General features: G+C 43.4%; 1 protein-coding gene and 1 long non-coding RNA gene across 2 annotated transcripts; one reads left to right on the forward strand and one right to left on the reverse strand.

Annotated features, from left to right (window-relative positions):
- Positions 1–2729: 2729 nt before the first annotated feature.
- On the forward strand, positions 2730–97211 carry NTSR1 (neurotensin receptor 1). Its single transcript, XM_039498909.1, has 4 exons — positions 2730–3443; positions 74123–74324; positions 90261–90351; positions 96362–97211. The coding sequence occupies exons 1-4, from the start codon at positions 2769–2771 to the stop codon at positions 96609–96611; spliced, it is 1218 nt and encodes a 405-aa protein (XP_039354843.1). The 5' UTR covers positions 2730–2768; the 3' UTR covers positions 96612–97211.
- LOC120380965 lies at positions 22420–26465 on the reverse strand. The gene is made up of 3 exons (XR_005587894.1): positions 26319–26465; positions 25994–26118; positions 22420–22722 (listed from the first exon to the last, which is right to left on the reverse strand). It is a non-coding gene; the product is annotated as an uncharacterized LOC120380965 (long non-coding RNA).
- Positions 97212–144179: the final 46968 nt, after the last annotated feature.

Consider the following 144179-nt stretch of genomic DNA (forward strand, 5'->3'; position numbering starts at 1 on the left):
ATGCTCCTTGGGAATTTATGGAGGGAATTTATCTATGCTGATCCAGTCAGGTAGTTGAAATGCTACCCTGTGGCCTATGGGACCAGCCGATAATAAATGCAAATCAATGATTTAATATGGGCAACGAGGAGCACCCTCCTGCTGCACTGCAGCGTTCTTCAATAATAACTTCTTGAAATCAGTCGAGAAAATTGTAAGCTGAGACAAACTTTGTTGAAAAAACGACTCGCTGCTCTTACAAAGATCGGTTTTATCATGGATCATACGCAATTTGCAAGGCCTCTGCCTTTTCCAAAATTTCTGATTGGAGAGGGTAAGTCGTCCCATTACAGAGCTATCCAGCTAGACCATTGGTTCTCAAACTTTTTGTATTGGTGACTCCTTTCATACAGCAAGCCTCTGAGTGCAACCCCCTCCCCCACCCTTATAAATTAAAAATGGTGGTGGGGTAATTTAATTTAATTTTAATTTAACAGGGGCTCAGGACTAACATCCCCTCTCTCCCCCCATGCATGGTTGGGCTTGGAGCTGTCAGCCCCTGGCCCTCACGTAACCACCTCAGGGGGTCATGACTCCCCAGTTTGAGAATCACTGAGGTAGAATTTCCTATTGCTGAAAATTGCTATACTAGCCCAAACTGTTGCTGACAAACATGTCTGCTGCACGAGGAAGATCATGAGAGGAGACTTTGCCTCTAGCACTGTATTCAGTCTAGTTTCTCCACAAGCCTGTAGCTGAAATGGAGCTGCTGGAGAGAGGCAGGGACTGTAAATCCTGAAACTTGGAGGATATAGAATAGAGAGAAACACGGGGGGAGTGTTTGTGTGTGTGTGTCTGTCTGTGTAGGTTAGTTATGCTATAGCACTGGTGCTGATACATCATAACCATACACAAGAGAGGGAACCCATTTTCAGATCATATTTTTGTCTCCCTTTCCTCATGGAGTACTTTTGCCAAACACATGGGCAGCCTCAGACAGATTGGTTATTTATGTTCTTTCTGACTGACATATGCACATACGCCAGATAAGTGAACCGTGCTATAGTGTTTATTCCATTAAGACAAGAGCCACTGATTCTGTATCTATCTTCCCCCTTTTTTCCCTTTCACACTACACAGGGAGCAGCAGATGTTTGAGCCTTGTGTGGCAGGGAAAGTGGCCACAAGATCTTTTGCCTGGCCCTGGCTGTTCTGTTAATAATTTCTCTATTGTAACAATTATTTTGGTTGCTGAATGTCCATCACACTGTGTGCTGTGGCCCTAGAGTCCAGGCTTCTCTGTTTCCAAAGGTGATCTACAGCATTGGCAGTTTCTATTCCTTCTCCCCCACAATTCCTTCTCCCGGCTAATTAGCCAGCTAGGCTTTCCAATAGGTCCCAAGCCACAATGCCTTGGGGAAAAGGCTGGCTGCAGGAACTGAACCCACATCTTTTCTCCATGCTGGATTATTCACATGTGGGCGCGTTTACTTGGAAAAATGTAAAAGCTGGATCGACGGGGTCCTGCTGATATTTAATTAATGAATTACATTGTAAAGTGCAGGGCTAGGAGCAGCAACACTTGATCTCTACCCAGTAGAATTAACAGGCTTCTGGGCAAAAAATGTGCTAGATCCAGCAAGATCCAGGTGTATTTATGTCGCTCTTGCACGTGGATGTGTTGGAGTTTGGATTTTTCTGGCCAAGTAGGAACAGCACCAAGTGCCCAGTTTTGGAATCTGGGAGCAAAATAATGATGATGATGATTGATAATAATTTTTTTAAAAGGTAAGATCCTGCAGACCCCACCACAGAGACATGTTTTTGTGGTGCTGTACTGGTTTGCAACAGGAGCTGGTTTTTTTCGCTGCACTAGGAGGCAAGATTTCCCTGTCTGTTTAGACAGTAGAATTTAGCTGGGGGGAAGGGTGGTTAAGATTAAAAATAGGCTCCAGGTACCAACTACCTGGGCCAGGATGCAGGGAGGGAGTCCAGATTTTTACAGTGAAGTAGCTGTGGCTACACTTTTCCTATCTAGATTGTACAAGGTGGGACTTAGGGGCCGAAGATTCCAGTTAGATCCAGGGGCCGGGTCCAGGTTTTTGTGGGCGCTGGTGCACCCGACTCGGGAATGTTTTGGTGCACGAGGCGGGAGGCGTGTTCACGGTTTAGGAACAAGCCTTTAGCAGCGCAGGGTCCAAACGTGGCTGGATCCGGGAGAAATCCACGTGCTGGGTCCGGGTTTTTGCGGCACGTGTGCTCGGGGGGGTACATCAGGGTCTGGGTTAAGATCGGTCTAGCAGGAGGACCCAGCCTTGCTCTCCGTTGGTGCCATTTGAACCGGGGGGGGGGGGGGGATGAGTAGGATCCGCCAGGCTCCATCTCGATCCGGCTTTTCCCTTTTTCCAGTTGGTTCACATCACACACCACTCGCTGCCCAGCTCCGGCGGGCTGTGTGAGAGCGACCCTCGCCCCGCTGCAACCCCCTTAGTGCGGTTCGCATCTGGGGGGCGGGGGCGGGAGCAGCCTTGGGAACCAGACGCGGGCGTGGGGGGGTGGCGGGGAGCCGAGCGCAGCCCCTTGTGCCGCCCGCCGGAGGCTGCTCCTCCCGTGGATTTTGTGAATCGAGCTGGGCGGGCTCTCGCTCCCCCTCCGGGCGCCGCCTTCTCCGGCGCATTTAAACGAGCCAAGTTTCCACTCCGCGTCTTAGTGGCAGCGTTCCACCCTCGCAGCCTGGCGGAGCGCTGGGTACCACGCGGGGCCGCCTCCTTCGCCGAGCATCCCTGGCCATGCACCTGAACGCAACTTCTCCGTGGCAGCACCCGGGCCCGTTTCACCTGCAGCCCGCGGGCGAGGCGGCTGGGAACGTCTCCAACAGCTCGGACCCGTACTCCGAAGGGCCGGACGAGGAAGACCTGGATGTGAACACCGACATCTACTCCAAAGTCATGGTCACGGTCATCTACCTGGCGCTCTTCCTGGTGGGCACCATCGGGAACTCCATCACCGCCTACACCCTGGTGCGCAAGAAGTCCCTGCAGAATCTGCAGAGCACCGTGCACTACCACCTGGCCAGCCTGGCTTTCTCTGACCTGCTCATCTTCCTCCTGTGCATGCCCATCGAGCTGTACAACTTCATCTGGGTGCACCACCCCTGGGCCTTCGGGGATGCCGTCTGCAAAGGCTACTACTTCCTGAGGGACGCCTGCACCTACGCCACGGCCCTCAACATCGCCAGCCTCAGCGTGGAGAGGTACATGGCCATCTGCCACCCCTTCAAAGCCAAGAGCATCATGTCCAGGAGCAGGACCAAGAAGTTCATCAGCTGCATCTGGGTGGCCTCCTTCCTGCTGGCCATCCCCATGATCTTCACCATGGGCGAGATCTATGGCAGGGACCAGCAGCCGGACTCTCTGATCTGTACCACCATTGTGGAAGCCTCTACGGTTAAGACTGTCATTCAGGTGAGTTTCCCTGTGTTCTTTGTGTTCATGCTAGGAGCTGACTGCATGTAGCTACACTGGAGATCAGTGATCAGTAAGGTGCTTTGACTGATTGATTGACTTTTTTTTTTTAACCTAGCAGCTGCTGGCTTTCCTAGAGAACAACAGCTGACAGCAGCTCTGTAGACCCTGGTCACTCACTGACCTGGCTGTGTTGCAAGCCTGTGCTCTGGCTCAGTGGTTCTCAATCTCTCCAGACCACCGTACCCCTTTCAGGAGTCTGATTTGTCTTGCACACCCCCAAGTTTCACCTCACTTAAAAAGCAAAGAATCCGGTGGCACCTTATAGACTAACAGATGTTTTGCAGCATGAGCTTTCGTAGGTGAATACCCACTTCTTCGGATGCAAGCCATGGCATCCTACGATGCCTACGAAATTCACCTATGAAAGCTCATGCTGCAAAACATCTGTTAGTCTATAAGGTGCCACAGGATTCTTTGCTGCTTCTACAGAACCAGACTAACACGGCTACCCCTCTGATACTCACTTAAAAACTACTTGCTGACAAAATCAGACATAAAAATAGAAAAGTGTCAGAGCACACTAGTACTGAATTTCTGACTTTCTCATTTTTACCATATAATTATAAAATAAATCGATTGAAATGTAAGTACAATATTTATATTCCAATGTGATACTTGAGCCTGTTTTTTTCACTTGTGAACCTTGTCTGAAGCATGTAACTTAGCTTCACAGGGCCCCTTGTGGTGTGGGACCCCAGGTAATTGCCATGTTTGACACCTTGTAATGCTGGCTCTGCACTTGTGATCCCCCTAAACCCATCCCATGACTATCTGGGGGTTGCAGTCCTCAGGTTGAGGAACACTGATCTAGATGAGATAAGTACTCCCTGGAAGATCTCTGCATACTCCCAGGGGTACACATACCCTGGGCTGAGAACCACTGTTCTAGCTGACATTGTAAAGTGGCAAAGCTTTGTAGATGTGCTTTGTGTGAGCCTCAGCATTAGTCACCCTTTGCACTTGTACGACTGAGGGTAAGTCCCGTGAAATGGTCTCTGGAGAGTAGAAGGTGGTGGTGGTGTTCCAGGTGAACATGTGCTTACTTTTATTGCAGGCTGCTGCCTGGCCAAAGAGGGGGGCAGGGTGGGAGGAGGAGAAGAATTGACATACTGATCCCTTTCCAGCTTTAACAATGTAATTTATTTAGAAGTCAGATTACTTCTGGGAACAAACGCATCCATCCATCCATCCTGTGCAATTTTTGTGCATAAAAGAAGCAAAGGTCTTTTCTGATCTATCTTGGGGCTTGATTCTGATCTTGCACTGGTGTAAATGAGAAGTAACTCCACTGAAGCCGATGGAATTATACCCAGGCAAATCCAGGTGTTCGTGAGATCAGAATAAGGTCCAACATCTGCTTCAGCCAAACTAGCATCTCTCCACTGCACTTCAGCAAGTAGCAGAAACGGTTTCTAAAGTAGACACTGGTGACTTCGCTCTCTGTAAATTCAGGGGAAAACAAGGCCAGTTCCCCATTTTAATAATGTCTCCAGTGCTCAGTGCTGTTGGGGCCAGACCCTCAGCTGGTGTAAAGTGGCAAAACTCCATTGGATGAGGACATGGGCTCCTGTGACCTGTATGTTACTGTTTTCACTTTACAGCAGCCGTTAACCACTGGAATAAATACAATCCCACCCTTTGACTCTGACTTTTCTGAGTTCTGTATATTTCTCTTGCACCTGCTCTTAACTTGTCATGGTATCAAGGAAACATAGATTTCCTTTCTTCCAATCTTCAAATTACATTTCTCTGCTGATATCACCGCATTTCCTCCCTATGGCAACAGAACATAATTTCCCAAAGTTATGGCTCATGTCACAATACAAACATTAAAAATGAACTAACTTGCAAGGCAAAGAGCTGCTATTTACGCACAAATCGTTACTTGGAATAAATCAGAGTAGCTCCTTCAACTTCAGAGGAGCTATGCTACTTTACACAAACTGAAGATCTAACACTATATAGTGTGCGGAATGGAATGCAGGATAATACAGTTTAGTCAGTGTTCTGTTTTCTTATGCACGTTTTACTTTTACTTTTTGATGGAATTTCTAACTTTTCAAGGATATTTATGTCCTGGAGCAATACGCTTGAAAATGTAAGGAAACTGGACACAAACTAGAAGAAAAGAGAAATCAGCCTATGTAGCTTTTTCTGTTGATGCCAGTCTCAGATCTGAGAACTTTTCAGGGTCTTGTCTTCTAGACATGAGTTTTCAGAGGGGTGGGAGTTAATCTCTAGCCAATTAGAGTTTAAAAGAGTATATAACCGTGTATACACAAAATCTTTTCTTTTTAAATACTCTTCAGACTAGTTCGTAGAGAGGGAATTATATTCAGTTAAATGGGGTTTATCTCCTAATATGCATCTTCAGAGATTACAGATGACGTACATTTCTAAGAAACTTTAATCATCATTGTTTAATATATATCTCCGTGCTTTGGAATATGAGTGTTGTATTATTTCAAACATGAAAGTGCAGGGGCATTAATTTATTACACAACAGGAAATGCATCACTTTGTGTGCTCTAAGGGCAGGTCTACACTAAGGGCGGGGGTCGAACTAGGGTACGCAAGTTCAGCTACGTGAATAGCGTAGCTGAACTCGAAGTACCCTAGTTCGAACTACTTACCCGTCCAGACGCCGTGGGATCGAAGTCCGCGGCTCCAAGGTCGACTCCGCCACCGCCGTTTGCAGTGGTGGAGTACCGGAGTCGACCGGAGCGCACGGGGAGTTCGAACTATTGCGTCTAGATTAGACGCGATAGTTCGAACTCCGAGAAGTCGAACTCACCGCGTCGACCCGGCAGGTAAGTGTAGACTAGCCCTAACTGACCAGTGTAGAAAAACGTATATTTTGTTTCGGGGTTTTCTAATTTCACTTGTGCACTAATTGAAAAAATGAAAAGGACATGATGATAACTTGTAATGTAAAACAGCAGCGGGCTTGGTATTCATTTATGTAGCATGACAGCTTTCCCTATCTGGAGACCTAGATTTAAATGCTGATTTGCTCATGCGAGACGCTGTTTTAATGGCAGTTTAGTTCCTTTTAAACATACAATAAAGCAGCATGCAGTTCTTCGCTCTATGAAGCTAGAGGGGGAAAAAAACAGGACTGAACAAGTAGAGATATTGCAAGTCAGGCTTGAAGTGAATTAATCAAGTTGAGTGGCACAGTGTGTGACAATGCATTCTCTCACAACATACAGGTCTGTGGCCTTGGGCAAGCCAATTAACCGCAAATCAGTTTTCCACACGTAAAATGGAAATAATGATATTGCACTTATCAGAGCTGGGTAAATACTGTTAAATAAATCACTTTTCCTGTTTGCAGGTTGTCTGCAAGCAGGTTATGATTTTCTTGAACTTGTTCATGATTCAATTAATTCTAAAATATTAGTTGTAAATAGTTTTTTGTTTTGTATCTGGCTTGCAAGCAGTTAATTGAAACTATTCCATAGTCAGAAACCAGTTTAAACTGTGGGGAATATCTTCGATTGGACACACAGGTGCACGGTATTGCTTCTGTTGCCCGACTGGATGAACATACCACTTAGAATCAATTTCTGGTGTGAATATTGGTATGTATTTAAAATCTGCTTTCTGCAAATGTTTGTCAATATTTGCTTAAAATTTGCAGTTTTTGGCAAACATTCCCACAATTAAATTAGAGTATTCATGAACATAATGAAATGGCTGGAGACGGGACACTAGATGGGGAGGGCTCTTGAGTTGCTGCAGAGAATTCTTTCCCAAGTATCTGCCTGGTGGGTCTTGCTCACATGCTCAGAGTCTTACTGATCGCCATATTTGGGGCTGGGGAGGAATTTTCTCTGATGTCAGATTGGCAGAGACCCTGGGGCTTTTTTTGCCTTCCTTTGCAGCATGGAGCATGGGTCATTTGCAGGTTTAAACTGGTGTAAATAGTGAATTCTCTGTAACTTGGAGTCTTTAAACCATGATTCAAGGACTTCAGTAACTCAGCCAGAGGTTAGGTGTCTGTTACAGGAATGGATGGGGGATGTTCTGTGGTTTGCAAGGTGCAGGAGATCACACTAGATGATCACGGTGGTCCCTTCAGACCTTAAAGTCTGTGAGTCTATAAATTGAACCAATATTCATAACAGGTCTTTAGCATATGCCCTGTGCTTTAACACTTCTTAGTTAAGAAGGCTTTACTGAACGTTAATTAGTTAATCTTTTGATAGTAATTAAAAATGCTCTTTGCTTTCTAAGGAATAATAAATGCAGTAAAAGTAATACATTAGATAATTCAACCTCCCTGCCCACAATTATACCAGATAGTTTAACAGTAATGCAGGACTTTAAACTCATCATGCCTTGAAGGGGTTAGCCCTGGAGAGCCTTTGATCTTTAATCTTACAGAATAGTGATGTTTCCCAGTTTTGTATGTCGCCATCTTTGCAGCTGCTTATGCTTATACTCTATCGTGTATCTTCATTGACCAGCATTCAGTCTATTTGTCAATCCAGTGCATCTGACTTGCCTTTTGGCCTCAGTCTTGAATTTGGCAGCAGGCATTAAGTACATTGGAACTACATTATTTAAGTCTGTTTAATACTTTAACTGAAAGCCATCCTCTAACTGAAACTGCAGCCAATTGTTCACATAAACTAAAGCACCTCTCAAAACCATTTCCACACAGGCAAATTAATGTTTGGATGCCACGTCAGCTGGAGTAGGTTTTTAAAGCTACTCACCATGGGGGTAACAGGAAGAAGAGTTTTTGAGTGGGATGTTTGGTCTGCTCATTTTGCATGTTAATACCCAGAATGCTTTTGGCTATTTCATGGCACTGCTATTGTCCATGGGTCTGACTTTCAAACAAGGGAGGCATGTAACTGCATAAGGAAAAAGTAAGTGAAACTGTGTGCCAAATGCAGGCCTGGCCAGTGTGACTGCGTGCAAACTTGTAGTCACACTCGATGAGCAATTGCACGATTTATATATTAATCATTAACTCCAAGTGCAAATGAGACAGACAATTGCACAAACATTTTCACACATATACTTGCGCATCTAACTCAGTAATCAGGCCTTGTATTTACCCGTGCTGCAATAGTTTCAAAACCACTTTGCCTTCAGCCTTTATAAAAGAAGGCTCCATTTCTCCTCACAATAGGACAGCTCTCCCATGATACTGTGCAAGCCTATTGAGCTGGCTGTGAGAGCCATTATTTCAGCCAGCAGTGGCACCCCCCCCCCACACACACACACACGCATTCCCCCAGGCCTCCACCACATAGGTACATGCTGCCCAGGATCATCTGTGGTCTTGGAAGGAGGGGACAGCCCGGATCCATCGCTCCAGTTATTGTCAGGGAAATACCTCCCACTTTCAATTCTTCACATTTAGCTGGGCAGCGGTATTATGCTGTTTACACAGTAACAGAAATATGAAGAAACCACACGTGTACAGCTGAATTCCAAGTAACCGCGTTTACTCACTGTACACAACGTGCCAAGCCTGGCTCTGTATAATATATCCTGCTGCTCGGGCTGATTTCTAGCTACTTCTAAAACATAGAATGCGGAGGACATTGCTGTAGGGCTCAGAAACAATGTCAAGGGATACTACAAGCGGGAGACCCCCCAAAAACTACATTGAAAAATCTTTGGCCAAAGGAGGGCATGAGGCCGCAACACCTGTCTCAGTGGTAAAGCCAGCAGTGCACTATCTCAACCCACAGCGCTGCCCCAGAATCCTGCTCCTTCCTAGCTTACAAGGGAGATGGGTGGTGCACATGTGGTAGAGAGAGGACAGATGGCTCTTGCTCTCTCTCTCTCTCTCTGCTACCCTCATACATATCTTGGTCAACTAACACACACGCCGGGGATAGCAGCACTTAGAGCTGCTCTCATGGTACAACCGAAGTTATAATCACTTTGATTTAAAAAAAAAAATCCCCCAATGGTTTCAGTGCAGGAACAGTGTATTGGAGGAATCAATGGCGTTTGTAGGGCAAATATAGCATTGCAGGTCCTGAGTGATGGGAACCTCTTCTCTGCCTCGGTACTGACTTCAGCCTGCTTCTTCCTTTAGGGATGACTGTAATTCACTGTGGCCAGATATACAAGTACCTGACGCATGTGGATGTGCCATTTATTTGCACAGACAGCTGGCGCAAGTCCCCTTGTTACAATACACGGCGATAGACTCTGAGCTGCAGTAAAATGGTGTCGCTCCATCGACTTCAAGGATCTGGCCTATGCTTGGCAGTGTCGAAAGGGCTCAGCGCGTGTGAAAAGGTGTCAGGGAAAGTGACTGTGTTCCAAGTGCACAACTCTGTGCAACAGGGGGCAAAAAGCTGAATTTCTAAATGCTCATCTGCTCTGAGACATAAGTGGTGAGAATCTACCTCTCAGAACACACATGTGTTTCTCACCACCTGTTTCTAATACAGAGAGCTGTTCTGCGACTCCTCAAAGGTTTTGGCGGGCAGTTATAGTAATGCAGCTCCTAGTCCCACGATCCTTGTATGGAAGTCGTTTGCCTATCTCTCCAAATCCCTTGTTTATTATGTCACAGTGTCTGCAGACTGTTAAGGTACTTGGTACAGTACATAATCCTCCGTATGAAAGAATAGGCTTCATAACTAACCATTCTGTTTTATTTCTACCTGCTCTCAATGTCATGCCCATTCCAGAGTGCCTTCAGGGGAACTTAATGAGTGGAACTGGAAAAAGTGAGTCAGGTTTCAGGATAGAAATCATAGGGTTAGAAGAGACCGTGAGGGTCTAACCCCCTGCAAAGATGCAGGATTTGTCGTGTCTAAACCATCCAAGACAGACGGCTGTCCAGCTGCTCTTTGAGGATCTCCAGTGAATGATCTTCCACAACCTCCAGAGGAGTCTGCTCCATTGTCTTACTGGTCTTACAGCTAGGGAGTTTTTCCTGAGATTTAATCTAAATCTGCTGTGCTGTAGTTTGGATGCACTGCCTCTTGTCCTGCCCTCTGTGGCAAAAAAGAACAACTTTTCTCCATCTTTTTATGGCAGCCTTTCAAGGACCTGAAGACCACTATCATATCCCCCCTTAATCTCCTCTTTTCCAAACTAAACATACCCAGTTCCTACAGCCTTTGCTCATATGGCTGGCATTAGCTTTGATCATCTTTGTTGCTCACCTCTGGATCCTTTTTAGTTTCTCTACACCTAGATTGGTGAAGAACTAGAGAATCAGAAATACAAGACTGGGCCAGCAGATCCTCAGCATGGAAGCTTGGTCTCTCAGTATGTTCCTCAAAGTTATGATGTCTGTAGCTCTGCCCACCTGCTGCATCTCTTAGTGCTAATGGAAACTCACTACTTCCCGGAGCCTACTGCCTATCCCAAATGTTACCCCACCTCCATCCTTCAAGTCTCACTTTTATAAATGTATTTTTTCTGTGAAGTCTATAAAGAAACCTCAGTCCTCCCATATTACGAGCACTGCAGTTGACCTCAGTGCAGCCCTTACGTTATATTCTTCCCTAGGAAAGGGTCCTGGCCATGATCTTGAGCTGATACAGGAATGTTCAGCATAGATCAGGAGCGTGTGCATGCAAAATTGGTGATTTTGGCAATTGACGCCCGCTGCCCTCAGCCCAGAGGGGTCATTCCAGCAGCCAGAAATCACTGGGGTGCAAGGGAGTCCCAGTCATTCCTCCTTTTCCCTTGTCATGTCCTCCAGCAGAAGGTGTCTTGAAGACCAGCTGTGGTGACTCTGCACTAGAGCTGGGCAGGAAAGGGTTTTTTCCCATCCCATAAGAATTATTGCAATTTAAATAAATAAACAAATCTTATTCTGCATCAGGATAAAACTGAGACCTTTGGAAATTTTTCAGTGAAAAACTGGAGAGGCAAAGAGACACTCACCCCAAAATAGCCAGTAGCATGTGGCTTGTACACTCTCTGAGATATGGGAGACCCAGGTTTAAGTCCCTGGTAAGAACCAGGCAGGGGTGTATCTCTCCTTCTATCTCCTTCCTGCCACTGCTCCCTGACATTCCATCCTGGACCCGAGAAACCTCATCTGACAAAGTTTCATCACAACTGGTAAATTCCCATGAAAAGTTTCAGTTTTCACGAATTGGCATTTTCCGTCAAAAAACCTTGTTGTTAAATTCCCGACCAACTCCACTCTCCACCACCTGAATAGTTCTTCTAAAAGACAAATCCTCCAGGGGCTGGGTGAGGCAGGTTAGCTCTGGTAGAACTGCAGGAAGCTCCCCTCCCAGAGGGCAAGTTCCTGGCCATTTTCTTCTGTTTGTCGGCAAAGGGGCAGGTATATCTATGGCACGGTGTAAAAAACAATCGGTGACGGAAGCTCTCTGCAGACCACTAAAACAAAACGGTCAGTTTCCACTTGTGTTTGTACCTATGTCAAACCAGAGTGACTCTATAACTTCAGTACAGACATTCTGGATTTACACCAGTGTAACTTAGGTGAATGCGCCTACACTCTTGTCCTTGCATTAGCATAACTTTTAGTTTTAAAACTTTAGTGCTATTAAAGGTAAATTACTCACCACTCTTACATGCAGCAGTGGGAAACTGAACCCATTTTAGAAAAGTTTTCTATCACCAAGGCTTGGTCTATATGCATGTAGCTATCTCGGTTAGAGGTCTGTTTGATTTTTTTTCTTCACATTGAAATAGTTATACCAGTACAAATCCTAGAGTGGATGCAGTTATATTGGTATAAAGCTACCTTTATACTGGTATAGTTTCCCATATGGGAAGAGCTATATAAAGCATCATTATCCTGATATAATTATGTCCAAACTAAAGGGATTGCACACCTGAACTAGTCTGCCACAGTTAGAGTGGCACAACTTTTTTGTAGATAGGCAAGCTAGGGGGCTTGATTCTCTACTGTTTTGCATCTTGTGTGGCCATGTAGACTCCAGCACAGCGATTAAGCACCTGTTTAACTTTAAGCACATGCTTAAGTCTTATGTAAATGCTCAATTGCTGTGCTGAGTAGGGATGGAGCCCTGAACTGGGGTGTTCCACCTGTCTGCCGCGAGTGCAGAAAGGGGGTAAAATGCGATCACTAATGCAAACAAAGAGAATTCTGAGATGTTAGCATTTTGCACTTTCTCTTGCAGGTGAAAGCCATTCTGCAAGGTGCAGGACAGTGAAGAATCAGGCTCAGTGATTTGAATTCTTCCTTTTAATAATGAAACATTTTGTTAAGCAGAGAATTAAACATACGAGATATCAGCTCCTCAAAGCAACCGCATCAACAAAGGCAGCTGATCTTGGTTGCCAAGTGCGGCATTAGCCAAGAATGACTAATCCTAGCCCCTTTGCACTGCAGCCGTCCTTATCGCTGGATCTAAATTAAATAAGCTCATGCTTTCATTGCGTTATGTAACCACTTGGTTTGCCATGTTGTGGCAGTTCTTACACAATATTTTTGTACTGATTTGAATTCATTTGATTTCTCTTTTCTCAGATGTCGGCTGTAGGGAATAAAAGAACCAGGAAATGTTGTGGCAGATCAATTTAGTTCTTAGGTTTTCCTCTTATTGACCGTTTGCAAAAAAGTGGGAAAGATTAAGTTAATCTACTGGCTCCTCTACACAGAGGAAAGAAAACCCTGTAGTTGGCTTTAATCTTCTTCTGGATAATTTAAAACAGCTATTTAATTGTCTTTCCCCCATCCCTCCCTAAAAGGATTTTACTATGGTCTCTATACAGCATCTGCTTAAGCCAAACAGATGGCACCTTCACTTACTGACATTTAGAAATATTTCTCTGTTTCCTCTGCCCTGGGCATGTTCTGATGCCTATCAAAGGGGTAACGTTCCTGACACGCACCAGGTTTGATCTGCGCAGATATGATATGGTGCTAGATTTGCTTCCATCCGGCAGTCGCGATGATGGAGAATGCTGGTGCCATGTCTGGCAGGGAAAAAGCTTTTGGGGATCTTTGATGTTTAATTGCCCTGAACGTAATTTTTACATTTGCATTCCAATACTGCCATCTTTCCACTTCTTCCTGTTAACCATCGTTCTAGCATTGCTTTCAACATCATTGAAATCTTTCATGTTTTGTTTCTTTTCTGGGTCAAGAAGAAGGGGTTGCCCAATTCTCCATGTTCAGCTTGAGACACTTCTAACTTTCATCCATTTCTCCACACAGCAGGGTCTATCCCAGCAGAGAACATAGACATCTTGGGATCTGGGAAAGGGGCCTTTTGAACCTGAAGTGTTCATGGCAGCTTTCATGTAATTTTACTACCTTATAGAAGCCATGGAGTCAGTCACTGCAGGGGTACCCTGGAGCAGTGAGTATTCAGATGATATTGGTGATGGACTACAGTTTCTGCATCTAGTAGGATTTTGCTCAGCCACCTTTCTGAGTGTCTTGAATGCCCAGTGTTTCATGAGCAAGTGTCACACCTAATCCCCTTTCCTGCCCGCTAAAGGAATGCTGCTGCCTGGCAGCTCACCGCTATCCCTCCATATGACGACTTCACAAGAACGTGCTGCCGTCTATGTGTCCTTTGACGCTGCTCCCTTGCCAAGGACATAATCCACCTCCCGTTGAACTCCATGGGTGACTTTCCATTGATTTCAGCAGGAAGCGGACCAGATGATGGCTCCCCATGCCTCTGTTTTCGTTGATATTTCTCACATCTTCCTAGTTGTCTGGTAGTGCTCACAATGTGCTAGGCCCCATTCAAATACAAAAGAAGACACAGTCCCTGCCCCAAGGAGCTTTCACTACTTGCTCTGGCCAAACTCTCGTTGAGTTTTTCTTGTACTTAGGCACCTTTAAAGATGTTCAGCTGGGGGCAAAATTTAAACACTACATTCTAGGACATTAAACATCAAAGATTCCATATGCTTTCAGGGGTCTTTGATATCTTTATTGTGTGGAATGTAATTTTTACATTTGCATCCCCGTACCCTTTCAGAGCCATCAGGCAACTTGCTGAAGTCAATGTTTACAGTGTGGGATTAGGCTCAGTCTGCATTAGTAGCCTAAAAAGTTATCCGTTTTCTAGGCTTTAAATAATAGTATGAGAATATGGGTAGTGGAAGAGAGACATTTTTCCAAAGGGCCCCCTCCTTTTGTGTGGCCACATCTGCATGTGGCATCCCTTTGTGTGCATAAAACTTCTTCCTATGGCCTGTTTGCATGCACAACTGCAGGCTTATTGCATGGGAAGTGCACATCTTACAGCTGCATTTTCAGAGGATACGTTGACTGTTGAATCCGGATTGTAAGGTTTTCATGGATTCAAACATGATTTTTTTAAAAAAGTCAAATAAAATCAGGGTTTTAAATAGAAATCTAACCCATTTGTAATTTTTATGAGACCCTCTGGGCTTGACTCTCCTCTGCCCTGCTCTTTGTATCATCATTTATGCCCCTCCAAAGTGGGTGCAAAACTTTGTCTGATCTGGTACCATTTTTCTGTCCACTTTGCACAGGTGTAAATGGCAACAGAAAGTGCAAGGCAGTGGAGAATCCATCCCCATTTGGGCAGCTGCACACGCATAATTTGCACATACAAATAGCCAGTTGGGCATGTAACTGATCATTTACATATGCAATTATGCATGCAATTTTACATAAGCATGTGAAAAATCCAGCCCATGTGTGAACTTCAGACTGAAAAGGAACCCTTCTCGGTCCATTTTTTCTGTGTGTGGCTCTCTTCTCTTCAGGTTCCCATATCACCCTCACCACCTTAAAACTAATGGAGAGAGACAGGCACATAAAAAGGTGGATGTATTGGAACTCTTCACACATGCTCTGCTGAACCTCATAAAATTGGCCAGAGGCAAAAGAAGCTCCCCTGTAGCCCCTTTATTTCAACACACCATTTCCAACTGATTGGGTTAATATTTTTGAAGGCATGTGTAGAAACTAAATTCAGACTTACCTTGCAGGGAGGAAAGAGTTAACAGCTCACTTCCCTACACTGTCTTAAGCCACTTCTGCGGCATTGTGTTCAGTACATAAGAGTCTTGCAAATAAAGTCCATTGATTTTCATTCATTCAATAGAGCACAAGTCAACACGAGTTTATTTTTTCACAGCTGATGGCCACTTAGTGAGGTAAGTGGATTACATGCCACTTTCCCTTCACTCACAGAATACTCCATGTGTACTTCAAGAAGCTAATCTATTATGTTCTGTGCTGGCTGGTTCCTAGCTGCAGTTCTCCTTTGCCATGCTTGCAATCCACTTTTCTCGGAGTCTGAAATAGATTTTGTCCAAGGACACTTTTCCATTGCCTTCATTGTTTGACAGAACAAGACGTAAGGTTCTGGCTTGCAGTTTGCTGAAAGCTCTCTGCAGCTCAACAAATCCAACAGCAATCCAAACTATTTACTCACATAGCTTTAAGAGTAGCATGAAAATCACAGTGATGGTGAAGGCCGTTCATATTTGATCATTAGTGTAATAGTCTCCATATATAGCAGATGCATTTGGTAAGTTTTGTGTGGCCAGAATTTTAACAAGGTGGTATCCTCACAACATTTTCCATCTCCGTGGTGGGTGGTGTGACATCTGCTGTCCAAAATACTCTGCTCCCTTCCAACCAAAATATTCTTCAGTTAGATACTCATCCTTTTAACACTTCATTCTTAACCTGTTTCTGCCCACACCACTGTGCATGGAGCCATCCTAAAGGGCTTGGGAAAATTAGAGAGATGATTCTTTGGGATATATAGTGATGAGACAGGTATAAAAGGTAGGGATTACTGCTCTATTTTGTAGCACTCTGACAGGGAGATGTTTGGTGGTTGAGTGCACTAAGATTGAATTGCTCATACAATAATCCTCTGCAAGTTGCATAAATACGCTAGGCCTGCTTCTTTTCTCCTGCTGATACTACACCATGTAATTCCATTAATTTCAGTTCTGCATACAGTGAGCAAAGCTGGTTGGGGAGGAGAAGTTTTCCCTGAGGGGGATTTTTTTTTTTTTAAGATTGTCAAGTTTTCTTTGTATTTTTTTTCCAGTTTTCTGCAACTGAAATTTTTTTTGTTTCACTGAAAAATGTCAGGTTTGGGGTTTTCCAGTGAAAACTGGAATTTTTCACAAGATTTCTCATTTCCTAGACAGGCTATTTTCTGTCAAGTGTTTGGATGGAAATGTTTCAAGCTGATCTTGGTGTAAAACATAGTGCTGAACATAAAACCAATGGGACACATCCTCAGCTGGTGTAAATCAAAGCTCTGTGGGAGTCAGTCGGGCTACAGGGAGGATTTTTCTCATTGACTTCAGTGATGTGCCTCCTAATTTACATGGTTGTAGTTGACAAGAGAGACAGGCCCTGTGCTGCTGAATAATTGTTATAAGAGAAAAACCATTTTCACTGGAGGCATCATTGCCTGCGTTCTCCCCACTCCCAGACAGTGGATTTACATTTCTCCGCTATTGCATCTTCTGCAGTAAATTTCTTTCATAAAGCCTTCCCGTTGTCACATTGCCAAGTCCATTTCTTTAAGTATACAAAATAGAAGAACAGACTGGGAGGAATCTGAATTCTGCACCATTTTCAGCCCTCTCTCTACAATACCCTCCTGTGCACTCCAGTTTCAATTACTCCCCTTGGATAACACAGGCTGAATCTAGGGCCATTGCTATTAGGACCAGCACATAATCTAGTGGGATATGATTTTACCTTGCTTTAGAAGATTTTCCTCCTCCTGCAGGCCGTCCTTTGATTCTAACTTTTGCTTTGAAATTAATGCTGTGGCTTACTGTATGCTGATCACAACTCACTAAGCCTTCAAAGCAATTTGTGGGGGCTTCTCTGGCATGGATAATGGACATATGTTGACTCAATTCCTCCCAAGCCTTGCACTTGTGTAGTTATTTATACCATTCGATGACACTGAAAGGCAACACATTCAAAAGTCATAAAAGGAAATACTTTTCTACGCAGCGTAATCCACACTTTCTGCCACAAGGTATAATAGAGGCCAGGAAGGTTAAAAAAAGAAAAAGATTGGCTATTTCAGGCTAATCAGTCAACAGTTAATTAGATGGGATAAGAGTTATTAGTTTGGATAATAAATCTACATGATTGAGGGCATAAACCAAAGAATCTTTGACTGAGATCAGGAAGACGCTTCCCTTATGAGTAAGTTATTCCAGGATTGTCCACTCTGGGATATCTTGCACCTTTCTCAAAGCACCTGTGCCAGAGAGAGGTTGAAGGACTGAATACACCACTAATCTAGCCCAGTCGGGCAATTCCTGTTCCATGATAGAATTTCACTCTTTGGCATTTCTGAGACTATTGTGCAAGGTTAGAAGGCTGCCATTTCAGTCATTTTCTCTAGGCAAGTCGTGTGTTCAAACCCTATGTCTATTCTTTAGGAAGAGCCATCCACTGGACACGCTGGTTAGACAAGTGGAGAGCTGAGAATTCGGCTTTTCTGCTGCACTGTGTTTTATTACTTCATCCTCTCAAGCCATATGTCTGGTTATGGCATCGGTTGCATCCTGTCTGATGTGACTGATCTGTGGGGCAGGAAGGATGATTTGGTGCAGCGATATTCAGACTCAGGCTCTTGAGCCACGAGTGGCTCTTTACTGTGTCTCCGGCAGCTCTTTGTGCAGCACATGATATTAAAACACTACTAGTACTATAGTCAATGAAACAATGAATTCACACGACTGTGGCTCTTTTGGGTAATGGTGATCGCTAATTTTGCTCCTGAACCAGTGTGGTCTGAGTATCACTGCTGGGAGCCGGCTGCGTGCTCTGTCTGCCCCAGCCTGTGCCAGATCTGCAGCAAACCCAGCAGCCGGCGTCCTTCCCTCCCCGCCGACCGGAGCAGCGCAGAGCCCTCCCGGCAGGCGGCACTGCGGGAGGGGCTGAGTGGTGAGCGCCCTGGCTGAAGGAAGCCCTGGCCTCCCGCTTTCTTTCTCTTCCCCCCTGCTCCCTCCCCCTCCCCTTGCTAGCCGGGGCGCGCACTCCACTGCCCGGGGCATGTCTGCAGCGCAGGGAGTCCTGCTAGCCGAAAGTTTGCACCCTGGCTCCGGCCGCCCTGCAGGTTATTTATTTATTTATTTATTTTTGCTTTGCCGCTCCAGCCGCCCCGCAGGTTCTTTTTTTTTCTTTTGTTTTTGTTTTTTTGGTTTTTTTGTTTGGTTGGTTGGGGTTTTTTTTGCTTGGGGTGGCAAAAAAGCCAGAGCCAGCCCTGTCTGAAAGAGCCTAATTTACTGCTAATGTTCCTTTAATGATTCTTCCTGGAGGTACCATTCCACCCTCTGAAGATAGTTAGGTCATTATAATTTACTCATTTCATTCTGAGGAGAAAAGCTGATTGGAAAAGTCTAACCTCGGTTTCATTTTATAGCCATTCCATCCTGCTCCTGTGATACCATTTGTCACAGCTGTTTGTCCAGACACTGAAAATTCTGAAACTGAATTACCCTTTTTGACCTGGCATTGATCTTTTGTTATGTGCTTGGAATATAAGGCCCTCTCTGTCCCTGGAAAGAAAGAGAAGTAAAGCTCAGCTGTCTCAAGGTGGAAGGAACGGGTGGTGTGTAATGCATGCATTGCGTGTGTAAGCAGAGTCAGAATGAGCTCCACCCTGACAGCTGGTAGTGAGCTGTGGAAAAGGACTTCAGGGGCTGATCTTGTTTGCATGGGCACACCCACCCCTCCTAGCATAATGGGCTGCTTGCCCACGTTGGCTGCTGTAGGACCGCCCCCCCAGTCTCTTTGTTATTGGGTCAGGAATAATAAAGTGTTGTTACTCTGGTTATGTGAATCAAGGACAGTACTTGGCTTTTGATGTTGGAGGGACTCGCCCTCAACTAAGTAGCACTCACTAGGCAAGGGACATGGGTTCTAAAGCCCAGTGAATTGAGAGAGCGTGGGACAGGTGTGTGTGCTGGACAATGTGGCCCTCAAACACCACTTTGACTCCTCCTCTGTCCATGGTGTAATAATAGGGCTAATTTTGATTCAGTTAGGAGCTGCGGAAATGAAATCACTGATTCCTAGGTCTAAGCATTAGACCTACTTTGCACGAGTGGTTCTGAGTGTGCCAGCACTGCCCCTCCACCCCCAACAGCTGAAATCGCTAAAGAGCTGAAGTTACTAAGAGCTGGAATCACTGAGAGCTGTGTTGGGGAGATGAAGACAAGTTGGAGAGTGGATAGGAGGGCAGCTGGTGGAGAGGCACAGCTGGCGGTGAAGACTGCAGCAGAACCCCACAGAGAGGTGTGGCAATCAGCCATCAACCAGAGCAGCGGAGCATGTAAGATGTCCCCCATACCTCCCACACACTTCCCCCCGGGCTGGGAGGTGACTCTGCAGATGAACTTCTGAACTCTGGGGGCTGCACTGACCAAGCTCAGAAACTGTGGGTAGGGTAACTGCTGGGTTGCTGTCAGACTTACTTGGGGGTGGGTCTTTTGCTCACCGTTTGTGTTATGAATCCTGGTTGTGGTGTTTCCCCAACATAATTCCACATTGTTTTTCTCCTTTATTAAAAAGGCTTTTGCTACACTCAGACTCTGTGCTTGTGAGAGGGGAAGTATTTCCTCTTAGAGGTGCCCATGGGGGGGTATGTAATTGTCCCAGGTCACTAGGTGGGGGCTCGAGCCAGTTTTGCATTGTGTTATTGAGACGGAACCCCTGGATACTGAACCCGGCCCTTGTTGCTGCCAACTCTGATGGGCAGAAGGGTTACACGTCTATAGCCTGCAAGTGACAGGTGATGGTAGAGTGAAGTTCTGGCCTGTGCATCTGCCTTTCAAGAGAACAGGTGAGGTTTTCCCAGCATGGAGAATTCCTGCTTGTCACAGAGGCATGATAGCTTACTCTACCCCCCCCACACTTCCTGTGGCCAGGGTGTAGGAGAGACGACAGACGTACGACAGCCATGTGAGGCTCATAAGTAAGGCTAAGATTTTATCACACTTATTTTTACTAAAGTCGCGGACAGATCATGGTCAATAAACAAAAATTCACAGAGCTCTTGACCTGTCTGTGACTTTACTAAAAATAACAGGGGGGATAGGAGGGTGAATGGAGTCCCATGGGGCAGGGGACTGACAGGCCAAGCCCCCACATCATGCTGAGGGGCACAGCCCTGGCTGCGGCAGGGGCACAGATGGGGGGTGGGGGCACACACTCCCTGCTCTGGAGCTGGGCACAGCGGTGGGGCAGGGGTGTGTGGCCCTGGCTGCAGCAGGGGGTGCACAGCCCTGGCAAGGCACAAGGGGGGCACACGGCCCTGGCTGCAGCCCCTGGCAAGCCTGGGACACCAGGCCAGGAAGTGCAGCCCCAGCTGCAGCCCCTGGGAGAAGCCATGGGGCTGGGGCTGCAGGGTCCTGGTTCCAGCCAGCCCCAGTTGCAGAGCAGGGGCACACAGTCCTGCCTCCATCCCCTGAAGCCCTAGAAGTCACAGAGGTCCAGTAAAGTAATGGAATGTCACTAAAACGTAACCTTACTCATAAGCAATCTCCTACCAGCAAACAGCCCTGAGACTGCTCTGGAGGGAAAAACAGGCCCGATAGTGTCTCAGGAGGGTGAGAGGGAAGAGAATCAGGGAAAGAAAGAGGCGAGAGGCACCCACAGAACAGGACTAGTGTGTGTAAATAGGGTAGTTAATAAGGACTCTGACCCCTTGGGTTGTGTTGGGTTTGTTTGGGGTTTTTTTGCACTATTTATCATCTTGGAGTTTATTTTATTGACAAAGACAGAAGCCACACAACTTGACAGATATATTTGAGACTGTGGGAAAATTCCACATACTGGGGATTTAAAAAAAAAAAAAAAAAGCTTTTTCCCCTGACAGGCTGGGTCAAAACAAAGCAGCAGCTTCTGAAAGCTGCTCAGGGATTTAGAGGTGGATTAGTGGACCGAGCACAGTGAGACGGTCAGTAGGGCACACACATGCATTGTTATGGGAATCACAGTGATCACCCACCTTCAGCCAAAGGCTTGTACAGGGACGGCAGGGGAGACAGAGTGTGTTCGCCTCTATGCTGCCGCCTAGTCCAGTACTTCTGGGGCTACTGGTAAGATCCCATGGCTCTGACTGCTGCTGTTTTTGCAAATCAGCCTGACACAAACGGTTTCGCTTTTTCACCCACATGTGAAATCCCTCCTCTGCTCCCCCACTTTTCACTCCCACCCTAAACTTTTACTAGTCTGATATCCCAGATAGGTAGTAGCTTCTCTTGCACTGATATCTCAAGAACCATTAGGACTAAAAACCAGAGGCCCTATTCCAGTGGAGCGTTGGGACGCTCCTCCTTTCCACTGAGACAGAGCAATCATCCCATCATGCTCATTCACCAGATATCAGGGCCTACATCATGACAATTTAGATTAGATGAAAGGATTAATGTTGGGGGTAGCTTTCCTCCCCCCCTTAAACACCACACTCCCCCTACCTTTGATGAGAATTGGGAGGGGGGCTCAGCACCTCAGGATTGACCCCCAAAACTGAGACTACAGGCTGAATTCCATTCTTGCTTATTCTAGTGCCACCTCATTGGTTTCCGAGGAGTTAAGTGGAAGTGTAAGGGAGTGGTATTGGGCCCTGAGTAAAGCCAGTCACAGCCTTGTTCCAGCGCAAAACCATTCCCTTGGGTAGTTCTTCATCTAAACCTCAACCCCCAGGAGGGCACCGGAAAGCCTGCATCTACCCCAGCCCTAAATAATTTTTTTTGGAGGAGGGGGGGAGTCATCTTGTTATAGGAAGATCATCTTCCTGGTGCAGGAATACCCAGCCTTTTTTCCCCACCCCCACAGTAATCAAATGCCTCAGATTTAACATTTAACCACTCACCAAAGCTATTTATTGCTTCATATACTCAGAGGCCAAAAGCATTATCTCTTACTTACCTAACATATCCAATAAATTCCTATGAATGCAGTTTAAAAAAAAAACTGCAACAATGGATTGCTCTTAGCAACATGGAATGACTTGGTACAGCTCTGTATAAATAGATATTTAGATTTAATATGTAAAACACAAACATTTTTTCCTGCTGTTTACAATGCATCAACAGTTGTGTCTGGAATACAGAGAAACATACATATTAAGTCACATTTTTTCAGCAGCTTCTAATTTACAGTCAATGGCACGTACGCAGACGTGATGGGACTTACGCATCTGATGACCCAACTCCCCCGGCCACTGGGGTAAACAACTAAACCTTGCTGGTTACATCCACCATTACGGGTGCTCACTTGAGAACCCTGCAATCAAAGCAAGAACAAAATCAGAGATTTTAAAACCGTGGTTCATAGTTTAATAAACCTGCACATCCAGCTCTGCTATCATTTAATGTGAACAACACTCAGACGAAAAGTCACTGATGAAAAATCCTTTACAGAGATTAACAGCAAGGCTATTTGTCTTATTTTTATATAGTGCCATTCATGTGCATGGTGCTTTAGAACAGAGTTTCTCAAATGCGGCCATTGTGGCCACATGCAACCACCAGAGGCTTGTCGTGCAGCCACAGCCTCCTGGGCAGCGATGGTGGGTGGGGAGGGAGGGAGAAAAGCAGTGGTCCCTCGCCTGGGGCTGGGCCCTGCCCTCCTCTGCAGCCACAAATGCCAGGGGAGCAGGCAGCTGGTGTGAGTTCCTCACCTTCCCAGGGGTGGTGTGGCTCAGGCTTCCAGCTTCAGCCCTGGGATGACAGGCACTGGCCAGGGGGCTTCAGGATCCATACCCCCCAGCCAGAGGGCTTCAGGGTCCAGCCCCAGGCTCACCCCCATTGCCCCTGGCCCCCCACTGCCTCCCTCCCCACCTCACCATCCATGACTTGCCAGGGCTGTGTAAGTCTGGTGTGAAAAGCAATATTTGTATATTTATCACTTTTCACTGCAAACTTACTAGCTAGCAGGAAGGCAGTGAAAAGTGATACATACAAATATACATATCAGTTTTCACAGCAGCAGCCTTACTAGCTAGCAAGTAAAAAAAAAAAACCACCACCCACAAACAACAAAATAGACAAGAATGCGCAAAGCACCTTATTTGTGTTTCTATTCTCTTTAAGTCCAGTAAAGATAGACACAACTGGAAGTTATTTTTATTATCAAGTCTGCAAAAAACTCTGCATAAATTACAACCATTTGAACATGGATATGTGCATATTTGTTGTTTTTCCTAAAGTTAAAGTATTTTAGGAAAAATAGTTAGAGCAGACACCAGCAAGAGTTGGTGGCCGCACTCTAAGGCCACCCAAAAATGTCTTGAGAGATCCCCTGCTTTAGACAGATACAAAGACCGATTCACCCTGAAGAATCCTAAATCTTAGACCAATGTTTTCCAAGTGTAGGTGCCGGAAATTATGCTCTTAACTCCCCATTGAGGCATCTAAATGAAAGAGCCAAGCAACTGCAGCTGCCATGAGATTTACTGGGATTCCAACAGCGGGGAGAGTTGCCCTAACATGGCAGGTGAGGATTTCTCTAACAGTGCAAGGCTGGCATGACCCACTCTCCCCTCAGCCCTCCCAGCCATAGGGTGCATCTCCCTGTTTGGCTGGGGATATGGCTAGAGCAGAGTGTGTCTGGTGATCCCCACCCCGTGGAGTGATCCTTAAAGGAAGGGTCTGGTCACACTGGAATTCAGAGCAGCACGTGAGTGGTTAGTGCCAGTACTGGATAAGCAGAAAAGTGCCTTACTGAAGCTTAGCCAGGCCTTCATGAGATGTTTTAGACAGCTAGTGCCTCTTTCAGTGTCTCGTATAGAGTCAGCCAGCTATGACCCAGCAAAGCTAGCCAGTAAATTGAAGTACTAGAATCTCTCTCCTTGCCCTTCCCCATGAGAGATTTAAATGGGAAACAAAGTAAAATACCATGTTAGTCTGTAGCCGCAAGAACAACAAAGAGTCCGGCGGCACCATAAAGACTAACGAATTTATTTGGGCTTAAGCTTTCGTGGGTAAAAAACCTCACTTCTTCTGAAGAAAGCTTAGGCCCAAATAAATCTGTTAGTCTTTAAGGTGCCACTGGACTCCTTGTTGTTCTTAAAGTTACTCTGATCAGCATATTATGCTGTCGCTGTAGGTTTTATCTCTAAGTATATAGCCCCTTTTCATTCTATACAAGCGGTCAGGAAAATTAATCTGAGATGATGCTCAACAAATTCTTGTGCCCTACAATTATCTGGAGCTCTTTTACTCTTTGGCACATACGTGTGAGGAGTTTGTCAGTTGGAACGCTATGGACTCAGCACCTCGTTCTAGTTTCATTAACAGCTTTTGCATTTGACCTCCTGTCTGCTGTCCCCTCCCGCCTTGCTAAATCTGCGCATCAGAGCTCTACTGTATACAAGTAATTCCTGCTTCCAGGTAAGTGTGGTGGGCCTGATTCACCACAGCCTGTCATTTACACCAGTGCAAAGCACTAGACGTCTTATGTGGTATTTTGCATCCACTTTCCATGGGCATAAATGACAATATGGGTCTCTTAATAGTCCCCATGCATGCTTGTAAATAAACCTGTACTTCCTCCTTTACCATTTCTCTCCCAGCTGGGGAGGGTCCATGCTCACACTTCTCCCAACTCAGTTGGATTCACCAGCATTCTGCCCTTCAAAGTGACGTTTTACAGACCTTGGGCAATACAAAAGGAACTAGACAGCTATACAACATGGAGGCACTAACTTATGGGGGTCATATTAACAGCCAAACTGTATGTGGGTAGTTACTTTATGGGGCTGTCATTACTAGTTGTGTGGCTTTCAACTAAAGAAAGCCAGGACACTGTGCTGGGCTATAGTCATGCTTTGTGAATACTCCATGGTAAACAGCATGCCACCGTAGCAAGGGAGATGGATGCAGAAGCTTCCCAGCCTGGGCCCAATCATGCGAGGTGCTGTCCAAATATAAAACCTTTTCTTTGGGGAAAGAACTTACAATCAAAATAATCAGAACAGCAACTCCACTCATTCCCTAGGATATGCAGACATCATTTCTGTCATTAATACCTAGCATTCTTACAGTGCTTCTCAGCCCTAGATCGAAACACATTTCACAAAGATGGGCAAGCATTATTTCCATGGGGAAACTGAGGCTCGGCAAAGATAAATGAGTTGGCCTAGGTAACAGAGTTGATATCAGAGAGCACTCACGTCTCCTGATTCCTGGGCTGATACTCAGTCCACTAAAGGAGCTTCCAGTGAGAGAAACAGCTAGATTCACCCTGCAAAAGTTCCCTTCTATTCTGGATAGGACGGGGCTATTTACAGCCTCCCCAGAGGGTTACTACAGACGGGTATGACCATCAGTAGCCTCCCCTTCTCTTCAGGGGGAGGACAAGCCACTGCTGACTCTTTTCAAGGGCCTTGACTGCTTCAGAGCTGGGGTGGGGTATTAGGCAGTTAGAAACCGCTCCCCTCCCACTCTGGAACGGGAAGGCAGAACTCTGACAATCACAGAGATCTCTGTCCCCGTCAGACTCTCAAAGTGGATTTGGTGTCCTAGATCGCATTGTGCTGTGGAATTGAAGTTACCTGTGTAACAGTTGGCAAGTATCGGAAAAGCTTCCTGGTCTGCTAGATGCTGTTTGCGGTCATCTTGCAACAAAGGGGCTCTCTCTTCCTATGTTATCTTAACAGCATGACAGATAGATACTTTCCTACTAGGCAACAAGAAAGCATTAGACAACTCTAGGGACCATTATCCTAGAATCACAGAACTTAGTAGTGGAAGAGACCTATTAGGTCATCTAGTTCATCACCCAACAAGTCCTTGTCGGGTGTAGTACAAAGCACACAAACATTTCTAACTAGCGTAGTATACAAGCTTAGTGCCTTCAGCTTTAACAAAGGAACTTACCACTTAGGCCCAGTGTGAAAAATTCAAACACAAGCAAATTATCTCAAGACAGCTGTTTCAATCGAAAACATAAAACAACTTTGTTACTAGAATAGCTACATTTAGATAATCATCCCCTAGCTTTAGCACTGACTAATCCCTCCAGCAGTCAGAGCAAGACTGAAAACAGGTGTGAAAACCCTTTCCTTTTATAGAGTGCTGCTTTCCCAGAATTCTCTGAGTCCTAGCGCTGCTTTCCTACAATTCAGCCTGCCCCAATCAGTTAGAATTGCACTCTTTAAATTAAGCCTCTCTAAGGGGGCAGCTCCCCTTAACAGGAAGGAAGTGTCTGTTAAAGGAATTTCTGTAAACACACTTTTCAACTAAGTCTAAAGTTACTATGTTAACACCCCTCTCTCTCTCTCAAACAATGTGTAAAACTATATATGTTAACAGAGCTTTTAAACATGCTTGTTGAGAAGTGTTCACAGAGGAGATTATTCATTTGTATGGGGGCATGGAACAATTTTTTGGTTCATTCTCTAATCTTTTCCAAGAGAAAAGTGGCCAGGAAGCCCTCTAGGAAAAGAAATGGGAAAAGACATGCTAGAAGCAATTTATTCAGGGAGCAGAGATATTTATTCAGGGGGTAGAGATTTCAGCAGCATTCTTCAGTTCCAGCTAGGGGTAGGCTTGGCAAATGAGCTGGCCTCCCACTCATGCCATGAGTGGCCCCCTTCTCAGCTTCTCCATAATGCAGTAGAGAGGTGCAACCCCCCTACCCTCCACACTCTCTAGAGAAGGTCCCTCTCACAGTGAGAATAAGCCTGTGAAATTTCAGCTCAGTGAATGATTTTTTTCCACCATTACGTGTGCTTAAAAATAGGGGCTTTTTCAGCTACTACTAGTGCACTGAAGATGTGGTTACAATAGGAAGAGAAAGCTAATCTGTATCTAGATCATTTTAATTCAGAAGATTTTGGTTTTTAATCAAGGTAGACTCCAGAGTCTTGCTAATTCATGTTTAATCTAGCATCACCTTCTGTTGTACTAAATGCCATATATTAATTTCTGCCTGTGATGCAATTCTTTAAGGCTTGACCCTTACTTAATGTAGTTCATATTTCATTGCTAACATTCTGCAATTCCTGAGCCACAGGTTTTTCCCCATACAATAATAGCAAGCTTTCTGTTACACTCTCTGGACTACTTAGGGCGGGGGAAAGTGATGAGTCAGCAAAGTACCATGCAAATTGAAATTAAGGGAAAAAGATTTAAAAAATTAATAATTTGTTAATAGGAGAAGCAGGTAAATAAGGACTAAGGTGTGGAGGAAATGATAATTTCATGTCCGCATGCTGGGTAATAACAGGAGAGGACTCCATGCTTGTAAAACTAAATTGTCTCTTTATTAAATCAGCTGTGGTTTAGCATTCAAGCCATGTGCTCACAGACTGACTTCCTGGTGCTTCCTCCTGATTCTTCCCTCCTGCAGCCTGTGCTCCTCCCTTCAGCTGCATACAGATTGCTACAATGATAATAATCTATCAGTACATGGAGGTGTTGACACCTAAGAGGCAGATAAATCATTCTGGGGAGAGGGTGTCATTAGGAGCAATGGAATGAAACTGAGTGTGATGCTCCCCCGAGGTACCCAGGCTTGTAAGACACCTTACTACTAGCTGCCCTGAGGTAAAGCTCTCTTGTCTGAAGCTGCTGTGGATCTGCTCCCTGAAACCACCAACCTCTGGCTGCCCAAGTATTGCCTTCCAGGGCCTCGTTGTCTCTGTGAAGGTAGCAAAAGGCACTCTCCAACCCCAGATCCTCCAAGTGTTCCCTGCAGCATCCAGCCCCCTAGCCACTGAACACTCTCAGAAATACCAGGCCTGCTGGTCCAAAGGAACGGGGCACACCAGCTCGTAAGATTCAGCTCAGGGCCAGCACTTGGCTTAACACTTACACACATTCATAACGAGAACAAGAATATGCTTTTGATCAACAAACAGAGATTCAAGTGACAATGAGTCAGAATATTGGGAATAAACAGTTACATATAAAACAAAATCATAACATGCTTTCTAGAGACTAAACTTAACTTCCAGGTTAACCTCCTGTCTAAAGAAGTTTATCTCACCAGAAGTTCATGTCAGAGGCTGAGACCTCTATTCCATGAAGGAAAGCCTCTGTCCTTTAACTTCCTCAGTGAAGGCTGCCTGGGAGTCTTCTCTGCCCCCAGATATAGTCCAGCAAGTGCAGGCTTCCCTCCCCTACTGCGGTTTTTTTCTTTTTCTCTCTCAATCATCATGGCCTTAGAGAGTTGTTCTCTTATAATAACACATACTTTGATCTGGCTTGGATTTTACATTGATTCATGTGTTGTGCGTGAAATTGTTATAGGGTTTGAGACCCACATATCTCTTAGCAGTTTTCAAACCAGAAAATTTCCTAGGTCTCAATGTTATTTTTGCAATGGGTTTTCCACCACTTTCCGTGGGAGATTATTCCACAGTCCAGTACATATCATTAGCAGGCAACTGACCCTGATATTTAGTGTAAAATTTCCCTTTCTTAATTTTTCCCTACAACAATTCCTCTTTCATCTTGGTGTTTATTTGTAGGTCGTGTTCCTTAGCCACCACTCTCAGATACTGATCCTGCAATGAGCTATTCATAAGGCCAGGGATCCACTCACAAAGCTCACTACAGGATTAGAGTCTGCTCAACTACAACGGAATCCATGGGAAGAGGTCCACTGACTTCAGTGAGCTTTGGACCAAGCTTTTACTCATGTCTGTCAGTCATTATTCACTCATCCTGCATATATAATCATATAATTGCCTGTCTGACACCAGTGTCTCATTCTGATATCGGCCTTGCCCCTGTGTCAGAAAGTAGGAGATGTTTGGGGCCTTGCATGTCGGTTTCCCAGTGGAGAAGAAATCAGTGATTATGGCATATGGGTATATTCTGAAAGTAACTTGCTTTATTTACACTTATGTAGCAGTCCTGAAATGAGGTGGCCAAACAGCATGCAGAGCAATCCCTTCTTCCAGGAATCTCAGCCCAATACCAATGCCCAGTTCCCAGGGAGCAACTCTGTCTCAAGAACTGACTCTAATCAGAGTGCAAACTCTAACACAACTCCCTCTCTTTTGATGTTGCCTCTATACATAACCTAGTATAATGCAAAACTGACAGTAACACAGCATGTCTTCCCAAGAGTCAAAACTTGCTCCCACACTAAGAAGGAAGCTTTGGAATACCATGTGTAACAGATCATTTTTCCTCCAGTGTCTGTTCATTTTACGAAGATTCAGTTTAGATATTAAGAAAAACTTTCTAACTATTAGGATAGTTAAGCACGGGAACAGGTTACCTAAGAAGGTTGTGGACCCCTGTCATTGGAGATTTTGAAGAATAGGTTAAAAAAATACCTCTCAGGTATGAACTATACTAAATTCTGTCTTATTATTTATACTATACTAAATTCTGCCTTAGCATGAGGGGGTGGATTAGGAGACCTTGAGACAGTCCCTGATCCAAACAGCTTTATGTTGTTAAAATATTAGTAGTTTATAGCAATAATAAAATATTCATCCTCTTGTGGACACTTCATCTCCTGGCAGGCTTGCCAAAGTAATAAGTTCTGCATTATTGTAAAGGTAGCTGTAATACAGACAGCTAGCAGATTAATCTGAAGTGTCTTTACTTTGTACTGCTATGCAATCATCGATGTTCAGGGATGCAGCTGGAGAGAAAACTCAGTGTTGTAGTATTAGTATTGTAATTTGTAATTAGTATTGATAAATACCAATGACTAAGCTTTGGAAAATTAATTTCCACACAGGAATAGTGCTTATTTTTTATTATGTTTTCATACAATTGTTTGTTATTCTGTAAAGGTTCCATGAAGATAAGTAATCTCAATGAAAGCTGCTTTTTATGTATTGAATCACAAAGAATGCATTGCAGGGGCTGCTGGGAAAAAGCATAGTTATTATCCTGAGAGACCAGAGATATGGTTGAAAATGAGAATCGCTTTTGCCTTGCATTCATAATTCTAACTGTGACTTGCCAAAAATTTGGCTGTAGAGGAGTTGATTGTGCTGCAAAAGGAAAAATACAGCTTGGGAAATACTAAAAAGTACATTGATTGCCACTGAAAAAGTCACCATTTGCCAGGAATTATCCCCACTGTGATCACGGCTTTTCCTCTGTACTTAGAGCAGGATATACCTGTGGCAACTCACAGTTAGAAATTGATACGTTGCCGTTTTGTACGTGATTACTGCACTAAGTCTCTGCCGTGCCACAATACAAATAAGAAGTTATGGAAGCAGTTCATTCCAGCTTTCCGGTCTCACGCAGCTGCCAGTTATTTAAAGCTACACATTTATACTGTTTCAAGGTGAACAAAACAAGATTGTCTGGAGCCACATTATCAATTCCAGAGCAAAAACTCACTGATAAAATAAACAGAGATCACATCAGGCTATGTGTTATTAGTGCTGTTTAGACATCGTTGAAATGCTTAGTATTCAAACTGAATTAATGATGTGACCTTTTTTTCCCCTTTTGGCTGAAGAAAGAAAGTCAATGAACTTCTCTTTTGTGAGCAGAACATTCAGATTCAGAGTCGTTTTTCATATTTTTACATTAAATGCAGTGGCAATGGGTCCTACCTACAAAGTCTGAATACTGTATATATCCAGATATGAGCTTCTTTACAATTCTGGAGTGTTTGTGTAATGACCCCTGCCACGAATAGACAGCAGAGATTGAACCTGGACCCTGTGCACCAAAAAGCACAAACATCTGCCCTGTAGCTAAAGGAGTCACTCTTAGCTGATGCTGGTTGGCTCTTATCTTCTAGGTGGGCTAGCCATTAGCTGGACAACCAATGTGTCAAATTAGATCCAGGGTGGTGGTTCAGTCCGTTATGAAAAAAGAGGCTGACTATGAAGTTCAGATTTGGTTCTTGACCCAAATTTCCCCCCATATCCAGCAAAGGGGATCCACTTTAGATTCATCTCTAATTTTCATCCAGTCAGGAAGTATCTAGGAGGCGTTTCTGCACCCAGGGTTTGTGCCAGTTTCTGCCGACACTAGTTTTATAACACAGCTGGAACTTGCTATGCTTTTCAACATGGACAGATATCCCCAAACAATACAATAAAGACGGGGCTGGGGCTGCTTCTGTGCTCAAGTAGGCTGGTTTAACAGGGGTGGCATGCTGCGTGCTTCAAAAGTTAGACACTCCTACTTCACACCAATGTGAGTGAGCGGAGGAGACAAAATGCTGTTGGGGAAGCAGTGATGCTTGACCATTCCCTTCGTACAATCAAAGCAATTACATGGGACTGGATAACCTCCAACTGTGGCTAAACATCATCACTCTTGAGTAGAGCTTTCATTTCCATTTAATTAAAAGATTATTGTTTAATATATTTTAGTTGGGATTTTAAAACAAGAGAGAGAAGTTGAAGTCCTTAGTTTCTTTGAGGACTAAGAATAGCATCAGATTGGTAATTTACAGTATCAACTGAGAATAAACAATAATCAGACTGTCACTTCAGTGCTGTGTTTTCTTTGGCTTGACGCATCTTGGATATTAAACTGCAAAATAAGGGGAGAAAGAGAGCTGGGTCTTGATCACATTTTAATCATTCATTTCGTTCATTTCTCTGGAGAAAAGGCAGAACAACCTGGCTTGTTGCTGAAGCACTTGCTAGCTGAACTCAAGCTGCTTTTAGGAAGAGAGGAACCTAATTGTCGAAACAAATCCAAAGTGAACTGAGTTTTGTTGGGTTCGTTTTCATTTTAAAGGGGTGAGAATAATGTCAATTAACTTTTTCTTTTCATTATTTCTCTTTTTTCATTGTCGAGGGCCAGTAAATTCTGTCCATGGGAAAAAGGTGATAGCAGGACTGTTTTCAAACATCCATATAAAAAACAAAAGAGAGTCAGAACCATAAATAAGGATGGGTGGTCGGCAATCTTGGGTCCTTGGCAAATCAGAGAGTGACACATGCCAAAACCCCAGCAGTGCATTTCAGCGAGAACCTGACACTTGTCTAAATGCTGAGGATTCCCTGTGCCACTCTGCATTTCTTCTTGCAGATCTTTCCTGATGGTATTGAATGTTTGGAGGTGATGTAAGCTAGCAGTACGCATGGTGACAGACTGCATCCTTCAAGCTTGCTGAGCAACTGCCACCATTTTTAACGGATACCCACCGCAGGGTGCTTCAAATATCTTAACCTTCCAGGGACCATCTGTGGCAAGATTTGCCATTCTCGACACTAGCAGCTTCCAGCTAATGGATTAAGCTTCTCCTGCTCGGCACAAAATACAGTAACTCCTCACTTAACGTCGTCCTAGTTAATGTTGTTTCATTGTTACATTGCTGATCAGTTAGGGAACATGCTTGTTTAAAGTTGTGCAATGCTCCCTTCTAACATCGTTTGGCAGCTGCCTGCTTGGTCCACTGCTTGCAGGAAGAGCAGCCCCTTGCAGCTAGCTGGTGGGGGCTTGGAACCAGGGTAGACCGGCAGCTCCCCCAATCAGCTCCCCGCTCCCGTAAGTTCCCTGTGCTGCAGCCGCCCAGCAGGCTATCAATCAGCAGTTCAGCAGTCCCTCCCCCGACTGCCATGTGCTGCTCCTGCCCTCTGCCTGGGAGCTGCTCCCAGAGACTCCTGCTTGCTGTGCAGGGAGGAAGGGGCGGGGGCTAATGTCAGGGTGTTCCCCTCCCCCCTGCTCCTGGACCACGCTTACACCTTCTCCATGTAGAGCAGGGAGAGGACACGGATGGAGAGAGACAGAGAGAGCCTGGGGCAGCAGCTGCTGTCTCAACTTCCTGATCCACTTAAAAAGACAATGCACTTAAGAGTGGGTCAGCTTACTTAAAGGGGCAGAGTGTATCTCTCTCTCTCCCCCCCACACAAGATGTGTGTCTGTCTCTGTCTGCTATGCTATCTCCCCTCCCCGCCATTCCTGCTGCCTTGTAGAATGTGAGGCTACATTAACAACAAAATATTAACCCTTGAGGGCTCAGCCAAGTGCTAGTTCATCATTTAGCAGCAAGGCATTTCCTGGGAAATATCCCTCCCTCTTCCACCCTCTAACTCCACCACCTCAACCAAGCTTCACAATCATCATAGCTGTGAACAGCATTAATTGTTTGTTTAAAACGTATACTGTGTGTATATCTATATAGTATGTAGTTTTTTGTCTGGTGAAAAAAATTTCCCTGGAACCTAACCCCATTTACATTAATTCTTATGGGGAAATTGGATTCGCTTAACATCGTTTTGCTTAAAGTCACATTTTTCAGGAACATAACAACAATGTTAAGTGAGGCGTTACTGTATTAGGATGTTGTCTTGCGAGATTTATTAAAATTGCTTCATGTTGTCTGTGCACCCAACCTCCTCAGCTCCTTGAAGTGGAATCTGTTTGCAGGAAAGAATGTTAACTGTCGACTGCTAGGCTTCTGTGAGATTTCTTCCCGCCTCCCCCGCCCCCATCCCCACCTCCACCCCCAAACACTCTCCCTCATTAGAACAAGAGGTGAAAGTTGGCTAGAAACGTTAATGTGGCACTGGCACTCACGTTAATGTGGCACTGGCACTCAAACGTGTGCCTGGGCTGTGGTGGACCAATCCTCAACTATGAATCCCTGAGGCTTTGTGGTCAGACTGATGATCTTAATGCCATTTTAAATGATTTCCTTTCTGTCCTTTTGTCATGATAAGTGACTGATGTGCATTGGCTTAAATAATGCAATAGGCTGACTCTGAAAGCCGTATAGAGTGGTGAGGGTGGGGGGGGATGGTCTGAGAATAATTCTTGTCTCCCAGAGCCTTAGTTTCTGAGTTTTAATAATTGGTGACAACGCCAATTATTTCCCTACATCCGGCAAGTGTTAACAGAGAGGGTGATAGACACAAAAAGAAGGAAGTTGGCTTCACTCATGAATAAGTCAATGTGTTACTCCTGCTACACTGGAAGTGGAATGACTTCTTCCAGATGCTGATACTTTGCTTCCCTTTCACCTTCTGTAAACTTAAGCTTGCTAAAAATACCCTACAAAAGCACACATGCTTCAGGGCTACAGAAACACCTGGAAGAGGAGCAAGGAGAGAGTCAAATGAGCTGATTCTAGCTACCCACCTCAAGAACAGTAGCGTTCACACTGCACCTTATTCAGCTGCCTCTGTTGTCATTTTAGGTGACTGGTTCTTTAGTCACCACCTCCGCGCTGTCGATGCTCAGCGCCGGCTCTCCTTTGTCACCTCAGGCTGATTTGCATGGCACTCAGGGAGATGGAAATGGTGATAGACCCCATCAGCAAGGGTGGTCTGTGTACATGTCTCTTTGAAGCCTGCTTCTTTTGGCGTAGACCACTGCATAGCTAGTCAGTGATGGCGTGCAGAGTCTCGTCCTGCCCTCCTATTGTATGGTGCAATGCTTTCCTAATCTGCCTCTTTCTGTATCCTCTGCTGCTGTGGGGGGCCATCTGAGTCATAATGTTATCCCCTCTGGATGCCTATTTCAGTGCCTGAATTTGAGTCTAGTTCTGCATACTTTTGAAAAATATGGGTCTGAAATGTAGAAACTACATTGACGAGGGCTGAAGAATCTAGAGAGATGGATAGAGAACTGGAAGGGGCAAAGTTTTGGTGGCCAGAGCTGCTTTTGGTTTGCACACTGACTGTGCGTTGCAGATGAATGGCAGGCTCAGATCGTTGCAACTGAACCAGCAGTTCATGCATGGTCTTGAAGTGCACTCTCACACGCGGAGACTAGATAAGGAGTCTCAGTTGGGCTGAAAATCGATCCCTTAAATCCTCCCCACTGTGCCTTCCCCTGATTGGAAGGAGCTTTTTCCTTATTGGGGATTCACCTTCTTGGAGCCCCAAAGATCCTCATATTTCCCACCTGCCACCCTTAAAGCCTGACAAGTTTTGACTTTCATTTTTCTGCTAAAGGAAAGGAGAAGACTCCCCTTCAAAGCCTATCCTCTTCACTCGTTAATCAGCCAGAGGTGGCTGCTCTTGGGTGACACAAATCAGTGCCATGTTTCTTTCTTCTTTCTTTATCTTCTTGTACCCTCAGGTGCATAGGCATCCACCAGTTTCCTCCATTTATTCCAGTCTTGGCTCTGTTCAGGCTTCTGAGTGCCAGGTTCATGGATTTGGCTTTTTCCTTTGTTCTTCTGTGTCATGTTTCTCCAGGTGGCCCTCTTTTTCTCTTTCCAGGTGGTGTCCATATTATCACTTTCTGTGGAAATTGTGTTGGTGGCATCCTAAAAGCATGTCTTCAATATATCCATCATCATCTTCTTACCATATCTGATGCGTTAAATTGGTTTGTGCTACTTAGTATTTCTGGTTTTGCAAGAAACTTTTTCCAATGGACTCTGAAGATCTTACACAAGCATTTACTCTGGAATGAGTTGATCTTATAAATGTCTAAAGGAGGACATAACATAAGAACATAAGAACATAAGAAAGGCAGGCAATGATCAAGTGATCTCTCTCCTGCCATCCATCTCCATCCTCTGCTAATAGCATACATTATGGGGGCGTTAAAATTTTAAATGTTTGGGTCACCGCCAATCATGCTACTTTTCCAAATAGTTTCAAGTTTATGAAAGTTGTTTGCTACTTTTGATATTTGTTACTTGACATCTAGCATGATGTCACCATCACAGAACATCTTATTCCCTATGTAGTTATAATGACTTACTACTTCCAGTGTTTCTTCATCCACTCCAACAGTTACTTCTGGGACATTGACAACCATATATTTTGTCTTCCCTGTGTTGATGAACAAACAAACTTGCTTTGCTGTATCTACCGAAAGCTGGGTCTTTTCTTCCATTAAGCAATGTGTTGAACTAAGCAGGCGATATCATCAGTTAAAAACAAGGTCAACCTATTGTGATTTATCATTTTGTCTTTGCGATGCTTCTTCAGTGAAACTTATCTTCAATCAGCCCAAATGAAAAGAGAAGACTGGGACATTCAAAGTTCCTTGGGGGATGGGGACCACAGTATGGTGATGAGCACTGTAGAAATGCTAATCAATAAACAGTCATTTATATATGCAATTACTGCAGCTGCGCATACAATCATGGTTAAATGCAGAAGCAACCTCAGCAGTCAGATGTTCATGTCACTGTCAGAAAATGTAGGTCATAAGCCAAGGGTTGGAGTAAGGAGAAGACCTTTCTTTGCTGAAAGTCTGTTTCTAAGAGCCCCAATAATATTATAATGAGCTACCCCTCCCTTGTTAGGGTGGGCGTAGTTTGAGAGAGTAGCTGGGGGAAGTGAATTGGATTCTTTTGGTGGGCGGTGCTGTCTGTCACCAGCTCCAAGGCAGGTGCTGCTGTGTGAGGGTTCTGGCTGCCTCTACTGCTGAGGTTACAATATTTAGCATATGTGCAGCATGTATATCGGCATAGCTCCACGGGAGTCCTCTGACATTTCCATAGATGTCACCAGTTTACACCAGTTGAGGATTCGGCCCCTCATGTTGAGATTTACAAGCACTGTGTCTGGTGAATCCTCACAGCACCCCTCAGAGGCATTTACATCCTATCCATCCCCATTTTATAAGCAAGGAACCTGTGGCACAGAGAGGTTGAGTGACTTTCCCAAGGCCACACAGGGAGTCAGTGGCAGGACATAGTAGTTCCTCAACACTAGAACTTGGCTTGGTTTATAAGACTGTGCTGCCTCTTTCCTTCATTCTCTGACTAAGTGACCATAATGATGTTCTCTTATTCTCTGCAATTCTCTTTTGGAGCCCTTCATTGTGTAATTACTTTTTATAATACAGGCTATTTCCTGTCCCTGGGGAGCCAAAATCAGGACTGTCACATGCCAGAGATAATCAGTGCTTTCTCTTTTCCCATCAGCCTGCAGTGAATAAAACCCACTTTCAGACCTGTCCTCCAGCCCTCCTTTATCATTTCTGGTTTGTTGCAGTAACTCAGCAATGAACAAATGCTTCAGTGACAATCTGCCTTGCTGCCGATTGACATGAAGATGAGACAAAATTCCTTGCTGTTTGATTAGCTTGTTGGGTCTCCAGTTAGATACCCGTGCCCTTTATTTTACAGGCCAGTTTCCCCCCTTTGAAAGATGCTGGATTTCTCAGCTTGAATGGTTCAGTGATTGACTAAGTTTGCAGAGACCAGTGGCAAGTTTTTGCCATTAACTACTATGTTAAAATAATTCTTTTTAGTTTGGTACTAGGCAAAGAGTGGGAAGAGACAATGCACCGGGAATGCACAGACAATACAGATTGTATGACTGAGTAAGCTAACTCATAAAGCTCACAACTTCCATAAAGCTGGTTGCAACTTTGTTTTATTTCACAGACAGAGGGTTTCAACCTAGCTCCACTGGATATCTGTCAGTGTAAGCTTTAAAAAAAAACATTTGATCAGTTGGCACAATGGATGGTCTCAGATCAGGAGAGGCTGTGGATTGGGAGGGTGGGGTTGGGTGGGGGTTGTAATTCAGTGGGGCTAGGCTTTCCCCCAGGTTCTGAAGTCAGCAGAAGCTTTGTCATTGCTTTCATAGGGCCAGGATTTTCACCCCTGTGCACTGGCAGAGTTTACGTGGTTCCTTCCAATGCTGCTATTATTGCTTGTCCGTAGTTAATTATACAGCAGCAGAAGTTTACTAGATGGGCTTTGCTTGCATCTGTGCTGTGAAATATGGGCATTTCCTCCCAGGTAGCTGTGCAGGAGGCTGAGTGTGGACAAAGGCTCAAATGTTCTTTTATCACAATATAGGGCTATGATTGTTGTATTATTGTTATTTACATTTTTATGAACACTTCTAGGAGCGGAGGACCAGGTTTATTAACCTCCTAGAAGAACAGGGCTGTTCCTTGGGAAAAGAGAATCCTTTCCCTCCTTTTTAGCCTTTAAGGATGGACGTGAAGGAGAGGGAGGAACTATAGACTCAGGGAAAAGGATTGGAGTCTGCGTGGAGATGAAAATAGGACAAAGATAGAGAAGGGGGTGGTAATTCAGTGGCTGGGGTGGAGCCATGGGGATTAAGGCGGAGCAAAAGGAAGGAAGATAAGAACAGAGAGGCTGGAGCTAAATTGTCATGGGAGGTGAAGGTGAAACCAAGGAGCTTATATCAGATGCAGTAGTTGCCATGCAATCAACCTCTCATTTTCATGTGTACTAAACTCATTCAAATTTGGTTAAGTTCCCCAGATAAGTTATAAAATTATAAAGGGGCTTTTATATAGTTGGTAAGAGGAGTTGTAACAAATGCCAGGAGCTGCAGAGATGCTATAGTAACATAATATAATTGCTCTCAAAATAGCAGGCAGATCACATGGAAAAGTAAGTATCCCTGGCTTTTGACAGTGCTTAGAATGCTTCTCAGTGTCATGACTAATGAGCCCTATAATGTCTATACACTACAAAGTTTAAAATGGACCTGCCTTCTCAGAACCCCTCACGAGGACAAGTCAAATTTCTTTCTCTTCTCATTTTCTTCAGATACAATGTCTTTCTTCTAATATTATTTTTCATTAATTCCTCTTTATGGCCAAAATGTTCAGAAGTCACTATTGATTTACCTCTGAAAATCAAGTCTCCTTAACGTGTCTCAACATAGGCACTCAAAAATCGAGGCACCTAAAATCTCCAGTCATTTTCAAAAAATCTCGGCCCTTCATTTTTAATTGGTTTTAGCAGCTGTGAAAAGTGCCAAATTGATAGACCAGGGGAAAAGATCAATGTAAATTGTTGGCTTCCCATCCCTGTGCCTCATAGAAAGAATACCTCTAAAGCTGCCGAGGTAGCTGAATGCATAGATCCATGAAATCCTTAGCCTCCATGAAATGCATAGATGCATTATCAAATGACACTGTGAATTGTGAAGGTGGGTTTTATGACTTGGACAGTGGGAGTTTGGATTATGATTATTTTGATTTGTATGCTGCCTCTGTTAGGAACTAAACTGATAGATCACCAGTTTATGTCATATATATCATAGGTTTTAAGTTAAAGCAAACAAAACAAAGCTTGACATGAATATTTTAGCATAATTCAGTGCTACTTTGTGGGAGGCGTGCAGTTGGGTTGCCATCAACCAAGGCTTATGACTGACATCCCAGAGGCTTGTACCTAGAAGGGTCTAATTGGGGAAGTTATACCTTTAAAATGACCTAATGCTTCATCGGTAAAATTCATCTTATGAAACGTGCCACTTCTTTTTTATTAAACAATCAGTTGTCAGGATTGTCTGTAAGGCTTTCATTACTCAGGAGTCAGCTGTCATTTGCCTGGATTATGCTTCTATAGAGGTGTCTGCTTAATTTTAATTCAGAACATTATAATTCTGTTATAGCAGCATTTCTCAAACTGGAGTCACCGCTTGTGTAGGGAAAGCCCCTGGCGGGCCAGGCCAGTTTGTTTACCTGCCCCATCTGCAGGTCCGGCCAATTGCAGCTCTCACTGGCTGCAGTTCGCTGCTCCGGGTCAATGGGGGCTGCTGGAAGCGGCGCGGGCCGAGGGACATACTGGCCGCCGCTTCCAGCAGCTCCCGTTGGCCTGCAGTGGCGAACCATGGCCAGTGGGAGCTGCGATCGGCCGGACCTGCGGACAGGGCAGGTAAACAAACCGGCCCGGCCCACCAGGGGCTTTCCCAACACAAGTGGTGACCCCAGTTTGAGAAACACTGTAATAGACTAGAGCAGAAATGGGGGCACAGAATCCTTCCCCCTCCTCTAAACTTCTAGTATTCTTTGTTGCTAGTTGCGATGTTCTCTTTCCTGGTCTTGTATTAAAATAAATTAATCCTGGCTTTTGTTTTAATACTTTCCTAGTGGTAGTCACAGAAGAGAGGAACAGCGGTGTCTGTTTACTCTGTTTCTCCTGGAGTCTAGACAGCCTAAGAGCCAAAATCAATATCTGGCTTAGACCTTTTGCCATTTTAAGGGTAATTCGAAATGTAAAGAGAACCTGTAAGTCTTTCCGAATCTAAGACCTTCTTACAACAGTCACCTACCAAAAAATAATGAAGGACAAGATCCTGGAAATAGGGCTTCAGTAGGAAAATCTGCAAAAAGGCTAGTTTATGAAATGCCATTATGTGTCCATGAAAAGCGTTGAGTTCCTAACACTCCAGCACACCTGTTTAATGCTGAATCAGCATTTTCTCCCTTCAGTATTTCCATGTTCCTAGAGATGGGCTGAATGTGAAGTTTCCAATCTATCAAGTAACCATTAGTAGAGCCTGTTGTTGATGGCTGCCATCTTGGTTTACACGCCAGGGAATGAACCAGGGACCTCCAGAGCTGGTGCCTGGAACAAACTCACATCCTCTCTGGCCACACTATGACCAGTGGGTTACAAGGCATAACAAGTATGTCAATACGATTCAGGATCCAGGTGACACAAGATTTCCTTTTCTGATTAATCATGCTAGTTAGGGCCACACCATTTCTTATAATATATGGATGTTTGTCAGGTCTTGTTGTATTTTTATGCCTGCAGTACAGTATATAAACAAACCCATTTGTACCTCACATTACAGTAGGACAGGATGTAATTTTCTCCTTTTAAATTTCCTAATACCGATAGGTCTAAAGACTTGGGTAGGTCTGTTTCACACCCATCTCTTGCTGGATCACAGAGCTCAGGTGAGGACTGTGTCATTAAGATCAACATAAGATGGAAAGGAGTCAAGTTCTTTTTTTAACAACGTATTTTTGCCAAAAGAGTATTAACTAAATAGAAACAGGTACAAAATGTACTTTAAAAGTTAGCGGCAATCTACTCTGCATTTGCTGTCATTTAACTTTTGTTTAAAATACCAGTCTTAGTGTGTTGCTCTCTCTGCTCATATTTCTCCACTGCTGACAACCAAACACTTTCACTTGTCTCCACTATATACATAAGCTAGAGAGATTTATTAGTATGAACAGTTCTCCAGTTCTTCCTTGCAGAAACCCCGTTTTTCATAGCGAAAAAACCCAACCCCAAACAAACCACCGCACAAGTGTTATAATCCAGGTATAGCATGAGCCATAGCCCACTGAAATCAGTGGGAGTCTTTCCGTTTATCTCAATGGGATCGGGCCCTTATTTTTATTCTTAACTGTAGGGGGATAAAGCCGCCTCTTTCGTTACATTAGTCATCATTCCCCTTTTTTCCTGTATATTCCCTGGTTTCCACATAGTGGTGAAGAGCTTGTGAGTGTCTTTTTGATGGGTCAAAAATAGGTCTCTTGCCTTTGAAAGGTTTCAATGCATTTTGATTTAGCTTTTAATTCCGATTTCAGGATTACGGCGATTGCTTGCATTATGTGCATGTGCAAACACTAAATAAAAAGGCGTTTCTTCATGCAGGACGGGAAAAGCTCTGAGTATGAGTTTTCAGATCATATAAGAAAGGCTACTGCCTTTGCTTCTGGTGGGTATCGATGGGCAGGAATTTGCATGAATTGTAGAAGGCGTGTGGGGAAAGAGGTTATTGTGACACTAATCACCAACATGCATCTTTCAATATAAAAAAATACAATACATCTTTCATGCAAATTGTGGACCAGATCCTCAGCTGGTGTAAATGAGCATTGCCCTATCTGCTTTTCCAGAGTTAAACAATGCCTTGCATGGGGGAAAGAACATCAGAGCTATAGGCCAGGGTGAAGAGAGAAGTTTTTAAATGAGATTGGACTCAATGGACATGGTGAGGTAGAAGGAGGCTTTTTTGGGTGGCAGTTTTGCTGCAGAGGAGCAGGATCTTGCATCAGCAGTGTAAAGGGACAGTGATGAGACTGGAAGTGGATAAGAAGAAATGGAGAAGGGGAACTGGAGACAAAGTCCTTGAGACCATCAAGGACATGGAGGAAAGTGGTTAGAGAGAACGAGGACATGTCTGAAGTGGCTCTTGAAGTGAAGCTGTCTGGACTGGGGTGATTCTGCTGCACTTCTTTGTATGTTTAAGCAGGGAGACACATACAAAGAAAAGCACCTAAAAAAGAGATGCTGTCAGCAGCAGTAAAACTGATGCACAGAAAATTCCCATGGGTTGGCACAAATTTGCCTTTGCTTTGGTGTCTTTCCTCTTCTCTGACAATATCACTCACAGGCTGATTAGCAACAAAGACCCAGCAGGGAGTTGAGTCTCAAAAACATTTAATTCCTGTCTCAAACAAAATAAAGTGATGGCTCCCTGAGCCTGTAATTCCATAGAAGTTAAATAGAGGGAATGACTCTTTTCAGTGCTTGCTGTTCCCACCAGTCTGACCTGAGACACATACCAGTCCCATGTAGGCACATCTAAGGGACAGGCAATTCCATGTTTATTTACCTCGGCTTTTAATCTGGCAAACACCTTCAAAACCATATTAAATGAAAGGGTGGAATTGTGCGGGAAGTGTGGAGTGCTGCTCTGCCCAAAAAACAAGCCGCACCCACCCAGCCCTGCCATCTTGAGATGTCAAACCACTGCCACTTACCGTAGATGGTGCCGTTCTTCACAATACGCGTTTCCCTCTTCTTCCTTATGCCTTGTACATACAGTGACATCAGCTGATCAGCGGCCCTCTTCTTTCTTGAACACAATAACAGTGAAATAATTTATAATGCTGATATTTAAATTCCCATCATGAGGCTTCACAATTAACATCATGTTGAGAATAACAGAGCTTATTCACACATCTCTGAGCTAGTGCTTATTCATTTGAAAAACATGTAAATTGAAACTGGGCCAGATACTAGCCACTCCTTAAGAAATGGTACTTACCTTCTATGTATACTCATCTGCATCTTATACGGATGTGTGGCTAATCTGCATTATCAGCTTTTGTTATCTGTATGGCCATCTTGCCCGTGTTATATTTTTTCTACACTGTTAGCTTTATCTTTGATCCCAGGTAGGACTGTGTTACCTTGAGATTAGAGCAAGACACTGGAAACCAGTTGGAAAATTTTCTTTCAAATGAAATTTTGACAACAAATGGATAAAATATTTGTGAAATCTTTTGCACAAAAATGTTTTTGACCAGATCTAGTTCTGTTCTGTTAGCTCAATTAGCTTCTCTGTGTCTCAGTTTCTCCTCCACCTGTAAGATGGGATAATAACATTTATCTCATTCCCAGGAAGTGGTGAGGCTTGCTTAATGAATGTTGGAAATCCTTGGAAATCCATGTCCAAAAGGTGCTGAATGAATTCAGCCTTTATCTCCATTCGCTACATATCCTCCATGCAAATTCATTAGTGTCTGAACACATGAGCTAATGAGAATTCTCCACAGTTGAAGGTTGAAATTAAAATGCTGCAATTACCAAAATATCTCCCATTAGGTGGAATTATTTATGAGAAGTTGTCACTTGAAAGGCTCTCCATATGTTTTACTGAATCAGAAATGAAAGGGGGTTGTAATGTTCTGCTAGGAGAATTGGCTCCGGGGTCTTGTTTTCCTACCATACCCATAGGACAAGTTGACTAGAAAAACAGATGGAATCAAAACCTGAAAGTTCTGAATTAGCGTCTTTCTTATTATAAGTAAAACTTGAGGTTCAGACACAATTCATGCAAACCAATTCTTGTCATGGTATATGAAAGGTCAACATTTCATTATGGTTCCTCAAATCATAGAGGAGCATTAAGATCTGTGGTTGAAAGATAATCAAAAGCTGCCTGAACCAAAGTTGTCAAATTAATTTGAGCACTGTGAGTCTGCTTTGGCATAAAAAGACCCTGATCCAGTGAAGTCCTTAAGTGCATGCCTTGATTCATAGATGTCAAGGCCAGAAGGGACCACTGTGATCATCTAGCCTGACCTCCTGTATAACACCAGCCATACAAGTTCCCAAAATTAATTATTATTTTTGAACTAGATCATATCTCCAAAAAAGAAAAAATCCAATCTTGATTTAAAAAATAGCCAGTGATGGAGACTCCACCAGGACTCTCAGTACTGGTGTGGGGGGTGAGAGCCCAGGGCTGGGGTGGGGGACAGCCAAAAAATTTTTTGCTTGGGGTGGCAAAAACCATAGAGCTGGCCTTGGCTTGACCTTAAAAACCTCTAAGGAAGGAGATTCCACCACCTCCCTAGGTAACCCATTCCAGTGCTTCACCACCCTCCTAGTGAAAAAGTTTTTCCTAATATCCAGCCTAAACCTCCCCCACTGCAACTTGAGACCATTACTCCTTGTTCTGTCATCTGCTACCACTGAGAACAGCCTAGATCCATCCTCTTTGGAACCCCCTTTCAGGTAGTTGAAAGCAGCTATCAATTCCCCCCATATTCTTCTCTTCTGCAGACTAAACAATCCCAGTTCCCTCAGCTTCTCCTCATAAGTCATGTGCTCCAGCCCCCTAATCATTTTTGTTGCCCTCCGCTGGACTCTTTCCAATTTTTCCACATCCTTCTTGTAGTGTGGGGTCCAAAACTGGACACTGTACTCCAAATGAGGCCTCACCAATGTCGAATAGAGGGGAATGATCACGTCCCTCAATCTGCTGGCAATGCCCCTACTTATACAGCCCAAAATGCCGTTAGCCTTCTTGGCAACAAGGGCACACAGTCGACTCCTATCCAGCTTCTCATTCACTGTAACCCCTAGGTTCTTTTCTGAAGAACTGCTGCCCAGCCGTTCGGTCCCTAGTCTGTAGCAGTGCAGATTCTTCCGTCCTAAGTGCAGGACTCTGCACTTGGTCCTTGTTCAACATCATCAGATTTCTTTTGGCCCAATCCTCTAATTTATCTAGGTCTCTCTGTATCCTATCCCTACCCTCCAGTGTATCTACCACTCCTCCCAGTTTAGTATCATCTGCAAACTTGCTGAGGGTGCAGTCCACACCATCCTCCGGATCATCAATCTAAATGCCCAATGTGAAATTCTGATCAAATCGCCAAATTTTGTCTGATTTTCACCCAAAATCAGAAAGTCCCCTGAAACTCTTCCTTGATTCATAAAACGTTCTCAGACATCAGCCAACCAGTTTCTTCCAGAGGTGAAATTTTTGGCTCCATTGAAATCAGTGAGAGCTTTGCCATTGACCTCAGTGGGACCAAGATTTCACCCCCAGGTGAATTTGTCCTGGTTTTAGGTAGAGAGAGGCCTGAACCGAAAAGCCCAGGTCAATAAATGCCCAGAAGTTTGGACGTTTCAGTATCCAAAGCCAAACCTGGATCCAATTTGGATGGGTGGCATCTATCACTAGTTTTATGGTTCATTACTGATTTCCCGTCTTATGAAATAGGAGGGGTAAATAGTTAATCTACAATGTTTTTGTGATCCATTGGCATTAGATTACCTGTTTTTTGTGTTAGTTAAAGCACTGACAGTTCCTAGTAGCAGCAATATCTTCTTAGGCTTAGAAATCATTCCTCAGTTTAAGGGCAGAAGGGGCCACTCTGAGTGTTGTTTCTTTTTGCAACTTATTAGCCTTTTAAAAAAACAAATACATTTTAGATAAATGAACATGAAAACGGCCAGTTTTTCATTCCTGCCTTGTTCTTCAGAAGAAAAGCAGTTAAATTACTTACATTTTGAAAGGTATCAGATAGAGTGAAATTTGAGGAAATAATCAGGCAGGAAACTGAGAAGAAGAAGGTTTCACTGGAAAACCAATTTGCACTTTATTGAGACAGATATGTGCAAAGGTATTTGCCTGGCTGGTTCACTTGGATTGCCTTTGATAGAGTTTAAACAGATATCTCACTATTCTCAGCTGTTCAGTCTGAATTCTTTGCCTCTTCATGTTCAGAAAAGTGACTCAAAAAACCCAATATACAATGAACTCTTCTTAAAAATGTACAGATAAGAAATGCCGCTCATTTTTTGGTCACTGAAATGGTGCAGAAGAGACCAGACACATGATACTCAAAGTACAGATACCGAAATGCAGCTCTGAATTATTCATGGGATTACAGCAGTTGCTATTTAGTTACTTAGGTCTAGTCTACACTACAGAGTTAGGTCAACACAAGGCAGCTAATGTCATCCTAACTCTGTTAGCATCTCCACTAAAATGTGGCTCCCACTGATATAACTCATCCGCTATGCAGTTTAATAACTCCACCTCCACGAGAGATGTAGCGCTTAGCATCAGTGCAGATGCTAAAATTACTTATGTCGACCTTAGAGGCCTCCAGGAGGTGTCCCACAATGCCCCACTGTGACCGCTCTGGTCACCGTTTTGAATTCCTCTGCCCGGTGGCCAGGTACACAGCTACATGCCCATTCCCTTTTAAATTCCATATCCTGTTTGCTCAGTATGGAGAGCTCACCTAGCAACTGCCCAGCCGACCACGCCAGCTCCACGCTGCAGACGCACTCCTGCCTGGAGTACACAGGAGTGGCATTAAAGTCCCTGCATATCATTCAATGGATGTATAGTATTTCCTAGCATTCCTGTACCCTCATGTCATGGGGGATGAATTCGTAGATTCATGGAGTTTAAAGCCGAAAGGAATCCTCATCATCTAGTCTGACCTCCTGTGTGTCACAGGCCATTAGATTTCACCTAGTTACCTCTATATTAAGTCCAACAACTTGTGTTTGGCTAATGTATATCTTCCAGAAAGTTATCCAGTCTTGATTTGAAGACATCAAAATATTATCAAGATTTGGGAAATTAGCCCTTGTGATGCACCAAGTATATATATTATAAATTAGGACTGCCCCGTGTTTGTCCATATTGAATCAGGTCATGATCATGATTCCCTAGGCAACCACCAACTTCTAGTACAGTGATTAATTAATCTTTATGTCATAGTGACATCCAAAATAGAGTTACCTCATTTTTGGTTTAATACCTTTTGTGTTAGAAAGTTATCATCTATAATTTTTAGAAACTAATGATTTTTTACTACTGGCTGCCTGGGGCCTCCATCTTATGTTGCTCAATTGGAGGTCTCCATAACAACATAATTTTTCTTTCCACACACTACAGACAGGTCCTTAGAGAGTAAATCATCCTGTTTTTGTGTTTTGATTTGGTGGTCTGTAACAGTCCCCTCCCAGTACACTCTCCTGCGCTTTGATAACTAGCTCATTGATTCATATGCATTAAAGAGCTCATGGTTCTGAGTTATCAATAACTCTAAAGCAGGTAATGGTTGGAATATGGGTCCTTATTGCACAAAACCTATCCTTTCAGCTTCACATCAGTTGTGCAGGCAATGGTTCACCTCCAGTATCTTCTGCCTTCTCCTCATGGAACTTAGAAGGGGAAGACCCATTTGGACTTTCCTCTTCTTCAGCTCCCTTCCAAGATCCCTGATGTCTTCTGTATTCTGTGTAGTTCCACAGGATGCCATTAATTGGTTCTAATGCGTATCATCTCCAGTGGAGACTTGTCAGATGACTTCACAGTCCCACCCAATCTTAGCATTATATCTTTTATTTTTGTTCACAAAAGACAGCACCTCCTTGTTTCCCTTACTAAATTCTCTGTCCAATCATCTTGATGTAGAGTGATTGCTTGCCTTCTTAAGATAGTTGAAGAACCTCTTTTGGTAGCTACTTGCTTTGTACCACAATGACACCTATGAAGAATGCCTCCTATAGCTTTCAATTCCATTCCTCCAAAAACAGTTGTAGTTGACTCACTGGATATCTGATAATGACTTGCTACTTCCAGCTGGGTTTAATGCCTCCTGGCTTTCTTTCCCCTCTTGGTCACAAATCACCATTCTGCTTCTTCAGTTTCTACTTTATCTAGTTCCTGTATCAGTGATCCTTCCTCTTGTGGCATCTGTGGCAACAATTTCTGAATCTGGTTGTCCAAGAGGTCTTCATTTTTTCGATGCTACACAGTGATGAAACTTGGGTTTCCATACCATGTACTTTCTCCAATATGGCCACCAGCGTGCGTTTCATACACCAGAAGTCTCTTCTGTCTTCCAGAAGGAAAACCTGGCACATCCATGACAGTTCACCGCAGTTTTTCTCTCATTGTCCATATCCGTTGCCTAGTGAGCAGCCATTCCTAAATGGAAGGAATCACACCCCTCCTTGGAAACACCCTCTGTTTAGTGCTTCTGTTCCCTTCTTAAGGGGTTCACCTGGCAACTGATTTATTTACTTAGTCTCACTGTTTTGCTCCACCCTCTCACTGACAGGGATGGATTAACCTCCCTGGGACTTCAAACATTGGGTCTGATCTGAAACCCAAGTATCCTAGCCATGTGGAGACATGAGCAAACAGTTCTCTCTCACCTGGCCAGTTCAGCAGTCCAAAACCCCAGCCAACCAGTCCTCCTGAAGTCAAACAGCCCAAACCCACGGCTCACTAAGGCCCTTTACCTCCAAGTATGGCACCTGCAGCTACACCCTCTGAAACTCCCTTGACCGACACTCTGGTACACCTGAAGAACCTGAGGAGCCAGATAGCAGCCGATCCTATTGCTACGCTCCCACTCCTTCCCGAGCCACCCAGCCAAGCCGTGTTGCACAGAACTAGACTTGTAGAGGATGCACACCCTCTCCGGAGATGGCTGTATTTCAGGGGTACTGTGTGAGTAATGGGATAATCCTGCAATCCCTCTCTGGGAAATAGTCCTGCTGATGTCAACAGGAGTTTTGCCTGAGAACTTCAGCTTTGGGTCCATAGTTTGTAAAGCGCTTTGGAAGATGAGGAGAAGTCCTAACGTCAGGCTGTGTTTTGCAACTGCATCTCCATCGACTTTAATGGGAGATGCAAATGTTCACCACCATTCAGCATCAAGCCTAAGCTGACAAAGGTTTTAAGGACACTTTTGCAAGTTCTTTTGTAACCGTAGTTATGACACAGTTTCTAATTTTCTAAAGTATTGTCAGTCATCTTTGCCAAGCTGCATTTGGTGCCCACAGAGGCTGTGTTGTCAAATCCAAACCCTCCTCTTTATGTAAATGAGGGCTATCGCTTGCCAATAGTAAAAAATAGAATGGGCAATGCACAGTATAGCCAGCGGCTGTGGTTCTCTCATTGGTTATTATCAGCTCTGCGTTGATTTGCATCTGTAGTTTGCAGAAATTGGCACTAAATTTCTCTCATTTCCCTCAGTAATGGATCTGACAAACACTAAAATTACAGTGAAGCCATCCAGCAACATCCAAATAGCACAAGCTTTTTACAAATGGCCTTAATGAAGGGGATGAGGAAAATGGTCACCATCAATTTTTTGGCATGCAGTCTGATAAATAATAACAAAACCCATAAATGTTGTCTGTGAGCTACTTGTTGTGGGGCAACAAAGACAACAAACAAAGGCCTTTCCATTTTGTGTTTGCGTGCCCTGAAGCTAGTTGTTAGTTGGAGAAAATAAATTAAAAATTAAAAAAAACCCACTCTAAATAGTCAATTTTGGGCTATGAATATTTATGACAATATTGGACTTGAAAATCTGAAATAATTTAAATGTCATAAATAGTGTAAAGTCTTTCCTTTAGAAGATAAATCAGAGAAATGATTCTTGATTACTGATCATAACAGTGGGAAATTAGCATCTTTGGTCTTCAGAAAATTCCCCAGAACAATAACCCTTTTGTCCTATCACCCTTTAAGCCAAATATTTTAAGAAGATGACAATTAGTTTTAATTAAAAAAATAAACTGGTTGCTTATTTATTAGCTAAGTAATTAGCTGGGAAAGCCTGGCTGCATACTTGATGGTGCTAGGTCACCTCTTCTCCGCAAGGGTTCTGTCTCCAAGACTATTTTGAGTGGAATGTTTTATGTTGGAGCCAGGATCTGTTCCTGTTTTGGGGAAGCCATTGTTTTAGTTAGAGATGAGCCCTTGTATTAAAGCTTGTATTTAAAAAGTATATTATTTTAATTGATGTATTATATAACACAGCTACGAGGGCCTTCTGTAAATGCAGCCAGCTGCAATCTGTGCAGAACCCCATGTAACGACCTGGACCCCCCTTTCGGGGTGCCACCAAATGTGCTGGGGTCCCACTGAGCCCGCCTATCCCAGCAGCCTGGGTTTCCCTTACTCTGTGTTGCTGTGACCGGCTCTCAAGCCCCTTTCCAGCACACACACAAGTAGGGACGCACCCAGCTGTAAAATCACACAGAGCCTGCGATCAGCTCTCTGTAGGAGGACTCAGCTAGGGGATTGCCCAGCACTCACATGCTCACCTCCTTTGTGGTGTAAACCCCAAAATAATATTGTTTTGTGCTGTATCGAGAGATCTGCACAGCGCAAGCTCATAAAAATTACCCCCTCCCTCAATGTGGAGGGAGATATGCACAACACTTTGCCCCCCTCCCCCCCAATATGAATTGCACAAACTGGGTTTTGAAATAAATAAAAAATAGGTTTATTAACTACAAAAGATAAATTTTAAGTGGTTATAAGGGATAGCAAACAGAACAAAGCAGATTACTGAGCAAATAAAACGAAACACACAACCTTAGCTTAATGCACTAAAGAAACAGGTTACAAATAGTAATTTCTCACCTTGGATTTTGTTTGAGGCGGTTGCAGAGTTTCTGCAGCTTAGAGTTCCAGTTATTTCTCTTCGTAGGCTAGACCCTGTCTCAGCCTGAACTCAGCCCTTGCCTTTCTCCAGCTTAGTTCCTTTGTCTCTTCAGGTGCTTTCAGCAGTCTTCCTTCTTGGAGCAGGAGCTAATGGAGAAGAGCCTTGTTTGGCTCACTTCCCAGCCTTAAGTAGGATTTACATAAGGTGGGAATCCTTTGTTTCCTGTGGAAAATACCAGCAGTGTCCAAGGTGATACTCCGTACTAGGTGACATCATCATGTGACCCTGCAATGCCAAAGCAACATCCCAGGAAGCTTCTCTTCAAAGTTCTATTGTCCTTCTTAAATGGCCCATTCGGGCTGATTGCCTACCGTCTGGTGGGCGTTCCCCCAAGTACACACACAGTTGTAATTGTTACATAGTCAATATTCCTAACTTCAGATACAGAAATGATACAAATAGGATAATCATATTCAGTAAATCTTAACCTTTCCAATGATACCTTACATGACCCATTTTGCATAAAATATATGTTAGTTATGCCGTATTCATATCATAACAATATTTCTATGAAGAATATGTGGTGTAGTGTTACACCGCACTTTGCCAAATAGAGGATGATTTATGTTCTCGACAGCTGCATCCCAGACCCTTTCACAGCACTGACAGCTACTCCACACAAGCATGAGCTGCAGTGTTTGGCTACTGATGCTAAAGTTGCCTAGGTTCTGGGGTGTTTGGCATCAGAAGATGAGTTCTGCTCCCTCTATAGTTTAAACAGATTAAACGTGAAAATGAGGAAGGGACTCAGGGCCCTGAATTCAGTAGGTAATGCAAGATCTATGGAGATCCTACGCCTCTACACAAGTAACCTGTCTCCCATCTCTACAGCAGCACAGCTTCTTCAGGAGTTTTCCTGCCATGGGCTGCCACCTTCTGTGGTTCTGCAGGAGCCGCTGCGGAGAGTGCATTTACATCAACGGGGCACATTTTCAAAAAAGCAGGCCCAAGGTCTGTGCACATTTGCATGAGTAATTATCTCAGTTGCATATGCAGGTCGGGGTATTTCACATGCAAATGATAACTTAAGTATCTGTTTGCATCTGCAGCCACCTGTTTTACGCCCTCAGTCACAGCAATCACTCACTCAAACGTAAGTGCACAATTGCACCTGGACCTTGAGCCTCCTTTTTCAAAAGTTAGCCCTAAGTGTCCCAAGCAGCTGTGCCTTCACCCTTTCCTTCCTGCTTTTTGTCAGAGCCATTGGTACTTTACCCCTCTAACACAGGAAATAAAATGGCAGCGAATTCTTTTCCCTCCAAAGCAGACTAATTTCCATTCTACCACCTTAGCTTCAGCCCTGCCGTACCTTTTCTCTCTCGCTGTAGATGTACATCGTTCTCCAGCAGAAAAGGGTGAGACCTTTAATCGCACTAATGCACAAAGCACCCTTTTTGCCGTACGGTCACAGATTTATGCAAATAAAAATGGTTTGTCAAGTGAGATTGGGAAGGTGAAATGGTTTTACAGGATCGGTGGAAAATGCTTTGCAGCAACATGACTGCATTATCTTAAACTTTCTGTAAAGATCAATGGAGCTGAACTTATACTTAATTGTTTTGCAGCCCCCAAAAAATCTTGGTCTCAAAAACGTATAATAAAAATAAATTAATTTTAATGAGCTTATTTTATGTCATAAGTACATTACTAGGATGGAGATAAGAATAGTATTGGGAAAGGACACACAATGCAGTGATCATCTTTGTGTCATGGGGATAGATTCAGTTGTGGTCACTGGGGAGGGGAGAGAAGGAAGAACCAAGATTCTTGCTCCGTATGATACCCCTATAAAAACAGTGGAACATTGCCCATTAAGGCTGCTTTCAGGGGGATGTGATGTCAGATAAATACAGCAGATAAGATTCTGAATGAATCAGGCACAGTCCGGCACAGGAGCCAGTCAGGTGATATTGCTGCAGACGACAACACCCTGGCAACCCAAGTGGGATGAATGCACCAGGGCAACCCGCAATTGAATGTACATATGGGAAATGGTACAGGGCATTAACATGATGTTCCACAGTTGCATTGTCAAGAGGAGAATGCAGTGAATGGATACCCTCTCAGTAAAGCGCAACAGACTCATTGGGGTTGCGGTGGCTGGAGCACTGTTACAACAGATTCCCACTGGCTGTCATGCAATATCACTTGTTCCAACATAACTTGTAATCTTGTGCACTTCTAATATTATTGTTGTTTGTTTATGGTAACACACTGCATGCGCTAGGCGCTGTTCACACGTTCTTGCCCTGAGGAGATCAGAGACTGAGGGAGGTCTTGCATGAAAGTAATGAACTCCTGATATCCAGGTCGGAGGAATGTATGCATGGTAGCCCCTCCTGGGAAACTGTTAGCCAAAGATGTTAAAATGCTTTCCCCAACCGATTAATTTCCTCTTGCAGTTGGAGCCTAAGAGGTGGAATAAGAAACACTGTGTGCAGGGAGCCTGTGTGCAACTTAGCTTCATGCTGAGCTGGGGAAATACTGACCTGGCCCCTCTTGCACACTGGATCGGCTTAAGTTTTGGCTATAAGAAGTAGACTCAGGATTTTCCCCTGGCTGATGATAGCCAGGATGGGAAGTGCCCGAACTGCATGAAAGAGTCCATCCTAACAGGATTTCTGACCCTGCAGGAAATCTCATTGGAAAAGTCAAGTCTCACTAACTTACCACCCCAGTTTTGCAGACTGTGTTGGTGTGGAGAAGTTAGGAACGCACTTGAACCTTTTCATAGCCTCAGATTTTTATGGCCAGGAAGAAAAGCTGGGAGAAATTTTTCACTCAAAACTTCCTTTTGGAGAAGAATGCAGATTCAACAACCCTGAAACATTTCACAAAATTGTGTCAATTTTGCCCAGTTGTTTTAGTTGGAAATAAAACTAAAAAAAAGAAAAAGAAAATCAAGATGTTTCCTTTCAAATTTTTTGAAACAAAATGTTTTAATTTTTTACTCAAATGGTTTTTCATTTAATAATTTCCTTTAATTTAATTTTTAATTTAAAACATGAATAGATGCTTGAATTACAAATGAAATGTTTTGTTTCAGGTCAAACAAAATGTGTCATGCAACCCAAAACTAATTTTTTTTATGTTTTTGATTCTCCAAAGATTTTAAAAAATTTCAGTTTCTTTTCAACCCAAAAGATTTATTCTTTTAATTTGTGGGATTGCCAGGGAACCAAAAAAAAAATCTGTAATTCATCCATTTCTACCAGAAATGATCAATCTAGCCTGATCTCCTGCATCACACAGGCCATAGAATTTCACTCATTGAACCCAGTAACTTGTGGCTGAACTAGAACGTATCTTTGAGAAAGATTTCAAGTGATGGAGAACCTACCACATCCATTGGTAAGATTGTGGGTGAAAATTCTGAGCCTTTGTGCATCACTAGCAACAATAACATTTCAATTATATCCCGTCTCTAATATCCAAGATCTCTTCTGCTTCTCACTCATTTGTTTCCTAATATATCCAGCATCAGATGTATATCGTACATGCTGTATGCTATGTTGCATTCATTTAGATGAAATATATGGGCCAAAGGTGTTAACATAACCCACTTACTGTCCAACATTAAATAGTTTTAAACAAAGTTAGGGGGTTGGCATACAGAGACCTCAGCCTTCTTAGTACCCTGGCACCATTAAACACATCAACCATTAAAATCCTGTTAACCTTTTATTAAAGAACAGAAGGTGAAACAGTTTAAAGTATTTAAAATGTAAAGTATTAATAAGGCTTTCATTTCAATAATATCCCTTGTTCCCTTTCCCTTTTGCTGTAGCGAGTCGTTAGAAGGAAACAGCCCCTTGCTCGACAGTCTCTTAGATGGGATTAAAAATGGTAATAACTGTCCTTTTGGAGGAAAGGAGAAGTTAGTAGAGATGACCTGGAACTGTCATAGCTGTTGTTGTTAAAAGTGCAGTCCCATTTCCTGGAAGACAAAGCAGGACAAACACTCAAAAAGGACGAGACTTTCATTTGCAGCCTCACTGCTGGGAAAAACACAGGGCCAGTAACAGTCTTATCAGCTTATCAGAGACCTGGCAAACTTGTTCAAGCATCAGGCTGATTAGGGCATACCATTTAGCTGCCTCTCTGGTCACAGGCTTACAGCAGTGTTGCAAAATATGTTGTCTTGGCTCTGGCTCTCTACGCCAGACTCTTATTAGAGAGAAGGCAAAAGGATAGGAAAGAGAAGAAATAAGGTAGGGAAGGAAAGACACATGGGGGTAGAGAGGGGAAAAGTCTTATATACCAGGTGGTGGTTGGGATTTAGCTGGAGCTGGTGGAGGTGGTGGTGTCATCTGAGTCCCTCTCTCTGGCACAGTCTGGTCAGGACATTTCCCAGGATTAAGATAAAGAAGGTCTGAGGTCCAAGGGGACAGAGGGGGTGGCAGACATCATGGTGAAGCTCACTCCTCCCTCTTCTTTGAATCAGCCAGTGAGTGTCATGGTCCATTAGCTTTTTACCCGAAGTTTCTTTTTTGAGGACCCCAGAAGGGAGTGATGGATGGAATAGCCCATCCCCTCATTAGTTTGTGAACCAAGTAACCCTAATTTCCAACACACACGTTTTGGTTCACTGGTTTCTGTTCCCACACTTCTCTTGTTTACCAGGCACGCTCATAACACAGTCCTGGAGATAGATCACTGGGCCTTTTTGTTTGAACTAATTCAGCCTCTCTGCCTCTTTTTTTGCACCTTTTCCCATCAACATTTGTTATTATAGGTTACTGTGACATTTTAGGAATTTGTATTCACTTTTTCCAATTGTGCTCACAAGAAGGGAAATTTATAGGCCCAGTTATCACAACAGCCATTTGACAGAGGCTGACTTGTCAGGCGGATGGGCCCCCGTGGTATGTTCTGTACTAACAGAACATTCTTTGCATTAAATGCACTACTGCACCATCTGGAACACTGGAAGTTACAATGTAAACTTGATTCTCTTAAGTCACAGAGACACCTGAACGAAGTCTGTTTGTCAAAGTGAAAGCTCGGGTGACAGAGCATCTAAAATAATGCAAAACAATGAAATGCCTCTCCAGAGAGAGAAGATCAGCTACAAACTATGCTGCAGTTACTGAGTCTGGCCAACTTGCTTATCCATGCATAGTAGGGTGTAGCGCAAGCGATATGGGGACTGCTGCAGTTGTGAGGATGCAGGATCAGCTGCAGAGCATCTCTGATATTATTGCAAGGTCTGTGACGGGGGAAGGATTGCTTTAGACCTCAGTGGTTTCCACATGTGAACAATCCCAGGCCTAAGCACAGGGACTAGGATGTGCCCCTAAGAACTTTCCTGCTGTTCTGTTGATTAAACAGCTGCTATCAGAAATGTGTTGGATCAAGACGGACCCAATCCAGTTGCCCCTAAAGTCAGCGGGAACAGGAACAGGCATGAAAACATGTAGTGTACTGTAATATAAGAATGCAGCAATGCACTTGCCAATAACAATCAGCTAGCTGGGACCAGTAAAGAACAAACGATTTCACAATTCACGCCATTCCTATGTTCATCCCTCCAGCGTTCCTCTTTATAAGGTGTGATGGAGGGAATGTAATTAACTGAAGACCTACAGTTAGCGATTAGCACACAATACACCAGGAGAATCACATCCTGTTTTGTGTTACTCCCCACACTTACCCCTTGACTGTAGCAGTATTTCTTGTGTGGTAAGGCATGCAGGATTTGGTCTGAATAGGAGAGGCACTCATTTAAGTACCTCACTGGACTCTCCTCCTTCAAAAATATCACTCTGCAGAAGCAGGTGCAATGTTCTTATGTTCCATAAGATCATAATAAGCCTCAGAGACCCCTTGTTAAGGGATAGTTCCAGGCTCATAAATCAGTTAAGTAAACCATGCTGTCTCAGGCCTATAGGCAAAAAAGCACCTCTTGATTTGTCTTTGACAATACTGTTCAAGTATAACAGAGGCAGGTCAATTTCTGCCTCTTTCTCAAGCAATAATCTGAAAGACTTCTTCCTGGTAGCTCATCCAGTCCCTGCAGATATGAAATGCAGAGTCGGGACTTGCAGAGCTGTGGGAAAGTAACTCGGGCGGGACACAAACCGTGAATGCTACTCACACTTATTTGTTTTTGAGAGGCCGGCTATGTTTTCAAAGCTACAGAACAGCTCTGAGAAGAGACAGGTCTCTCTTAAATACTGTTGAGACCTGACAAGAAAAATGACCCCAATATCCTCCTGGGAAGGACTATCATGGAAGCATGGACTTAAGAGAGTTTTAAAATGCTAATTTATCCTAAAGTACACACAGATTTCCCTGGCATAGCGATTAGTACCATAGTCCAGGCTATAGCTAATCATCAAATACGGTAGCAAAATCTATCCGCCTTAAGTATTTATAGGGAGCCAATCACCACAGTATCTAGGCACTGAGAGTTGTATTGAGATAAGAATAAAATTATTTGAAATAGACACTGCTCTTCCATTCTAGGGCTTAGCCCTGGTCTACACTAAGCTCGGGGGTCGAACTAGGGTACGCGAATTCAGCTACGTGAATAACGTAGCTGAATTCGAACTACCCTAGTTCGACTTACCGATCCAGGCGCGCGAAGCGAACTCCGCGGCTCCAAGGTCGACTCCGGCAACTCCTCCTGCTGCGGTGGAGTACCGGAGTTCGAACTAGCGCTTCCGGGGTTCGAACTATCGCGTCTAGATCAGACGCGATAGTTCGAACTACGAGCAGTCGAACTCGCCGCGTCGACCGTCCCGGTAAGTGTAAACGTACCCTTAGAGAATCATGCATAGATTTCTCTTCTTGTGGGCAGGCTTCTGTGGGAAGGTGAGTTTTGCCCTCGGCTCTCAACACAGTGGTGAGACCTACTCTACATTAGAAAAGGTTTTATACGTACCAGCAAACCTGCTTCATGTAGACACAGGTTATACGCACAAAAGACTGCTGTTGTCAGTATAGCTTATACCAGTTCCCCGAACGAAATAAGCTACACTGACGAAAGCATTTTTATGCGGGTATCACTGCATCGACAGTAGGAGTTTTGCCGGTATAGAAATATTTTAAAAATCACCCCCGTTTACATTACTGTACCACCAAAAGATTCCAATGTAGGCCTGGCCTCAGAGTAGAGCGCGCACCATCTAAAAACCAGTAATCCAAGCCCTGAGCAATTTTCTTGTAAAAAACAAAGAGGTTCAGTTTGGCTATGGCAGGGCCTGGCAACACAAACCAGTCAAGAACTGGTGGAACTTCCAAGGTCAATGGAGCAAAAGTCTAAACATCTGTTGTCAAGTTCATAGCCCCACAGAGGCTGAGTTTTAATTGCTGCTTTTGGTTAACACTAATAAAGTTTGATTAAAGACCCTGCTGGTTTCAAAATTCAAACTATTTGTCAAATGCGAATTATTTTAAGCTGACGTGATGGTATTTTACCAGCTGTATTAATGTGACGTTTAATCATCTGTGAACCATTTCAAGTAGCTTCAAAATGTTTCATCCTAGAGGCAAACCAACAGATAAATCATTCCTGGAAGTGTTGGCACTGATCTCACCTTTTTCTTATTTTCCTATCTCACTTATAGCAATTTGACACCGGTGCAACTCCACTGATCTCACTGGCGTAACTTCTTCATTGCAGCAGGGTCTGGGAGATCAGAATCGGGCCCAGGGTCAATTTTTCTGTTTCCTGTTCTTTATTAACTCTCCTCCAGCACCTCCCTTTGATTGGATTTCTCTTTAGCATCTCTGCTTCCAGCTTCATGCAGAAGGATTTAGGCACAAGCTTGATTTACTATACCAGTGCAGACTGACCAGAGCCAAGTTTAAGCAATCAAGGGCTCTAGGCACATATCCTATGCTACACACACACACACACACACACACACACACACACACACACACACACACACACACACACACACACACACCAGTTTGCCTCTTTTGGGGAAGCAGCAAATTTCAGTTAGGACAAATGGGGCAGTGCATACTTCTTGAAACAATTGTTTCAGGTCACATGCACACACAGGCAGGCTCTGGCTATCCTTCAGTTCGTGTTTTCAAGCTTTTGTTTGCAGCTCTGAGAGCCAGAAACATTTTTTTTAATGAATCCCGAAATTCTGATCTCATCATGTGACTCCCCAAACTGAGGGCCTAGTCTTGGTCTTCCAACACCTTAATCTGGCCCCGAAGCTGACAAGGGAGTGAAACCAATCATTAAGTTTGTGTGTTTAGGACTAGATTGTGGTTTTACTGTAGAACGAGTATAAAGAAATAACCCACATCAGTAGCAAATTACTACTTACTAATTATTTGTGGTTTTACTGTATGCCCAAGGAAATGACCTATTTAAACAGCAAATTACTACCCACCATCCCCTCACCCCAGTTCAGCCACACAGCTGGCATGTGAAGGGCAAAGCCAAGGCCTCCCCCACTCCCTGTCCTGCTCCCCTCCTTGTGAGGAGTAGCCGGTGTGTAGCGCCAATTTGCTCCTATATGCCTGGACTCAGGTCTTACTCCTCCTAATGTTTCCACCTGGCCACTGTGCAGACTATATTTATTTGTGCCATTTATACAGTGCATCTATCATAGATCTCTAAAAAAGCGAGGGAAGCGACAGAAATCTACCATCACTGCCAGTTTAACGGTTTCCTGGCTCTTAACGTTCAGGAATCTATGCAGCATCTAATTGAACACACAAACTCTGTCCCTTCGCTTCACAGCACAAACATTGACTTATACTTGTAGCACACACATGGGCCCTTTAAATATTCTAACACGCATGCAGGCAAATGCCATGGCTGCAATCACTGGGACTTGACGAGATTTGATGTTACCAGATGACGAGAGAGAAAAAATATGGATAATTGACTGTCTTTGCATCCTGGTCATTTAGACTTGCTTTGTGAGAAAATATTCAAGCATAACAGATTCACATTCACTACAATGAATATATTGAGCATGAATCGAAGAACCGTGGAATACCAAGCAGAAGTTAAAGAAGCAAAGATCCCTGCTTTGGCCTCAGGAAACATCTGCTATGATTTATTTACACAACCATACACCATTAGTGCATGTCACAAGTCCGCACTGTTCTCATTAAGACGAGAATGGCTACACCTCCTTAACCAATCTCAGTTTACAAAGCCCACACAAGGGAAACGTGTGTCAGTGGCACTGAAAGCTTGCAGTCATGTCTAACAGCATAGGAAGTGTGACGATTTTCTTCTCAGTTTTGACAAGGGCATCAGGAGTTACCATCAGCAAAGCAGAATCAGTCAGAACTGCGGGAAGCATGATAACCAGGCGAGCTCTTTTTTTTGACAAATGGCCACCGTTTGATGTGCCACTGGTTTTCTCCCCCTATTTCAAAGGGAAGAAAGGAAAGATGTAAAATAGTCCTATGACTCCACAGCCCATAGGGACTTGGATTAAGACTAGATTATTTAAATGTCATGAGCATTGGCCGTCACAGGAGGAACCTTTATTAAAATATATAGATGGCAAGCAAATAGCAAAGTTAGGATAGAAAATTAAATGAATTGTGAAGGGTGATGAGTAACAGCCCCTTTACAAAAGCAAGTGCAGACCAAAATCCCTGCAGATTTTGAAAAGTGAAAGCCAACTGCACTGATGTATTATTTAAAGCATAATTTCAACTTGTCATTTGAAGTTGCATGTTTATTTCCTTCCCCCTCTCCACCACGGACTAGACTGTGGCTGTTTGTAAAAAAAAATAAAATAAATAAAAGCTGTAGCAACCAAGGGTCTCATTGTCCAAGGGGAAATGTTCAAGTAAGTTTCAGTTCAGCCAAAAATAATGCAACAAATGGAAGCAAATCAACAACAAGACCTTGAGAAGCAAAGTCAGGGCTAATGAACCTATGGGCAATGGCCTATAGCCTTCACTCATATTTGCAAGCAAAATAGGGTCAATTTAATTAATCACCCATGTAGCTCAGATATTACCATCATTTATGATTAATAATAATTAGCATAATATCTTGATTAGTGTGGAAATACTTCAGACCTCAAGATCTTAACTATGCAAGGAAGTGATGTCAGAAGGTATTTAGTCAAGCCCAGGAATGCTGCCACCTTCCAGCGCCTTGATGGCTTATTAAATCTCTTCCTTAGCAAGACGTACATTGAAGTTGTTTTGCATCAGCTGCTGTTTCATGTGGGCAAGTGATTTCTCTATGAAGGGAGACTTATGATTGGGAAGGTTGTCAGAATGTGTTCATCATTGCCACATGTTGGATCCTTTGTGGGGGAGCAGTTCATTTCGATCTGCTCTGTATATGATTAACTCCTGATGTGTGTGTGATTAATTTTGCACTTCCAGATCATTAACTGTTTTGCATTCTCATCAAGTAGGATGCATATGGGCTTAAAAATGCTCCACATTGTGTATTCTTAAACAGTGTCCCAACTGGAATCAACCAGTCACTCTGTCTTTGGATGCTCATGGGTATAAAGTGATAAGCTGCAGTAACCAATAACACAACACTCTGTTGCAACAAAGAATCCATACTGATGAAGATGCACCATATCTCATCAGTGGATCAGACACAGACCCCAAAGCAATTAATGTGTGTGGAGCAAACAGGTGGGAAACAGATACCAGATGGGTTGTTTGCAAACTCTTTGTAGCCAGTGTTCAGTTTCTGATGCTGTGAATTGAATTTCAGCTTCCACGAGAGCAGGATTGGGCCCTAACGCTGTTATGGTGTCTTCCATTTCTGTCATGAAAAATGCTTCTCAGGAGAGCTGCTGTGCCCATTGAGCTAGAGTGTACAGCAGACTACACATGTGTGCACAGTAGCAGTGTCTGTAGCGTTTAACAATAATTAGCCCTTATAGAGCAGTTTTTACCTCACAGCTCTTTACAAGGCCGGCTCGATAGCCTTTACCCCTGTCATGAATAGTTAGTAAAGGGTTAAGTATCTTTCTAATACTCACTATCTTGACTAGAAGAAATTAGTTCAGAAGGGTGGAAACTTGTAGACTTGATTAAAACATCTGGACTCTTGTAACTCCAGACGGCTAAAGACAAAGACCCCCCCAAACAGAGGGAAAAGTTCCCTCCTAGGAGTTTCAAATTCTCTTCCCTGATTGGTCCTCAGGTCAGGTGCCCACCAGGTACTATGCTTTAACCCTTTACTAACTATTCATGACAACCCCATTTTATAGAAGGCTCAGAGAGGTGAAGTGCCTCATTCAAGGTCGCAGACTGCAGATGCTCAGAAGCACCCCTAGGGAAGGAATCCAGTTCACCCCACACCCAATCCTATGCTCTATCCACTGGACCACATTGTTCTCACCTAGCCCTTTAGCATGTGGATACTCTGGCCAAACATTTACAGAGCTGGCCTATGTGGGAACTATAGGCAAAGCTGTTGCCTAAGGTCAGCAATTGGAAGACAATAGAGCAGATATCTGAATGACAGATTCAGACTAAGTTAGAGGGTCTTTAACCATCCAGGGTTCCCCTGCATCTCCAACTATATAGAACGGGGCCTACTGTGCAGCATGTCCTATCTTCTAATGGTAGTTGCTGTAGGTCTTAAGGCACGTAGGTCAGGTCTGGAAATATTGCATGACCCCATTAAACTCCATGGACACACAGATTTTTTTTAATGGAAATGAAACCTAACAAACATCAACCAACAAAAAAAGACTAAAATATCTTAATATAAGCAACCAGCCAGAGTGAATATACAATATATCTTCAGTCTCATAAAACCCCAATTACTTCAGATATTTTAAGCAGGATCAACAAATCCTCTCTAATAAAACCTAGTGAGGAGGTTCCATCTTTAATGCAAATGATACTTGTTAATGTGGTAGAAACCATGTAAATTCAGTTGGAAAAATGTTAACAATCCATCAGTGCCTGCATCATCATTGAAGTACTGGCTCTTTGTGAGCAGAATGAGCTTGGCAAATGGAGTTACCTATTGTGAAGCTTCACTTATATTTGCATGACAATGAATCAAATCCTGGGCTCTTTGATGACAGTGAGAGTTATTCCATTAAAATCCCTGGGACTAGGATGTGACTCAGTGACTTCAGATTTCTGCCCACTTCCTCCCTTGTGCAAATACAAATTACAATCAGTTTGCTTCCTCCATGGCTGAGATTGTCCAGAGGCCTCTAATGAGCCTGTGATAGAATTGTAGAATATCAGGGTTTGGAAGGGACCTCAAGAGGTCATGTAGTCCAACCCCATGCTCAGGGCAGGACCAATCCCCAGACAGATTTTTGCCCCAGATCCCTAAATGGCCTCCTTGAGGATTGAACTCACAAGCCTGGGTTTAACAGGCCAATGCTCAAACCACTGAGCTATCAGTCCCTCCGTGTGATGCTATTCCCAAATTGGTCATGAGGGTGTGCTGAAGTGCAGCATGTGTTGCATCTTACTAAAAGCTTGCTTTCAATCAGTTGTGACTTTGTTTAGTTATTCTGTAGACATGGTGGGGATGTGACTGTCAATATCGATTGCTGTATCAAGACAAACTCTCCAGCGTAGGAGTATAAGGAAGTATGTCTAGTGTTAAAATCCTAGCTAGCAGCCTGTAAATGTCAATTTAAAAAAAAGATGGAACCACCGTTGAAATATAAGATTCATACTCATCCTGGTGCTCCTTTAACTTGCACCAGTTTAAATCAGTGAAGCCGATGGAGTTATTCAAATAGAGGTGGATCTGAATCAGCACACAAATGTGCAGTTCTTTCTGAGCTTCCCCACCCCTGCAGCTTTGAGGATGTGTCTAGCTAGGGGAAAGGGAACACTCATATTTTTTGCTTGGTTTCCTTTTCCTGAGGTGTAGACATCTGAGGCCTGATTCTCTTTTCACTTAAATCAGTTCCACTGACTTCAAGGGGATTAATTACTCCTGATTTACATTGTAAGCAATAAGAGAATCAGGCCCTTAGTTCACGCTTTAACATGTTCTGCAGTTTGCTGCATAATTATGTGAAGATTTTTTGACTAATTCCTACTGATAACATAAGGGAAAAAAACCAAAAACAAAACTAGTGCTGATTTCCCCTTCCTGCCTCTTTCAGATATGTAGCCTGATGCTATCATATATCCCCTATGGTCACTGCTGTGCCATGTGCTAACTTCAAAGGTTACATCTGTAATTCATAGCAGACTGTAACATTTTGACATCAGATAGCTGTGCATGTGAACAATGTTTCACATCATTATAACCTTTATTTTAAATGTCTCCAGATGATATTTAACACTCTGTTGAAAAGGTTTTGCTTGGGTGGAATTAAGTTGCTCCTGAACCTTCTTGGTGTATGGATATAATTTCTAGAGCAAAACAGTTAGGGTACCTCTTCTGGACTACATGAGATCCCTCTAGAGAAATTCAAGCTCTCCAAAGAGTCTTCTGTAGGATGCAAAATATGGACACTCTGGTGTGGGTTTTTTTTAGTTATAGTTTCTTAATACCTATCAGATTGTATGAACAATAATATTTGCAGCTGTATCTCTAAGTGCTTTAGAGAGATGGGAAAGTATTAATGCCACTGGTTTACACAGAGGGAAACTGAGGCACAAAGATGTTGGGTGTTTCTTCTTAGATCACACAACAAAATAGTGGCAGAATTATGTGCCTGGTCCCAAAGGGAGGATAGAATCATAGAGATGTAGGGCTGGAAGAATGTCAAGAGATCACCTAGTTCATCTGTTTGTGCCAAAGCCGGATTAAATACACCTATGTTCTGCTATTTTAAATCGTTTTCCACATAATCCCAGCTCTGAATGTTTCCTACCTGTGGGTTTCTACACAGCATCACTGGTTGCCTGGTAAGCACAGTACCAGACTGTGAAATTCTTTGTTTCTATATTTTGGGTAAATGTGTTACATTGTTACTTGCATTGTTTTTCATAGCATTGTAATTAATAGCAATTGAATAGCATAGTATGTTAATAGCATTGTAATCAACTATGTTTGTTGATTTGTGAATAGCTCTCTGATACTATTCATGGACTGATAGGAACAGGAGGATCCAAACATAACTTCCACATGCACAATTACCTAATGACCATGGACATTGAACCTGGCCTCCAGCAATCCCTTGTGCAGTCCTGGGGCAGTCTTGATCAGAGATGGACAATTACGTCAACTTGCATCAAAATGTCTGGGTGTCCCAGCCAAGTATACGCCAGGAATGAGACAACCAACTTCATGTCAGTTGTAACTAGAGATGGGTCCAGAACAAAACTCTAAATCCAATCACCCTTGAAAGTTTTGAGTCCCGAGGCAAATTTTGTGACTTGGTTCCATTTCTACTGCTAACTATAAGGATTGGAACACAGGTCCGTAGGCCCCCCAAGACCAAAGAACTGCCAGCTGGGGAAGGCTAGACCCCAGCCGGCCCAGCCTCCCTTCCCTCACTGGAGCCTTCCCCCAGCCCCCAAGCACAGGGCAGGCAGGCAGTGCATGGCCCCAGACCCCCCAAGCACAGGGCGGGTAGCCCCAGTGCCTCCAGCCCCTCCCCCCAGCACTGGGTGGCCCCAGCCCCCCCCAAGTCTGGGCCACCCTAGCCCCAGCCCCAGCACACTGCTTTCCTGAAGAGGAGCAGCCTCCTGGGCTGGGGCCAAGGGGGAAGGGCAAGCAGGGCTTCAGAGAGGAGCGTGGGCGGGGCCACGCCAGGCTGTTTGGGGAGGCACAGCTTTCCACCGCCTATGGGACAGGGTGACCAGATGTCCCGATTCTATAGGGACAGTCCCAATTTTGGGGTCTTTTTCTTATATAGGCTCCTATTACCCCCCACCCCCGTCCCGATTTTTCACACTTGCTGTCTGGTCACCCTACTATGCGATGCGCCACCCATGCTAGCAGAGTGATGAATTTAAGCTCCCAGGCTTGTTGTTTGAAGGTGTTGTGCCTTTAAGAATGAGGACTGAGACGGCAGATGTGGAGCGATCACCTTTTGAAAAGTGTTCACCCCTCAGCGATATGGTGTTTTGTCTGTCATTTTTCTGTGTGAGTTCCTTTGATGATCAATACCCCCCACAACACGCCTTTCAAGATCCATGGGTCCTACACACGCCTATGATGTACCTCATCCAGTGCAATAAATGCCCCAATAACAACTATGAGACAATCACTAGACTCTCAAATTAATTTTCCTTTGTGATTCCTGTGTAATTTTCCTTTTACTGAAGCTTGTCATACTCTGATTGTCAGAGCATGCAATATTGCAATTTGCTAGGGGTGTTTTAATTATTAAGAGCTAAAAATAATCACCACTAGTTTAAAAAAAAGATAATTATAAGCAATGAGTGAGAACTGGAAATTTTGTAAAATTCATTTAGTCAAATTATCAAGATTCTTAGCAGTCTAAGAATGTTCTAACAGAATGTGCTCTTCTGATTGACATATACGAACAATAAATATCTCCACTATCAGAGGGAGAATAATTTATTTTTAATTTCCACTGGAAATTAGGTGCACCAGAATGTGGTAGATTGTTAGATCTCAGATATAGGGTTTAATTGGTTTGCTAAGAAACAAAAAGTGAATGATTGTTTGGATTATTGGAAGTTTCTACCATCATATTCCAGAAAGTCCCTAAACACAGAGGCGCTAATGACCATTTCACAAGTGGTGCTCTTGGAATTAAAGAGGGCTTATCCATCTTAGGTATTTATATGGCCCCCATCTCTGTAGTATCTGAGCATCTCACAATCTTTAATGCATTTACCCTCACAATACCCTTGTGAGGTGGAGAAGCACTTATCCCCATCTTACAGAAGGGAAACTGAGGTACAGAGAGGCTATAAGAGACTTGTCCAGAGTCACACCAGATAGTTCTAGTGGAGTAGGAACTGAACCCAGGTCTCCCGCAGTCCTGTGTGCTCAGGGGCGGCTCTACAAATCAGGCTGCCCCAAGCAGCGCGGAGCGCTGCGCCGCCCTTCCCCAGTCCCGCGGCGGGTCCCCTCTTCCCGCGGCTCCGGCATCCTGGGGAGGGCGTCATTTGGCTCCGGTGGAGCTCCCGCCGGCATGCCTGCGGCAGGTCCACCGGAGCCCGGGACGAGCGGACCTGCCGCAGTCATGCCTGCGGCGGGTCCCGTCTTCCCGTGGCTCCGGTTGAGCTCCCGCAGGCATGACTGCGGCAGGTCCGCTCGTCCCGGGCTCCGGTGGACCTGCCGCAGGCATGCCGGCGGGAGCTCCACCGGAGCCAAATGACGCCCTCCCCAGGATGCCGCCCCAAGCGGGTGCTTGGCCCGCTGGTGCCTAGAGCCGCCCCTGTGTGTGCTAACCACTGTACCATCCTTCCTGATGTGTTGATAGAGAATCTCTGAGCTAAAACGTCCTCACCAGCAGAAAATCAAGGGCTTCACAGCCAGTGTCGCTCTCACACCTCAAGATGTGTGCTTCAGCTCAAAGCTGAAGGCTTCCTGAAGGTATAGTTGATGTGAGGAAATGTGAGCACAGAAATAGCCATCTGTCCAGGTCAGTTCCTAGCAGCTCACTGTTTTCCACACCCCTCTGCAGCATATTCTATATTTCAATCATCAGACTTCCCACATCCAGAGAGAGAAGAAAGAAAATTGGCTCTCTCCCGGTCTCAGAACTCACTGCTATAAATTATCCCTCATTTTGGCCAGTTCCCATTCCTAGTCCCTATTTTATTTTCTGCCAGTTGACATGGCAGGCAGCTGTGTCTTTGTCTTAGAAATATTTGCCTCTGCTGTGACCTCCATGTTTCATCATGTAACAAGGGCGGGAGGTTGGGGGGAGAATCTTTCTCTTGAGTCATACTTGAACTTTGTTACTGTGACTTGATAGGAGCCTCAGTCTCTGCCAGGATAAAGTCATCATAACTTGAGGCTCCAATTAGCCGTCTATCTTGGTCCATTTTGACAATTGTTTATTTTCAACTATCCCTCAATTATGCTTCTGCTCAAGCCAACTTGCTTCTGTGCTCACGGTTCTTGGCTTTTCTCACCCATACTTTGAATGCCTCAGCTTTCCATATCTAGATGACACCGGAATGGTTTGAACTGTAAATAAAATGGGTCCTCGGGCAAACAGTATTTGCAAAGAACTGCAGATCCATTCCGAAGGTTTTGTTTAAAGATACACTTGGTTTTATGTGGTCTGTTGGCTTACGAGATCGATTTTGCGGGGAAGGAAATTGTAAAACAGAACCAATGGAACTGCTGAAGGCTGTATAATGCTACTAAGAGATTCCAGAATTTGTCACTTAAATGCAATTCAAGTGACTTGGGTTGTCACATTGGTATCAAGCTTCCATAACGAGAAGCTGACTTATCTCAATTAGATCACAATCTTCCTTCCAGGTCGTCTACATATCCTGAAACAGCTGTAGGACAATGAGGTTCTTCTTTAAAAATAACAACAGTCTCCAAATGTCACAAAAATAAAGAGGAGGATGGCTTAAGGTGAAAGCCAAGAACTCCACTGACTACTAATGCCTCTCACTTTGAATATCAGCTTTGAACTTCCATTTGATGCATCAGTGGAAAAAGTGCTTAATGTTCAGGATTGTCAGTGAAGAGGTTTTGTGGCTGCAGGCTGTTAAAGGGGGAAATGAAGTGCACTTGAAAATATATGATAGCTGGGCAGGTTTATCTGGAGATATGATTCCTTAGGACCAGATTCCAAGCACATAGGAAGGAACACATAATATCTTGCAAAACAAATCCATCGCATAATCCATTGGTGCCTTTACCCATTGCTTTGACAGAGTGACTATGTGAATTACCTTCTTCCATTCTGACCTCTTCCATGGTTTAGACTAATCCTCAATGCTGACAGTAATGTGTCTCTTTTGGCTGCAACCACTAGAGCCTGAAAATTATCCTCCTTGATTTTTCCCTCATGCAGAGGCATTCTCTTCCTTTGGCACATACGTGTCAAGAGGAGAAGTCACATGTGAGGCCAATGCTTAAGTGTTGTCATGGGGGACAGACGTTCTGTGTCACAGCTGGTCCTGGCAGTGTTATTCAGGGTGCACTTGGGAGCGCATCATTGCGTGGTTCCTATGCTGCTTAGGGAAGTCGGCCAAACAACTTGCGAATGAGCTGTCACCCATGAGGCTGGTTTAGAGACAATGGTCTTGCAAGTTCTTTTGCAAGGTTGTTCCATTCCAGTGGAAGTTAAATGTGACTGTGAGACAGGCTCTGCACTGGGAGTAGTGTTTGGACTGAACATCTGAAACTCTCCAACCCTCTGTGTGCTTCCCCCTTACTCCTAAAAAAAGGGGTGGGGCGTGGGCAGATGACTGTGCATTTAAGGACATAGATGCTAGTGTAGTGCTCAGCTACACACTTCCCTTGTAGGTTTTAGTCCTGCCTCCAGGTAGGAGCATGTAATTCATGGTAACCGCACCAAAGCAGGGTCAGGTTCCCATGTGCTTTTTACCTTGGTGTAGAAATGCAACCCATTGCACCCTCCGTTATGTGCATGCATATAAAGTACGTCCAAGCGAAGGGATGTCTTTAGCCCCACTTCAAAAATAGAAAAGCCCAACACAGAGTTTGTGTGAGGAGCTCACCAATATAAAAGCAGAATCCTTCCAAAGTGGCCCGGCTACTAAAGGGTGTTGCTCCTGGGATTAAAGGGAGGTCACATAATAAACCTTTCAGGGCTTCTGATTTACAGAATCAATTTCAGCCCTTCCCCAGAGTCGTTAAGTGAAGGGAATGGTCTATCTTAGCTATTGATGTTGCAAATAAATTCAAGTCAGCCTCAATGGTATCCCAGGGAAACCACATGAGCAGAACAGTTTGGGGGAAGACTATGCATAAGCACAATGCGTCAGAATAAACCTCAGCAGGGACCGGTGGAGTTTCTGTTTTGAATACAGAAGAGTTAGAGTTACAATAACAATCACAGGAAAAATCCCTACAACAGAGCTGGATGGGGCTCTGATTTAGTTTCTCTGTGGTTTTGCTAGTCCCTTGCTAGCATCACTGTGTGACTTCTATGAAACCCACAGTCTCAGCTGCATGGACAGAATTCAAACAAACTTCAGAGAAGCCTGATTTTATTGAGGTGATTGTGTGGGGCTGATTAATTATTTTTATCAGAAATTTGATTTAACTTTTATAAATTTCCATCTGTTTTATTTCTCGTAAGCATATGAAGTCCCAACCCAGTTCATCCATCTTCTGTGTCAATCTGCTGTTAGGTGTTAAATGTGTTGATGTTTATGTGGCAGTTAAGAACTCACTTGGCAATAGGGAGTTAAAAGGAAATCAGGTATCAAAAAAGTCAATTTCAGGTATACCTAAAGAGCAGGGAGTAAAGGGTTGACTAAACAAATCCCTCCATTGTCCTTTGAACCGCAGTAAGGCCCAGTGAGGTTGGGGCACCATGTGTTAGGCTCTGTACAAACAGAAAGAAAAGGGGTCCGATTTTCAAAGATATTTAGGTGCCTAAAAATACAAATTGGCACCTGCTGGGATTTTGAAAAGCTCCTAAAAAAGTTAAATGCCTAATGCCCATTGAAAACATAGGCCATAAATGCAACTTTTCAGACTGATGTTATATGGCAGCAAACACTCTGTATTGGCTTGGGAACATTATTCAGGAGGCTGTATTTTTAGGATATGACAGTCAGGTGTTTGTCTGCATCCAGTAATCAGACGCTCACCACTGTATTTAAGAAGTTGCCATTCTTCAGCGAGCAGACTCATCGTGGTAGACGTGTGTCTTCCTGCTGAGAATTACTCTGCTAGTCGGTATATTTTCCTTCACCATCAAGGAATAATGGTACAAATGCTGCTGATGCATCTGAGAGTTAGGCTGAACTGTGCATGCGTTCATCAGTATCATGGATTGGGGCTGATCCGACCTCTGTCGGAGTCAATGAGAACTTTGCAGTTGGCATCATGCCTCTAAAGAAGATGTATGCTTGGAGAAGTATTTAAATCACTTATAGCCAAATGTTGAAAGGGTTCTTTCCTTGTGTGTCAGCACCAACATGCATACCCAAAGCACGATTTGGATGCATAGACTCCAACATGCATGCACATGAGCTAGCCAGATACACCCAGATTTGCATCTCGGACAATGGCAGGTTTCCCATTGTCTTCAGTGAGAGTTGGATCAGGCATTGTGAGCAACACCATTCTTTCTCCTGAAAATGAGGTGGTGCTGGGCCACCACTCAGCTCAGTTTTGGGGCTGAGCTCACAGAATTTGATTAAAAAGAAACCCAATTAGAATAAAACCACAGAATACTTGGGGCTAGGAGGAAGGAGATGGGCTTTTAGCAGCATTCATTGCTTTGAGGAGGGTGTGCTTGTAAATAATTTTGGACAGAAATTAAAACCTTCTGCCTCTGGGGGAGGCATTGATTCTGTCTATAATATTTTATCATCAGAGCCTGGGTATAAATTGAGAAAGGAAAAAAATAGTCTTTCAAGGTAACTGCCTTCCACCAAGATCTGATTTTCGTATTTTGTCACTATAAATTCTTAAAAGATAAAGTCAATACGTTTCCTGATAGTCTCTCAGGCTTTCTGAAGAGTGTACAATAGCAATGAGGTGTAAGCAAAAAAACAGGGCTTTAAAGAGCTCTATAGGGATATTGCATGATTCCTGTGTGATTGCTGTGTGTGCGGCCAATTTACGAGCAGGGCAAAAGTTTCTAGCTGAAAGTTAGTAAACTCTGAAACACAGGGGAGTGGGTAAAGCATTTATTGAGTGCAGTAGTTAGGCATCAGATAAGAAAGAAGTGTATCCAGCAATTAGAGAAACAGAAATGGGGGTGAGGACCCCTGGGTTCTTCTCTTAGCTCTGCCATTGGCTTGCTGTGTGAATTTGGGCAAGTCGTTTTACGTTTCTATGTCACAAGTTCATCCCTACCTCAGAGGTGCATTGTGAACTTATCTAAGTAGATCCAGATGCTCCATCAGTTTTAATGTGCACAGCTTCATGTATTTCCATGGAAATGTGTCAATTTGGACCAAATGAGACTCTGACCCTTAATATTTACAGAGCGCTTTGAGGTTGTGGGGTGGATTTCAAAAGATGAGGCATTTTTTAAGGCCCAACAGTGTATAATGTACCAACAAGGTAAGATATCTTTTTTGTAGAAGATACAGGAGTCTTGCTTAGAAAATGTTCAGAACAAGAGCAATTAGCAGATAGTCTTAATGAGCTGTGTCTAGGAGTTTCCTCAAGAAATTGACCGTAGAGGAACTCCATTGCTATTGAGAGCATTAGCCAAAAAAAGACCTTCTCCTCATATGGATAGCTAGAGATGGAACACAGCTGGTTATTTTGTTAAAGTACATTAGGCTCTGGAGCAAATTGCTATGCATTACATACGAATTTTTGGTCTAGCTATAGAAAAGTGGGTAACAACAATGCTTTCTCTCTTCTCCAAAACTAGACTTACATCTTTCTTAGATTTATGAACCAAAAAGGTAAATACTTGTAACTGCAGTGTGCCTGTTATCCAAATGTTTGTGTAGTACTTATTTTTTGCATTACTGCTGGTATAAATAATTCATAAAACTAATTGGTGTGTATTTATCTATCCATTCCTTCATGACATTTATAAAGCACTCATCATCCAAGTGGATAGTCACCATGTCTGAATTAGATTGAGATATAGTTGGTGGAAATAACAGCATATGAAACCCATTCTTCTAATAAGTTATTGTCAGTTTGACTTTCAAATGATGGATTTTGATTTATTGATTTAGACCGTTCAGATGTGATGGAGACCTGGCCATTTTGGGAAATGAAGTTAGAAGGATCTCTGTTAAACTGCTAATTTTGACTCTGGCAAAAATCCCTATAATGTTTTGTCTTAACAAAACTGTTTTAATGGTTTCAGGCACTTGTAGAAAATAGTTTAAATTGTAAATGTTTTGAAATTTTAAAACTGTTGCATTCATTACTTTTTTTTAAGGCTCATGGCTTGTGGTGCTTCACAGACGACTAAGATGGAAACAAGTCCACGCGGATATCATAAACTACTCAGACACTGCTCTTGTAGCTTAGGGTGCCCACAGAACCCACTAGTTAAATGATTTCCTTGCAACCACTGTAGCTCATTTTCCACTCTAGAAATTTGAGCTTTCTGGACAAAGGTTTCCAAGGGTGATAGATGCTTCACAACTACACGTTTCTCTTGCAATACTGCCAGTGAGGTAGGGTTAAATATAAATGCTAACTACCTACACCTAGACCTATAACACTCTCCGTTCCTACAAATGTACAGTCGCCAGAGTCTAGGAATATAAAGACTCCCATTGACCTCAATGGGCTTTGAATCAGGCCATAATAATCATGGTGGGAAATACATACTAAGCTTTCCAATTCAAATGTATAGGGGACACAGGCTTGTTAGTCTGATATACACTCATCAGGTTTCGGCTCAAAGTTTAATGCCACTGTACAGTCCCTCTCCTAACTCTCTCTTGCTCTCTCTCACTGTGCTGTGCAGATGAGCCAGAGTTTTAAGACACTGGAGTGGCAATATAAAGTGGCTGCGACCTTATCACACTGAGCCTTGGTATGGGTTAAAAGTGCATCCTCAAGAGGTAGATGCCTCTAATTTTCTTGAAGCTGTTGCTTGTTAAACTCACTTCCTGGCTGAGTTTGTAGCTACTACAGTGAGAATGCACAAATGTTTCTGTTTGATCTTAAGAGTGCCTCCCACTTGAGGCAATCACTGGTTAATTTGATCTTCCATTTAATTTTATCAAAACCCCAGGAACCAAATAATTTCTATTAAAAACAATACAACTTCCACTTTTTATTCCAATCAACTTTCATTCTTAGAGCACAAAGGTTATTGGATAATTTGATCACCCGCTAACAAAAAACTGTCATTAAATCTACAAGGAAAAGCCAGTATTCTGAATGCAACTGAAGAGAACTGAGCCCAAGAATTGCCCATGACAGGAAAAGAATACAATAAGAAACTGCTATTCAGAAAACATTGATAAGAGCTACCATATACTATGAAAGCTGAGAAGTATCCTGCTGATCATGTGGATAACAAGATCGATGGTTTATTTCAATCAACACATTGCAATGATATAGGGGCAAGACACCATAACTGGAGAAAGATTGATTTAGCCCCTTGCATCCAATTTTCTGCCACCTGAGTGAACTTATTTCACCATTGTTTAAGTTTCCCCTCTGTGCAATAAGTCCTGCATTCCAAAAGCTAAATGTGTAGCCTAAGTGGATGGAAAAGATCTCCCTTGCATGCTGTTTATCTGATATCATGTGAAATCAAATATGATCTCCTGATTGAAGTCCTATGTGGGTTTGCCATTTGTATCTCCTGCAGGTCAACACGTTCATCTCCTTTGTGTTTCCAATGGTCGTCATTTCTGTCCTGAATAGTATCATCGCCAACCAGCTCATCATCATGTTCAAGCAAGCGGCACAAGAAAACCAGGTCTGCATTATTGGAGGACAGCAGACGATGCTCAGCATGTCCATGGAGCCCAGCCGTGTGCAAGCTCTGAAGCACGGAGTGAGAGTCCTGCGTATGTACCTGTGATGTTAAGCATTGAATGAGTTAGCAACGTGTTCTGGGACATACCTGGTAGAATTACAGATAGCACCATTAGATTTGGTTGTAGTTTTTCTCCAAATCTTTTTTTTTTCAGTGAAAAATGGCCTCTTTTGAAGCCTAAAACTTCCATAAGAAAGTTTTTGGTTTACAAAATTTTCCAATTTTTCCTCAAACCCCCAAATTTTCATTTTTTTGTTTTTTCTCCTTTCTTTTTCTCTTTCCCCTTTTCCCCCCAAGTTTGCCAATGAATGCAGTAAAATGAATGCTATCTAGGGTTTTGAGAGTTTTTAATTATTTTTCTTTTTTTCATTTTTCTTTGCCACACTCTAACTTTTCCAAACCCTCAACCTTGGAAAAGTTGAAGAGTGGCAAACAGAAAAATGAAACTCTGTGACTGTGCTACTCAGAAGCTATTCAAAAGTTAGAGAAGTTTGGAAAAGTTGGAGTAACATAAGTAAAAGCTGCTGAACTTGAATTAATATGCAAATTGGATACAATTAACTTAGGTTTAAACAGAGACTGGGAATGGTTGGGTCATTACACTAACTGAATCTATTTCCCTATGTTAAGTTCTCCTCACACTTTCTATGGGGCATCTCAATTATCACTTCAAAGGTTTTTTTTCCTCCTGCTGATGATAGCTCATCTCAATTGATTGGACTCTTCCTGTTGGTATGCATATTTCCACTTTTTCATGTTCTCTGTATGTATAAATATCTCCTGTCTGGTTGTTCCATTCTATGCATCCGAAGAAGTGGGCTGTAGCCCACGAAAGCTTATGCTGAAATAAATTTGTTAGTCTCTAAGGTGCCACAAGTACTCCTGTTCTTTTTATAAGTAAAAGCAACCTCCTGGATATCATTTATTTTATTGTGTTCAGGGGAAAAAACTCAAAATTATTATTATTGTAATCAACAATTATAATACTAATATTATAATTATTATTATTACCCCAAAATTATTCTGTTTCAAACTCTAAAGTGGAAACAACTGCCAAATTTCCTGCAGAATTGTTTTTTTCCATTTTTAACCAACCATGTTATTTGACTTGTGTCTCATCACTAGTGAATGGATGACAAATTTAAGGTTATACAGTTGCATGATCATTTGTGGAAGCACTTAAGCAGATCTTTAAGTCCATCCTTATTTAGAAAAACACTTAAGTATGTGCTTAAAATTAAGCATGTGCTAAAGGGCCATCCCATATAGGTGAGCTTTCCTGAATCAGGGCCCAAATACTGAAGCCATTTTAATTATAACTTGTGGTTTTACCAAGAGATCAAGAGCTAAGCAGCCAGATGCTAACGATAACCTGTACAATCAAAGATTTGGATCTGTACTATGCACACAATACAAAACGTGCACAATTATCTCAACTGCATGTGCAATTAATGCTGTTTGTGTATGCAGTCACAGTAATTATGCATGCAAATGCAATTCAATTTTTGCATGGAGAGTCTTCTCAAAATCCATCCCTTTTTATTTCTTAGTCCAATTTATTTTCCTTATCATGTAGGAAAATCAATAATTGCTGTGAAAATATTCTTCACTTTATTGGAGCTGTGCAGAAGAGTCAGTTTTTCACTTAAAATGTATCTGTATGTGAAAAGAGACTTTGGCAGATATTGTATGTAGTGTTGTTGCACCTGTGTCGGTCCCAAGATGCTATAGCGACAAGAGGGGTGAGGTGATATCTTTTAATTCTCACCATCAGAAGTTGGTCCAATAAAAGATATCGCCTCACCCACCTTGTCTTTGACAGATATTCACAGCTTTGATCCAGGGTTCAGCTTTGCCATTTCACCATTTCTGATGGTGAAAATGGCAGAATCCTAAACTTTGGACGAAATCATGAATTTTCATCCCTTCAAACTTCTGAGGAAATATTTTTCTCCCTGCAAAAATTGACATTTTCACAGCACATTTGAAACAATAATGTTAAAATGTCGCACCCAGCTCCCCTGATTTCACCAAGAACACACATGGCCTATTTTTGCTCTGGTTCTTCTTTTATGACTTGAGGTTTCAAAATGAGACAGTTTAAGTCCCTGAGGACAGTTTGGTTTTTTAATGACATGGGAGGGATTGGACAGTGTTATAATTTCTCTCTGAGGGACAGGGTTACTTTCTTTTTCATTTACTGCTCACTGGCAGTGGTGAATGGCTGCTGAGGTTTTGCTCTGGAGGTCACGTTAATGGGTTCTGCGGCTGAACAGAGTTCCAGCAGTCACTCAGTGTCAGTGAGGAGAAGGAGGAACTGCATTGTGGAGCATCAGGAATGGCTTCATCTGCACATTTACGCTAAAGCCACTCAGGGTTCAGTTGTGCCATATAAGTACAGTCCTGCACTGAAGGTTTTGCTGAATCGTGTTGTCCCAGAGGGCACCCAACTTAGTGCATCTTCCAGAACTGCCCAGGACACATATGGAATGCACCTTTTCAGTGTAATGGACCACACCTCCTATCCATCCTCTTCAGCTCCCTTTGGAGAGGAGAGCAGCCCTAGCCCCACACACTCCATGTGCTCAGGCAAGCACAAAGCTTGCATTTGTGGCTGCACAGAGGCTGCATTTTGCATCTTTTCCCCAGCCCACATTGTGCACCAATACACAGGAAGGCCATTGTCTGGCCCTGAACCACTACACTAATAAACTGTGGGCTTCAATAAACTATAGCCACATTAAACTTCTGAATAATTTAAATATGGTTCAGGTTGACATCCAGGCCCAGCTTTTGCAAACATGCCCAGGCAAATTTTCATGTGCTATAATGGATTCACATTTGCACACATAGTTATTGCAGTTGCACAGACAATTGCCATAACTAGTAGTGCATCTGTTGTCTAACCAACCATTTGTATGTGCGTTCAGGATAATTACCTAGAGAAATTAGGCTATTGAGGGGGTGCCTATTGAAGTGTCGCTGAGAGTTTCTGGTTGCTTGTTGATGTGGTTAACACGATTTATCTTCTTGCTTTCTGTACACAGAGTCCATAAATCTATTCAGCACATATGCTCACATGTACACATTCTTGGCGGTAGAGTTTATAAATGAAGCCAAGAGTAAAACTGCTGACAGCATTTTAATGGAAAACGGTTTAGTCAATAACACTTGAGGCAATACAGAGATTGCTTTGTTCCCTTTATTTCTGTGCTGAGCTGTGATTCAGACACAGGTCAAATCAAAGATCTCGAACCTGGAAATAGAGCTGAACTGTGGCAGACTTGATATCTTAACTTAAGGGGACAAGGGAAAAGCAAAGGAATATGGAGGATAAACTGGGAGGTGATAAAACAGAATCAGTTCAAAAATGGCACAGAAGCCATTTAAATAAAAGACGCTTCTCTTCTGTCTTATATGGTGACAGCCATGGGTAGAAAGCACAGTGTGACCGTTTTCTGGCAGGTTTCAGAGTAGCAACCGTGTTAGTCTGTATCCGCAAAAAGAACAGGAGTACCTGTGGCACCTTAGAGACTAACAAATTTATTTCAGCATAAGCTTTCGTGGGCTACAGCTCACTTCTTGGGATGCATAGAATGGAACACACAGACAGGAGATATTTATACATACAGAGAACATGAAAAAGTGGAAGTAGCCATACCAACTGGAAGAGTCTAATCAATTGAGATGAGCTATCATCAGCAGGAGAAAAAAACCCTTTGAAGTGATCATCAAGATGCCCCATAGAAGGTGTGAGGAGAACTTAACATAGGGAAATAGATTCAATTAGTGTAATGACCCAACCATTTCCAGTCTCCGTTTAAACCTAAGTTAATTGTATCTAATTTGCATATTAATTCGAGTTCAGCAGTCTCGCTTTCGAGTCTGTTTTTGAAGTTTTTTGTTGCAAAATTGCCACCTTCAAGTCTGTCACTGAGTGGTTAGAGAGGTTGAAGTGTTCTCCCACTGGTTTTTGAATGTTATGATTCCTGATGTCAGATTTGTGTCCATTTATTCTTTTGCATAGAGACTGTCCGGTTTGGACAATGTACATGACAGAGGGGCATTGCTGGCACATGATGGCATATAACACCTGCACATCTACCAATGTGATATATGCCATCATGTGACCATTCTTATGTTCTAATTTAATTGCTTTAAGTTTCCTAACTTCTCTCGGGAAGTATGTTTTCATCCAACTATCAGAATATCGTAGCTAGACTTGGCAGCTCTGAATTCACTCAGCACAATCATTAGAGCAGTACGTTACCAAAAGAGGCTAATGGCACTCAGAATCGGTAGCTCATGAATTAACACATCATTCACACTCTTTGCTAGCTTTTGCATCCTTTCTTGGCTACATTTACTTTTAGTTGTGTCCTCAATAATGAGGAAGTTCAGAGCCAAAGAATGTCCGAGTTGGGCCGTTATGTAGACCAGACTGGCAATTCATTAAATGTGTGGGTTCCTGATATTAGTCCTACCCAGCTGTCACTGTGGGCATGAGAATCAAAATTCAAAGAGCTCAAAGAGCTGGCTTCTTTCCAGTATCTTATGAGGACAGTTCTGGGTAATTTCCTCTGTGTGTCAGCACGATCACTCTAAATCTCCTTGAATAGAATGCACAGAGTTTTGCCTCCCCCTCTCCAAATTTTCCATCTAGTTCTCTCATTAATTGTGATTAGTATTAATTATTAAATAGTGCTGAGCTTAACCTCTTTACTACTGAAAGATGTCCCAAGAGTTGTGAAACTTCTGTGCAACTGGGTTTCCTGGTGTTCTGCTCATTTGACTTTGTTCTGTGGTAACCTTTTGCCTAAACAAATCCACTATCTGCCAACAGTGAAGTGGTTTATGAATCCAGGGCTTACTGTCTTCTAAGGCTTGAGTTTTTCATGCATATATGCGTATAACAGCTCCTAATATACCACCTGCAGTGTGTAAAAACTTGCCATCTGTTATCTGCTGATTATTTGCTCTTCTCATATAGAAGAAGACAAAGTATGTGGGGTAATATCTTTATTGGACCAACTTCTGTTGGTGAAAGGTACAAGATTTCAAGCTACACAGAGCTCTTCTTCGGGGTTTGGGAAGGAAATCAGAGTGTCTGAGCTAAAGACAAGTTGGGACAGATTGTTAAGCATAAGGGGTGACACAAGTTGTAGAGGCCACTTGAAATGGAGTGGGCAATAAAGGTTAGACAGTGACACAAAAGGAGTTTGAAGTGGGTCATTGGGGTTAGCAGGCAGGTGTGTGTTACAAATTGCTAGAATGAGCCATGAAACCAGTGTCGCGGTTTAGTCCATGAGTTTTGGTGTCTAGCAGCATTATGAGTTTAAGTTCGCAGGATTGTCTTTTGAAGGTATTGTGGAGGTTTTCTTTGAGGGCAAGCATTTAAAGAAAAATTAACATCAATTGTTTCCAAATATATTTAGCCAATTTAGTCAGGCAACAAGCTAAATAATTCTCACATTTCACCATTCAGTGCCTGCTTTTTGAATTCATTCACGAGTATTTTTAAATATTTTCAATATTTGAAAAGTACTTACATACCGACTGATGCACACAGGTAATGACTGATGCACACCGGTAATATATGCTTTAAAACAAGAACAACAATTTTAATACCTGATATTTAAAACATGCCAGTGAACACAGATAAAATCTTGCCCTACATTGGATACTAGACATGCAGGTTGGGGGCAGCCAAATTAGGGGGTGGGTGGGAATTGCAGGAAATGCTCCTGTCCCTTTAAAACAAACCAGGGACACCGGGTCAGACTTCCCAACATTATCAATACCACAATAACCAGGTTGTGGGTAGACATGTGACACAATAAAAAATGATCCGATCTCAGTTCCAAGTCTCCGAGTAGATGGTTACAAACGAGAAAATATTTTCAAATGTGGGGTGAAGTGCCCCTTGAGAGAGTCTGTTTGAGCCTTTAGGGCTTGATCTTCACCCAGTGAAGTCAGTGGTAAAATGGCATGATCAGATAATTACTCACCAGCATGCCACAAAAGGGTGAACATACAGCCTGGTGTCCAGGTAGGGTGACCAGACAGCTAATGTGAAAACTTGGGACAGGGGGTGGGAGGTAATAGGAGCCTATATAAGAAAAAGACCCACAAATCGGGGCTGTCCCTATAAAATCGGGACATCTGGTCACCCTATGTCCAGGGTGTAGGATTCATAGGCACAGTGGGCTGGGCAGGGTAACCTTAGTATCCAGCATGCTAAGGATGTTGCCCCAGGAGCAGGGCAGAACCCAGACGGCGACCCTAAGCTCACAACCTGGTCCCTGTTCAGAGCCGAAGTAAAGAGCTGCTGGGGTGTCGACATCATGTTGTCTTCCCAAAGTTCATTGACCCTGTTTCAAGAGGCAGGAAGGTTTCCTGGGGATACAGTCTCCATCCCCATGCTGATTTGTATGTAAATGGAGCGTCTTCTGTTTTTGTTCCACTCTGCTTCATTTACACGGAGACAGGTAGTTAGCTGCCTTCCCTCCTGTTTCTCCCTGTGTTTGGTCACCAATGTTAAAGCATAATGTCAATGAAAAGCCATAATTCCTCATATAGTGTTAATACAGACATTTCACGATGATATAAACCACCAGTGTGTCACTGGCTTTCATAAAAGACCTTACCCGATACACTTTGTAATATTGTATACAAGTAGTTGATTCAATTGCTTATCATTAGGTTCAGTCCCCTATCTATAAAGATAGGGCTATTCTCCCACACTGCTAGTTCAATGACTTTGTACCTTAATTGTCTCTGCCTGACGACCAGGCTGGTCAGACAAGCAAATACACACTTCTTTTTCTAAGGCAAACCATGCTTATGCGTTGCTTGCCAAACACATTTTAAGGATATAATTGTAGCATCTATCCACAATTCTTTGTACACACCTTGTACATACCTCACATGAGAACATTAATGATCAGTGAGTTATTAGTAGTCCAGTAATCTATTACATGCCACCTTTTGAGTAGATATCATGACAACAGAGTGTTAGGTGTACTGAGTATGTTAGGCCTGACAAAAGTTGCCGACACAGAGTAGTGAACCACCAATGGGCCTCTGTGTCACAATGAGTGCTGGTTATTAATTATTATTAATTATTATTAACTGTTATTATTATTTATTTTATAAGCTGCATATGTATAGGGACCATTTTCCACTGAAATGCAGCAACTTCTGGGGTGATGGGCCACAGCCACACAGATAATTGATACATGGCCTGATGCCAAGCCCACTGAAGTCAAAAGGAGTCTTTCTATTGACTTCATCACGCTTTAGATCAGGCCTGTAGTGCACAACAGTGAAGAGACGAGACCCTGAGTTTAAGGATGCCAGGGAGAACAGGTGGTCCTTTTATGTGACATAATCCCACACGGCAACTCGGAGCCCAATCCCAGCAAAAGTTTACCCATCCCAGTGAAATCAGTGGCACTCCTTGGTTGAAGAGGGTTGGGCCCTTGGATTCTGAGGTCTTCTCTAAAAGACACCAAAACAATTATCTCAGTTTGTCTACTTTGGAAGGATGAAGGGCTGAGCTGACCCTGCTGGAATTGAAAGCAGCAGCTCCAGAGTACTTAGAGATTTCAAACTTGGTGCTTGAGCCATTCTTTATAGCAGCTTCAGAGGGTTGTCTCTTGTCAAATGCCATGTGTCTTCAAATCCAACTGACTTCAAAGGGAGCTGAGGGCCCACGACACCTGCTGCTAGTCTCAGCTCCTCCTGGCGTCATGCCCATATAGACATTAATTTAATTGCGTAAATATTACATGAAGCATGTAATGTACTGCACCAAATTAGCACAACCTCTTCTCCAAGAATTATTGCGGTATTCAGTGACCTGTTAGCCGCTGCTGGCACTAACACTTTTGACTGTCTTTTATCTCAAATAACATGGTAACATTTGTTCTTCTTTATGCGATATCTTCTCTTGCCATGGTGTGATGACCACCATTTTGGCTGACACACTGGGGACCTCCAGAACTGAAAGCATACTGGCTCTGTAGCTGGGGGCTGTAACAACTCATATCCCATGTGGCTCGGCAGAGTGGCGGACCTGTAACACACACTTTCCATAGGCATCAGCTAAATGAGAATATAAAACGGGTGCACATAAAAGCTGCCTCTCCAGAAATCAGCATTAAAGCAAATCCCTAATGTAAGCCCCATTACACAGTCTGAGGTGGCATGGCACACCAGAGTACACATTCCTTAAGAGGTGTTGGAGATGAATGACTACGGACTGGCTGACCCTCGAAAAGCTGAGATGTTTAGTTCAAATAAGGCTGGGGAAAATAGCTGTGTAGCCAAAGTGCTTCTGCCTTTGCTCAGCTGCCCACCAGCCACATTCATTGCTCAAAAACTTGGGGAGAAAATCCTCAAGATTTGCCAACAGCAGCTGAACAGAATCAGTAAAGAAAACTAGCACCGAGCTCCTGCAAAGGTATTAGCCGCAATGGAGAGTGATAAACAGAATTCTAGGGGCAGGATCTCTAGTCCGTTAAGGCTTCTCTATACCACTCCGGTGGCACAAAGGGCCAGTCAAAGGGCAGAAACAATCCCCAGGGAATACCCTTGACACAAGCAGGTTGTAGAGTTGTGGCCCCCAGTGCAGAAAGTGTGGGGCAAAGTGAGCTGAGAGTGGCAGGGTGAGTTATGGAGGAGCTGCAGCCAAAACACTCTCCTCTCCAACAAGTCTCTGCTTCCCAGGGCCCATAGTGAACCTTAGGTGCAGCGCATCAGTTGGAACAGCCCTGAGGAAACACATAAGCTCCCAAATGGCCCCAGAATACAGGGAGCACAAAGGTGGTTTAAAGTGCCTCCTTCCTCCCGTAATTCCTGCACTCAGCACACGGACCGAGCATGGAGGCCATTGCATGTCGGTCAGTGCCCTTCTAGAGACCATGTTTATACTAACGCAGTGTGAGTACTCATAGAAGTTAGACATGGAAAAAAACATCTCCCAGCCACTGCAGGATAAACACAGGCCAAGATAAAATACTGTGTGTAATCTAATACAATTATCTCCCCTAAATTATCTTCATATCTAGTTTAACATGTTATTGAGAAAATCAAGACTGGCATCTTTTAAATCTTCTTTTACAAAATTAAAAAAAAATCCATCAAAATTCATAGCTTCCTCTGCAGGGCTTCCTGCACAATAAACAAGCTGTTCTTTCTTTCTTTCTTTCTTTCGTTTATCTGCTGCTTTCTTCCTCTAAACATTTGTTTTGTCTTTGCACTGCCTTATAGGATAACTGATACGTGAGTTAGTACTGTATATGTTTGCCTTTTTTTTTTGTTGGGCATCCCTTCTACAAAGTTAAAATTCTAATGAAGAATAGAATGTATAACTGTGTCTTAAAACAGTTTAGATTTCACAACGCAGAACAAAGGTTTGCTACATTTGGTATGCAGTCATCCACTGAACAGTTAGACAATACTCTACTAGACCTTCCGTCTTACTGTCGAATGCAGGTTTATATGGATGCTAGATGTGTTCATCTCATAGTTTGTTTTTAAAAGGTTTAATAAACTTTTAGATTGTGATTTTTAAAACTGCCTAAGGGATTTGGGTACAATTAATTTTAATAGGAATTCACCATCTAAATCCCCCCGAGGTCGCTTTCAAAATTACAGATTTAATTTTAAAAACTAAGCCATAGTATTAGAGGCAAAATATGGTTAAAAGCTAATATTGCAGCAGCAGCAGCATTGAATTCTTGTAATTCATTTTAAGCAGATAGAAGAATAAAGCTGTAATTAGTTTAAATAAGTATAGAAAAGCCCAGATGCAATAATTTAAGGACTGAACTGATTTTCAATAATAAGTTAGACGTAGAAATGGGGTAGCAAGAAAATAAAAAGCCAAACACAGGCTTTATCCGTTCCTAGGGGATTGTGTCTGTGTTTTCCCCAGTCTGGTTCACCATGGATCTGCTTACAGATGTTGAATCCTATTTTTTTCATATGTGGAAATAGCAGCATTTTATGGGCCCGATCCTGCCCCTATTAAACTCAATTTAAAAGCAGCCTTTGAGTTCACTGGGTTTTTTTCAATGTGATAAATGGGAATTCATCGTGTCAGTGTGACTCAGTTAAGAGCACTTTTGCTTCAGAGGCAGAGATAATGGGCCTGGGTCTCTTTCAATAAGGAAATAGCAATTTGGGGAATAAAGAAAAAACCATCTTTAAAAACACAAAAATGACAGAGAGAAAAATCCATTTCCAGGCCCATGAACACCATTCCTGCGGGTCACCCACAGACTGATTCAATGTTGGGGCCGATCCAAAGCCCACAGAAGTTGGTGGAAGGATGCTCAATAACTTTAATGGGCTTTAGATCTACACCATGGTGGCAGAAGGTAATGTTTCCTGTTGAGTCAGTCCCCAGGGCACTGTCACCCCGTGTGCTCTGCTCTATCACGTGTTACTCTGCTGTGAGATTAAATGAACTCTCTCATCCGCATCTATTTCTCTTTGAGAACACAACACGTTGGGGGCTCACCCAAGCTGAACTGCAATGTGTAATCAACAGTCTCTGCCTCCTCAAGAAGAAATCCCTGAATGAACCCAAAAGATTGTATGTAACAGTTTCTGGGATCCAACAGAAATTGTTTAAATATCTACTTTATCCAGCATTCCTTTTACAAGCCATCTCTTTTTCCTGGTAAGCACCTAGCTCACCAAGGCATGATGAAAGAGAAGGGGCTTTAGGTTTCTGAAAGAGAGTGAGATAAAAGGGGAGGTTGTTTACTCAATGTTTTTTAGATGGAAATTGACATGTGCCCCTGTTTGGAATCGGATCCCAGGGAGTGGATAGAGAAGGGCTGGCTTGCCACCCTATGTATTCTTGATCCAGTTGATAAAGTTGAAACATAATGTGGCAGAGCTCTGACCTTGCTCCTGTGGGTCCTGCGCTTCTAGGTGGTTTATGCTTAGCCTCAGTGGCTCACTGTGACCCTCCACGTAGCCCTTCTCTCTCTAGGGCCAGGGTTACAGTCTACTGAGCCCTTTTCATCATAGGCTGCAAGGAGGTTGGTGAGAGAACTCCCACAGTCTCTGTTCAGCCTCCTGTCCTGACAGGAACCTGACTTCACCTTCCAGGAGATGTTCCTGTAGTGGTGGGTTGGGGGGAACCCAGGCCTGCCCTCTACTCCGGGTTCCAGCCCAGGGACCCTAATGGTAGCAGTTGTTGGCAGCCAACCTTTCACTGCCAGAGTTGCTACATTTCCCTGGGCCACTTCCCCACAGCTCTCCTGCTTCTCCCTTCTTCACCCTTACCTTAGGGCTCCTTTAACGATGTTTGAGGGTGTCTTCAGTAACCAGCCCTTCAGCCGCACTTCCTCTCCTCTGGCTCCCTGGCTCCCCTGCCTGACTGGAGTGAGCCCTTTTTATAGTAACAGCAGGGCCTTAATTAGAGTCAGGTGGTCACATTAACGGAATGGCCTCACCTGACTCTTTACAGGTTAATTAGAGTCAGGTGTTCTCATTAGCCTGGAGCAGCCCCTGCTCTGGTCAGTTAGGGAACAGAAAACTGTTAATCCAGTGGCCAGTATATCTGCCTTCTGCTATTCTGCTGTACCCAACTGGCCTGGGTCTATCACAATAAGTATTAAGGGTGACAAATACAGGGCAGGGCCTTCTAAGCTGAGATGCACAATGCCACACATCAGAAATAGCACAGTAGAAAAACAGTTTTTGAGATGCTGCATATCTGGGATTTAAAATCAAACCATAAGAGTCTCTTAATAAGGCTAAAACCAGGGCGTGCACAAGTGTTAAACTTTGCTCCAAAAGAATCTATTGGAGACCATTTTTAAAGCAGTTGTTAGCACCTGAAAAGTGTGTGTGTGTGTGTGTGTGTGTGTGTGTGTGTGTGTGTGTGTGTGTGTGTGTGTGTGTGTGTGTGTGTGTGTGTGTGTGTGTGTGTAAAAATGTGCATACATACACGTAACACCTTTTGGAGGCCCTTTCCAAAACTTCTGTTTTCTTCCTAACAGCTTCTACAATGCTGTTATATGGTGGTAGTCTACATGGGGGCAGCATAAATACATTGAATTTAATATCAAAATGAATAGCACAGAGGATACATAAATGAGCAAATCATTTATTTTTATATTCAATAAAAATGCTCCATTTTTTTCATTCAGAGGAGCTGTCACAAAATTTCCAGTCTGCTACACTAGACTCCAGACACTTTGCTCTTGTTATGAGCCTTGAGGAGGTTTGTTCTCTAATTCTCTCTCTGCTCTGCAAAGGGCAGTCCACAATACAGCCCGTCCCGTACAGCTGCTGCTGCCCAAATGCTACCATCCAGAATGACTGGGAGACTTGAAGAAGCGTAGCAGGAACTTTATGCTTTAGTGAATTTTGCTAAATAAAGGAAAAGGCACAGCTGAGGGAAATAGCCCCAGCTCTACAGGAGAAAGCAGGTCTGCCTGATGTGCATTGCTTTTCACTCGCAAAAATGTCTGTGTCTACTGTATTAGGTTTTTTTTAAACTCATCACAAAATGAGTTGAAGATGGTGTCTCAGTCCTCCTGTGAATTCCCTGAGAGTTATCAGTGTCACGCCGAACTTTGCAGCTATTCAAACATCCTTTTCTTGTGCGTCCTGCAATGTTCCCAGGCAGGGAGACTGAGAGGAGCTGACACCTGTTGCCTCTCACTGTGAAGAAATGACTTCACACCCTCTTGAAGCCTTGGAAGATGGTTTTAAAAAGATGCTAGAGTGCCCCACTTCTCCCTCACCTCAGCTCATCCGAGGGCTGCACCTGCAGCCACCAAAGTAAATGACAGGATCAGGCCCTCGTTGGACGTATTCATTTTATTATTTCTTTAGATTTAAATGACAAAGCTCTAGGTGCCCTAACAGTGAATTAGAGCTACAATTGCAAACAGTGACAACACAGCAGCCAAAAAATAATCACATCGAAATAATGAATTCATTCAGCTAAAAGAGCACTAACAGATCCTCTAGCTTTCTCTCAGGAACATACCCCCTACCTTTCCCAAAAATCTTATCAAAATTAATGGCTTTTGCAGCATCTGTGAAAGGTCTTCCAATACCCCAGGGGAATACAGCTAGCCTCTGCAAATGTACCCCTCTTCCAGCCTCAGTGCTGTACTTTTAATTAAGAAAATCAGATGCCTCCAACCAATGCAGATCATAGTCGAGAGTGGGGGGGTTAGGGGCTGGATCAGCGTTCATGTCGTGCTCCCCGTCAGTACCCGTCCTGGGCAGGGGAAGTGAATGATCCAATCATGGCACCAAATTCAGTGATGAATCCTGGTCACGTGCCACCTGAGGCCAGTTGCGCATACGCTGAGAAGAGAGTCGAGGGCCAACTTATCCCCAGCTCAGACCATAGGCACTGACTCCGTGGGTGCTCCAGGGCTTGGAGCATCCACAGAGAAAAATTAGCAGGTGCTGCTCAGCAGCAGCCACCAGCAACCAAGCTCCCCCGCTCCCCAGCGCCTCTCAGCTGTTTCACGGTGTTTAGGAAGCTCCAGGAGGGAAGGGGAGCAGCGGGGACAGGGCACGCACTGGGGAGAGGTGGGATGGGGGCAGGGACTTGGGGGAAGGATAGGAGTGGATGCGGGGCCTGGGGAAGAGCAGAGAGGCCGACCACCCCCAACCCCCGGCTACAGGGGAAGTCGGTGCCTATGGCTCAAACCCAGTGGAACAAAGTTCTGGCTAATGTCTGAACTCTCAACTTTTCAGTCTCATCTTAAATGAGGGCTCTTGGGCTTGTCTAACTCAGTTTACACTGTATGAACTTTCCTCTGTTTCCTTAGAGTGTCCATGTGCTGACATGGCTGTCCATAGGCACAATCAACAGAACAGGCTGCGTGGGAGCCTCACACAAGGATGCCATGGCCTGACCTCCCCTTCTGGCGATGATTCTCTCCCCTACTCCTTCCCAGTAGAGTCCTGTTACAGCTGGCACTGAGCATGGCACAATGCTCCAAGTACAGGGCTGGGAGCCAGGAGCTCTTGGGTTCTGATACCAGCTCAGACGCCGACTATCTGGGTGGCTTTGGGCAAGTCATTCTTGCCTCATTGTATCCACCCACAAAATGGAGATACGATCACTTTCTTGCTTGCTCCACAGGAGCATGAGGACAGTTAGTTACTGAAGGACCAACTGGGCCTCTTGGTATAGGCCCATAATATGGGGTGATTAGAGTGGGGGATTAATCTGTATTCAGAAGTCAGAATCCTCCTCAAGTGCTCCATTCCCTAGGAGGAACGTGCCTGCGGCTACGCCCCCTCATGAAGCACAGCATAGTCCCTTCTGCGCACCAGCCCTGTTAGTGAAGAGGGAGGGGTTGGGGACAAGTTCCCACTCTTTGGGGGCACTGTTCACACCCAGGGAAAAGGGGGGCCTCCCTGAATACGGAGGCTGCAAATTGCAGCTGGCTGTTATGTAGGCCTCAAAGGGATCTTTCCTGTCTCCCATCACCATAGGAGCCCACATAAAGGCCAGGAACAATTTGGCATTTACCATCTGTAAAGCGCATTTGGGATGAAAAGCAATATGATGGTTATATTTATCTCTGATTTTTCTCCATGGCTGTTATTTTGTGCTGTTTTGACTGAGGTTTCCTGCTGGGATTCTGCCAGACGCCTGTCATTTCTTACAGCACTGGAAATATGCATTGTAAGGAAAGAATCTTTCCCTTGATTCCCTGATTTAAAAAAAATCTAGATTAACAAAGGCACCCACCGACTGGGCTTTATCATCCACGATTCTGACTGACTGATAACCATCGCTCTGTGCCTCGCAAAACAAAATACCAAGCTACCAAGGTCCTGGGTTGATGTCAAGAAATAATTTCAGACAACTTCCAAGGACATGATTCTACTCCCACTTACCAGTGTAAATCAAGAGTAATTCAGTTAAAGTGAGGGGAGATCAGTGTGATTAGTTTTCCAATGATAATTTATATGACACGTCAGATACAGTTTATGACATTAACGAACTGGGGTACACTGAACTGGTCAGGCCAGCTGAAACTCCCTACCCATGAGCCTCTTGCATTGGGATGCTGTTAGGGCCACACCCATAGAACTCCCTCAGTCAATAAGTGGAGCTGGAATAAAAATGTTATTCCTGCTACAAGGTCATATTGAAGTATCCCATTTTACAATGGACTTCTGTGCTCACCAGAAAAAGACTCCATCTGTGCCACTGCCTTCATGTCACAAGGTTTCCAGCAGAACTGTCAAAATTTCTACTTCAACAAATCTAATGTAGTGTGTGGTGACTGGTGTGTTGCAAACGCCTGCTGAAAAGGTGTCCCTCGGGAATAAAACATTACGATCGGTAGATACACCTGATTATTGATTTTTTGCATTATTTGGATTGTGGTCGTGCACCACCAGTCATGCACCAGGACCCCTACATGTTGTCCTACCAGAACAAAAAGATGAGTCCTGCCCCAAAGAGCTAAATCATCTGATGATCAGTAACACAATGGGACTCCTGGTAATTCAATGGCTTTATACACGTGGGACACAGGTATGTGCTATAAACTACTGAGGTCATAGTATTCCTTATTCTATGTGCCACTGGATGAAAAAAGTGCTCTGGTTATTTCTGTTAGATAAAATATAAATACAACGTGGAGACAGATTTTGCTTGACACAGAGTCTGAACTAGACAATGTGAGGTGTCCTTTACTGCCTTTTCATGCATTAGACCTCTTTTCTTCTGTTTATACCCCACTACTCCCCCAGGGATTGTAACTAATTTCCATTACCCTTGTTCTACCATAAAAGATAAAAGCCACGGTTATCCCTCTGGGGCTGTTATTGATTAGCATGATGGCAAATAGAACCATGCTGGTGCTTTTAAAAGAAAACAATGTTAAACGTGCACAAAAACTGATCGCTTTTTTTATTTCCAGGAAAGAATAATGGAAATGTTTGTACCTTGCAGGTGCTGTTGTGATTGCCTTTGTGGTCTGCTGGCTTCCTTATCATGTACGGCGTCTCATGTTTTGCTATGTTCCAGCAGATCACTGGACAGAGTGAGTCATTATTCTGAAGTAGAATGCGATTGTACCATGCCACTGCAGAAGTCTAAGGACCAGACTGTGCTCCCCTTACTTCCACTGAGTACCATGTTCTTCAACTACTAGCACCTTTGAGGTCAATAGGGGGTCTGGTGATATTTAATAAGGAGATCAGAATCTAGCCCTGAAGTTTTACAGGGAAAATATGAACTTAAAAAGGTCTCAAAATTGTCTTCAGCTTGGTTTTTTTATTACAGGTTTTAAAAGCTGGATTCCAAAGATGTATGTGGTGGAAAACACCAGCATGTATTCAAATAGCATCTGATTATCTCATGTTGGCAATCACAAAATTACCACCTGTTACTAGTACAGTGACCAATTTTCACCTCTGCCAGTCCCTAAGAATCCTTGGTTGGATCATTTTTTATCCATCCTAAGTGGATTGTTGGTATGTATCTAAGACACAGAGACATTAGCTGTAAGGTGGAGCAGCTCATGTCAAAACACAATTTAGTTCCAAAAAGCTAAATTTTCCAGGTCATAGGAGAGAATCCACAGACAGAAAAATAGTTGCATCATTTCAACATACAAATGCATCTTGGTTTTAGAAAAGGTAGATCATGCCAGACCAACCTGATCTCTTTCTTTGAGAAGATTTTTCTAAATAAAGGAAATGCAGTAGATCTAATCTACTTGGATTTCAGTAATGCATGACACTGTTCCACATGGGAAATTATTAGTTAAATTGTAGAAGATGGAGATTAGTATGGCAACTGAAAGGTGAGTAAGGAACTGGTTAAAGGGGAGACTACAACGAGTCATACTGAAAGTTCAGATGTTAGGCAGGAGGGAGGGAGGTTACTGGTGGACCTCCTCAAGGAATGGTCTTGGGTCCAATCTTATTTAACATTTCCATTAATGAAGTTGACACAAAAAAGTGGGAGTATGCAAATAAAATTTGCCGATGACACAAAATTGGAAGGTATTGCAATACGGAGGAGGACTGGAATATCATACAAGAAGATTTGGATGACCTTGGAAACTGAAGTAATAGAAATGAGATGAAATTTAACAGTGCAGAATTCAAGGTCACGTATTTAGGGACTAACAACAAGAATTTGGAAGCGACAGAGGAGAGGAAAGACCTGGGTGTATTAGGCAGTCACAGCATGACTATGAGCTAGCAACGTGATGCGGCTGTGAAAAAGGCTAATGCAGTCCTAGGATGCATCAGGTGAGGTATTTCCAGTAGAGAAAAGGAAGTGTTATTACCATTATACAAGGAGAAGCCTCATCTGCAATACTGTGTGCAATTCTGGTTTCCCATGTTTAAGAAAGATGAATTGAAACTGCAACAGGTGCACAGAAGGGATACTAAAGGAATAGAAAACCTACCTTATGAGAGGAGACTCAATGAGCTTGTCTTGTTAGGCTTAACAAAATGAAGGTTATGGGAAGATAGGATAGCTCGCTATAAATACCTCAGAGGGATAAACACCTGGAAGGGAGAATAGTTATTTAAGGGCCAATATTGGCACAAGAACAAATGGATATAAATTGGTCATCAATAAATTTAGGCTTGACATTAGAGGAGTAAAGTTCTGTAACAGCCTTCCAAAAGACGTAAAGGGCACAAAAAACATTACTTGTTTTAAGACTGAGCTTGATAAGTTTATGGAGGGGATGTTTTGATGAGATGGGTCACAGGCCATTGTAGGCAATCCGTGACTGCTATTAGCAAATAGCTGGCGATGGGACACTAGAGGGGAGAGCTCAGAGTTACTATAGAGAATTCTTTCCCAGGTGTCGGACTGCTGGGTCTTGCCCACATGCTCAGGGTCTAACTGATCACCATATTTGGTGTTGGGAAGGAATTTCCCCCCAGGTCAGATTGGAAGAAATCCTAGGGGTTTTTCGCTTTCCTCTGCAGTGTGGGGCACGAATCATTTGCTGGTTTGAATGAGAGTAAGTAGTGGATTCTCTGTAACTTGAAGTCTTTAAATCATTATTTGAGGACTTCGGTAACTTAGCAAAAGGTTATGTGCCTACTCCAGGAGTGGGTGGGTGAGGTTCTGTGGCCTGCAGTATGCAGGAGGTCAGAGTAGATGATCAAGATGGTCCCTTCTAGCCTTAAAATCTATGAGTCTATGAGAAGAGTGGAGTAGGTTATTTGCTAATTTTAGCAATGAAAGGCCAGACTTAACATATAGGGATCATCATCCATTTGCAGGGATTTTCAGACAGTTTAAGTGGGCAATTATACTTGTAACTGCACACCTAGTTTGTATGCACATGTATCCATTGCTCACATAAAAGATGAAAATAACACGTGCAAATACATCTATTAGCTATATGCTCATGCAACTATCCAATTTTTTGCGTAGTCATGGCAACTGCACGTACAAATCAGGTAAATAATAGAGCATACATTTTGCACATGCAATTGTGCACCTAAACTTTCTGAAAATCTAGCCCCAGATTCCTTGAGGCAAAGATGGCAGGAGATGGGTTCAGCGAAGATTCTAACCATTACTCAGGTAATTCTTTTACAATATTACATCCTCTGTTCTCTGAAAAGAGTTCTGTTTCCTGCAGTGAATGGGAGACGAGGAGAGCGACGGACATGTCTACAATGCTAAAATGCAGCCAAACTAAGAGATTATTAAAATTTCATAAATTCCAAGCACAAGAAACAGTGATTTCCAGTAGAGCAGTCCACCGAAACAAATTGTATATCCTGCCATGGTAACAACCGGATTTTACATTTAATAGTGAAAATAGACTCCTAGGCATGCATTGGAGCAAACTGTTATTTCTTGTTTACTTTACTATAAGAAAAGCACTTAAAGCAGCAAGCAGTTATGTAACAATAACATTTGCTCTGAGCACAAGGAATAGACAACTTTGTCAGCAGTTAACACAGATTGATGTGTTCCATTTGCATTTTAATATTTTTTAAAAGCCATGATTAATTTTAAGAAAGTCCAGAAATTACAGATATATTATGAATGGCGAGCTATCAATGTCACTGGTTAATTAATTGCTTACAGTGGTTTGATGTAAGATCATCCAGAAATATGCCCATGTCTGAACAAGAGAAATCTTCTTCTTTTTAATTAATACCTCATAGCTACAGCCCAACGATGTATTTGTAATGATTGGAACGGGCCACCAATTCTTAACACACAGTGTTTAAGGTTTGTGTTTTGGGGTTGGTAAGACATCACAATCACAGGGCTATTTATCCTTCATCTGTGATCAGATAGAAGAGCACAAGGTCTGATTTTCAAGGATGCTGAGCACCTGTAACGTCCATTAAGATCAGTGGAGCTGTGGAGCACTCCGCACCTCTGCAAATGAGTCCCCTACTACCTAGACTACATCTACACGATGAGCTAGGGGTTTGGTTCCCCTGCCCATGTACACGTCCTCGCGCTACCTCGATGAGAGCTGGCATGAGTGTAAATAGCAGTGTTGCTGTGGCAGCACTGGCTGTGGCAGCAGAGGCATGACTGAGCCGTGCTGAGTACAAACCTTTCTGAACCCAGTAGGTATGTACTTGCTCCGCTGCCGCTACCCATGCGACTGCAGCTACACTGCTATTTATACTCACGCTAGCTCTCACGGAGCTAGTGCAAGCATGTGTACACGAGCAAGGGAATCACACCCCTCGCTCGTAGTGTAATGTAGCCATTTATGCCTATGAATTCTACCTGCTCACAAATAGTAATCCAGGGATTTCAGTCCAGTGGTTGGACCCTTCCTACTGAAAATGCTGTCTCTCTTCAGATTATTCCCCTGCTCCACAAGAATCACTCCACTCTGAAAGAACACATCACCCAGCCATTCTTCTAACCTGGCTTGCACCCTGGTGGCATCCGCCCAGCATGATGGTTGTGCCTTTAATTCAGATGATCTTTATATTCAGTTTATTGTGGGAATGATCGAATGGTGCTTGTCTAAATACATCCTTTTCCCCTATAGCAGCCTGAAACCAGCTCTAAAGAGAAACCTAGTCTGAGATGAACCAGGGTCCTTTTTCAGTTAATAGTTACAGAAACAAATGAAAAACAAGGCAGAGACTCTCACTTCAATTAAATTGCTGTTTATAAATGGTTAATAAATGATTAACAGACGTTATAAGCAAGTGATAGACATGAGTAGTATTTGTTATAGATGGTTCTAAGCACATCAGTAGAAAGTATTATAGCTGGTTATAAGCAACCTATTGACCTGCTGGACTCTATGGCGATCTACAACCATTGATTATCCATTGGTTAAAACATCTATTAATCATTTATTAACCTCTTTATAAATGGAATCAATATAAAGTATGACCCTGGACAGCATTTGTGATTTTAGAGACCAAGATTTTTCCAAAAGAGACTTGTTTGTGAGTACCTGCCTTGAGACCGGTCCCTTTTCGATGTCTCAGGTTGGGCAATCAAAAATTAAGGCACCTAAAATTGCCAGTCACTTGAAAATTGTGGCCTTAGTGAACAGGAACCAGTGAAGATTTTCTGTGTGTATGAGTCAGAAATCTCGTATGTTTCTGTAGGGATAAACCACTGTTAAAGTGGGTTAAGAGGACTGACTAGACCAAAGTTAACATTTGTTGATCTTTAAGAACATTTCGAAAGGAACTGCTTGAAAGGATACTTATTTCCACAGTACTTCCTTTGGCCAGGATAATGGGCACCAGCACTGCAAGCTGCTAGAATTTCACATTTTCTTTATAATTATTGACACCATCAGGGGCTAAGTGACAAGCTCTTTCAGCTGGAAGGTGTGCACTTTCCCAAACACCTGCACCTCAGGCTGCTTTCAGCTGCCACCATATCCTAGCACTTTGTAGCCATTAAATCAGAGACACTGACGTGGGTTCTGCAATAGACTGTGATTTTCTCTGGAGGTCTGTGTGTCTTAACCCTTAAAAACCTTTTGCACAGAGCAAAACCCTATAATCAGGATTCATGCTATCATGGTGACAGCCTTAGAATGATGCACAACCTCCCACACCACTAAAAATAACTGTCCTGACTTTACAAAGGTTGGCATATACCAATGACAACTCTCATAAGCAATTAGAGAAGGCAGTTGCAGTATCTTATACACAGTTCTTCAGTCTGTAGACATTCCTGTGCCTTCTACCCTTGCAATGTTTGCACATCACACTCAAAACCACCCTTTTATTATCTAGCTGATGAGTTTCTGGCCATAGTCTGGTTCCTACATATCTATAAGCAATGGAAGTTTTGCAGTTGACTAAAATGGGAACAGGATGGAACTCCTATATGGGTTATAGTTAGACCTGGTTGAAAAACAGGTTGACAGTTTCACTACGAAGTTTGGTGAGGTAATATCTTTTAACAAGCCAACATCTGTTCGTGAAAGTGACAAGCTTTCAAGCTGCACAGACTTCTTCAGGTCTGTGCAGCAGGAAAGCTTGTCTGTTCCACCAACAGAAGTTACTCCTTCAAAAGATAGTACCTTGTCTTTCCTACTCTGGGACTGACAGGGCTACAACTGCAAACTAAAGTGTCTGACATTTCAGGTTTGAAATGGACTCATCTTCTGGTTTTGGTGAAATTTCTCATGATATTCCTTACTGACATTTTTATCAAAAGTAATTTCAAAATCATCATTGCAAATTTTGACTTGCTGAAAAGTGGGGGTTGGTCAATGAAATTTTTCAAGAATGATTTTGAAAATCATTTGTTAAAAAAGTCAGTGAAGATGAGAAATGCTGGGACAGCAAACTGTGGCCATTGGGAGCTGCAATCAGCCGAACTTGTGGACACAGCAGGTAAACAAACTGGACCGGCCCACCAGGGTGCTTACCCTGGCGGGCCACGGGCCAAAGGTTACTGATCCCTGGACTAGATGGACCAAATTTGATATCTGGTATGGCAATCCCCAGCTGCTGAAAATCTGGCTTCCACTTTCTCCAACCCTGCAATTGTAAGTTATTCATACTCTCCTCCTCCACTCATATTTCCACTCTCTTCTTGTTCTGTTCCATCAGATTCCTTTATAATTTCTACCACTACTTCTACATGTTGACAAATGTCCTCTTCTACGTCAGTTCTGCCATCAACCCCATCCTCTACAACCTGGTGTCTGCAAACTTCCGCCAGATATTCCTCTCCACGCTCATGTTCCTGTGCCTGCCATGGAGGAAGAAGAAAAAGAGACCCAGCTTCACCAGGAAGTCCAACAGCATCTCTAGCAACCATACGTTTTCCAGCCAAGTCACTAGGGAAACGACATACTGAGCCCCGAGTGAAGCCAAAGGAAGGGAGAATGTGTTTCAACGTGGATTTAGGATGTGAGAGAGACCTCTGGGACCTTAGTGCATGGTCTCTAAATTCTCCATAACACGAATGTGTTTAGCAGTCTCATTTTTGTTGGAACAAATAGGCTTCGTTCTGCCAGTAACTTTGGGGTTATTTTAAAGCATCAGCCTTGCCTCTTGTGAATAATGGCTACGCATTTTGTAACTTCGGTATGGCATAGATTCCGACGCAGTGTTATCTGGGAAGCCACAGCACTTCTTCAGCCTATAAATGTCAAGCTTAGGCAACTCATATCGTGCTTCATCCTTTTCTCCGTGCAGAAATGCTGTGCTAAAGTCGAAGAGCTCAACATCGTTTCTCTTGGTGGCACTGAGCTGAGACTTTAATGAGGAGCAAGGCAGTTTTGAGTAAACAGGGATATTTTTTGAGGGGGGGAGTAGTAATCTGAGAGGTGATAAAAGAAAGAGAAATGGAAATAATGGAATCAGTAGGGAATATAGCACTCAGGGAGCAAGGTGGTTATTTATAGAACTCATTCTTAATTCTGATTAATTAGACCGGAATGTCCAGGCAAGTCAATTTAGTGTCCCTAAATTAAATAATAAAATAATTATAATGCCTTACCTAGATCAGGATAGCACCTTGGAAAACACCGTTCAGTGCTCTTAGGGTGCAAGGATCATGTTTTTGTTAGAGGTGTGTGTAGTGCCTAGCACGATGGAACGTTGATACCTCTTGGATCCTTTCAGCAAGGTCATCACACAAATACATTAAAAAATACATAATAATAATAATAATAATAATGACAAAGTCTAGAATGCTTAAATTGAGGCAAATCTTATTGTTAATAACAAAGAAGAGGGCAATCTTACATTTGCTTCATAGCCAAATCCCATTTTTACCACTGAAAAAAAGTAAAAAGTTAGTTGAGCCATATCAAGAGGTGAGCATATGCCTGGACCATGATGAGCGAGGGCTGCTAATGGATGAAGGAGAGGCATAGAGCAACCTGCATGAATTCTGCAGGGCACAGATAATTGATTTCTTAGCCATTCTTATTCCAGTTTTTCTCAATTTGCAGGTGTTTTATTAGCGAGTTTGCTGATATCCCAAAGGGCAAGCTCAAGTCCGAGGTACAAGGGCCGCAAAAGACTCTAGTGCAATTTTCTTATTCTGTGACCTAATGATCTGTATTTACCAATCTCTAGCCACAGGCAACACACACGAAGAATTAACAGAAAAGGAGGTGATTTAAATTCAGGATTCCCAGTTCCAAAACCAGGCCCCTTCTTGACAGACTAGAGGGGCAGCAGACAGGACTGTTGGGTCTGAAAAGGCCAGTGTAATCGGACAATTTGCCTCTTAAGGGCTGGAGCTAGCCAAGCCTGATTACAGAATGAGCCACTCCTGGGAGAGATTAGGGTGACTGCCCTGTAAAGAGCAGCAAGAGGGCACAATGAAGTAGAGAGAGGAGTGAAGGGAGTGGCAGTGAGTGAAAGGTTTCTACTGGGAAGATTCTGAAACTAAGGGAGCTGTGACAGAGAGGAGAGGCAGTAACCCACAGGCTCCTGGTAGGGGCCCTGACTGAGAGAAGGGTTTGGGCCTGGTAGCCAGAACCAGAGGGCCGAGGTTCAGTCAGGTAAAGCCTGGGAGTATGGGGCTTAACTCCTACTAGAGACCCTGATTAGCAGAGTGTAACTGAATTGATGTTGGGACCAGGAGGTCCAGTATGTAAGGACTCAATAAATGGGTCCCCAGGAGGGGAATGTTGTAATTACCTGTTCATGGTGAGTTATTAAGGGGTCCTGAATAGGGGAGAAGTTGGTAGCCGGACACCACAAAGAGCCGCCCAGGAGGTGCCTGGCCCTGTTACAGTCAGTCATGTTCCAACAACAGGTGCGTACACACAAACCATTATGTGGCATAAATCCTCTTTGTTAAATGAGTGCTTAATACAAGCGTTCAGCCCAGCTGGGAGGAGCTAATCTGTATTCAACCATGGCTGCATGCAGGCAGCAAACCAAACCTATGGCCAGATGAAAAGTGAGGCTTGGGTCAGATCTAACCCTAGATTCGGATTTGCAAACCTTTTATCCGAATGGGCTGTGTAGCTTCAGGGTTTGAATTAATGCTCCCATCTCTACCAGCCAACCATCTACACCAAAAACACAGGCCCCACATAATAAGCTAAAGAGGTACCTCTGCTATTACAAGGGTGAGCTGAGTAAAACGAAACCAGCACAAGCGTTTGTGCAACGTGTGCCAAGCTCTTGTGATCAGCCACATCATATTCTAGTATATTCCTATGCACAAGTTGACACAATAGTGTCCGGGCCCACCTGCACATAGTCAAATTCACTTGCATTGCCAGGTGTTGCTATCATGTCTCCTGGGCAAATGGTTATATCAGTAACCTGACCAGCAGACCAATAATTCCAGTCAGACAAAGTTAAATCTTAGGAAAATTAGTGCAATTTGCTAAAGTTTTGATTGTCAGTAAGTGATGCTTAGATCAAAGGTTCTCAAACTGTGGTCCATGGACCACAAGTGGTCCGTAAGCTCCATTCAGGTGGTTTGCGGATAGATCCCTCTAAGGTGTGTGCCTGGAAGGCTGCACACAACAGAATGAAGAGCCACCCATCTAATTAGTAGAGCCGTGCAGGCGTGGCTCCATTAATTAGGTGCCTAGATCCTGGATAAGATGCACATGTAAGGTGAGGTGATGGCCTTGGGGGGAATTGGGGGTAGGTGGGAGGGGGCAGTGGGGTGAGAAGAGGGGGTGGCGGGAATTTGGGACATGCAGGGCTGTGGCATCCAGAGAAAAAGGTGACTTTCTCCAGCTCTAAGGCTGCGGCTGCCAGGGAGAGACGGCCCTCCTTCCCTGCCTCAGCTCTGTGGTAGGGGAGAGACCCCCCTCCTTCCCAGCTCGGGGTCTGCTGCAGTGGGGGAGAAAGGGAGAGACCCCCCCCTCCTTCCCAGCCCCAGGAGAGAAAGGGTATATCCATCACATTGGAAAGGTGAGACTACTGATATTAAAACATGAATTGTGTGCTTTTATTTGTAGAACATAAAATGTTAATTATTATTAAGGGTTTTTTTTATATAGCGCTTTTATCCAAAGCACTTTACAATAGTTACCTAATGCTACAAACAACATTTGGAAAGATCACTAAGTGGTCCGCTGAGACCCTCAGCAATTTTCAAGTGGTCCGCAGAAAAAAAAGTTTGAGAACCACTGGCTTAGCTTAATTGTGTTGATTTGAATGGGCTATAAGAAGGAAGTAAATTGCAGATTTGTTTTAAAAAATGAGTGGGTCACATCATGTCATATAAAAAGGAAGACTGAGTGCCTGGTATGCCAAGCAAGGTTAAGTCTTGAACTAGTCCAGTGTCACCCAGGAACTATTATTTCTTGGTGGTAACAGTTGCTGCTATGCTGGCACACCATGCCACTCAGAATTTCCTCTGGCAGTGAGGACAGAATTTATGTCCTTCTGCTTCAAAAGCATAATCCCCTATCCTCTGAAATCAAATAGAATCTCCAATAGCTCATAGCAGTGCAGGGGCTATGACACACAGCTGAACAGCTCTGACTCCGCTGAGTAAATGGCAGAGTTACACACATAGATATACTAGCCAACTGATTACAATATTAATTGTTAAATGAAAGAGGCTTACCGTTTTAATTTACAGTGAAAATTAGTCTCCTTTTCCCAGTTAAACTTCCCACCTGATTGATAAAGGTCAGTTGCCAATACTCTGACCACCAGTGAATTTTTCTAGTACAGGACTAGTGTCCTGTGGATTCGGCCCCATAAGGTTTAGGTAACAGAGTTCATGCATGCACAGCTGCAAATCATAGTTATCAAAAGGCTATTAAATTATCACTATATAAATCCACTTGAAAATCAAGGGTTCCAAGTTTAGAATGGAAATTTTTGTGGGTTTAGTTTAATTTGACTCTGCCAAAATGTGAGCTCTGCTCTGTTTTGTGGTTTGTTTGTTTTTTATTTGATTCCCATGGTAATCCCAGAAGCAGTGCAAAAATTACTTTTTAATGAGCATCTTTATTTTACATACAGTGGGCTTCTATCTAGTTAGAAACACAACTTATTAAATTTACCTAGAAAAACCAAAAGGTAGGTGGTTTCACTTTACATGAAGGTTTCATTTATAAATGGTTTATGAATAATCAACAGATATTCTAAGCATGTTACAGACATAAGCAGTATATGTTAGACATCAGTAGAAGGTGTTATAGATGGTTATAAGCCAAAGTGATAAGCAACCTGTTGCCCTGTTGGGTTCTGTAACCGTATTTTCAAGTCACACAGTAATGAATACCTGCCTGTTTCAGATCAGAAATAAGCCTAATGAACCAAATTTTCAGCCTAACTGTGCCTTCGAGCTGCAAATAATTCTGGCTGCATGAACAATTTAAATCACTTATGCTACCAAAGCAGGTAATTTAATGTCTAAAGGGCCTAAATTGCACCCAGAAATAACTGACAGTAGGATGTTATTTGCTCCCATAAAAGAGGCCTGTTTAAGTCCAGGCTGAAGAAGTTGCAGGTCAGGATCCAAGCAGAATTCTTGCTGTTTGACTGTCTGTATCGTTTCATGGACTAGAATTCTATTCCTGTAGCTGATCAGTCTTGTTGCCTAGAATGTTTAGAAAAAAATTAACACAGACGAAAACAATTCTGTAATTTCAGCAAACTGCACAGAACATGGAAATGTTGCTACCATGGAACTCCCATTGACGTTAACGGACAGTGTCGGTAGACAGAATGTCACCAGGCCTGCAGCTGGGCCTTACCCCAGGGATAGGCAGAGATAATACAGTAGCAGGATGTGTTGCAGCCTGCCAGCATCATGGCTTAGAAGCTGCTTCCAGCTGATTAAGAGTTCTGCAGAAATAACTTGAACGGCAGCAAGTAACATGCGCACTGGCTGTGGCCACATGCCCCGCAGAATCTCACCAAACTCAGCCTGCAGTTCTAAAACCTGCCCTCCCTATTACATTGTTTGAGTAGAGGGAAGATGAGTCACAACCTCATACACTGACCTCTGGGCCTAGTGGACAAGAGCCCATATTTCTGATCCTGGGAGTGGCCTCAGGATCGTTTTAACCACGCCTCTAACAGGAGCGGCACAGTTGAAGGGTGGGGTTTTCAAAAGTGCCTAGGGAAGTTAGGAGAATAAGTCCAGTTGACTTTCAGTGGGACTCATCCTAACTTAGGTGCATTTGAAATTCCGACCCTGCACCAAATCGTTCTTGAGATGTTAAACGTCGTTAATATTCCTGGTAAATACCAACCTGCCGAAACGGGCTTGATTATCCATTCTTCAGTCGGTAGGGAAAATAAAAGCACAGCATGAAAATCAGTCTTGCCTGAGGTGCTTGTCCTAGATTTTCTCTAGTGGGTTACAGCAGCACTGAGAATATTGTTATAGCATCATAGAGTTTAAGGCCAGATGGGACCACCAGGTGGTCTTGTCTGATCTCCTGTATACTACAGGCCACCAACACCAGCTAGCACCTGCACACTAACCCCAACAGCTGAAATTAGACCAAAATATTACAGCCCACAGAAGACTAGACTATTATGTGCCATATGCAGAGAATAGGCAGGACCGAGGTGCACCTGTGCCCAAGACAGGAAAATGATTAAGTGAGAGATACCCAGATATCCTTGTCATGCTGAGCAGACGATAGGTTTATCTTTCGTTCGGCATGAAAATAGGAAAGACCTCAACTGAAAACAAAGACATTGGGACAAACCTTTATGGATTCTTAATAGGGAGGGACTAACCTTTAGGAGATAAAAGATTTTGTGAACTTGCCCAAACATTTTTCTGGTTCACAAACCTTTGTTCCTGCATTCGAAAACAGAGACGGCCTAAAGCAAAAGCCCTGATTTGCAACTGCAGCCCAAATCTTTTTCAACTGGCCAAATCTGGATGTCTGGAAACAGGGGCAGGTTCCAGTTTGGAACATAATTTCAGACCCCAGAGTTCTGGCATATTCAGAAACTCATGGGAGTGAGCTGGCGGTTTCAAGCACTCCATTTAAAACGAGAACTCATATTTTTCTAGCTAAAGAGAAGCCCACGCTGTGTATTACAGAGAGAAGAACACTGGTTGCTGCAAGAAAATGATACAAACTGCATGGTTCATACAAATGATCTTTATTAGAAGTTTTCTCTGTTCCCCTTTCTGCTCCTTTTTAACCACAGTCTCTGCTAACCTAAGAAGGTTTGGGGATGAACTGAACTCTAAAACTGATAAAGTTGGAGTGGGCTTGACACTGGGCATAATTAATTCACTCATCCGTATTTTTGTTTCATGTACTTGTTTACTTCTAAATTATATATAGGGACAGAGGAGAGAGAGCGTCTGTGAGATGCTGAATCTACATGAATTTCCTACTAGTGATGTGCAATGCTCATTTCCACTCAAAGAAGCCTTAGAACCCACAGATGTGAAACGCTAGAATGGATTCTAAGTGACTCGAGTCTAATGAGATTTCACCAGGCAACCTCTTTAAATGTAATTTTAAGCCTTCATTTACCTTTGCAGTATTCTTGACAGTGTCATCCATTTTGTCAGTGTGTGAAATCAGATTTCTAGTGTCATTATACTAGTCAGAAATATCCCCTAGACAAGACTTTATCATCAAAGGTCCAGCACTCATCAGTGTTTTAATGCTCTGCTGATCTTGTCTTTTTTGTAAAGTGCATGAGATTTCGCTTCAATGACTTCGCCCTTTAAAAATTGAACTAAACAGAAGGATCATCTGGGAGGGGTTAGCAAACAGGATCTTTTTAATTTATAGCAGCAAATGTATTACAAAACACAAAAGAAAAGTGTGTTACAACTGCACACAATTTGTGTTACAGATTTAAACAGAAGGTCCTTTAGCCTGTCTGATTACCAGAGCATACACCCTTCATGAAGAGGAGACACATTTACACAGCATGACAGCGCAGAGTTTGTGGGTGCAATATACATTTGAGTATTATTTTGATATTTTGGTGATTATGGAATTGTATAGTAATTCTGTTAGGGAAAAAATGGTATTGCTTACAATTATTTCCCATTATGAAACAACAGCTGAACAAGTGTGTCTGTTGTAGTCTGGATTCGTTTTTTAGCAGCTAAATAGCCAATCCAAAAATCTCATTCTGATGTCCTGGCTTTGTGCTCAAGAATCCCTTAAGCTGTGCCATTTGACATGTCGTACTTGTGGTGAAAATACAAAAAGTGCACTTTTTTTTTTTAAATACAGAATTTGTATGTGCGTTATTTTATGTGGCCTGTTGTGTGCCAGAAATAATGAATATTAAGAGTGTCTCAGAGTCTAATTTGTAATAGTTACTCTGGCAAAGAGAAGGGAGTGGGATGTGAAATCCCCCCATGTAGCAATCTAAAATGTTATTTTAATGTAACAGGCTATTATTTATACTGTATTTTATGACCAAACTGTAATGAAAAGGCTACTTTCTGAGATTAACCTTTGTATTGTATGGTGATTTTTTGTTTTGTTTTGTTTTTTTAATTCATTGATCTTAAGAAATAAATAACCAACTTTAAGATTTTGAAGGCTTATATTTAAGCGGCAGATCTGGGTTAATGACGAAACTTACTTACTAGTGTTAGAGGGCCAGTCAACACTGGTCTAGGCATGCGAAATTCAATTGGCTTTTAACCCGATGTTGCAACTCTGCCAAACTTCAATCCCAAGCAAAAAACTGGAACTGCTGGTATGGGTCTCTATTCATAAAGTATTAAAGAAGGGTAATATAATTAATCCATCAATATGGGTTTATGGAAAATAGATCTCATCAAGCTAACTTGATAGCTTATTTTGATGAGATTATAAATTTGGTTGAGGATGGTAATAGTGTGGATATCATATAATATACTTAAGCTTCTTCAAGGAGTTTGACTTAGTACCATACAACAGTTTGATTAAAATCTAGAACGATACAGGCACCTATTAAATGGATTTAAAAACTGTCTAAATGACAGGACTCAGAATGTAATTGTAAACTGGGAATCATCATTGAGCAGGTGTGTTTCTAGTCCCATGGGGCTTGGTTCTTAGCCCCATGCTGTTAACATTTTTGTCAGTGAACTAGAAAAAAACATCAAAGAATCCCTGATAAAGTTTTCAGACGACAAAAAGACTGGGGTGAGGGGATGGTAATAATGAAGACAGGTCACTAACCATGAGCTCCCAGTGCGGTGATCCTCAGCTGTATAAATAGGATTGGGGAGGCTATATTAGCTCTGGTTTGGGTACTGGTGCGACAGCTGCTGGAATCCTGTGCCCAGTTCTGGAGCCCACAATTCAGGAAGGATCTTGATCAGTTGGAGAGGGCTCAGAGAAGAGCCACGAGAATGACTAGAGGACTGGAAAACATGCCCTGTAGCAATAGACTCAAGCAGCTCAGTCTAGTTAGTTGATCAGAGAGAAGGTTAAGGGGTGACTTGATTACCATAAGTACCTACATGAAGAACAACATTCGATAATGGGTTTTCCAATCGAGCGGACAAAGGTGTTTTGAGAGCAAATGTCTGGAAATGGAAATTAGACAAATTCAGACTAGAAATAACAGACAGATTTTTAACAGTGAAGGTAATTTACCAGTGGAGCAATTTGCCAAGGGCTGGGGTGAATTCTCCATCACTGGCAATTTTTAAATCAAGGCTGGATGTTTTTCTAAAAGATCTGCTTTAGTTCAAACAGAAGTTAATTCAGGGCAGTTCTCTGGCCTATACTATGCAGGAGGTCAGACTAGATCATGATCGGCAACCTTTGGCCTGCGGCCTGTCAGGGAAATCCACTGGCGGGCCAGGACGGTTTGTTTACCTGCAGCATCCGCAGGTTCGGCCGATCGCCGCTCCCAGTGGCCGTGGTTCGCTGTGCCAGGCCAATGGGGGCTGCGGGAAACATCCCAGCCCGCCAGTGGATTTCCCTGGCGGGCCACATGCCAAAGTTTGCCGATCCCTGGACTAGATGATCACAGTGCTCCCCTCTGGCTTTAGAATCTATGAATCTATTAACTCCTTTATAGAAGGAATGACTTATTTAGGAAAGGCGAGTCTGAATGCCTCCCTCCCTAGCCTGCAAGTGTTGGGTATTCTACAGAGACAGCCAGAAACTGAAAGCCAGATGCTGCTGGCGTCTTAAAATGGCCAGCAAATTTGACTTAGAGAGTGGGGAGCTGAGCTTCAGAGAGATTGAGCAATTTGCCTCGAGTCACACAGGAGTTCTGTGGGAGAGCTGGAAATTGCACCCAGATCTTCTTTGCCTCTGTCTAGTGCCTTAAACACAAGATCATCCTTACGTCCATTGTCCTTTCATTTATTTGCTTTTTTCCCCCAATCTCATTCTCTGTTTTTACCCTTTTTGTAGCAATTTTTCTAACACACATTTATTCTGCAGCAACAAAACACTCATGGATTTCCCTACATGCTAAACAGTGTCCTTAAACCTAATGCCGAGTGTGCAACTTTCCACCTCCAATACCCTACAGGCCTAGACTCTTCCCCGCTTCTCAAGAAGTAGTGTCATTACCTCAGCAAGGTGTGAAAAAAATCTGTAAAGGCTTCATTTTTTTTCACCCAATCAGTCCTAATGCTTTGATTTCTGCACACCCAAAAATGTGATTGGAAGAATAAAAAAAATCCTTTAACATCTGGAATCGTTCAGGGTTGGAAAATTAACTTCTAAATCATGGTTGAAATTGACAGCTGCTTGGAACTGGGAGAACGCATTTCTCAGCTGCTCTATGACTAGGCTAGCAAGAAGCAACTATTTCCTCAACGTCATCAATTATTAAAGAATCAATACATTATTAGACGAATCCATATTTCTGGTCTTCAGCTGGTTCTCTTTTTAAAAAATGAATTTTCAGTGCAGTGCACAAAGAATCGGCAGCAACTTCTTTCAGCAATTCAAGTATAAAACAAAATTCTTCCCTCCCAACTGATTGAGCTTTCCATGCACAGAAGGATGCAGCCATAGAATCTCGGCCTTGGGGAAAGTTGTACATGCACAAACAGAGACCGGGTTCATGCCCCTTTGAAAATGCTGCCCTGTACCAGTAACCAGATGGCTGCTGCACTTTGGTTCAACGTAATCATAGAACTGGAAGGGACCTCGAGAGGTCATCTAGTCCAGTCCCCTGCACTCAAGGCAAGACTAAGTATTATCTAGACCATCCCTGACAGGTGTTTGTCCAACCTGCTCTTTAAAATCCCCAATGATGGAGATTCCACAATCTCCCTAGGCAATTTATTCCAGTGCTTAACCACCCTGACAGTTTGGAAGTTTTTCCTAATGTCCAACCTAAACCCCCCCTTGCTGCAATTTAAGCCCATTGCTTCTTATCCTATCCTCAAAGGTCAAGAAAAAAAAATTCTTCCTCCTCCTTGAAACTACCTTTTACATACTTGAAAACTGAAATCCCCTCTCAGTCTTCTCTTCTCCAGACTAAACAAACCCAATTCTTTCAATCTTCCCTCATAGGTCATGTTTTTTAGACCTTTAATCATTTTTGTTGCTCTTCTCTGGACTCTCTCCAATTTGTCCACATCCTTCCTGAAATGTGGCACCCAGAACTGGACACAATACTCCAGTTGAGGCCTAATCAGCATGGAGTAGAGTGGAAGAATTACTTCTTGTGTCTTGATTACGACACTCCTGCTAATACATCCCAGAATGATGTTTGCTTTTTTTGCAACAGTGTTACACTGTTGACTCATATTTAGCTTGTGATCCATTATGCCCCCAGATCCCTTTCCGCAGTGCTCCTTCCTAGGCAGTCATTTCCCATTTTGTATGTGTGCAACTGATTGTTCCTTCCTAAATGGAGTACTTTGCATTTGTCCTTATTGAATTTCATCCTATTTACTTCAGACCATTTCTCCAGTTTGTCCAGATCATTTTGAATTTTAATCCTATCCTCTAAAGCACCTGCAAACCTCCCCATCTTGGTATAATCCACAAACTTTATATTCACTTTATTCTATTAAATGCAAAAATATACGGAAGTTACAGAACTGCTCAAAATATGCAGACCTCTCCCCTAAAGATGCACTGCCAAAAATCGTGCAATCAAGAATCAGGCTAATCAATGTGAAGGAAACCAGAAGGCCAATTAAAATTGCTATTTCTTTTCGTGGAGACAGAAAAAAGAATTCTGTAGCAAGGAGCAAGGAACATTTTGAATTAGGCAATACTTCTCATTTCAATTATCAAAGTAATGTGTGTGCTTTAAAAGAGGCAACTTTCCTTGTCCTTTTGAAACAAATGCTGTAGTGTTTAAATGGCTCCATAAAATATAATAATCATGCATCAAGAAGTTAATTTATTTACAGTGCTTTTAAATCCCCCTCTGCCTTATTGAATTTACATTTGAGCTGCAGATCAGGTTGGAATAAATTTATGTGGGTATTTAAGCAATAAGTCTGTGCCAGGCTGCATCTCTTGGAGAAGTTTTTATTGCAGGCTTCGGGTGGGCTGTGAAACATGAAACAGAGTATGAAGTGACTTTGTGAACTCAAGTGTAAAACTCCTGTAAAAATGCACTACCCAGAGTGCTGCTATGCAACTGAATTGTACAAAATGCTACCTGTGCACCAACTAAGATATGTGGCACCAATTGGTGTAACTTCAATGCCAGCCAGTCCCAAGGAGACATCTTAGTCTTCTATCTTCTATTCCCTTCCCTGCCTTTGACATGCTCTGTGGCCTTGGACAAGTCCTTGAACTACTCCATGACTGGGTTTGCCCATCTGTAAAATGAGCACAATAATATTTACCTCTTGGTTATGAATCTGAATGAGTTAAGATTTTAAAATGCCTGATTCATTCTTTGATGCAGGGATATACAGATTGCGTGCACACACACCCCTGCACATGGCTGGCCTGCTGCATCCTGAGTAGGATTGACCCTGCAGGTTTGTTTTGCCTGCTGCCTCCCTCAGAGTCTCCACCAGTGAAAAGCAGCTTTAATTCCACCAGGAAGTTAAGTTCCAAGGGAGCTTTATGATTAAAGTTCCTTAGGAGCTCTACTCGCAGAGGGGGTAGGGGGCAGGGGTGTTCTCATTCCACTCTTCCGCTAGCCAGCACTACTCACTCTTTGAGCTGTGCTGGCCCACTACAATTTCTGAAAGAGGAGAGCTTGCTGCTGCCTTGCAAACTTTCCACCACTGGGGAACCCCAAGTGAATCTCACCTACTAGATATCAGTGTAAATTATTCTACTGCAGCCCTGGTGGTCCCAACACACTTGAGCCAAACTCTGTCCTGGCATTTGCCTTGTGAAACCCCACCAGAAGTCAATGCTAAGTCCCATTGTCTCCAATGGGGCTATGCAACATGGTGGGTGCAAATCTCCACCTACTTTTTGTTTATTGTTGCTGTATTAGTGGTGCTATCTTCCCATAATGCTTTAAGCCAGGAATTTTCAAAGTGGTCTTGGGAGAGTTAACTCTCTTTGAAGGTCAGATAAGGATAATGGTTGATATACAGCATAGCAAGTCAGTGAGAGCTCCCGTTCGGTTGGATGTAACACAAATACTTTTTACCTCGTAATACACTCACTATAATATTTCAGTCCCTCAAGTGAGTACTTCTTCCTCTCGCTTGAAAAAACTGGCTGGTTCAGCTATTTTATAATTACAAATACATCAAGTTTAATTACGCTTGGCTGCTTGTCGGTGAAAACTTTAAAGTCTGAAGGATGGGAAAGCAGTGCTCCCTTTTTCACTATAAAAATGTAAAGGCGTGTTGTAAAGCATGAACAGTCCATTTTGTTTGCTCTCATGTTGTGGCTCCTTGCAGTATATCATCCACTTTAGTATCTGAGAACTAGCAGAATGCTTGTAAACCAAAGCTGTAAAAAAACCAAATTGCGCTGCATGTATTGCCTTGAGGAGACGTTTCGATTGTACTAAAAGAACCACAAGTGTTGGCTGATTCCCTTTTATATAAATATTAAACAAATGTTCTCTCACGGGGAGAGAGAACATTGCTTATGTCCTCTTTCCTCACTCAGATTAGTAAAATACAATGTGAAATCGATGTCCACACTCATACTGGCAAAGCACAATATGAAAATGGGTGGAGGGAAAAGTACTTTATTTTGCCCTTTCTACTAAGTTCTCTGGAGACACATCAGAAGCTGAACCAGTGAGCTCATCTGTTGTGTCCCTTTCCTATCATTCATCTGTCGTCTCATTTCAGACAATACTATCTTTTAGAATTGTCTATTACTATCTGTATGTACAATGCCCAGCACAAGCAGCCCCTGATCTTGGTTGGCTCTTAGAAACTACTGTAATAATAAAAATTAGAGCTGGGCAAAAAAATGGACTTTTCAGTTCATTGGCAGTTTCAAAAAGTAAAAAAAAATAGTTTAAGGTCAAACAAAACATTTTGTTTTGACAAAATTGTCATGTTGCATTTTAATTGTATTTTTAAACATTTGTGATATGTAAAAAAATAAAATTAAAAGAAACAAACTGTCATTTCAAGCTAAAAAAATATACCATTTCCTTTTGAAAATGCCGAAACTGGTCATTTTGATTTTTTGCAGAATTTTTTTGAACTTTTTTTCTAATTGAAATATTCAACAAAATCTGCATGCGTTCAAGAAACATTTCGGCATTGCCAAATCTGCATTTTTCTATTGAAGAAAAGTTTCGTATAAAATATTTCACCCAGTTCAACTAACAATAATTAATGGGTAGGTTCCATTTTTCCATATCCTACTAATAATTCCCTCTGCTATCGAATCTTCAAACGGAAAGCTTCACCTTGTATATCTTTCCGTAAAATGTCCAAATTCAGAAAAAGGCTGTATACACTAGGAAACATATTTCCAACCATTTAATACTCTGGGTGTTGAAAGGGAACTTCTCACATCCTTGCCCACCAGAAATGTGCAATGAAAAAGCCCCAGATCCAGATACACAAGAATCGTTTGTAAAAGTTATTCCAGAAATACATGTAAAGGGGAAACACTGAATGAGCAGGGCTGGCATTAGCCCTTAGGTAATCCAAGAGTGATGGATGAAAAGTCCACTTTGCTCCTCTGACCTTCCATGGCGACTGCATCTTCATCCAACGGGAATGACCCTGAGAGCTATGATGGCAGGAGCTTTAAGTCTTTTTCGGGTAACCCAAGCTGAACAGGTCAAAGGGTAAGTATTAGACAAAAAGTATAGTGGTCATTCAGGCTGAGGATTGAGAAACTGGCCAACAACCTATCCTTGTAAGAAAGTTGTTATAGAAACACGATAAGGTCGCCATTCCAGCAAACAGCATGAGAGCCAGGGGTGGCAGAGCCTAGTCCAGGCCCCAAGTGATGTCTGGCAGCATGGGAAGGATTGAGATTGAGCTTCAGCTCCTCTGAACTCGACATCGGTCACCGAAATATCCTGCTACCAGTCCCGTATATGGGGCTACGCCTAGAGAAAAGTGAAATCTTTGGTACGAGTATATTTACTTTTACTGTTCAATATAGGTACAATCATTAGCCTCTTGTCAGAATCACTTTCTGGTCCTGTCCGAAAGGAACCTGTCTGAGCCATGTCACCTCCTGGAGACCTGCCTTAACTCCAAAATCTTCAGAACATAATTTTCAGTAGAGATGCATAACTTCTTAAATATTATCCCTACCTACATTGCACAATGATTATGACAACCAGTGGCCTACAGGCTCTCAGGAGAGACTCTACATGCCACCCTTTGGTGAACTATTGTACAAAAATCTGTCCCAGGGAATCCCTGTAAACCCTCAGTGCCCTCTACCAGTGGGCACCCAGAGGTCCCCAGGTCACAGACCTCAAAATACTTTTCAGAGTGTCTGCTTCCCAGGATACAGTCTCCAGGTACAGTCTGCATTCCTTCTGACTTTGCATTTGGCTGTGTTAAAACGCATTTGGTTTCAAATGGCCCTACCTTAACCCAACAATGTAGATCACTTGTGATGACTGCCCTGGCCCCATCATTGTTTACTGTTCGGCCAGTCGATGTGTCATCCACAAATTTTATCAGTGGTCATTTTATATTTCCACTGATAAAATTTGTGGATGACAAACATCATCGAACAGCGTCGGCTCTGGAATAACCATGTGGTGATTTCATCAGGGCTGCTTTCTGCTGGGGCTATGGCTCATCAGTCAGCAGCACAGAGACTAAATGAATCCTGAGCTGTAACAGGGTGAGTGGGCAGGGCAGGCAATTAGTGGGAGGGACACAAAGGGGGCACCAACTAAAGAGGGGCACGTGACCTGCCCACATGACCTCCCCACGTGACTCCTCCCCACCCCCTACGTTACCCCCTCAGACTAACACGGCAACCCCTCTGATACTTGTCCAAGCATCTGTTGTTTGATGCAATGATAAAACGATAACGTCTTTAAAAACTGACAGTTGTGTACAGAGGGGGAATCCTTCATACTAAAGTGGAATGACTGTCCGAGCTATCTTGTCCGTTGCATTTCAGTGGGCTGCTAAGAGTCAAACATAATTCTGTCTGTACTCTGTGGGCCACATTCTGCGCTCCACAAAGAGCTATTCATCACAAAAGAGTGACAGGACTGGGAGTGGATTTTGTTAGGAAGCCAGCGATGGCTCCCTGATCCTGTGGGCTGATCTGCATTGGTGTAAATTAAAGCAGCCTGCAGAGCTGAGGATTGGCATGGCACAGTTGCATTTCATCCCAATATGCCCCCCGTGTCCCTTTCCCTGGCATTATGGGGTGAGGGGTCATCCAGAAGCCTTCTACAATGAGGGTTCTCCATCCACAAGGCGAACTCTGAGCTGGAGCGCTCCAGGCAGATTCTGGTTCCTTTACACTGCCTGAATTGTCTTGGGGCAGATAATCTGGCCATGTATATTTCCATCAACAAGTGAGTTCCTCCATTAAGTATAAAACATATCATCTACACAGGGGATGTTCAAAAACCTAGCCAGATGGCTTGTGTCTGTCTGTCTGTCTGTCCGGAGTGTGAACAGGTTTGTGATTAAAAATATCCTCACTGTGAGCAGACTCCATCAGAACTCTCTGTAGCTAGTAGGAGTAAAAGTCTGTTTGAGTTTCCTGATTGAAATAACATGCTAGTGCAAAGCAAACCTTCCCCAACAGCTGATCTCCTGCTGCTGGCAGATTGGAGACCAGCAGGAGTAGCACATGGACAGCTCTGCTCTGATGTGGATGAAATCGCATTTAATGTGATTTTCCCATTTAATCCCATCCAGCGGCGGATTTAGAGTTAGTGGGGCCCTCTGCGCAGCTTCATTTTGGGGGGGCCCCGCCTCGGGACCCAGCCAAGAAAAAGAACGTTCTCTCTTATTCCCCACCCCCCGCCCGCCCATTTTTCATTCTTTTTTTCTTCATCCTCCTACTATATTATAAGTAATGGGAAGTAAATGAAAATAAAGTGAGGTACTGTGATTGGGGAAGGGGGTTGGGGTGCAGAAGGCAGTGCGGGGATCGGGCTCTGGGAGGGAGTTTGGGTGCTGGGTGCAGGTTCTGGGCTGGGATAGGGGGTTGGAGTGTGGGAGGGGGGCAGGAGGCTGTGCTTACCTCGGGAGGCGCGGGTCCCAAAGCGATTGCACACACACCCCTCTGGCAGCAGCTCCTAGGTGGGGGGGGCCAGGGAGTCTCTGCATGCCGCTGCCCGCAGGTGCCGCCCTCGCAGCTCCCATTGGCTGCAGTTCCTGGCCAATGGGAGCTGCGGAGTCGGCACTCGGGGCGGGGGCAGCGCGTGGAACGACACACCCCAGGGGCCTCAGGGACATGCTGGCTGCTTCTGGGAGTGGTGTGGCACAAAGGGAAGGAGGCAGAGCAGGCAGAGAGCCACCCTAGCCCTGCTGCTGGCACGTCTCTGCGCGCCCCTTGCGGGGACAGGGGAAGTGATTCTCCATGTGCTGCCCGGGGCAGGGGCAGCACACGGAGCCACCCCACCCACCCCCCATCAGGGGCACACAGAGACATGCCGGGAGCCAGCCACTTCCAGGAGCGGCGTGGGGCCACCAGCCACGGCGGGCAGGCAGCCTGCCTGCCTGAGCCTTGCTGCGCCGCCGGCCGGGACTCAGAGGCAGGTTGGCAGATGAGATTTGTCCTGCATTTTGGGGGGGCCCCCTCTTGTTTCATGGTAAATCCGCTCCTGATCCCATCACCAATTTGCAAGATTCAGAGTGACCAAGTGTTCCAGGGCTGCTGTGCTGCAGTCTGTGACAGTCCAACCTACTCAACTGATGAGGTTTTACTTTAACAGAGGCTGAGGGTTATAAAAACCAAATGGCCTGCCCCTTCTTCTCAAATGCTTGGCCTCCCGGGGGATGGAACTTTGCAGCAATGATGGAGAGTGTGACAGGAAGCTGTATAAAAAGCTGCAAAATGTTGCTTAGTGCTCACACAGTCTGACTTCTGGCAATCAACCACCCTTCCAGACTTCATTTTCAAACGCCATTCATAATAGGATGCATGTTGATCCCTGGGATATAAACTGGACTGCAGACAAGGCCTCTGTATGGGGTCACTTACGTTGTGTAATGAATTATCCATCCCAGGACGATGACAACCCCTTGACTAATGCCCCAAAAGGAGTCAAGCAGAGCAAAGAATTCGAAGGAACCATCACCTCCAAACTTAGGTCCATGCACAGATTAAGCACTGATATAACTCTGGCAGCTGGGGGCTGATTTTTACCAATACAGTTATACTGGTACAACCCCTAGTGTGAATGCAGCTATGCCAGAATAAAGGCGTCTTATACCAATATAGCTTATTCCACGCTGAAGGATTTGTGTCCACTCTGAGGGATTTTTACCACTTTAACTATGCCAGTGTAACTTTTGTGTATACACAAGGCCTTGGAAAACAATGAAATCCGGAGGCGGAAAAGACCTTGTAAACTGAAGTGAGTCTATTTTTGTTTGCACCGATAGCTCTGCAATTTCCAGGGTCCATAGAAAGCTTCTCCACAATGGCACACATCCACTTAAAACATCATGTACTGTCGATATTCATATGGCAATCACTGAGCCCCTGATCAACTGTCCTTCGCTGTTCAGAGATTTTCACAGGAGCTAAAGCCAGTTCTGTCAAATATCGATTAAAACACAAAACTTGCCAACAAAGAATCTCAAACAATGTCCAAATAAATATTCTCTGCAGAGTTAACATTTCCAATTCAACCTGGCATATCCATGTGTGCTAGCTAAAATCTTCTCTTCCTCTTCTTCATTATGGTTTGTATTATACCACTGCTGTTATATAGCTTAATTAAAATTGGATGCCTATTGTGCTAGGTGCTGTGCAGACGCATAGTGAGAAATGATTCCTGTCCTGAAGAGCTTACCCTATAAATAAACAACGTGGATTGGGAGGTGGGGAGGTGGGGAAGAAGCTTGCCCAAGGTTTTACAGCAAGACAGTGGCAGAGCCAGACTCCTGGTTTAGTACCATAGCAACTAGACCCTACTGCATCCTAGGGTATGTCTATACTACAATGGCTACCTTGGCACAACCGCAGCCTGCAGCTATCCTGCTGTCATACCATAGTGTAGACTCTTACTACAGCAGTGGATGGAGCTTTTCTGTCTCCGTAGTTAATCCACCCCCTCAAGATGTGGTCGCTAGGTTGACAGAAGAATTTTTCCGTCGACCTAGCTGCTTCTTCAGTGGGGGCTAAGTCGACCTAACTACGCTGCACAGGGTGTGAAATTTTTACACAGTCATGTAGCTAGGTCAACCAACGTTTTAGGTGTAGACCAGGCCCTAGATATACACCTCAAATAACCTCAACCTACCTCGGTGGTAGAACTACAGAGACAGAGAATAAGAGTGTCCTTCAGACACTGTAAGCGCTCCCCTGAGAAATAATGTCAGTGGGCAAATGACATGATGGGTAAAATGTTTTGTTGGGGCTGGAGATGCAAATGCTGAGTCTCTAGATCAGGGGTAGGGCACCTTTCGGAAGTGGTGTGCCGAGTCTTCATTGATTCACTCTAATTTAAGGTTTCGCGTGCCAGTCATACATTTTAACCTTTTTAGAAGGTCTCTTTCTAGAAGTCTATAATACAACTAAACTATTGTTGTATGTAAAGTAAATAAGGTTTCAAAATGTTTAGAAGTTTCATTTAAAATTAAATTAAAATGCAGAGCCCCCGGACCAGTGGCCAGGACCCGGGCAGTGTGAGTGCCACTGAAAATCAGCTCGGGAGCCACCTTTGGCATGCATGCCATAGGTTGCCTACCCCTGCTCTAGACTGTTTATTTTCAATTCTCTTTATTTCCTTGTGTTTATTTCATAGGGCGTAGCCAGAGCCTGTATCCTATGGTACAGAACTGAACTATCTATGGTAGCTGTTGAACATTGACAAAAAGAGAATGTAGGACTATGAGCAACATGAAACAGGCAGGAAAGAGGGTTGACCACAAAGTGCCCAGGACTGCAAAAGAAGAGGGCACTTTGGGTCAGAACTGAAGTAGGACCGTAGAGTTGTCCAGAGGCAGCTCCCAGAGTCAATTGCTCCATTATGCATGTATACAGGTCCATCGCATCTTAGGCGCATTTAACATGCGCGATTTCAGCTTTACATGGTCGGCAAAAACAAGAAAAAACAAAAAAAAAGAGAAAAATAACAATTTAAATACTGTTTCTGTAGTGCGGGTGATTCCACCCGCCATTACACTCAATGTAATTTTGACTATACGCTATTTTCGCTTTACACGCTGACTGTGGAACGTAACCCCAGCGTAAGGTGAGACAGACCTGTACAGTCATTGTTCTTAGTCCCTCCTTTTTGTGAGCATTAAAATCCATCCATCACCATTCCTCACACATGATAATGCAACGCAGGGCTCATGCTTTACTTGTCAGAATTACTGAGCTCATGGCTGCTCAAAGAATCACATTAAATCACAGAAGGGAAAGTCCATTAGGTCATAATATTCACCACTCCCAACCAATGCAAGATTCTTCCCAACAGATATTCTTTAGTGTTATGTCCAGTCTAGTTATAAATGACTCAACCAATGCATTTCCTCTATCACCTTAGGGAAAATATTCTTCAATCCAACTGATTCTACTGAAAGGACATTTTTTCCTGCTGTTCAGATTAAATTGATCTTTGCTCAACTTCACAATAGCTCTTTGGACCAACCTAAAGCATTCCATCACTCCTTGGTCTCTACAGAAATGTACCAAGCATACAGGTAATAATTTCATGACATCTGTTACGACCCTGAAAGAAAGATATGTTGTAAGTGGTAAGAAAAGGGATTGGGATGCAAAGGAAAGAGAGGATCTGAGTTCACATCAAAAGGACCAGGGAATGGAACAAGGATCTGGTTAGTTTTGGAAGAGGAAGAGGGGTAGCCTACAAGGAAGGGAGGGAGATGACTTCAAAGGTTAAGCTAAGCATCTGGTCACTGGGTATGTCTACACTGCAGCTGGGAGGCTTCTTCCCAGGATGGGTAGATAGACAGGAGCTAGGTCTGCTTGAACTAGCATGCTAAAAATAGCAGTGTAGCTGGGATAGCACGGGCAGCAGCTTGGACTAGCCAGTTGAGTATAAACTTGCCTGGATCCCCTGGGTATGTACTGAGGTGGATATCGCCAGCCACTGCCCATCCCAACTGCAGTGTAGACATGCCCTTTGTGAGGTCTATACGTTTGCTCATCACTAACTTATACATTGTAATTAATAGCTCTGGTTAATTGTTTTATTTTTTATTTTTACTGTAAATGATCTTTTTTCTTTTAAACAAAAATTTTCATAAACTTTCTTTTCTTTCTCTCTATATAATTCCATTTTTCCACTTTTAAAACAGAAAACTGCCCCAAAAGAAATTCTTAACAAATAGTATTTTTTCATTTCTTTTGACATGTCCACAGAAAATATTTCCCACTTTCCAATTAGTGCTTGTAATTATCAATCAGGAAGCTCACTAATCACCTGCACTGCTTTTGTTTTAGTGCTAGGAACTTAATGATCATATGTAGCTATGTGACTCTATGGCTTTCTGTTTATCGCACCTTTACGTGTAAGCCTCTCTGCTGTAGGGAAGGGTTGTAAGTCAATTGGACACAAAGTAACACAGTCTTATGAAGACCTGTATTTGTTGTTTTCCTTAATATCAAACAAAATTCATCCACACTAGAAGAGTGTCTTTTGCTCTTTGTGTGCAGAAAACATAAGACTTAACACAGACTGGGTTATTCTTGGACTGTTTGGGGTTCATGGGTTTTTGTTGTTGTTTTTTGCTACTTTTTTGTAATAAATCTGTTACTTTAATAGGATTTTTAAAAAGTGAAAACTACTGTATATTTGGCTGCAGATGAATTCTCTTCTCTGGGCCTAAGCTTGGAAGAGGAAACATTCCTATTAAAGCCAAGATTGCCTGCCACCCTTCGGTTAGCTAACTGGAAAAAAATGAAGTGCAATCAACTCTAAGGATACTATGTCACATAAATATTCATTGCTAAAAGTCCCTACCTTCATCTAAACTGCTCTATGTTGCTAAGATACATATCCTAGTGTTTCAAGGGCCAAATTTTAAAAGTGTATCACAATGGGTGCACCCACAAAAATGTGTGTGTATTGATTGTGCATCAGAAACGTTGTATTTGCACATTGGTGCTGGAGCTAGAGGTGCGGGGGGTGCTGCAGCACCCCCTGGATTGAAGTGGTTTCCATCATATCCAGGGTTTACAGTTTGGTTCAATGGCTCTCAGCACCCCCACTATAAAAATTGTTCTAGCACCTCTGTATTTGCATGCACAGATTGGGTAATTGAACATACCAGTGTCCATGTGTATTTTCACAGAGGAACCAAAGAGCTGTAAAGATTTAATAAACAGCCATGTTGAATCTCAGTGACACAGAGACGTCCTTCAGAGAAAAACTAAGTCAATATACTAATTTCTTGTAGATGTGCTCTGTAACAGTAATGCATTCATAGATTATGATTTTCTCTACATTCAAGAAGCTATAGATTTACCTATATGTTTCTAGTTAATATTCATACTTCTTTCTGTAGTGCTTGGCACGTTGAACAGTTATCTTTAATGGCATTTCTCAACAGCATCCCAAAGAGAATTTGTTCTGGATGTTATCACAGGGTTATTTTAGAACTGAGAAAAGAAATGTTAAGCATTTAGTTGAAATGAAACCTTATCTCCCCTTTCCTTACTCCAGATTACGGGTGTCATCATTGGATAGGATATAGGGTGGCAGAACATTTTCAAAACAGATTTCAGCATCCCCGGAATGCTGAGACTTTGATTAATTTATTTCTAGATTTCTCCCTTTCCCGGCTACAGTATTTTATTTTTTGTGTTTGGTCTAGTCAGATCTGTTTCAGCTGAGTATAAATTCTCCCAGGAATACAAGTCACAGAGATCATACCTGCTCTTCTAGCCTCCCTTTTCATCCTGTCACAGTCAAAAGGCTAAGTGCACCTTCAATCACTTTCTGGTGCCTCTGAGAGCGCCCTCTCCCCCCGAGATATTAGGCCTCTAATTTTCCCCTGCCACCACAGCTCGGGCTCAAGTCCCCTGTGTACCAAATCTGATTTCTCAGCAGGTCTGACATGGCTCTGCACCTGCAAGTCTTCCTTTCAGGAGCCGTGACCAGTGGTTAGTACAGAGACCAGACAGCGTTCTTAAAACAAAACATTGTTTAATCTTTACAGGAGGAACAAAGCAAACCATAGAGAAAAAGGATTTAAGACAGTCTAAATGCCTGTTTATCTCACCTAAGACTTATCACCCGCTGGAAGCCTAGGAGGGCCCAACCTCCTCTTCTGGGCCTGTCTCTGTGTCAGCCTGTTCCTCCCTAACAGCCCCTGACAACTGCCTCCACCTCTTTCTAGCGAATCACTTTTTTATTGTTTCGTTTCCTTTAAATGTGTTAATTCCCAGCCTTGGCAAAACAAGTCTTGTAATTTTGCTGGTACCTGGAAGTAGCACCTGTAGCCTAGGCATATTTTTCTTACCCTCCTTGAAATGTTTACCAGGAGGTGACTGATCTGTCGTGTTCATCTATATGCTAGTTTACTAACAGTCCTGCTATTAAGATAAGCCAACATGTGTACAGTACATATTCCAGTAGCCTGATATAACGCTGCGGTAAGTATCTCAATAACCACATCATAGGCAGCACTCATCAATTATTACAGATTAGCCCTCACATCCTTCACATCGTAGCAGAGACCAGCCCCTATTCATGTATATGGAGACTTTTTTCTCTGGCAGATCCATTAAATAATGCTTAAATTGGGGCTGACTTGCCATTGGGGCTGGGATGCCTAGGGTTGCCAACTTTGCAATATATAAAAACTGGACACTCCAGCAGGAGTGCTGGAACCTCCCCTGCCCCGCTCCTACCCCCGATGTCCTGCCCCTGCCCGACCTTGTCCCACTCAGGTCCCACCCCTGCCCATCTCTTCCCCTGAGCCTTGCCCCTGCCCCGCCTCTGTCCCCAAGGCCCCGCCCCTTCCTCCTGAGACCCCACCCCCAATGCACTTCTCTGACCCCCTCCCCCTGTCATTCACTGCTCTTCCTCTCTCACCCTCTCCCTGTGTGGATCCGGAGGGACTTGCCTGCAGAGCCGGGACTGGGAGCTGCAGCTGCCCGATGCAGGTAGGAGGCGGCTAGGGGCTGGTGTGGGTAATGATTAGGCACCTCCCCCACCTGCAGTAACCAGACTTTGGGTGTTCGGTCAGTAAAGCAGCTGACTAGAGGTATTTTTGCAACCCCTGTGCACTATGGAAGGGGTCTCCATTCTGGGACACAAGCTGGTGCAGTGGGCTGCAAAGCCATGAGACCCACCTTTAAGCTAATCCAGCACCCCCTATATCCAATGCCACTTGCATGAAAGAGGCTGAGGCTGCTGCCCCATCCCATAAGCTAGGGTGGAGTTCATCTCCCCACACCTTCCATGCAGAACCGGATTACTTTGACGTTTATATGGGAGAAGTGGATTTCCTCCAAAATGAACGGATATTATGGATTTCAGTGGGAGCCGCTTCAAGAGCCTATGTATTGAAAGTTAATACATGAAATCTGAGAATGCTGCTTTCTCAATCACTTGCACCAGCCTGGCTTTTCTTTTGCAGTCTCCCCTCCAAGAACGGATGGCCTCAAGCCCTGCGTAGCTTGAGAGATGTGGCAAATCTCATTTCCCAAGATGATATGGCTGGAAGGGGAAAGAAAGCATTGGAATTTGCAAAAGAAAAGCTGAAAACTCATTGTTCAAAGTCTTATACTCCTGAAGTAGCAGCGCATCACAGCAGGTAACAGAGTCAAGCAGCTGATGCGACATTAGCAAATTCAGTTCTTCTCTCCTCACCATTTTGCACCTGTTCACTCTGGTAATGAGTAAATTATTTATTTTATAAAGTACATTTCCTCCAAGCAAAGAGATCTGCCATAAAATAAAAACGTGTTTTCATTGAAATGCAATTTAACTGCAATTGCCCCTACTTCTGTAGCAGTGAAAAGAGATTGGTATTCAGCTGCTACTTTATTTGTCTTTCATTTAAAATATCTGTGCATCCAGTTTTACAGAAGCACTTTAATGCTTTCCACTTTCCATCCAAAAAGCACTCCAGATGTAGCACGCCTAAAGATTTTCAATGCTGGTAATAAAAAACTATTTAGCTAGGGAGAAATGGCCCTGACCATTTTGCTGAATGGTGCAAAAACAGTTTCAGCACATGGGCGCACACACCCACACACACCCCGAGCAACAGAGCTAAAAACCCAACAGTGACATAAAAGTACAGTGCTCCCTGGAGGTTGGTACCCCAGGAATCCACCCTACTCACCGGCCCCTAGAACCAGATCTGTATTTAGCGTTGGATTCTGCAAATACTTAGGCATGTAACTTTATTACCATGAGGAGTTCCACTGAAGACAATGGGACTACTCACATAAGTAAAGTTACTCAAATGTGCGAGTGTTTTCAGGATCAGACCCTTAGCTTCCAGAAAGCTACTCTACCAAGAAGAAATACCAATGAAACGATGAAGTGGTAACTTATGGATGAATTATTTGTCCTTATCAATTATGCTGGCTATGAAACCTGGCCATGCAGATTTCAAGATGTTCTCCCTAAAGTCTGCATAGATTAAAATACATGCCTGGATCTGTATCCAAATTCCCCAATTTTTTTGGGGGGGGGGTGGGGGGGAGCGGTGTCCAGATCTAGGATTTTGGTGCATTCTCCTCTATGGTCTACCCTACTCCACTTCCCTGTGGCCACAATACACCATCTATTTGTAAGACGATGATTCCCATTGAGACCAATGGGGATTTGTGAGTAAAATGAATGATACAGCCTCTGCACACTCCACTTTTCAGAGGTGATATTCTGTGCACAGTCAGCTAATGGACCAAAAGGAGTGGAGGGGCTCATTCTGTGTTTGGCAGCAGTGAACAAGCCACCTTGAACCAACCACCCCTTTAACTCCAGACACAGATGTGGGAGTAAAAACTGGCTACTCTACTTGGTGGGAGGGGGGATATCTAATAAACCTTGGTGCAAACGTCAAGACAAAGATAATTCAGTTGCTCTGTACAACCATGTTACTGAAAAGGGTGAAGAGTATAAGGAGGTAATTGTGCATCCTTTATTTCCATTGCTGATTCAAAACGAATACAATTATTTGTGAAGGGGATGTCTCAGTCCTGACACCCATCAGGGAGCAGGACTGCTTGTGCCTTATGAACTTGTAGTTCAAAATGACAGTTTTGACCTAGGAACACTAATAATGTCATCTCAGTTGTATTTTTGCACAAAGCTGGGCTGATACATTCTGTCTCTCAGTCAATTTTCATTGCTCTCAGGTGTCAATCGTATACAAGGTAATTTTGGTTTCTTTTTAACTAGACCAACAGGCTATCAAATGCATTTTCCCTCTGACCTAAAAGTTGTAGTCTGCTTTCATTTTGGTTTCACTGAATATATTTTTTCCACATTAAAGGTACCAGTAATTAGTACAAACCTATGAGAGCGTGTTCAGAGCTGTGAGAAATTGCAAAACTGCCAGGAAAAGCAGAGAACAATCTCACTTGGCATTGACAGAAATACCAAAATTTGAATCTTGACCAGATTTGAGGTCTTTTTGTGGAAACTCACAGAAATCTCAGTTTTCACATATTGCCACATGCGTCACATGCAAGCCAACAGTTTCTCACTCACCTACCTGTCTGTTTTGCATATTCCATTCTAGTTATTCTAAAGACGCGTTGACAAGGGAGAAAAAATGTTTCTGACGGCAGCCACATCCTTCCGTACATAGGACCCAGATTCTCACCTGGTATAAATTGGAGTAATTCCATTGAAATTGCTAAAGCTAGGCTGCTTTATGCCAACTGAGAATCCGGCCTATATGAAACTGTCCTATTTAGCTTCACGTGTACATAGGGACTGTATAGTACTTGCTTGAGCAGGGTGCGGATGAGCAGCCATTAGTACTGTTAGAGTTGTGCTAGGCACCTCACAAAGCAAAGAAAGACACAATCTCTGCCCTGAAGAGAGCACAGTCTAAATTTAATACGCCACAAGAAGGGAGGGTCATAAAAAGAGGAGGCTGGGGGAGAGATGGCAATAATAAAATAGTATCGTTATTGCCCATTGAAGTCAATGGAAAGACTGCCACTGTCTCCAATGGGCATTGGATGGGACCCTGACCCAGCATTGTGTGCCCACATCTCGATGGTTCTGCTACTTTAAATGTTCGTGACCACCCCTCTGCTTAAGAGATGGCAGCACAAGTAGAAGGGTATTTTAAAAAAATAATAATAATAACCGCCCAAGCTGCTGGATGCCCCAGTGCGTTATAGGTTTCTGAGCGCTCTCAGCTGTATTTGAATTATGTAGCTTGCAAGGAGGAACATGGCTTCTTAATTGTTACTGAGCCCAGTGCTGTAAACAATCTGAGCCATATTGTGCAAGATTGCGTGCAGGATGGGCACACGCATATTGTGGGCAATAGAGCTCTCGTTTTGGGAACCACATAGCCTGGGATTGCTAGCAGGGAGGCGTCTCCATGCCCAGGAAAATGCTGGGGCTTCCGTTTTGCTGCATGTGTGTGAGTGTGGTGAGAGAGGGAGGAGGTACAAGGTACATTTCACCTGCTGCAGGAACCACTGGGTGAAATTCTATGACCTGGTTTATGCAGGAGATGGACCTAAATTATTATTTAAGACTTCTGGTCTTAAAATCTGTGAATTTCTGAATTGTGAAAGCATCAGTCTCGAACCACTTAAAGAGGAGACAAGATTTTTACTAGCCTAAACTCATTTTCCTACCCAGTTGCTTTGACCATGTCACTCTTCTCTTTGCATCCCTGCACTGGTTCCCCTTCTCTAGGGCATCGTACATAAAGTACTTGTCTTCACAGCCTGTCCACACCTTACCTATCAATCATGTCCCATTCAGTACGGAGCGGTTGACTCCGACCTCCGAATGGTCCATGACGCTAGCTTCCATTACCCACATCTTACATTTCAAAACAAGCAACTTGGTGCTTTCTCTGATACTTCCCCTTATGCTTGGAAGAAGCGCCCCATAAACAGCGGTGAAGCCATCACATTATCCTCCATCGAAGCGCTCCTTACGTTTCTCAATTTCTGTGATGCTGACAAAAATGTGACAACAGCAAGGCAGCTGCTGTGCTGACACCACTGCCCACCATGCTGACCATCTGTCTGTCTGTCTTCATCTGTTGCTTCTTTGTTCTCCGACTGTACAGGACAGAGCACAATGGGGTCCTGGTCCATGACCAGGGCTTCTACCAGGCTATCATAAAACAAAGAATAAAACAAATTTAGAAAGTTATATCCCAGTGAATGGGCACAGGCAAATATGCAATTGATTCATTTCCATGACAGTTTGACATCTGTGATGCTTCTGTAGAGTCTGAAGCTAAGAAGGCAATGAGGGAAGCAGCTTATTAGGCAACAAAGACTGAAATGTATCAGGAATCCCTCCCTTCACTTTCCTAGTGGCCTGTTACACTGCACAAGTGGATACTAGATTATCTAATGGACAATTCCACTGTAATCAATAACACCAAAGCACCATGCCTGCCTCAGCTCAATTTCTCACTTTACACAGGCATTCTACTTTCAGGGGCCGTTCACTTCTCAATTGGAAGTGCCTTGATTCACAAAACTATAGATTTCTTCCATGCAATGGGTGGATGAATGACTTATTCTTAGAAAAGGTGAAGTGTCACTGAAGCCCAAGGTTGCTGGATTGTTTATAAATTTAGCTCTCTTAAACTTTCTGACTGTGACCAGAATGATGGAGAAAATTGAGCTCTGCTTCAGTTGTTGCTGTTGCTTTGGACTGCATTGGGTGGATTCCTACCAGCATGATCTCCCAGTGCAATATGCATGCACCTTCAGAAAGCACAGAAGTTCCACCGTGTGACCCCCCATTAAAGCTCCACAACATGGGCTAGTTAGGAAAACAGAACCCAGGTTACCATATTGATAGTTCTTTATCCTACAAACTGTAATTAATTAGAGGCCCAACTCAGGAAAACACTTAGGCCAGATTTTTAAATGTATTTAGGCCCCTAAAGATGCAGACAGGCTCATGAGTTAGGCACCTAGGTGCTTTTGAAAATCCCAAGAGGTGCCTAAATACCTCTAAAAATCTGGCCCTAAATACTTAAATCCATTCAAACAGCACTTAAGCAGGCGCTTAACTTTAAGCATCTCCTTAAGTCCCATTGCACATGCTTAAGTGCTGCTCTGAGTAGAAATGCTTTCCTGATTTGGGGCCTAGCACTTGTGTTTAAATTTTAAATTTGCTAGTTTATCATCGTGGTTTTGTAGTTAAAGTTTCGTAACCATTAAAACACAAATTGTCAATATCACATGTCAAAATATACAAAGTAAATGTCTTTAAATCAGACTCTAATAAGTTCTCAAATAGCATTTTTCTTACTTTGCCTAGCTGTAAATTTTGATTATTATCAATGGAAATAATTTTTCATCAGTTTCTGTGAGTATGTGAAACTGACATTTACCAACATTTATCAATAAAAAAAAATCTAATCCTTTTAAACGTATTTATGAGATGCATTACCTAAGGAAGAGGGAGACCTCCCTCTTTTTTCCTGATGTCCGCCATGTGATTTGACTTGATTCTGTTCTAGGTTTTCCACTTGTTTTTCTCCTACTCTCCAATAAGAAGATGGACATACCATGAGAATGACAAACAGTTTTAGGGCAGTGGCTGTGGGTTATTACTTTTCTATTTTGCTTAGATTTGTTGTTGTTGCTGTTTTGGTAGGTTGTGCAACTCCTCTTTTAAAAATGTTCTTTTTTGCTGTATGTTTTACATCAAAACGTTAGGGTTCTCAGTAAGGTTCATTCTCTCTCTCTCGCTCGCTGTGCAGAGAAGGCTGTATGCTGCAAATGGTGGTGATATCTTGCACATGCTGATTTAAAATAACTGCTCCCTTTGTCTTACTCCTTCCTTTCAGATCCCATCTCAAGACTCATCATTTATCTTTGGGCTTTGGTTCATAACCTTCCCTCTAATAATGGAACTCTCAGACTAGATTCCTTGTGTTTTAGATTAAGGAAACCAGTAAAGAAAGAAAGAACAAACATAAAGTCTCCATGAAAGTGAAATGCCTCTCTCACTCTTAGATACCCCCTCTTGAATCTCCTCACAGCTCTGCTCCACAGCACGTAGCCAGACAAATGCCTACACTTAAGAGTAGGGAAAAGCGAATCAGATCAGAGCTCCATACACAACAGCCTTTGCTTCATAACCTTCTCTCTGTTAGAAAAAATTACTATTGCATGAGCCATTCCACTTCCCTTTGCTTCCCTTGGCTAGTGCCATTACAGTATCCATGGGAGCTGTATGTGAGAGATACTGTAGCTATGCATATTGCAGTAAGTACATTTGCTGTATTTGGTGTTCTCTGACATTTCCATATTAAAGACACAGTACAAAAATCTATGCTGTTGCTGTTTGGGACTTTTCTTAAGATTGATGGATTATCCTGTCGCACTTGTACAATATTGACAAAGCTGTAGTTAAAGCATCAGTCCTGCTGGAAGCTACAGGGAAGTATGTCTTTGAAAATGAATAATGACATATTTTAAAAGCATTAGAACAAAATGTCTCCCTAACAGAAATCAGAGAAAAATACATCAACTAGGAAGCCGAGCCGTGGGAGGCCTGTCCTCACACACTCCTCCATTCCTTCTGACAGTGGATGCTGAAATAAACCTGCTCACATGTTAAGCCAGCCCTCAGAGATGGGCTGGTAGTAAGGGCGGATTGAGAATTTCTTCTCTTTTCAAATATCCACTTTCACCATTGACATTTCTGACAGATTGAGACCGATTAAAACACCCCTGCGCATACTTGCCCTGCCACTCTGGGAAGAGAATTTGCTCACTTCTCCCCCAACCCCATCCTTCCCCCCTGGGTCAACTGATAGGTGTTAGCATCAATATGTTTACTATAGTGGTTAGCTTCAATCACTTCCCATAAGTCTTTCCTGGGGAAAGCTAATCAGAGCCTTGAAGGTATCTCAGGAAGATATAGGCTGTTTCTCTTGGGCTCATCATGGTATATACCGGGGACACGCCTAGAAAAGGGATGAGCATGACAAGCTGGCAGATTTTGATTTTGAAAACTCCGTTTATATCAGAAGCTGTAAAGGATCTGAGTTATAAGCTCTGTGCCAGAAAGCGAATGCCTGTCAGCAAATCCACCCTCTAGCGAGGGCATCAGAAAGCAGCCTGACCACAAGATAAGAGGGTGGGCTCCTTCCTCATCCAGGACAGAGCGTGGATTTTAGACAGCTCTGGGGCAGTGGCTGGGTAGGTAAACACGGTGTGACACGATCCCCAGGGTGCAACCTGGCACTGTGGGACCACTGTGCCCTCTTTACTCACAATTTTGGGTTGGCTCTCACAATGCCTCACTGGTGGCAAGCAGCAAACCCCTCCAGGTGCTGGTACCACTCAGTACAACTGCATATGGAGCCTCACACCCAGCTAGATTGCATGCATGCTCCCAGAGCCACTCATGAATCACGCAGAGAAAGGCACAAGTCAAATCCCCCCAGCTCCCAGCCTTGTACCTTAGGAATATGCTCTCTTGCACTGCTCAAAACCCTTTCTTGAGCAATGCAAGTTTGTTAATTGGTTCACTACTTCATCAGTGGAAAGTGGGCATGCACCAGCCTTTGTGACCTGAGCAGATTTACCAAACCCTTCAGGCAAACTCACTGGTAAAGATAAACAGTAAAACAAGCTTATTGATTACAAAAGATAGATTTTAAGTGATTGTAAGTGATAGGCAAAAAGTCAGAGCGGTTATCAAAAGAAAAGAAAACACAAGCACACAGTCTAAACTCTCTATCTATAGATTGGGCAACATCTAGATTAAGCAGTTTTCTTAGCTCGCTGGATATTGCAGGTTGGTTACAGTCTTTCATACGCAGGCTTTTCCCTCTTTGCCCGGGGACCAGTCTCTTGAGCTCCAGCATTCTCATTACCTTCAGCGTAGGTGGGGGGAGAAGAGAAAGAAAAAGCATGGGGCCACTGTTCTCTGTTTTATACCCTTTTCCATGGGCTTGGAACATAAGTCCAGGCATGTCTGGTGGGCATTGCTGAGTCACCAGGTTGAGCAAGTCCCCTGATGTGACCTTGGCAAATGAGTAATTGAATTGTAACTCCCTTGCTGGACAATGGCTACTGATGGTTGTTCGACAGCTGCCTGGGCGCTGGTTAGCACCCTTATTCTTGTCTCTGGGGCTCTAATATCTGGGCAATTCCCCAACTCACAGCATATTTTAGTGACAACCATACAACACAATCTCATAACTGCATATGCACTAATGATAGAGATATTTAGATAGGACAATGGCTTTCAGCAGCTCATACCCTTTTCTATGATAGCTGACATGGCATGCTTTATAAGAAATATCACATTTATACACAAATGATGACTATGGGGGTTGCAGGGTACACCCCAAGGTATAGAGTATCACACACAGTGCCCATCATAGGCCTGGTTTTTAAACTAGTTCAGTATGCAGTTGCATGTGTCAAAGCCACATGCAAACCTAACCAAATAATGTGCGTGAAATTACCAGGACAGCACACACAAATCACACCCATCCTTGAGTTTTAAAACTGCTTTTTGGGGCTTTCCCCTGCAAGCTTCTGTCTCTCTTTAACTCCCATTAAGTGTGGGTTAAGGGCACTCAGCCCCTTGCAGGATGAGACTCTTAGTGCAGAGGGAAATGTTATCCAGACAATCAAGCCTGTCACCTAGTCTTTAAAAAAAATACCATGAGGCCTGAACACCCCACCAGAGATGCGTGGAAGTGGCCTTGGTTTGGTGGTCCATGTAAAGGATAGGTACCATCAGTATTAGCTATTATACCGAATCATCAGGACTCTGCCTTCTGCATGAGACTTTCCCACACAACAAGAGCTGTGTGGAATAGGTAGGCAGGGTCACGTGGCTAAAGCACAAGATTGGGAGTCAAGAGATCTGGGCCCACTCATTTCTGAAATAGGGGGTCTATTTCTGGCTCAGCCATGGATTTCCTTTGAGATCTGGGCAATCCACTTAACTTCTTTAGTTTCTCCATCAATCAAATGAGGATGATGAGACGTAGCTACCTGCGAATGGCACTGGGGCTATAATTCATTACTCTTCGGAAAACAGATTGGTCCCCTGGCATGAAAGACCCTACTATAAGTGTGACAAGAAAAAAAAACTCCCTTGGTTCTTTTGGCAACTAGTTCCTGAGGAAAATGGAGATCTTGCCCAGATGAAATAGCATGGACCCAAAGACATTTTTTTCTCCCCACTGGGTTTGCCAGCGTTTGTGTTTTACTTAGGATTCAAGAGTTCCCGCCAGACTTGAGCATGCTACCAAATGATCCATGCTCACTCACAAGTCCATTAGAGATGCCAAGTTAATGAGTATGAAGCCATTACCCTATAGCTGTTCTCTAATGAAGAGCTCTGATCATTCCCTACACGCACCTTCTGAGCACCTGAGCCTGCTCAGGCGCTTTGTCGAATGGAATCTATCTCTGTCATCTTGGCAAACAACATTTCATTGTTACCGTTCTTGTCCTTTGCTAGAGCACAAAGCTCATTAATACAGCTCCCATTTATCACTTGTCATTGCGTCATACAGCTGGCGTTTCCAGACTCTTTGCAAGTCCCACTGCCAGGTCTCCCACGCCCACCCTGCCTATCGCCTCTTGAAAAAGGATCTGTCGAATAATGACTGACAGGTGGTCTTATTCGCCAATGTCTCAGAGCCTGTACTCATGAATTTTTATCCCATTCCCCTCCTCTCAGGGGTTTCAGGAAGTCAGTCTGATTATATTGAATGTGACAGCAGATAAATGTCTCATAATAATTGATTTTTTTTCTATCTTGTAAACTACGTAATAATGTATCAACCCTGAACTGCCTCAATGAAGAAAGGGATTCAGATGTAAGTCACAGACTATGAAGTCGGGAGCTAACTTTCCATCTTCTGACATGCATAAGAACCTATGTAAACAGGATGAATTAGGAGGTTATCATCAGTCAAACACGAGGCCTTTTCACCCCCAGTTATAGGAGGAGGCTTAGAGTAAGGAGTGGGAATATGGACCATAATACTACTGTGTACAGGGTATGTCCTCTTGAAGAGGATGAAGTGAGAGGCCAAACCTTGCTGGTTGCGCTGTTATTCCTGAAGGCAGACTCGGAACTAGTGGATCATGCCAGCTATTCACTCCTTTCCTGGGGAGCCTTCTCTGGATAGCCGAGGAAAAGAGCGGCCTACTTTGCAAAGGAAACTGCGGGCCAACGAAGAGTGTGTCTTGACTCAGACTGTTCCTGTGTGATGGACAGATGTCATAAGACACTCAAAGGCCCAGAATAAGGAGCAGGGATGTGGGAGAAAAATATCCAGGGACACAGTAGCAGGGCAATAAGTTCCATGTGCACTTAATTTGTGATCACAGTTACCAAGATTGCATAAGTAAATCGGGCCCTTAGAGATACAAGAGCTCCAATTTGTACCCATAATTCATTTTGCAGGCACCAAAAGGTGGGTGCCAATGTTGTGAGGAGCAAATAGCAACCACAAAAGGAAAAGCCAGGCCTCAGCCCTTTGCCCGTGCAGGTGATCATTTCTCTTGCACAGCTAATGACGATTCCCCATTGTCTAGATTATACCCAAGACGAAAAGCAGTGCCAGTTGTGAGCTGTGCAGCAGTCCTATGAACATTGTATTCTAGATGTGGGAGCATTAATATACTATCCCAAAACCTCCTTTTCCTTCCCAATTCTAACTCTCCCCACAAAAACCCCAAATCTCTTCCGATTAGTATCTGGGCTCAGTTCATGAAAGGGATAATGGAAACAATATTATGGATTCCCCTAAAAATGAACATCTTAATTACAAGATATTTGCTCCACACAGCATGTTGCTGCATATTTTAAATTCTCCTGGGGGTGACTTATATAGGAAGCAGAGGCAGATGAGGGGTTTGTTGGGCCCTGGGCCAGAGCAAGTGGGGGCCCCTCCCCACCCCCTTCCCTGGCGCTCCTGCTGGGAAAATGGGGTTGAGGCACGAGGGCTTGCCCTGCCCCACCCCCCTGCCCAGCACTGCTGCTGGGGAGCTGGTGCGGAGGCTTCCTCCACCCGCCCGGCACTCCTGGCGGGGAGTGGGGTCGGGGTGCGGGGGCTTCCCCCTGCTCCCTGGCAGGAGCACTGGGCGGGCAGAGCGGAGCAAGCCCCTGTGCCCCGATCCTGATCCCTGGTTAGGGTTGTGGCGATGCCCATTTTTCCAGTGCCCCCCAACTGGCTGAGGTCCCCTGGGCACGGGCCCCTTTGGCCCAGTGGCTAATCCGCCACTGATAGTTTGTTGGTTTCATTCAAAGGCAAGAAATGATTAAGGAATCCACTAAATGGCTTTGAATTTGCTGTCTTAGTGCAGACAATACTCAACAACTGAAAGAATAGATTTGTTATATAAGTGAGGGAAGAAAATAATCATTCCTATGTCTGTGTGCTTCCAATTAAGGGGCAGATTGTCAGACATGTGCATGCAAAACTGTGCAGATGCAAACTCCATGGCACGTGCACAATGTGGTTTGTATATGCACTGTAGATGCACCCACTAATGAGGGATTATATATGTCAGTGTATGTACATGGACCCTGAAGGGTTTATGCGTGCAATTTGTTTTTGCATCGTGATGGGTGAAGCATAATTTTTACCCTGGGTCTAGGATTTAATAACAGCCTTTTTATGCTACCTGATTTATAATTATTTGCTAAAGATGGTGTGATCTCACCTTGATCTGCAAAAGGATGCATATTCTTTTTATGGCTTCCCGCTTTCTCCTGACAACAGAATACCTCAGCAAATGAGATGTGAAATTCTCAGAACTGTGCTCTCATTCAGCAAAACATTTTCTGAGGCTATATGTGAAGGAGACTCCATAAAATTAATTTTGTTACATTTAATTATTTCTCCCTCTCTTTTCAGATCTGCTCTGTAGACATTTATTTTCTCTTTTGCCAACAGTTCTACATTGCTTTCTCCTTTAGCTCTTATCTATAGCAAATCTGTAGTCGTCATTAGCTTTGGGGAATGGTCTGATAGATAATGTGTATGAAAAAACAAAACTCCATTGTGTTACAATATGTTTCACCAGTGGCAATCACCAGCCACATTCTTCTCCCTACCTGGCCCAGTCCGACAGTTCTTGCACAGCTAAAATTACCACTGACTGCACTATATGATTAGCATAATATTTAGATACTGAGAGCTAAGTGAGTGTGATCTCCAAGAAAGCCTTTAAAATCGGGAGTAACTCCACTGAAGTCAATGGAGTTACACCTGTGACGGGTTGGCTCACAAAAAAAAACCCTTGGGGACTGCCAACTGATGTGCTGAGACTACTTCTAACCCATTTTCCCTGCCAGCTTGGGACTCCAGAACCCTGCCTGTTTGAGCCAGACATGCTAGCTTGCTACAAACCCAGACCCAGTCTGAACAACATCCCCTCAAAGCTGCAGGCTTAACGGAAAACAGCTTACAAAGTGTTCCTGTCTCCAGCACTCAGATGCCCAACTCCCCAAACATATAAATCTGTTTTACCCTGTATAAAGCTTATACAGGGTAAACTCATAAATTGTTCACCCTCTAAAACACTGATAGAGAGATATGCACAGCTGTTCGCCCCCCTCCTCGCCCCCAGTATTAATACATGCTCTGGGTTAATTAATAAGTAAAAAGTGATTTTATTAAATACAAAAAGTAGGATTTAAGTGGTTCCAAGTAATAACAGACAGAACAAAGTGAATTACCAAGCAAATTAAAATAAAACATGCAAGTCTAAGCCTAGTACAGTAAGAAAACTGAATCCAGATAAAACCTCATCCTCAGATGGTTCAATAAGCTTCTGTCACAGACTGGACACCTTCCTAGTCTGGGCACAATCCTCTCCCCTGGTACAGTCCTTGTTCCAGCTCAGGTGGTAGCTAGGGGATTTCTTATGATTGCAGCCCTCTTTGTTTTTTGTCCACCCACTTATACACCTTTTGCATAAGGCGGGAATCCTTTGTCCCACTCTGGGTTCCCACCTCTCCTTCTAAATGGAAAAGCACCAGGTTAAAGATGGATTCCAGTTCAGGTGACATGTTGATGCGCATGTAGGAATGTAGGAACTTGTTCGCTGGTGTGGCGGTGCATCGGACCGAGCATCATAAAGTCGAAACCGATGTCAGAAAGTTGAAACAGGATGTCAATTTATAAACATTGTAACTTGTAACTCGAGCATCGTAAAGTCGAGGACTGCCTGTATATCTATTTTGAAGCAGTGCAACCTCTATTACTATTGGTGCATTGATTGAGTGTGGTGACGTCTCAGACAATCAGCAACAGACTAGGTCGTGAACCGATAGCAAAATAGTTCATTATCCTTTCACAGAGAATCAGTGATTTCCTTGGCCTAGTTTGAAGCAGCAGCCTTTTAATAGACCTGATCCAGGAGGCCAAATTCCCATGGATATCAGTGGCATAGGATCAGATACAGTATGAGTGACAAGCCCACTGCTTTGTAGCTTTATTCTTTCATGGGCAAGGTTGGGGGAAATTAATTAACTTCTGCCACAGTGATAGAATTTATCTGAGATGCATGCACTGCCATAACAACCAGCTGGAGGCAACCCTGGGGGAAATTCTAAGAAAAAGTCAGCTTTCTAAACTTAGAATTTAATTATGCAGAAGGGGAACAGACATTTTTTATTCTTTTTGTTACACAAATGCCAGAATTTTGACTTTTGGTGTGCATAACAAATGCAGCTAACATGTTCCTAAACAGCTGGCACTTGTGTATTTGTTGGTGAAGAGCAGAAAAGTGACTAAATGTACCAGTACATTGAATTACATCAAATCTCTCTTCTCTTTTCCAATCAGAATGAAGGCTTCAGGGCTAAGGTCTGTTCTTTACCTGATTTTATTACATGCCCTGGATGTAATTAAGTGCATCCTTTATCAGCTCTGTTCACTCTCCCGATCCTATCCCAGATGCACACACACACACAAACTCACCATATTATTTTCTCCGCTACCCTGACTATCCCTTATATTTTAACTATTTTCAGTGCCATTTAAAGGGATGCTGGAATGCCAGAGCAACGCTGGGGTGAGGCTGCTAAAACGCCACATTAGTTCTACCATTCAGTCAAAAATTCAAGCTGCAGCTTAATCAAAAACATTTTGTCATGGTTGAAAAATTAATATTTCCAAACATCAGGGTGCAGTGTACTGGAGATGTAGAAGGCTCTGCTCATAAAACCACCACTCAGTGTGGCTAGACAGTCTGACCCAAAGACGTTCAGGTTTGTTTATTTCTCTAAGCCTGTTTCATTGAAGAGGAAGGATGGTCCAGTGGTCAGGGCACTAGCTTAGGGCTTAGAGGCTGAATTCAGTTCCCCACAGTCTTCTCTTGGTCTCTCTGCGTCACTCAGGGTACGTCTACACAGCAAAACAAACCCTACGGCAGCAAGTCTCAGAGCCCAGGTCAACTGACTCCAGCTCACAGGGCCCATGCTACAGGACTAAAAATAGCAGTGAAGACATTCAGATTCAAGCTGGAGCCTGGGCTCTGAGACCCTTCCCCCTCACTGAGTTTCAGAGCCCTGGCTCCAGCCTCAGCCCAAACATCTACACTGCTCTTTTTAGCCTGAATCATCTGACCCAGGCTCTGAGACTCCCTGCCTTCTCTTACTGTGTAAACATACCCTTAGCCTCAGTTCTCCATCCGTAAAAAGGGGATAATAGCACTGTGTTACCTCACAGGAGTGTCAGGAGGGTAAATACAGTAAAGATTGTGAAGCACTTTGATTAAAAGTGAGATATAAGAGTTGGGTTTTATCATATTTTCTCCTCAGGCTCTGTGTCTTTCTGCCTATCTTCTAGCTGATTTTTATTGTTTTCTCTCTCGCTCACTTTCTCCACCCAACCATTTAACCTGTTTTCTGAAGCTCTCATAACTAAGTGGCTCTGACTGATAGCACTGGAACACAAAATTGCCTGGTGAGGCTCTCTTTCCTGTATCATGTCAAGCATAATAATCCTGAAGAGGCAGCCTCATGATAGTTATATCAGTGCTTGTTTAGATCGTATTCATAACTGTGGCCAAATATATAATGAGCCCTCTGTGTGTTCTCATAAATATTAGCAAGGACGGAGTCAGACTTGGAGCCGGTATGTCAGGACACAATATATAGCCTTGAACGGTGCTATCCGGAATAGTGCAATTCGTATCTCTCCAAAAGACCTGCTCCTGAAGAGTTTGATCCAAAGCCCATTGGAGTCAATTGGTTATTGGATCTAGGGTGACTAATGTCCCGATTTTTAGAGACAGTCCCAATTTTTGGGGCTTTCTGTTATACAGGCACCTATTACCCCGATCCCCGTCCCGATTTTTCACACTTGCTGTCTGGTCACCCTATGTGGATCAGGCCCAATTTGCATTAAGTCAGGCATCTGGCATTTAGCAAGTTACAGAACAAAGTGTGCAGTTTCTGTTAGGATTTACTTGCTAATTAGGGCAGCAGATAAATATATTTTCCAGTCAGACCATCATTATATTTTGTACCTAGAGCGGGTTCTCACCTGATACTCCCCACTGTCTGTAGCATTGTCTCAGGATGAAAATGTGTTGTTCTCAGCTGTGCTTCTGTGGAAAAATTGCATTTTAGATGCTGTGTGTGTCACTGGGACTTTTAATGTTTCTTTAGTCTCTTGCAAAAGCTTCTGCTCATTTTCTATCAGGCTGGATAGATTTAGAAATATCAAAAGTCAAGGGGAGCAAGAAAAGAAGATGCTTGATTTTTAGTCGACGTGACTTACTTCTAGAGGCCAAAAAGGACAAGGAACATGACATGGCTTGTAGCATTTTACTCCCAGAAATAGCGTGTCAATGATCTATGTCTGCAGTTGGTTGAGATCTGATTTCAGTTCTCTCCTTGAAAAACAGACCAAGCAGTTTTCCACGACCTTGGTGACACAGACAGGTTGTCCATCTAGCAGGACACAGAAATTGAGAAGATTGTCCAATATGCTGTAATTTACGTGTTATTGACTGATTTGACAATCAACATTGCCATCATATCAGCACTATGATGATCCTGACAAGGTCCTCCAAGCTATTCTCTGCTAGGCAATACTATGCCTACACTACACAAAGTCAGTGACTGATTATTTAAGTCTTTCAGCACATCATGTGCTCTAACAGTTCCTCAATTTACAGACACTGTATTAGGCTACCGGGACCAAAATTGCACAGATTTATATGGAGGTGGGATCAAGACCAAATTGTCAAAGGGGCTTATCTCAGCTTCTGTGACTACACAACTCAGTATCACTTACTTCCACATACAATTTTTGCATGCTCAGTTCATGCAAATGACAGCAAATATATGCATAAAACCCATTGGCACTTGATTTCCATTGGGTTAGGGTTTGCACAGGGACAGTGTTCCATGTGCAAAGTGGTGTGGAAACAAACAAATGCCCCAATTTTGAAACTGTGTCCCTAATGTAAAGTGTTTGCTGGGTATATCTTTGGCTCCAGCTGACCCAAACAGTTTCTGCCATGTACCGATTCAGTAATGTTGCTGCACTAAAACCTCTCTTAGCATTATTAATAACTCCTTTTAAAACAAACCCATTCACCAAGGGCTGTTTCAAGATGCTTTGAAGTCAGTACTCCCATTGACTTCAACGGGCCTCAGATCAGGTCTCATGTGATACGCAAATGTCAAGTCCACGTCTATCAAATCCAACCTAATTCACAATTATTTACTCCACTAAGTATATCTTGGGGTTGGCCTGTGTTTATTATTATTTCTACAATGCCTGTCTCTGCTGCAGCTCTACATTAATTACACAGATTAAAACACCACAAGTACAAAGCAACAAAAGTTAATCACTAAGCATAATAAAAACATCTTGCTTCATGTTGCGAAGTCTCTGGACTGAAGTACAGAGACCAAGGTGGGTCCAGAATGGACAGTTTGAATTAGTGGAATGTGTTGCCCTTTAAAATTTCTATCATCTATCAGCCTGTCTTTCTGCATTGTTGCCTTTCTCAGATTCCTAGTGACATTCTCAGCAGGAGTCGCTGAACCCTGGAGCTTTCTGCCATTCACTTGGCTCATTCGACATGAATTGGATACATTAGGCAAGCCTGGAGGAAAAAAAAACCATTAGCGTTTGACTCTCCAAGATGATAAAGCCATTTACTGTTCTGTAACTTTAATGGAAGTGGCTGGAATTAACACTATGTTGACTGAGATCACTGCTTTATGTTCTTAATCAGAACAGTGCTTATAGAGGGGAGCAAAGGGGGAGATGATGCTTTCCTCTCCTCCTTCCATCCACCTTTTCTTCCATGTCCCCCTCCTCCTTTTCTCAGCAGCAGTGATTGCTGGAAATATTGCATAGGTGAGTCCAAGACCACGCAGGATCAATATGGGGAGGGTGGGAGGATCCAATATATCACCTGGAAAAACAAAATCTCTACACTGTGTATCCCTTCCTTATCTGTCTCAGCGTCTTCCCCTCGTCATCACCATAATCTGAGTCCCCATCTAGCCAGGTCCTTGGCTTTTCTCTGGCAAAGATTTTCATTTAATCCTATCCAAAGCAGCAAGGTCTTTCAGTCAAAGCAGCAGCACTGGGTCTCCTTCAAATGTGTCGCCATCACAAGATGCTCCTCTCAGTGTTTTTCTACTGTTCATAACCATCCAGTTCCCGGGGGATAGGTGTCCACATCACAAATACACACAACAGTCATCACTAATTGATACTTCTTGAGGCAGTTCCAGCAGAGAGGCCAAGGAGTGAATGGGCCAGGAAAACTGAGCTCTTCTCTCTTTTCAGCCAGGCTAATAAGAAAAGGGGAAAATTTAATGGGAGCTAAGGATTCCCACCAGCTGGATGGCAGGGAGACCTTAGCTCCGCACTTTATTATTCATGTTATAGTAGCACCTAGATACACCACCACCCACCCACCCCCGCAAAGATTAGGGCACTAGGTGATGGACTAACACATAATAAGAAACAGTTCCTGCCCCAAGAGCTTCCAGTCTAGGTAGACAAAGGAATGGAGACAGGTAGAGATGAGAAGTGACTTGGCCTTGGTTACCCAGCTGGGCCAGGAGCAGAACCCTGAGCTCCTGACCCCAAGGAGAATGCCCTGTCCATTAGACCATGCTGCCTTCCACCTTCAATTCTTTGACACTTTTTTGAGCGGCTGCTGTAGTGGCTAACAGTAACAGCCATCGTGCAATGGAAAGAGGAAAAACTAAGGGAGTCTGGTTCAGCAAAGTCAAGGGGTGGCTTATATTTGGGTCCCACTTTTCCCAAACCACCAAAATTCCAGCATGATCAGAAGTTTTACTTTGGGTGATCTTCGTGACAGGCAGGCGAGCTTCCTTTTTCCATTGTCTCAATAGAAGGTTTTCTTAGCAACTGTCAGCATAATTTTTATTGAAACTTCATGAGTAGGTGTCTATTGTTTAGTCAGCCTCGTGGTCTGTCTCTAGAAGAGGAATGATTGTCATCTCTGCCAAGCATTGCCATTCTGTCTGGCTCTGAATGGAATGAATAGTCTAAATTAACAATCTGCTTTAAAAATGAAGAGATGGCAGCAGTTATCATCAATCTCTCTATCTGCAAAAGCAACCTGTTAAAGGAGGAGTTTGCTATTCAACTGTAGCTAGTGAGTCAGGGCCCAACACCAATGGAAATTAAGAGTGACTGCACTGAAATCAATGGTGTTACACCACTTTAAAACTGGTGGAAGAGAGAGGGCAACCAGGCCTTCTATTCACATTCCAAAAACAGCAAGTTGAGAGGTCTACTTTACTGTTTCTTCTGCCCTATGCCCTGGTAAAAATAGGGAGATGGGTGGACCACAAAACTCGGGAGAGCACTCATGGTATGGAACGAGGCAATGGACTCAGGTTCAGTTGAAGCAGCGTCAGGCTTTATTCCAAGAACTCAAGACAACATCTAGTGGGTAAGGAGACAGGCAGCCGTTGCATTGAGCAGGCTCTGACTGGCACTCAACTGAGTCCTTATATAGCTGGCGTGGGCAGCCTCTGTTGGGCAATGACCAATAGGGGGTAAGCTATGCTAATTCAATTACAAGCCCTGCGCAGGCTGCATGAGTTCCTCACAATTTCCTGGCCACGATGCAGCTATTTTTCACTGATCTGCCCTCAAGCATATCCAGGCAGCCGGAGATTCCCCTCATGTAGGGAAATCCATTGGTGGCATAATGGCTTTTTCACCACCACCCCATGGAGTGGATGTGGATAGGCTAAGGGAACAGCTGCATCCAGGAAGCTGCTGTGACTTGCTTATCCTTCACTGTTAGAACAGCATGCATAGGCCACAGGGAGCTGGATGTAACATAGAGAAGCTACTTGGCTTGCCTATCCCCAAGTCCTATGCCAAGCAGAGGTCAGCCAGACCAGAAAATCTGGCCTATGATCAACAGTGATCGGTACTTTGCCCTTCGCTTTGAAGCCCCTGAAACAGAACGGCTTCTTTTAGTCCGTGCATCCTCTGGATTTATGCACTATGGTTCACACTTGCAACATTTACATGTCTCTTCCGTGTAATAAAGAAGAGCTGCTTTGTTAATCAGCCATGAGTGGCACAAGAGAATAAAAGGGAAGCTGTAAGGAATGTAGGGCTGGATATAGAGAAAATTTTAATAGAGGCCTGTGATCAGCAACATGTTAATAGGAAGGGGTAGTAATAAGAATGACTGGGGGAGCAAAATTTCATCCATATTGAAGATCCATCACTTAGTGGTTTCCTGGGCACCAGTAAACATTCATATATCTCCAAACAGGAGGTAACCAACAGACTTCTGGGGAAGATAGCTATTTGTAGTCAAATCAATAATTGATAATAATAATAATAATAATGCCTTATCTATGAGCAGGGGGGTTATTGCAGTGAATTCTGGTATCAAAAGAAGGTACATCCAAATGTTAATAGCTACACTGGAAGTCCAGCCTGCTTGTTACAGTGGTTCATTTCACAATACATTCTTGCTGGGGCTAGCAGGCTAAGCCTTCTTTATAGATACTTACCAGGGGATTCCCACCCAGCCTATCCAATATCTGCTTCTGCACCTTGATTTAGGATTACGCATGCATAAAGGACAGGAACCTTTCAGTGGAATAGAAAGCTTTGTTCAGCTTTCCAGATAATAATACAGGCAGTATTGTGTGCAAGAAACCAGCCACTGCTGCACCTGAGCCGCAGAAATGCTTTTGTTACTTGTTTTCTTATTAAATTAATCTATGGGATTTCCTTGAGCTTTATCAGAGATTTAACTGAAAGGGAAACACTTGGGAGATATTATGTGGTTTGTGGTGGGTAATTAAGTTCCTGGGGCTGTTGAAATACTTCTTTCTTCAGTGCTACCATTTAAAAACCATTTTTTTCTGTCTCATTACCGACTAGAAAGCCTTGGAGGAGAAGGTCTTCCACACCTGAGGGAAGAGCAATACTTTGAAGTCTCTGGGAAGCTAAGACTTGGGCAAGTAATTGTGCAATTTGGCAGTTAGTCACAGAAAACTAGCCTGCTGGTTAAAGTGAAATGAGCAGCTCATCAGGAGAAAAACGGGCTTTCCTGCAAACCATTTGTGACATGGCAGAAATATAAGGGCAAAGTGCCATTTGGACACGTTCTCCTGCTGCATGAAATCACTAGATTGATCAGATGAATTTAAAGGATTTATTACTTATGGGATTTGAGATATGACACTGGATGTAAATTGCAAATATTTTCACTTGTTTGTTTACTGGATCTGCGGTATTCTACAGCTGTTTCTTTCTGCCATCTGTGCCCTGAAGGTTGGCCATTCTTCTTCTCTGCAGCATATGGGCGATCACGTGCATTGAACCTGCTCTGGGGCCGCTAGTGGGTAGGATAGTGTTTTTAATTATTTGAAGAAGTATGCCTGAGATCAGGTGAACCTCAGACACGTATTATTTTTAGTCAACCTCAATCGGATTCTGAAGCAAGAAGAAGTTGGGAGACTTTATGGAGATAGTTTCACTGAGAAAATGCTGATGACTTTGTGCCACTGTAAATATAAAGGTCCAGGTCTCTAAAAAAATTATTTAATTTAGGACTCCGAGAGGGGCTTAGGATCTATCAATTTCAATTATACCCTCCCCAGTTTGAAGAACAGTTTGCTGCTGCATTGGTCTCAGAAGCACAGAACTCTCGACAAGAGAGCACTGCAGAGGGGATCCGAGAATATATTAGTGACAGGCCATCTCAATCCTAAGCATAGCCTCAGGGGCACTACTGAGAAAAGGGAGAGAGGATAGGTGACATCCTGCCAGCTTGCCCTGACTCCCCAGTACAAGGGGCAGCTGATTGGAGCAGCTCTAAACTGTGCCAACTGGAATATCCCGCTCTGGGCCATTCTACCAGGCCAGGATCACTGCTGTCCCAGAGTGAATGGTATAGATCTAACTCAGTGTGCAAGAATCCCAAAAGAAAGTGGAGCAGTGGTTGTGAATCTGGTCTCTTGTGTTCTAACTGAAATGGTTTGCTTCAGGTCTGAAGACAGAGGTGAGGCTAGAGTAGCCATCCGTTTCTTCCACATATGGTCCTCCCAGTGCCTAAAATCTACCGTCAGGGAAAGCAGAGGCTTCTCAAGGGATCATGAGAATGGGAGACAGAATCCAATAGACAGAGCACTGGGGCTGGGCCTATCTCTACCCCCTTCAAAGGAAAATGGGAAAACATAGTGAATGGTATTGACAAGATTGGAATAAGGAGGGTGTATTTCGCCATATGTGCTTGGATATGTGGATTTATTGTTTCCTCGGGGCGGGGGGGGCGGGTGAGAGATGCTGTTATGGCCCATTCTGATTGCTCAGAAAGCATCACATCAGATGTGATAGCTATGAGATGAAAGTGGATCGCACTGCAACAGCAAATGGCTTTAATTAAGTTCTCGGCTGCAAGCATGGCAAATGTGAGGATGTTGCTTGCTAGGGATTTTTTTTCCTTTTCTCACATTTTTTGTGTGATTTTTTTAAATTAATTTTCATAAAGAAACACTAAAAAATACAAAAAGGTAAATGACTTACAGCTTGTACCAAATACCACGCATTTTATAGGATATCCAATAGAATTATGCAGTTACACAGCTTTGCAATTTGTCACAGCTGCAAGACCAGGCAATACAAAACCAGACAATATAACACGTTAGGCTGGGGGGTAACAACAATGATAATACAAGACCTATATAAACAGGCAAAAAAGAGAAGGTGATGACGGGGGTGATGGGCAGAGAGAAGGAAAAAGCAAAGAGGTCAGGTGCAATGGAAGTCTGGCCTTATCTGAGCTATCTTAGCTTTATCCAAATGTATCGAGAAACAGGCTCCAAATGTCTTTGAATTCATATAATGGCTCTCTACGTCGATAAGCTAGTCTTTCTTTCACTGCGGACTCGGGCAGGTCCAAGCACCGCTGCTCCAGTCTGGGCTAAGCCTACTCTTCCATTTTGGGGAAATCATGCACTGGGTGATCATTGAAGCCTCAAGAACCAAAGTCTTGATAGTGGAGTTAAACCCCGCCTAGTAGGTACATAACCTAGGATATAATTTTCAACTGAGGTGCGGTTGCTAGTTTCACTCTTGTGTCCACCTCTTTCCACAGCTGCCTGACTGTTGGACAGTCTCACAACATATGCATCAGGGTTCCTTGTTCTTTGTTACAGCAGCAACGAACATCAGAGGACAAGGGCCACCGTCTCGCGCAACCTCTATGGCATCCGATATATTTTGAATAAAATCTTTTGCTGTATCAGCGGTAGCCTGAGAGCCCTCAAAGCATTTTTAACATTCTGTAATATCCTCTGCCACTGGGGTTCTTTTAAGGGCTGTGAGTGATAACTCCCCTTCCTGTGCTTTCACAAAGAACTCCAGACCAGTGGAGTTCCTCTTCATTAGCAAAGCATATGTAGTGGACATGGGCCTGGGGAGTTCATGCAGCATTTCCAAGGTACCCAGTAGCTCTGGGGCTCTGACTGTCCTTGGTCATCCCAACAGCCCACCTCTAATTTAATATTTTGCAGGTAGGCAGGTGCAGCATCCTCTAGGCTCTCCCATTTTTCTTCATCCCCTTTTTACGTCCTCCTTGTTCTTAAGTTGCCTCAAGTCAGGGTGGCCTATTTTGCTTTGAAGGGAGTAGACACAGCTGCCTCTGGAGCTCATCAGTGGAAGACTGGAATAATGGAGCACTGCTCTGTACCATTCCCCTGACACACCCTCTACATTGGAGGGTGCCAGCTGATAGCACGGGATTCAGCAGCAGCACAGTTACACCAGCAGGTATACACATCGGGGGAGTTTTCTTCTGGCCATCTGCAGCCAGACTATGGCCCTTTTATACTGCTTGGGAGGCACAGAGGGCCCCCTACTCATTGGAGAATCTGGTTCTTTAAGTGAATCCTCTGAGTACAATATAATGCATCCTACTATAAAGTATCGAGTTGTGTCCTGGTGCCACCTACATCACATCAGATTAGATTAAGTTGAGCGCATTTATACAGTATCACAGCCTATTAACTTGAATTTGTATTTAGTGTATGTGCATCTTACAATAATGGGTTGCTGTCAGCAAAGGTTGTCTGAAAGAGGAAGGCTATTAATACAGACATAATGAAAAAGGAGAGAGTGGAAATAATTGAATTTCCTGGTTCTCGTTACAGATTCTCTGGGGCTCAGGCAGTGGCTTCAACTAGCTAAGCATGGCAGGAAAGGAGCAAAAAAAGGAATTTCAGAATGGGGGAAAGAGAATTCTCTCTAAATATTGCCAGATTTTATGGGCACCATTTCTCATTTTTTAGACCGGATGGATCAATTCTCTCTCTT

This window comes from Mauremys reevesii, linkage group 13 (assembly GCF_016161935.1).
Source record: "Mauremys reevesii isolate NIE-2019 linkage group 13, ASM1616193v1, whole genome shotgun sequence".
NCBI lineage: Eukaryota > Metazoa > Chordata > Testudines > Geoemydidae > Mauremys > Mauremys reevesii.

Coding starts and splice junctions, on each gene's coding strand:
- NTSR1 (XM_039498909.1), top strand. CDS start 2,769: ATGCACCTGAACGCAACTTCTCCGTGGCAGCACCCGGGCCCGTTTCAC. Junction 74,325..90,260: donor GCACGGAGTGAGAGTCCTGC/GTATGTACCTGT, acceptor TGTACCTTGCAG/GTGCTGTTGTGATTGCCTTT. Junction 90,352..96,361: donor CCAGCAGATCACTGGACAGA/GTGAGTCATTAT, acceptor CTGTTCCATCAG/ATTCCTTTATAATTTCTACC.